At 38.5% G+C, this 144179-nt stretch overlaps 1 protein-coding gene across 1 annotated transcript; it reads left to right on the plus strand.

Annotated features, from left to right (window-relative positions):
- Positions 1 to 4147: 4147 nt before the first annotated feature.
- Positions 4148 to 117366, plus strand: LOC145978165 (uncharacterized). The gene is made up of 28 exons (XM_083110603.1): positions 4148 to 4424; positions 30395 to 30788; positions 38269 to 38395; positions 43199 to 43367; positions 44118 to 44235; positions 48565 to 48685; positions 50116 to 50253; positions 52627 to 52844; positions 53320 to 53486; positions 54425 to 54532; positions 55989 to 56153; positions 57613 to 57999; positions 61068 to 61217; positions 64482 to 64646; positions 76818 to 76911; positions 80473 to 80730; positions 84924 to 85050; positions 91085 to 91253; positions 93152 to 93269; positions 96481 to 96601; positions 99187 to 99324; positions 102436 to 102644; positions 103262 to 103428; positions 107994 to 108122; positions 111258 to 111425; positions 113473 to 113739; positions 116159 to 116341; positions 116860 to 117366. Exons 2-27 carry the CDS (start codon positions 30688 to 30690, stop codon positions 116332 to 116334), a joined length of 4275 nt encoding a protein of 1424 aa, XP_082966729.1. The 5' UTR covers positions 4148 to 4424; positions 30395 to 30687; the 3' UTR covers positions 116335 to 116341; positions 116860 to 117366.
- Positions 117367 to 144179: the final 26813 nt, after the last annotated feature.

Consider the following 144179-nt stretch of genomic DNA (forward strand, 5'->3'; position numbering starts at 1 on the left):
TAAATGCAAGGACGTATTTTGAGGGAGGTTGTTCAGGGGGTTCGGCCCCCTCCCTGAAAGACTTGCCAAGTACTAAGATTAAATAATGCAAATATACTTGTTTATCCTTCGTTGTATGATCGATGGTTATTTATTTTCTCTGAACTTATTGGACGGCAAGGATTAGATTGGAATCCTTGAAGGGCAGTACGAGAGATTTATGCATTTTAATTGTAATTTAATACATTCCTAGATATGTGCCTGTTTAAATGGTATCGGTAGCGTATCCAGAGTTTTCTGAAAGAGGTGGAGGTCCAATCAGGTGTCTGGCTTCCACACGGGAGACCAAGGTTGTTTTTCGGATTGGATGACCCCAGGCAGGATTGTTTCGTTCATTTCTTTGCATAAGTGGGGCCCGCTCGACGTCTCATAAACTGGTATCGGGGGGAGCTTAGTACTAATTACATCACCTCCACTGCGTTCGAGAATGTTTGGAGTCATGGTTCCGTAGCTACATATCCACATGGTGCAAGCACAAAGTGAAAAAAGCTTTTCGATGGCGTAGTGGTAACGCCTTCACATTATAATCAAGGGATTTCTGGTTCAATACTTGATGGAGGTGATCCCACTTTAAACTGTAGGTCAAGTCCCGATTAGCTTATCGCTGCATAAAGTGGACTTAAAGCTCCAACTCACAAAGAGAAAACTCTACTTATGCAAAAGGGGGTGATATATGGCATGGCTTTTTAAGCTTTATTTTCATGCATCAAACATAAATCTAATGCTTATACATTGCGAGAATCGATGAAAAAATCATACTGCTGACCATAAGAAGAAGATGCTGACAACATGCTGAAAATGCTGACCAAGAAAGGAAGGACAAAGGCAATACTGGAAAGGAAATGACACATCAATGTCACTCTTTCGAAGGCATTCCGTAACCGTAATCACGGTAGTCTACAGATATGTGGGGTCAAAAATCACAAAAGTTGTGTTCTCGGATGGTGCGTGTGTGTAGTGAAAGAGAGAGAGAAAGAGAGAGAGGACCATACATTTTTATTTTGGTTTTGTATTCTTCATACATTTGTGTTTTGTTATTTTACGTCACCTTACAGCCCCTTTAGTCAATCGTCCATTAAGAATGATCAGTGGGAGATTGGAAGAGAGAGAGAGAGCAGTTGCCTCTCCACATTTTGACACTTTTACCCCTGTACTATGGCATCTTAATGATAAGTCTTGTCAACGAAGAAAAGTAAACTGTCCTTGCCTCCAGTTTTGGCACCCAATCGTCGCTACTGGGATGATGAATATATGAAATTACCACTGACTAAATCACATTCGCCCTTGCCTAGGTCGGGACTCGAACCTCGCACCCGTAGTCGCGAAATTATGAGTCGATCACTCAATCAACTCAGCCACCGGCGTGTCTTATCAGCAGTGTTTACCAATCTTTTCCAGCGAGCAATAATATTGGACAATATCCATTCCTTTATAATTATACCCAGTGGCGGCCGGCGGCAGGTATGATGGGTAGTGCCAACGTGATCAAGAAATCGAAAAAAAACCTCCGCAATGCCCCCGCTCCCTCCTTGAGGTTGCCCCACTGGCCAAGATGTTTATCCTCGTTTGGTAACGTGGAAAACAGTGTGAGTTTAAGTAATAACACACTAATACGATCCATCTTCACTCACCAACCTATCTTTATACACTACAGGACACTTCACTAAAAACACAATTACAAGAGGAAGGGAATACAAATCTTCTCACCTTCTCCTCCCCCATGCATACGTATTCCAACTGGATGTTGAAAATATTCTAGACATTTGATGTAAAAAAAATTGTCGAAATGCCAAAGAAAACTAGCATCACCATAGGATGTTTTACTTTATATTTTTAAAAAGTCTGGATGGCCCTCTAGACGCATCTATCTATTATCAAATTGTTCATTTAACTTTGGAAAAATACTAGGTTCGTTTCTCCAAAAGTTGGCAGAAAAGTAGATAGTACATTTTCAAGAATTACTTCCCCAACGGGTCTTTGAAATCCGTCGTATTTAGCGACTTATCTCTGAAGATGGCAACTGTGTCAACATTGCGAAAGTTCCCTCGCTGTGCCAAAGCGAAAACGGGCACGGGTCTTATGGGCTAACCCCATTGGCTAACACCACCCCCTGCCACCTTCTTCCCGGCTCATGGTGGAAATGTTACTCGCTGAGACTTCTCGCGTGTTTCAACTTGGTTAGGCCAGCTCTTGAGTGGCGCGGACCGCTGCTTCGCAGAGGGTACGAAACAGCTGGCGATGCAGTGAGGAGGTTGGGGCTGTTCATATCTAGTCTTTGGTTGGGGCGGTCGTCACGTCAGCTTGACCGATTGCAAGATTCGAATCTCCTTGTCTGTAAACTATCAATGTATTAATTTAACAATACTTGGGCTATGTATGCATTTCTTCTTAGGGTAGTGACATGGCACGGCGGCTCTCCCCCTTGAGCCGCCGCTGATTATACCCATTCCAACGGTACGTTTCCACAGAGCACCTCTTTTGTCGGTGTTTTCGATCGAACCTACAAGTTTCATTTCGCTACGAGTCCTGTGCGTTAAGCATACCTGCATTTCCATATCACATTTCCGACATTTTAGTTACTAATTCTATATACTTCAATTCTACAGAAAAATAATGGATTTGTTTGAATAGCAGCTTCAAGGTATGATCCGTTCCATGTTGGACCAAGGGTGCCATGTATTGTTAACTTAGTTACTTATTTTCGACTGATATGAGTTACTAGTTTAGAGGACAAATTTAAATTTATTTAAAGGTGTATAATCACAATATTACTACAAATAGTTTAGAAGATAGGGATCATATTGTGCCTACTTTGAAAATATGATATCAAACAATTATGTAGGAGTGAATATTTGTTTCTTACATTATGCGACTGTGCACATATGAAATAACATCTTCCTTATTCAAAGAATTTGAGGGTAACAGAAGATTAACAACACATGTGGCACATTTTCCAGCTAGGGTTAACAAAACACGTTTGGTTAAGGCTTTTGGTAACAGAGAACTAAAAATAGATAGTAGCCTTTTATAAATTTGGTAATTTTGACTAAATTTCTTTGGTAATTCTAAGCAAATGTGCACGATTACTGAAAAGAATTTGGATCTTCTGACCAATCATTTGATTCTCGCCTATTTAAACAAATAAAGGTTGGTTACGAGAAATTGAGTACTAAAAGTGGTAAACGTTGTAAGTGCCCAAAGCGAAAGTGTTGGGAAATCGCATCGTTCCGCACATCAGCCCGTAAGAACGTTCACACTAGTGACCTCTTTACACGCCCTTTGAACTACTTAGAGGGCTACCTGCCACATTTCACGTTTACCACATTATAAAGCATGGCACATTTCACAGTTTGAATTATTGTGGCACATACAGCGTTTACCAATTTTAGTCTTCAATTATTTTTCTTTGTAAAGTGGTCAGGACCTGAAAAAATTGCGTATAACAATGTGAAAAATCGCGCATAAAATCAGATAAATCTCAAATAAAGATAGCGTTAAATATTTATTAAAGTCGTCTTTAATTTTTTTTAAATGAATTTGCAATCTTTTTTGCCCAAGTGAATAGAAACATGCAAAAATGCAAATCTAATGTCGCCACCTAATGTGACATGTAAAGAACCCCTCGCCTCCGAAAATAAAATTCCAGCTTTCCCTTCGTTTTACCATTAACTTTTGGTTGGAGACATTGTCGTGCACATCCTGTTCTGAAATCTCCATGTTGGGTTAAGTAAGAATAAATACAGACACACTGTATTGCTCATACAGGAAACCATTGAATGAAGGCAAAAAACAGAAACTGGAAAGTGAAACGGGTAAAAAACAGCTTACTCAGTCGCTGCAAGGGTTCGCTGGATATTGTCCCCAATCCAGACATTGCAGATTCACGCCCGTTGCTGGCTCTTGGCATTTCCAGAGGGACATTCAAGGATCCCAGGAAGTTGTGCCCTGAATACGCAACAAACTTTTGTCGACGGTTGTACTCCCGCGGCGAACTGCTTTTATGTAACTCGGGCGACTTTCTCCGTGCGTGAAAAAAACGACTGCATAAGCAGAAAGGAATCGAAGCTGGTGTCGGCTGACGGGACGATTAGGCCTCTCGCAGTGGGTTCCAGCGATGTCCGTCGCAAGCACATCTGCCGTCAAATGCAGTGGCAGATGAGAGCAGTTGACTTTGGACCAGGAAGAGTGCAGTCTTGTTTTTTGTACATCAGTGCTTCGTGTCATCCTCCAGATGCAAGAGTGCGACATTGTCTATGTATGACGTTCGATGCGTCATGTGAATATCCGGTGATGTCTTGAGTGTGTGTTTGTACCACGGATGTACGTACAATATTCAAGAAGGCACTCTGATATATTCAAGTTTGACGGCTGAGATTCCAAAATTGGTAAGTCAAAAATCATATGTGAGCTATATTTCACTTTTGTTTATGAGCGGCAGAAACTACTCCATTCACTTGCAACCAGGAAATGTTGCAAGCATATTTTTTTTCTTGTATTTTATAGGCGAGAATTGTCTTGATCTGATCCCATAAATGAGAAAGCTTGTCCCCATATCACCTCGAGTCTTCAATAGTTAAAATGTAAATAAAAAATGCTAATTAAACTAACAAAATAGCAAGTTTTTTCACATTAAACAACAAAGGCTTGGAAATTGATGCTCTAGAGCGTCTAAAAAAGTATCTAAATCCCGTAAGAGTAACCTAAACAACGAAAAAACAACTTTGTGGGCAGATTCACACAAGGAGGACACTTAATTGTTACTTTGCTTTTTATTTTGGTTTATTATGCTTCGCTTTTTTGCCTCTTTTGGTCAATATGAAGATGAGTCATGATTTGATTAAATTCATGAAGGGACTCCTGACATCATAGCCCGGTGGAAGTACAAATTAATCTCTCCATTTTCTTTTTCTTTCATTTTTCCGTCTCTTTCTGTGTCACTTTCTCTCTATCTCTTTCACCTTTCCTTCTCCATCCGTTGTCAAATGTAACACAGATCGAAATCAATGTCACCATTAGAAGTACAAAGTCGACTTTGTGCACCAATAGGCTAACCGGGACTGAATGTACAGTATAAAGTGGAGCCAGTATATACCTCCATTGGGTATCGAACCTGGGATTCATTGATTACAAGGCGACGACGTTACACTTCACCATTGGGAAGGCTTTCCAACAGTAGAGTGGGACCAGGGTTTCCAGGCCAACCTCAAATTCTTGGTTTTATGTTTTCGAAAGAACGATTAGAATTTTATGCATAATAGTGCATGATATGTTGGACACAATACGAGGAATATTGAAAGATGTGATACATTAAGATGACCAGTCGTCCCGTATTAGCCGGGATAGTCCCTTTTTGGAGTCTCTGTCCCATTTTTTTTAAAACGTAAAACGGGACGCCAAAATGTCCCTTTTCTGTGACTAGACTTACAGGCATGGAAGTATTGCAACAATACACCTTCTCATACATACTATGAACTATGGTAGAGTAGCATTCAGTCATTCATACCTGACAACAGCGCGGTTTACATTAGGGTCTGCACAATTGCAGTTATGTTATGTAGCGTAAGAAGTGATTGATGTGCCGACTTTCGTCGCTCTGTGCGCTAGTATGAAACCGATGGCAGGTCTGTTTAAACACATTTAGCTAACGTGTAGTGCTTTTCAGTAGATTGTTATATTCAAACATTCGTGACCGTTATTCTTTTATATAAATGCCATTAAAATATATAATATTTATTTATTTAGTTTTCATGACGAAATAGTTTTATATTTTGCCGTCCCAGTTTTCCTTGAGGAAAATATGAAAAATGTTCCGTTTTTAAAAAATCTGTTCACCTAAGATATTGTATTACATATTTATATTTATTTATTTATTTATATATATATATATATATGTTCGAATTCTGGTCAATCTCCTCAAATAACGACTTTTTCTCGTGGTAAGTTGAAAGTGCACTGTTAGCTTTGGACATCGTCTACGAAGATGATAGCTTAATTTTAAGCAAGGGAGCCGCTGTATACCCTTATGCTAATTAACTATTTATTGCTCGCTGAGAAAGTGAGTGAATAATTTAGAAATTATATCAAGGTCAGTGTATCAAAATTGTCCATCACCATACCCAAGGGCGCCAGGGAATTTTTTTGGGGGGGACAAAATTTTATACCAATTCTATATATCTTCACCCAAAAATGGGGGGGGGTCCTATCGTTTGATTGACTTGTTATTGATTTTTAGTTTTGGTTATTATGTATAGGTTTTCTACCTACCTGTGGGTGATCGCGGCGATAGGGTTGAAATGAAACACCACCTCTTTTGCCTTTAGAATCGGTTTGGATGGATGGGGTGGGGGCGTGGTATTCGCATTAATACAAGGTTAGTCGAGCAGACAAACTGGGAAGAATAAGGTTGACTAACAATAGCAGTGAGCCTGAAGTGTCTAAAGTAACCATAGCTATATTGCTTAAATATGTCTGTATTATACAGTGACGCAACCACAGGGGTGGCTTGGAGCCATTGCCCCCCACTCCACCCCACCCCAAACATCCACGGAAGTCAATTCTAGGGTAGCAAGGGGGAGCACAGAGGAGCAATTACCCCTTCGATTTAAAATTTTATGCAAATAAAAATACATTTTGTAAAATTTTCTTGCTTGCTTCGCTCCCATTATCTGTTTTTCTCGTTTTCGTCAAGTTCTGAGCTTTTGCTACGAGCGGCGGGAGTCGGCGAGGGTCACCGAATGGTCTAAAAGAAAGTTGTAAAAAAGCGTCCAGTGAAATTATTTGCGCCCTATTAAATCAATATTGTTTTCAATTGCAAAAATTGGATCTAAAAATTTTCTTGCTCGCATTCTGCTTCTTTTCTGTAATGTAATGTATTTAAATATTATGTGTTGTATATTTGTATTGAATAAGCTTTCAATACGTACACAATTTAGTGTTACCTTGTTGCATATGTATTTTCAATTTTATGTCGCTCCATGTTGCGTATGTGTAAAACATATGTTATACATAAAAGTTATACATGTATCTTCGGAATGCATTTATCATTCATTTTCTGCCATTCCAAAATACAGTTTGTGTACTTGTTTTCTATTATTAGCTAATGTGAAATTGACGGTGTTGAAAAAATATTTCAAATCGTTTGTTTCAAATAAATGCTTCAACCCCCCTTTCTTGCATAATTTATGAGGATAATAACGTCTTTGATAATACAGTACTAATACTACTACTACTGGTAGTAGTAGTAATAATAATAATAATAATAATAATAATAATAAAACCATTATTAATGTTATTATTACTATTATTGGTACGTTTATCCTGGTACTTGCCCCCCCCCCCGACAAAATTTGTGGTTGCACCTCTGGTATTATATTTTTCCGCAAATTTTGTCTCACAAAAATAATTTGAGTAATTAATTCAGCATAAAGGGGGGAGGAAATGTTCTACCTTTTGGGGGGGAGTGCGTTATGGGCCTTGGGGGGATGAGCCCCCTGAGACAAAGCACTGAAGCAGTGAATACCCACGGTTCAAAATCATGAAGTGTGGATCACAGGACGTAACACGAAAATAGTTTTGGATAATTTGCGTGTACTATCAAGCAAAACGCGGAAGAATTTCTAATGTTTTCTCCTCGTCCGGTTGCTCAACAGCTACAGATCGCTCTGTATAGCTAACCTTGACCTTTCTTCATCGCCGTAGCAGTGACAGTTGAACTACCATTATCGGCGGAAGAAGAATAGCCTAAGTTTGTGCAACGAAGTTCGGACGAAAATGTATTTGGGGAACACGGAGATAAGGAGTAGCAGACAACAGATAATGGTGCTGAGAGCTGCCGTTGTCCATTTTGGCAGTTCCTAGATATTCGATACACATTAAAGGTTTCTTCTGTACGTCGTTAGTTCAAGCGAGTTTTCGAGTGTGTCTGTTACAGATACGGCTGATATCGCGTTTCCGAACGTGTAGTTAAAAACGCATCTACAGCCAGGCCCGTAACCAGAATTTTATTTCGGAGGGGGCTCATCTCTTATCAGCATCCGACATCTGAAAGTGAAAAAGTAGGGGGTTAGAAACCTTGAAGCTGAATTGGAATTCCTCAGTATATTACAAGCTTTATACAAGATGTTTAATATTGCTAGCGAAGTAAATTTAATTACCACTATATACACTATTTAAATCAGATATTTGAAGAACTTCGTGGGGGGCTTCAGGACATCAGGATTGAATTGAGCCTTTGCGGCTTTACACACATTTCCATACATCGATTAAATTATTTCTCCCCCTTCTTTTTCTTTTTCCACCCAAAACCCCTCTCCTTATGCCCTCATATGTTCAACTTTACCTTTCATCCTAATTGTTGGTTTTTCTCTCACTACAATCTATCAACCTGTTTTATTTTTCTCATAATTTTACACTTATAGTGCTAGTTATTATATTGTCAAAAATAAACTTTCTGCACACCGCTCTCAGCCACTTTCACTCCCGTCCCTCAACTTATTCGCTCTCTTTGTCCAGACGAGGCACAAGTGGTTCGGATCCCACTTTAAACTGTAGGTCCAGTCCCGATTAGCCTTATTGTGCATAAAGTAAACTTAAAACACCAAAGCAATCAATCAATCTTTGTCCAGACGTAATGTAGGAAGGTTCCCATGTCCCTTATTTGAGTTTCGTCTCTTCCAGCCATTTCCCTCCCCGTAATGGCCCTCATTAGCCCCTCCATTTTAGATTCGTTCATATCCCTTGTATTTCCGTCTAGTATCTGCTGTTTCTTTGCACTGGAGGAAAATGTGGAATTTCGTCTTGTCTTACCCACACATTAGACATTCTGTACTCCCGTCCTCTCTCACGCATGTGCTAACAATTAATCTATATGCTAACGATATGGAAATGACGATTTCCAAGTTGGATTTGCTATTTGGGTTCGATATTCATTCGAAACAACTTTATCTCGATTCGATTTTTAAGTTAAAAATTTCGCAACAACATGCAATAACAAACAATAAAGTCCATAGGAGTTGTATTCGTAAAACCACAAGGAATGTACCGTGTGGTTGAACGAGCAGTGTTATGGAACGTTTTTATTAAATGGACCGTAAAAAAACACCAAAGAATTAATGAAGTTTACACGGGGAAAAACTGTTAAGTCTTTGAGTTGGATTTCTTGCAAATAAACAGCAGATTGTGTTAAAGTTTTTTCCTTCTCCAGACAATATCCTGGCTGCAAATTTTCCAATGAACAATCGAGGATAGAAACAGGCGTTTTTAAATTCAGTCATGTAATGGATTTTCATTATAACTGGTACGTGGTACTTTTATTATAACGATTGACTCGAGTGTCATTGCATAGCGGTACATTAACATTCCCCTGGTGTGACAATTCTTTATCACTAAGGTCACCTGATACTTCTACTCACTGAAAATTGGGTCACCGAATGGCGTCCTACGCCGCCACTGTTATCAGTTATCATGTTTTCACTTTTCAACGCATTGATAGAATTGATATTAATAACTAGGGCTCGGATTTTTAGGTAAATAAATATTTTTTCTGCGAGTAGATATGACCTCGTAAGTGAGTTACAAATTCCGATCATAGTAACTGGAGCCTATATATCAAATTTTATTTCACATAAAAAAACATATTTTCCAATTTTTTTTATGTAAATACATATTTCTTAATATTCGCTCATAAATGCATAAAATGAATGTTTTGTCCCAAAAATTTCACATAAAATTTCGTATCTACTTAAATTTTCTTATCTTTTTAAGATTTCCCAGAAAAAAATCAAAAGGGTTTTTTTTTATAGTCGCTGTATTTATTTTCTCATCTTAGAGAGGGAAAAATTTCTGCAAGACCTGGCAACAGTATCCAGTCTGGATGTAACGAATTGTCCATACTGAGAGGTAAAACGTAAGCTCAACGTTCAGTAGTGGACAGATTGTTCCACAGTATTTGCTTGGCGTGGTATTGCGTGGGAGAAGCACTAGTGTGTTTCGTTCGAAAGGTGCGAGTTTTCTGTAAGTGTGTGCATGTTTGAAAATGCCGAAAGTGAAATCTGCACCAAGCTATCGTTTGCAGCAATATGTTGCAGAATTCAAGAACACATTTACCACTGATGGAAAGCTACTCTTTTGTCAGCCCTGTGGAAAAGCCATAACAGCAGAACAGCGATCTCAGGTAACCCAACAGGTGAATGGCAGTAAACATATTGCTGCAGCTGTGCGTGTGAAAAGCAAACAATCCCTTATTGGTGACCCCATCCCAAGTTCGTCCCAAGAACCATCCAAGTTTTCTCGTTATTGTGCGGATTTGTGTATGTATGGCTTTCGTTTCTGCTGACATACCGCTTTATAAGGTGAATCATCCTCAGCTGCTAAATTTTTTAGGCAAATACACAAACATCGACACCCCAGATGAGTCTACTTTAAGGAAATGTTACCTCCCAAAGTGTTACGAAGAAACGATGCAGAAAATTCGTGATATCTGTGAGAATGAAAAAATCTGGGTCAGCATAGATGAAAGTACGGACTCAAGTGGTAGGAAAGTGGGAAATGTAGTTGTTGGGTTATTGAAAAATGATGAAACAATTTCAAGTAAATCTTTTCTTTTAACGTGCCAAGAACTGTGTGCCACAAATCATGTTACAATTGCTAGATTGTTCAATGAAGCCATGCAGATATTGTGGCCAAGTGGGGTGAAGTTCGACAATGTTTTACTTTTGCTCACAGATGCTGCAGCAGAAGGTCTTGCAGTCAGTTATCCTAAAATGACTCATGTTACGTGCATTGTTCATGGATTGCATAGGGTATGTGAAGAAATCAGAAATGTATATCCTAATGTAGATAAATTAGTTTCGAATGGAAAAAAGGTGTTTGTGAAATCGCCAACAAGAATTGAAATCTTCAAAAAGGAAAATCCCCAAACACCGTTGCCACCCACACCTGTAGTTACGCGGTGGGGAACATGGCTTAATGCTGTTGCATACTATGCAGAAAATTTTGAAGAATTTTCATCTGTTGTTAATGGACTGAATAAAGATGATGCTTCTTCAATTGAAATTCTTCAAGGTATGTTGAGTGACTCTACATTAAGAAATGACCTGGCTTATATTCCTGCAAATTTGAGTTTCCTATGTAATACGATCAATAAACTAGAAGCAACGGACATTCCTTTGTCAGAAGCAGTTAAAGAAGTTCGTGAAGTGGAGAGCAAGCTCAACAAACTTAATGGACCAAAGGCACAATTGCTTCGCAGAAAACTCCAAGATGTCATGGCAAAAAATTCCGGCTTTAAAATGATGTGTAACATTTCGAATGTATTGGACGTTGAACAGGAAGACAATATTGGATATTTAAGTGTGAGTGAAATATCATGCCTTAAGTATGCGAGGTTGACTTCATGTGATGTAGAACGAACATTTTCGCAGTATAAGGCACTGTTTCGAGACAATCGTCAGTCCTTTGTAATGGACAATTTGAAGATGACAGTTGTGGTGTATTGTAATTCACCATTTTTCAGCAAAACATGCTAATTTCATCTGGTGAGTAGAGCTGTTTTAAGCAGAAATTGTCAACATTTTTAGCACATAAAAATGCATATTTTCCATGTTTAAGTACATAAAGTGTAAATATTTTCCATATTTTGAGCACATAAAAAATAAATATTTTTCTGATTTTTAGCACCTAAATATCCGAGCCCTATTAATAACTAATATTCTGGAAGTTTCGATGATATACCAGACTACGTAAGTGAAAAGAGAACAACACAGACGACGCAACTAATGTGGTACTTTACACAAGATACAAGCAAGAGTATATCATTCATTAGCTCCATGCTCGAAACATGTTTAAACTTGATCCTATTCCATTTAGTAAAAGACCGTTACTTTTCAAACATTGTTTCAATGTTTTAGGGGAAAGATAATTGAACTAACGCCTTGAAATCTTCAACTACTCTCTCTTTGAAAGAATTTACACAATTTTGTAGTCTAAAAATGTAATACGAATTATGAGGTTCTACCTACCTGCTTCATATTTTTAGAGTTAACCAGTCAGCAGTTGTTCATGCCTAATTGACTTCACACAGCTTTGTTATACTTTCAGACACGATAAGAACTGCGCTGTAATGCTATCGTAAGTTTTACTTGATTGATTGATTGATTGATTTAGTTTATTTTACTTCGCGTTTTGTGCCTCTTGGCTAATTTGCGAAGATGGGGATGAGTGATGAAATGATGAAATGGATGAATGGACATTCACAAACAACCAAGCCCGACCGGGATTCGAACCCGGGACCCTTGGCGTCGCAGCGCGATGTGCTAACCACTTTTTTTTTTTTTTTTTTTTTTAAAGGAAAGCCCCCTAAGCGGAAGCTTCCCCCATCACATTCACTCATATCATTTCATTCACATTTCTATTTCAGGACTTTTTTCAGGACAGACAATCACAAATACCCATGCCTTAGCCGGGACTCGAACCCGGAACCCCTGGCGTTGTAGCGCGCTCTGCTAACCACTTCGCCACGGAGGTCGACACCACTCGGGTAAGTTTTACTGTTAAGTATATTGAACCAAAACAGAAAATCACCAGTCGAAAGTTGTAATTTTAAAATTGCACACTGCCGGGCAGCAACTTGCAGATTGTTCGATTGAATAGTTTCACAGAATTCCGCTTGGAGGAGCCACACTAGAAGTGATATGCATACAGGTAGGATAATAACTCGTAGTGAAAAAGTATTGGTTGACGGTAAATAATGTCATTCTTGGTTTCTGAAAGAGCAGAAGTACTCGCGTTGCAATGATATTTGATCACTTCTCTGTCCCCAAGGTAGTTTTCTTAAGAAACAAAAACCATGACAACTAACTTAATAAAAAAAATCTGTAACAGTCCTCTCGATCTTAATAAGAGACTGAACGTTGGCCAGTTCGTCCATAATCATTCTTAATCTTCAGGAATGCATGACATAAACAGCAACGGATTAAAGCGAAGAACACAAAAGAAATCACTTCAATGTTTATAACCACAGCAGCTAAACTGTTAAATGTTCTTTCACTGCACTATTACACGCTTAGTTTAACATCTCATTTACATTTTGTCGTTAGTCGAGTTAACTTCAGATACACTACCATAATACGAAGCGTAATTATAGAGAAGCATGCAGGTGCTGGCGGCGTAAATATGCCGGTGAAAGTTCATTCATGATTTTTAATTGCTGCTATTGTTCATGCTTGTGGTTGGAGAAGGAGAGAGAAATAAGGTTTCTGGTACAGAGCAAAGCTCTTGATTTGAAGTGTCGACAATAGAAAGAAAAACTATAGCAGTTGTTCGGCAACTTTGAGTGTTGGCAGGCATGTAAACGTGCATAATAATGTAATTTGGTGACAGGTATTTTATATAATTTAACCTAATTTTGACGAATGGGCGATTTACATTGGACAAAAGTTTCGTACAAATGATTCTTTTTACTTACTTATAACCGTTGGGCTGAAAAGTTCGTAGGCTAACATAGTAAAAAATATTTTTTTGACAAAATTCGATTTTATTATTCAATATAGTTGCCTTCGAGGGCGATACAACGATTATAGCGGTCATACAATTTTTCGATGCCATTTTTATAGTACGATTTCTCTTTAGCCTCAAAATAGGCCTCAGTTTCGGCGATTACCTCTTCATCAGTGCTAAATTTCTTTCCAGCGAGCATTCTTTTAAGGTCTGCAAACAGGAAAAAGTCACTGGGGGCCAGATCTGGAGAATATGGTGGATGGGGAAGCAATTTTATTACGGTTGAATATCGCTAAACATTTGCTCCGAATCATCAAAACGTTGTTGCTTTTGATCGATTGTGAGCACGCGCGGCACCCATTTTGCACACAGCTTTCGCATGTTCAAATATTCATGCACAAGATGTCCAACACGTTCCTTTGATATTTTTAAAGTCTCAGCTATCTCGATCAACTTCACTTTACGATCATTTAAAATTATTTTGTGGACTTTTTTGATGTTTTCGTCGGGTAACAGCCTCTTTGGGGCGTCCACTGCGTGCATCGTCTTCGATGCTCATTTCGCCTCGTTTAAATTTAGCAAACCACTTCTCAACGGTTGATTTTCCTGGTGCAGAGTCCGAATAATGTTTATCAAGCCAAGCCTTGGCTTGAACAGTATTTTTTTTTTCGCCAAAAAGCAATGCTTTATTAACACACGAAATTCTTTTTTATCCATTTTTTCACAATAACAAAAGCTGCTTCACTCACAATGCTATATCTCACGAACTAATTATCCGGCAGCTGTGGGACTTAAAACAACAAATCAATCAATCAAATCCGGCAGCTGTGAAATTTATACACGTATCTTTTGAAGGTTAGTACTAAGTAAAAATCACATGGATTTAATTCTAGTAACGCCATCTATGAGTCAGCCTACGAACTTTTCAGCCCAACTGTTAGAATCTCCTCGATTTTAGACGATCATTAATGTGATGAATGTGTGAGGATGGATTACTGATTTAACTTGAAACCAAGCACACTACTGGCATACGCAGAGGGGGAGCTGATGGGGATACATCCCCTCCCGCAATTTTGATAACATCAATTTTTTAAATGAAAATATGTTAAGAACTCGAAAAAAAACGAATGATGTAAATACAAACTCCCCTTAAAATGACCCCCAATTACCATTTTTGACTTCGAGTACAATTTTAATGGAGTGAAAAGCCCCAAATAAAGGATAAAATTAATTTCAAGTTTTTTTTCTCCATTTTATTTAGGACAGCTGAAACTTTACTAACACACTCAATGGATTGTTGTTAGCTAAGAACAAATTGGCTGACACCCTACGTAATATTTTATTTTGTATTCCCCTTGAACAAAGTAATGCACTATGAACCTTTAGAATTGAATCCCCTCCCGAAACAAAATCCTGCGTGCGCCAGTGATACTAACTACACTAATTAGCCATAATTATATACTTGTACTACATGATTGCAATGATAGGCCTACTAACACTGATTTTACTAGAATATGTGGACGAGGAAATTCAGAATATTTTATATTCCCTTCCAAGTAGGAATCCCTGCCTTGTATTGTCCAAGACAGGCTGGGAGGTTTGGAGATGCACTAATTCCCTGATATGGCACGTATGGACGGAGAATTGTTACGGGATACTGTATTTAGACTAAGATTCTAAAGTGCCAATTTTTCTACACCTCTTGAAGTAATCTGAACAATTTTGGTTATAGACCTTACCCGGCACTGGCGTACGCAGAGGTAGGGGGCTTTTAGGGGAAATTTTGAGAAAATGAAAATTTCCCAATGCAAGCAGTGAAGAACTCGGGAGAAACCAAAGTGGTGAATGCAAACTACCCTTATAATGACTCCCGATTAAGACAAGTTTAAGACGAAGGTTAAAAAATGGTTATTATGAAATGTTTTATAGTGTATCCCAGCACCCCCTAGATTGCAGCTATGTAATATCCACCTTTACAATTTCAGCGCCCTCCGTTAAAAATCCTGCATACGCCAGTGCTACCCAGCTACCGGTCCCCGTGGCGGAGTGGTTATCACATCGCGCTACGACGTCAGGGGTCCCGGGTTCGAATCCTGGGCTGGGCATGGATGTTTGTGAGTGTTCATTCATTAATTTCATCATATCAACACTCATCCCCATCTTCGCAAATTAGCCAAAAGTGGCACAAGAAGCGAAGTAAAATAAAGCAAATCAATCGATCAATCCTCTCTCTGTATCTGTTTTTGTTGTCTTTTCCTCTATTTTCTTCACTTCCCTCTATCTCATCTCCTTTTCACGTCCTTTGTATCTCTCGCTTCTATTTCGGTATCGAAGCGTGTTAAGTATTGAACTTACTTTCTCGCCGCTAGTGGTTCCAACTTTGAGCTCTGATGAGGGCATGGGTGTTCCTCCCCACCGCGATTAGCAGGCAGGAAAGCGATGTTACATAATAAAAATACAAATACAAAAGTACTCTCCATATACACAAACACAGTGCTCTTTTTTTCTGGTTTTACGTATCTGGAATACATTTCTTGTGTCTCAATAATAATAATAATAATAATAATAATAATAATAAATACTACTAATAATAAATTAGAAAAAAATATTTAATAAAATTAAAATAATATTAATTAAATATGTAAATTTAATTAACATTGCATTGTTATTTATTATGATTAGGTAAAAGATGGTATATATATATATATATATATATACAACGAAAAGAACAAGCTTACGTGTAGTTATGATCGCCAAGATTTGTATAAAAAACGACTACCCTGCAAGGAAATTAATGTTGGATAGATAAAAAATTGAATGTTTATTGAATAATAAAAAAGGGGTTAGATTCAATTGACGAAAAATAAAGTTTCTGATTAATATTTTATGGATATTATCATAAGCCGTATGAGCCAAATTCATGCCTTCCAATAAGTTCAGCGGAAATAACCATCGATTATTATATAACAAATGCTATATTTTGATTATTTAATTTCTGTACTTGGTAACTCTTTCGGGGGGGTCAGGACCCCCTGAAACCCCTCCTAAATACGTCCTTTACTGTACCGGTACCTTTCGTCGTAGTGTAGTAAGAGACGAAATTCTGATGTCCCTGCGCGTGTAGCCAATATTTGCAATGTAACAAACATTGTGTAACAGGTATGAAAGTTTACATTAGGAAATTTCTTACCCACACTATCGATTCATCATTGTTCTCCCTGTTCTTCCTGTACTGCTAACCTTCGTAAATAAGGGACGCCTTCCCATGCGTTGTTTCTATAATTTCCATGTTCTTAGTCTTCTCGTCGTCCCTCGTCAACAATTAACTTTACGTCTATTTGTCTTTTTTCAGGATCAGAACTATTAATTTCTCAAAGTAAGAACCCTCATATGTAATTTCATCTTACATTCATTCACCAATCACATTCTCTGTTAACGTCATAAACACACGTGCACGGGCGGTTTTGACACTCTGGCTTGCAGGAAAACCAGTCAAGTAAACCCTGACATAATATTACGGCGGGATTGAACCGATAAGACGACTCGGCGGAAATAACAGGGACTCGTAAAAAAAATACACAGCAGTATATTCAGTAGCTCGTGTGATTAACTGTGAATACAATCGTTTTGTTTCACCATAGCAAAATGACTTATGTAGAGTACCGAAACGTTCCTATCCCAGAAAAAAGTGTGTGTGTTTTCTCTTAGCTCTCTTAGCTCTTACGTAACCGGCTGGTTAGCATTCTCACCTTTGGTGCGAATGGTCCACGGTTATAACCCCGGTGAGTGCTCTAAAATGTCGATGTTGACCTAGAATCGTGAGGGCAAATGGAGTGGAAAGCAATACTAGCGGACTCTGGTTTCGAAAGCTAGAAAACAGTTGCGGTGGGTCTGGGAGAACTTATCACGTGTCAGTAGGTTAGGTTGACCAACTTTTGGCCATGAATTTAAGAGAGATTTCAAACTTTCGGCATTGAACTTACGGGAGATTACTCGTGTCAAATTTTGCGGCGCGGCATCACTCCAGCAAATGTTTATGAAATTGATATTTATAAAAATAATAATTAATTTACATTTTATATAATATGCAGATCAAAGAAGAGAATGACAAATTTTCAAATTTGCATGTGTCTTAATCCTAACCCACATGTATTTTTCCACTGCCGCTGCAGAACTAAGCATCAACAACTACTGCAAGATATTACGTCACTTCTGAAGTTTTGTATAGCACAATGAACTCGAAATGAGTTGAAATTTCGCTATCTTGGTTGTTAATGAAAAATACGGGAGAAATAGAATGTCAATACGGGAGCCAAGAGGATCGAAAATCACTAACTCTAATACGGGAGATCCCGGGAAATACGGGAGAGTTGGTCACCCTACGTGTCACCCAATGAAAATCACTTGGCAGGCCTTGTACCTCAAAGACCTGTTGGGTTGCGGGGTTTATTTCTTTATCTTTCCTCTCTCTCTCTCTCTCTCTCTCTCTCTCTCTGTTTCTGTCCAATTCGCTTTGCTCTTATTTCTTTTGAGCCCATAGCTTCGTTGTAGTTAAATCATGGTGGAAGAAGTATTAAGAAAGACTCGCCTACGTTTCACTAGCCATTCTAAGGTAAAGTAATGTATGCGTCGATTTCGAACCGCTGTGCAACTAGTAAACAAGAAAGGTATTTATGACTGAGAAATTAATGTTCTTTTGCCATGTTATCACCTCGTCAAAACTGAGAAACTTATAAGCACTTGCATTCCTGAGTTGTGAAAGAAGTAGGGTGGTACCACCTCCACACTAAGCCGAGATGTTAGTCACTTCACTGATTTCATCTCTATGCTATATGCGTCACTTTTGCATGTATGTTGTTGATTTCTTCATATTTCCAGGGTTGTAAGGGGAGACCCTTTCTCAAGACCCCAAAATGTCAACCTCACTTCCACGTAGTACACCCTGGACTGCATTTTGCAGACTACCGAGACTCTGGCGTCTTGACCCATGGCCAGTATAATGTTCTATGGGATGGAACCTTGTTGTGAGTTGTCCAAATGTGTTTGTGACTATACTTTCATCTTATCATCGTTCATCCTCATCTTCGCGATTAGCCAAGGTTGGCAGAAAAGCGAAGTAAAATAAACTAAATCAATCAATCAGTCAATCTTCATATTTCATCTTCCAAAGAGGCAACTTTTGTGGGTAAAGTAATAGCTCCGAATCACCCCTTGCTGGTGAACAGATTCGGTTTGTTTACTTTAAGTTACCGAGAGCATTTTTACACTGAAACTATATCAAGGACGACAAAAACAAAACAATATGTCACAGGCAGTATTAGCAATATTTCCTAACTGTGTCCAGTAAAGAAAATATCTACATGATAAGGTTGATAAATTACTGGAAGTCAATAGTATAAAAAGCGCTGTAGTGAAATTGTGGAAGAGTTGTATGCAGGTTGGCCATATGGATCGAGTGGGATGCAAAAATATTACCAGGCAAATTGTCCATCCTCTATACGTTAAACAAGCTATTACAACCTCTGCACTAACACACGTAAAATCCTATATCTTAAAAACGCATAAGATGCAATTTGCCGGGCAATACTTCTACATCCCAACTCTAATATTGAGTTGATGGTTTTATACAGAAATTTCAGATATCAACTGTAATATTACGACCCATTAATATGTATTATTTTCATTGTATTATACTCAGAGGCATTATTGATAAATTTCCAAGCTAATAGTGGATTAAATCTTCTATTGTTTGATATTTAGCGTCGCTTTTCGCCACTTTTGGCTAATCGCTACAATCAGGATGGGTGATGATATAGATGGAATTGATGAAGACACACCCACAAATAATACCCATGTGGCAATGTCCAGGCTGGGATTCGAACCCGGGAACGTAGGTGGAGAGATCGAAAGTCGACCAGCAGACCTCTAGCGGAGTAATTAGCTCAACGAGTTACTACGCCAGGGGTCTTGGGTTCGAATCCTGGGCCGGGTATGGATGTTCTTTGTGAGTGTCCCTTCATCAATAGTATCATCACTCATCCCTATCGTCGCGATTAGCCAAAAGTGGCAGAAAAGCGGCGTTATATAACAATAATCAAATCGAAGTCGACCACTTAACACGCTTGGCCACACTAACCTCGGAACTGAAGAATTCTTAGAAATGTAAACATAGAAGAATACGCCATTTTAGAAAAATCATTTATCATCATGGAAATACTAATTCTTCTTTTAAATATTGAACTACATTAAAGAAATTTTGTGCCAATTAGGTGCTTGGAGCTTTATGTTATCAATTATAATGATTGAAATCGCGGTGTTGCATGACAAATTACACTATCTGGTTATACATTTTGTTAGTATTTGTGCAATTCTCGACATATAAAAGAAAGATTGAAGTTGTACTTGATAACTACACCTTAACCTGCAAGATAGTAAATACAGAACTTTGACGTGCACTCAAGGACTAAAGGTTTATAAATAGTGTACATTTGCTTCCTTGTGCCTAAAAGTATTGACAGATCACTGTCATGATTATGCATAGTCACGGGCAAGTTTTCTTTACTGGCTATTAATGCTAAACTTATTATTATCATTTGAGATCTGGCCTCCATCATGCATCTGCTGCCTGACACGTCTCTGCTGTATTTAACGACCTAACAACGAAGTACTAAATCGTACTGGATGTATTTGTAAGCATTTTAAAGCTTGGAAGTGCGTTGCAATCAGATTTTCTACGTATAAATCTTTGACGTTACTCGAGAGCGAGGTGGTACGTACGAAAGATATTATAGGTAACATAAATTTACTATGTTCTTTTAATAGAGTGATGGTATGTCCGATTTCAATTCGATGCGTCATTTGGACAGCCAAGATTTGCCTAACGTATTTCTTACATTGCAAGGTTTTAATTCTGAACACAGGATAAGAGGGAACAAATGCACTCGGGAGTATCCACCGAATATTACACATATCATCTTGCTGACTTTATCTATATTTTAGTTGTATTATAAATATACAGGGTGATTCAAAAGTCTCTTAATGTTTTTATCAAAAGGCATTTTTTGACAGTACTGTTGAAAATTACTCTAGAAAGAAGACGAACTCACTACATTTCAATGTGGTGGCCCAGTAAGTCTAGGCATATCAACCACCTCTCTTGCGTAAACCGGAAGACGTGCTCCAACACAGCTGGTGTGATCTCCCCTGTTGCTGCAGCTATTCGCTGTGTCAGTTGCTCTATGGTGTTGATCTTTACTTGGTACACCCTACACTTAATGAAACCCCAGACAAAAAAGTGTAGGGGAGTCAGGTCTGGAGAGCGAGCCGCCCAAAGTCTTGGTGAGCTACTATCGATCCACTTACCGAGAAAGGTGTTAGCAAGGTAGTCCCGAACGATTCTGGCGAAATGGGGTGGTGCACCATCTTGCTGGAGAAACAACAGTGTGTTTTTTATCCCATTCATTAGCGACATAAGGAAAATGTCAGGATACTTTTGAATCACCCTGCATATTCACAGCACTTGGGTTCGGATCTCGGGCAGAATATGGATGATTCATTGTGTTCTTATTTCATCTTATCATCCTTCAGAGATAAGGTTAGTGGCAGAATTGAGGACTAAAAGTGGTAAATGTAGAAAGTGCCAAAAGCGAAAGTGTTGGGAAATCTCATCGTTCCGCACATCAGCCCGTAAGAATGTGCATACTAGTGACCTCTTCACACGCCCTTTGAACTACTTAGAGGGCTACAAGCCACATTTCACGTTTACCACATTATAAAGCATGGCACATTTTAGTTTAACGTGGAAAACGGTGTTTGAATTATTGTGGCACTTACAGCGTTTACCAATTTTAGTCTTCAATTTATCTTTCACGATTGTTCAACCTTTGTCGAACTGTACCTTGCTGTATAAAGAATAAATTCCGTCAAATAAGTAAGGTGAATGTACCTCATGGATATCGTTACAATGTCTTTACTAATAACTTACGATTGTCATCCCAAATATCGTATTACGATTAGCTTTTGAAAGCAACGAGTTACTTGTAAAGTTATTTTTTCTAGTATCATTAACTGTCAATAGTTACTTTTTGAAATGTTACTCAGTTGCTATTAAAGTAATGGAGTTAAAATGTACTCTTACAGTTTCTTTTCTGTGCGTTTCAATACTAACGAACAATATTAAGGTTTCCCAAAATTAATTTTCAAATTATGTATGACCTAATTTGTTACGAGCAAATGTCTTGCGTAACGCAATTCTTTCAAGTATAATAGTCAACTTTGAATTTTCTTACTTTATATTTTCATTTTGAAATTATACGAGGTGTCTGGTACGTATTAAGTTTATCATACTGTAATGAAAATTAGTTTTGGTTAGTTTCATAGGCGCCGACTCCATGGGGCTTGGGGGGCTCGAGCCCCCCCAGTGTTAATGATGTGGGGACGGACAGAACCCCTCAAATAATTTTGCTTAAGAGGATCTAATGTATTATTTTGCTTCTCTTGTAAAGTTTACTCTGAATTGTGCAACATGAACTTAACATTAAATACACATTTGAAATGTTCTAGCACATCAACTTTTGGGGGCTCAGACCGCTAACCATCAACTTAGGGGGGGGGGGGGCTATGAACGGAGACATCAAAACACATGACTTATTACTATATACTAAGTATATAATTATGAGTATTGTTAACATTTTTACTAAAAGAAGTTTCAAAATAACGAGGTGATATGACAATTATACCAGTATGTTGTTTAGTGAATTCTGAACAACTTGAGGTCTTTGAGTTTATTTAACACTGGCTTGCAGTAAAGTACGCAAGGAAAGCTTATAAAAAGTCTGTATTGCGAAAGCAGGAACGGCTATGATCAAAGGCATTATTGCTAAAGCACGGCGTGCTATGTGTTTATTTATTATTTCAAAATTAAATTGAAAAAGTAAAATATTGTAGCAAGAACAAAAAAGTAAAACTATTTGCCTGCGATTTGTGTTAGCATTTATGTAAATAATTAAATAAAACTGTTAAATATTGTAAATATTCGCTATTTTTATGGGTACGTCACATGTCCTTTCTTTACAAGTCTGTTGCGGACATTAAAACACACCCATGACCTCGCCGCGACTCGAACCCGAGACCTCCGGATCAAAGCGAGTTGAGCCGACCACCCAACACGCTCGGCTACCGAGGCCGGCATAAAACTGTTATGTTGGCCTCTTAATGTAAATACATAGCCTACTTTTAAATAAAAATGTTAATTGTTATCTAAAAAACAAATAAGCAAACACAAGTTTTTCATGTTACATTTCATTTGCATGAGGAATATAACAGCTGCTTAAAAACTGCTAATCAAAGACGTAATTTGAAAAAGGGAGGGAGTGAGCCATTCATTCATTTATTTCAGTGATCAGAGCCCCTCCAATAATTTTGACAAGTCGGCGCTCCTGGTCTGTTTGCATTTTTAGTATGAATAACGTTGCATCTAGACTAAAGTAACTATAAAAGCTACTTACTTAAGTTACTATTTAAAGTATCAGTAATTGTGGGAGAGTTACTCTTTTAAAAAGTTTTATATATATATATATATATATATATAATATATATATATATATATATATATATATATATATATACAGAATACAGTATATGGGTATATATACAGACACATAAATGTGTGTGTTCCTTGCAAAAATTATAAATTATCATTTTATTTCATATTTACATGAATACTATCGAAGTATATGTTAGATAGGTACTGCTACAATGACATCTTTCTGGCTACCATGTTAAAGTCCTTTGATAAGTGTCTTGTTTAAGACTGTGAACATCCTCCAGTCCAAGTGTCTCTGGCGACGACGTCAGATAAAAAAGAAAAAAAGTTAATTGCGGGTAGGGAAGAAGTGTATGCTGGTTGTGCCATGCCATCTCGATAATCATGAACACGCCACGAGTGACTGCGTTTCGAATCAAGATCTACCAAGCCGACATAAAAAAAGAGGGGATTTAAATAGTGACTTTTTCTTGAGCGTCGGGTGTGTCTGAACACGCGGGGGGAGGGGGGGTTGTAAATTGATTTGTGGAAAAGAGACTGCATTCGGAGAATGCTCTGCGAGCAAATCCTTGCGAACAGAATAGAACTCGACAGAAGCATTCACCCTACACGCCACATGTCATAGTCACACGTTCCAGCACCAGATCAAGTGTGGGTTTCCTTGATAGCGTGTGGCCGATGCCATCTGAGTTAGGAGTCCCCAGTTCAACTCCCGGTGGAGGCACATTGTATAGTAGCTTGGATCTCGCTTTAAGAGTGAACTTAAATTTACTATATCTCAGTTTTATGTGTGGCTGAATTTTATGTCAGTAATATGATTTGGCAACACTGCGAGTTCGCTACTCCATTGTCATTTTATGCCACATAGCGCCGGGATAGGACGCAGTCATACAGGGGGGAATATATCCATGATTTCCTGTCTTTTGTATAGCTTCCTTTTTTTCAATTGCACAGAAACCACAGGAGGGGAGGGGAGGTCAAATATATCTTTGCTATCCATAAAACTTCCGTGAATTGTTGATCTACACCAGTCTATGTTCAAATCAGCTTCACTACATCGGAAATAACGTAAGAAATTGAAAAAAGAGAATATATATATATATATATATATATATATATATATATATATATATATATATTATATAGAATATAAAATAAATATTGTTATTTAAGGCCTTAGAATTTACCTGGATATGCTTCTAGTCCATCAGTTAATGCAAATATGTGCATTTGAATTCAACATTAAGTGCGTAACTTTGTCAAAAATCTTTAAAACTACGCCATATAGAGCAATATATGTGCAATGTAAAACATTATTTTTTTAGGAAAATTTTCCTTTAGCTTAAATGAATGCATGTGGAGATATCACTTGTATTCTCCAGCAATAAATACTTAAAATATTTCGTAAGAAATTTTGACATCCTCATATTTCAGGTGGCTAATTTTTTCCAGCAACCTCCTTGCATGGAGCGGCTTCAGGGTTCACCTAGCCTCTAATAAACAGGTTCGAATCCTGGTCTGAGCATGGACGTTCTTTGCGAGCGTCCCTTCATCAATTTCATCCTATCATCACTCATCCTCGTCGTCGAGATTCGCCAAAATTGACAGAAAATCGGCGCTAAATAACGAATTAAATAAAATAAGCGGACAAATTGGGCAACTCTTAGAGAGGGGTTAAAGACGACCGGAGCATGGTGCTCATCACATCATCCCCACAAATGGCCGAGATTGTAAATGTATAGGGCCACAACCTCCCTTCCATATGTCTTCGATGTACATGGAGGTAGATTTTAACTTTTACAGCTTTTTTTTTTTTTTTTATTTTTCTGTCTCCATTTTTAAAAATATGCAATTTAAGAAGTTATACATAGACCAGTAATGTCTAGTATGGAGATTGACATATAATACATTGTAGAATCAGTGTACGTATATTGATGGATGTTCATATATCACTGCAAGTATATATTTGCAAAACTAATTTTGACTACTTCTTAACACTTTACATGTACGTATTTCAAAGTGCACTGGAGGTGTCTAAAACTCTTCTAAATTTGCAGAGCGGTGTTGGAATTGCATCTGTGGCAAGTGGATAACACTTTTGGTGTCATGGGCAGATAAACAGGCGCATCGAAAGAATATTAACAATAAACCTCATCGGAAAGAGGGCATCATCAATCCGTCAGACGGTGGGAGCGTGGTGCTGATTCGCAAAATGATCGCGATTGTAAATGTGTAAGGGCACATACGCCCCCCCCACCCCCACCCATATGTCTTTGTTGCATGTTGCAAAGTGCAGAGGGTGGGTTTTACTCTTTTCGCATTTTAAAACGCATAATAGGCCTATGGATTTTTCTCTTTCTATTATTATAAATACGCAATTTAATAAGTTACACTTGATTAATTAATTGATTCATTTCGTTTATTTTACTACGCTTTTCTGCCACTTTTGGCTAATGGCGAAGATAAGGATGAGTGATTAAAGTGATGAAGTGACACCCAGAAATAACACCCATGCTCAGACCAGGATTGGAACCCGGATCCCTCCCGTCGTAGTGCGCTGTGCTAACCACTCCGCCACGGAGGTCCGCTCTTCGTCTATAGGGGCTATCCACGAGTAAACAAAAACATATCGAACGGCACAATCGATTGTGGAACTGTAGCACAACAACTTCCGGTTCACGGCGGCCGGGTAATTCAAGCGCGTACTTGTGGCCTTTCTTCTTGTTTTGTATACCGGATGAAATGGATCATATAAAAGCACTTGACGACGAGGAGAATAAGAGATATCAGGGCAAAGTAGAGGCCTTTGCATATCAATTGGATGAGCATATAGGAAGTAATACGGCATTATTCCAGGATGAGATCCATTTGCTAATCGTCGTTGCATTGGCGATATTTGTAGCCTACATATTTAATAGAAAGTAATTTTTCCTACAGAGCGAGAGCGCTTAAAGCATGTAAATCTTTGGATGCATACATTTATGTTTTAAGTGAAAAAGTGTGAGATGTACGGGCATATAAAAAACAGGAAAAGGAGCATTTTTTCTTCTTTCTTCAGTGAGGGCGAGTCAGAGGGATGCGGTTTCGTTCCCGTTTGAACGCAGAAACACAAAACGCTCATTGTTATTTTAAGTCAATTTTCTGCTATTTGTGTTAAACATGACGATGAAGGTGAATAATAAACTGGAAAAATTACTGATGGGACAAACACAATGACACACCATTGCCTGATCATGGTGTTCAAACCTAGGACCTCTTCTCTATCAATGTTGAAAATATTTCCATTGCAAAAGACGAAAATTAATAATAGTACCGGCACTTAATTTTCTGGTTACAAAAAAATATTTCCTCTGGTTACACACACAAAAAAAAAATCTGGTTACACAAAAATTTAGTGCAGTTCGTGTGTACTTCAAGAACGTAACGTGTAACCTATCTGACCATGACCAGCATTTTTTGAAAGGAAAAGTAATATTTTTGCTCATATCACTAGAGAGAAAATCAAGATTTTAATGATTTCTCTTCTACCTTTAATGAAGTGCAAGGGGTGCGGGACGCAACATTTTTGGTTGGGAAGGGAACAGGACGGGGTATTTTTAAAGTCCTAACGTTCAAAACGGGAAAAATAATGTTATTTCCCTACTAAATTGGGAGATTATAGGAGCGAAAAATATTCAACATTACCCGATACTAAAAAAAATATTAATTATACACACAATTTCACTCTCCGGTGATGATTTATTTTGCATTTCTGGAATAAAAAACTGCTAATTTCAATAAATTTCGGACATTTAGTACAAAAAAATATGTAGGGAATAAACTACCACGCTCCGCCACTGCCTGCAAATATCAAGTAGATACAGTCCCTTTTGATCTATTCATCATTTTTTCCGAAATCTTGATCGGACTGGGATTTTTTTTTCAGGTTCCGACTTTTTCCTGCACATCCGTTGTTATTACTGGGGAGTCTACTCCTTGCTAATGGACTTCCAATTTTCACGCCTGACAGCTTGAATGCAATAATTTTGGCGCCTAGATCTCGAGGAAATTGATGAACAAAGATCCGTGAAAGATTATTTAGCCCTGATCGTAGTTTACATCCTCCTTGTACACACCCATTCGTTCCTTTCATACATGACACAATCTCAGCTCCCTTTAGCAGCATGTTATGAGCCTACGAACCGGAAGTTGTTGTGCTACAAGTATGGCGTCTGCGCGAAGACACTTCCTTCCGGTGGATAGCCCCTATAGACAGTCCTTACAGTTACAGTGGGGAAAATGTAGGACATTGGACCTTTTCAGGTAAAATGCTGTTCCACGAGGCTTTCAACAACCCAGAATGAGCCTATGCGGTTACCGTACGAAGAAATCCACCATTTGCTGCGGATTCCGGTGGAATTTTTACCGAAAACGTCTTTCCCTGAAAGGTGAAAGTGGCAACGGTGTTTGGGCTACCTGCATGAGATCTACGTACGTCGATTCCTTAGATTTGGGTCGCGGGACACACAACTGGAGTCGGTATAACGGTTGCTGAATCCACTTGCTTTTGTCTCCAGCTTGTAATTGGCGAGGACGGAAAAGTACTGGAAAGAGAGGGTGAGTGGTTATTTCATTCTTCGCCCCATTGTCCCAGCCCTTTAGTCCCTAATCCAATATATGGCATCCGGGTAGGGGTTCCAAGAGTCCCAAATACAGGTAGCCCCATGACCTAGTCCCGAAACTAGGACTCCTTTCAATTTTTTTTTTTTTTACGTCAACTTCCTACCACGTTTGTCTATTCGCAGCGATAAGGATGAACAATTAGATGAAACTGACAAAGGGATGCTGAAAATGAAGCCATAACGTAGAAATTTCTTAACTCGTTTCCAATACCCAGGATTTAAAGCGGAGTTCGGCGATGCCGTAGTGGTAACGGTGTAATCAAGGGGTCCCGGGTTCGATACCCGGTGGAGGTACACCGTTCCCACTTTAAACTATAGGTCCAGTCCCGATTAGCCTTTCTGTGCATAAAGTGCAGCAACATTAATAAATTTACTAATTAATATTATATCAAAATCAGAAGTTAATCATAAATAATAAACATAATTCCAGCTACCATAATATAATATTCAAGGAATAGATAATAAAATAAATACATCCCCAAATCGATTTGACAAAGCAGTTAACATCCCCGAAGAGTAAGAACGAACATTCTGAACAAATCATTCCATCAGAGTTCAAAATTCAGGACAACTTAAGTGAATCTCAGAATCTATTCATAAATTCAGAAAACTTCAGATACAGAACAAATGGCCATTTTACGCTGAGATCATCAACAAGGAAAACTGCAAAATTAAAATTGGTATAGCATTTGTCTACAATGCGGAAGACCCGGGTTCGAATCCCGGAGCAAGTGATCTGGACCAGAAATATTGCCAGTCATTTCCCCGTTTCTGCGTGGCTCTGAGGTCCACCCAACCTGTATCAATGGGCACCTAGGGACAACCCTGGGGAGTAAAGGTGGCCGGGAGTGATGCTGATCCCATCATACCAACTAGGGCCGTGATCAAGAATAAGTGGAGTTCTACCTCCACATCACCCCATATGCCTTCATGCACAAGAGAACCTTTACCTTACATTTTACATAAAGAAGGTTAACAAAAATAAGTCAAAGATTTTGATATAATTTATCTAGACTTCCGTAAACAAGTCTCAAATTTACAATTTGCTACTGATGTACATAATACAGAATAACGTAACAAATCCGAATCCAGAATTTCATATAACTGAACGCAGAATCTAGAATTCCATATAACTGAACACAGAATTCAGAATTCCATATAACTGAACACAGAATCCAGAATTCCATATAACTGAACACAGAATCCAGAATTCCATATAACTGAACACAGAATCCACAATTACACAGGATTCAATGCCTAGTACAGAATCTAGGAAGTAACGAATCCAGAATTCCCTAACCAAGCCCTGATTCCAGAATAATGTAACTAAAATCAGAATCCAAAATTATATTACCAAGTCCATATCTACCGAAGTCCAGAACACCATAACTGAAACCCGAACCCAGAATTCCACGTAAGCGAATCCAAAATATATTACTGACATACCCAGAACAGGGGATTGGTGGTGCTTAACCCCCCTTTTGCTTAGTTCTCCTAAATGAAAAAAGGGCAAAATTAAGAATAATCGCAATAAAAGCATACTCCCTCCTTCTTGCGAAATATCTGTATGTCTCCAAGTTCCAAACCTTGGTTCAAACATTGGACAGAAGAAAGGTAACGCTATAAGCCTTGTTTCCATGTTTAATAGAATACTAAAAATCTGACAAAGGCAAAATTTATTGTAAAATAAGACAATAAGACACTACTTGAATTTGAATTGTTGTTTTAAGTCCACTTTATGCACAGTAAGGCTAATCGGGACTGGACCTACAGTTTAAAGTGGGATCCGAACCACTATGAGCCTCCACCGGGTATCGAACCCAGGACCCCTTGATGACAAGGCGAAGACGCTACCACTGCGCCATCGGGGAGGCTCAATAAGACACTACAAATGTAACGTTTCCATCCTCTAACAGGGTCTTCTTCAGACAAAGAATCACAATAAATAATAAGAATTCGTCAGAAGAAGACCCTGTTATAAAGGGTGGAAACGTCACGTTTATAATGTCTTATTTTACAAGAAATTTTGCCTTGGTCAGTATTCTGAGTGTTACAGAAGAAGGGTGTTTCCTGCAATATTGTTGTTCGTCAACGACTTCAATGACAAATGACTAACAGGCAACACGTTGACAGTAATTTGTCAGCAAAGTAATGACTATTGTTTTTATATCTTAATAGCGCTTCCTCAGTTACGCGTCATTATTTACAGCCGTGTAAATTGTAAAGATCTTTAACAGCAGACACGCGATCGACCGAAACAAACCCAACTTTACTTTCCCCTCGGGTCATAAACGTAATCAACCCAGAGAAAGCCATTAGGCTCGAAAAAATCCGTAATGTCAATTACTGAGCATATTATGTAAAAATCAAGCAAGTGGAAAGTTTCTCAACTGGAGCAAAGAGATAGAATTAGACGCAGCTCGCGTCGCGTCCTACTCTATATTGTTGTCCATTCTCATTGTCGCACCGATGACGTCCGGCAATATTGCCACATCCGAGATTGACGGTGGATCACGAAATGCCATTGTGGACATTTCGCATGTCCTTGTGTTCGAATATTTCACCTAGGCAAGTTTTCTGATAAAAATGGTATGGAATGTTACATGTTTGTCCCCCCGCTTGCAAGTTTTTAATAACGTCACCTTTCTCCCCGTAGGTGATTGGTTCTTCGGCACGTCGCTTCTAGCATTGGCCAGAGAACTATCAACAATCCGGAGACCGCCAGCCAACATGCGAGAGGTCGGAAGTACACCTCCTAGTGGACCAGAACCGTTTGAAATCAGCTCGCTATCAGGAAAACCAGTGTTAAGAGGCAGGAGATGCCAGTGTGACCTGTGAGCTATGACACTTTGGACTGTGTCGCGCTGGATTGAGTGCCCGTGTGAGCCAGTGAGTTTTTCACGTACCTGTGTGCGCAATTGAGTTAAAAAAACAAGGATATCGGCAACAATGTTGCTTAAGTGGAGTTATTTATTGTCCGTGTTTGTGTTGCAAGTGACAGCGCCGAACCCGGGACCTTCAGGCGATCATGTCTGCATTAAATATGAACAGTAAGTACAAAGTGATATGCTCTATTAACTGCATTGACTTTCTTTTTTTTTATGTTCGCGGTAATATAGAGATTTATTCTGAAATTCCATGGTAATAACTACAAATTCTCCAGTCGTAATTAACACAGGATATGGGTAATTGCCATTTACTCTGATTATGACTGTTCTTAGTTTTTAGGGAGCTTTCAGACCGAAGCGACAGGCGACAAAGGCCCTTCAGTTTAAACAAGACACTCACATCACCGCTCTTAGGCGAACATCAGAGAGGTGACACGAAGCACGGTATCGAGGAAATTGCCCAGTCCGAGCGAGTCGTGTAACTTGTCGCGTCGCCTCGGTCCGAAAGGTTTCGTTTATTTCTGAAGGTTGGTTTTCAATAGACACGTTTCGTTTGTCGCTTAGATATGAAAGCTTTCTTGGACGTTTCGTTTAGGGCGCCCCTTCCCCCAAATTGATCTAAAATTAGACTAAAAATATATTTTTTAATAAAATCTAAACTTCGTGACTCCAAGCGACATTTTCATTGGGGGACGCGGGGACGGTGCATCGAGTCCCATCGCCGCTGTTTTCTGCCTTTCGAGACCGGTGCCCGCTACGTTTTCTTATCAAGTAGCTCCCCAATTGTCTGGTTGACACCGAAACTTTGGGGCTCCCCCGGGAATCGAACCCGGGACCGCTTGCACCAAAGACGAGAGCGTTAACCATAAGCCCTCCCATGTCTTTATGAGCATCAGAAGAGGAAGGAAAAACTACTCTTTCTGCATTGAACGCACATAAGGGGTGCGAAGGTAGGGATCATTACACTCGCGATCTCGTACAAGGGTGAACCTTGAACCCGGGTCTTTCGAGACGCTCTACGGACTGGGCCACCACCTCTCTAAAACAGCATGGGTCGAGAAATGAGGATGTCTTCGATTTTTTAATACCTGCCAGTGCTATTTTGCATCCACGGTGACCGAGCGAAATGAGTGGTCGACTCATGAAGGTTCCAGGTTCGATTCCTGGAATTAGTATTTACCAATCTATTCACCATCTATCCTTGTCGTCACGTTAATTAAGAAGCAGGTTAACGGACATCCAGTGACGTGTCCAGGATTTTCGAAGAGGGGAAGGCGTAGGCTATATATACTTTTTTAATAATAGTCAGCCCTCATTTTGCCATGTTTCCCTGTCTCTGGCGTTCGTACACCCCATATATTCATGTGATCGTCATTTATTTATTTCGTCTTCTTTTACATGGCGAATTTAAGGCTATGGAGACTTTTCTTCCACTTGACCATGTTTAAATTTTTTTAATGTGGAATAAAAAAGTGGAATAAAAATACAAAGAAAGAAATACATATAAGAATAGAAATCTAAGTTATACATACGGGCGCACACCCACACACACTCACACACATATTCTTCACCTTACACACAGTGCCGGATCTACAAGCCGCAAAACCCCGCAGTGCGGGGATGGGGGGCGGAGACAAGTAAGCCTTTAGGGGGCCCTCAGCCATTGACATAGTAGAGGGTTCGCGTATGTATAAAATAAAAGTAGTTACTCAGGGGTACAGAAACTAATACAATATATACAGGTAAAGTCAAAGGTCCCTATGCATATAGCACCGTGCCATGACGGCACATTTAGGGAATGGAGCGGTAGGTCCCCACATATTTTCGAGGTAATATGTGATCAGCACCACGCTGCGGCCGCCCTTACCCCCTTCCCCACATCCATACAATTTGATTTGAGGCTGGGTGGGCCCTAGAACAGCTTTATGCGGGGGGGGGGGAGCCGGAAAAATTCCGATCCCAGATTTCCCACGTGGCAGTCAGACTAGAATCAAATCAGGCTAGAATTTCACGAGAAATGCCGGGGTGAAGGTTCCTTCAATCAATCTTTAATCAGGAAAATGTTACGACTGCGTGATTGTAACAAATATACCTATCATTTTCCAGGTGTGAGAAAACAGTGTACTATATGTATCACATAATCAACTACCTTCCCATTTAAAAAAAAAATGAGTTGGGTGGGTGCGTGTGGGTGTAGGTAGGGGGCGGGGCTTTGATAATATTTTGCGGGGGTCAATGCTTGTAGATCCGACACTGATACACACTGTACACACACGCACGTTCAAAGTTACACTAAAGTCCCTATAACACGGATCTGGATTTCTAGTAGGAATGCCCTAGTTGGCGCTGAACTAACTTTCTAGGTAGCAATCATGGCCGCCTGGCTGACTGCTTGACTGGTTTGGAGGAATAGGACATGTTCTAATTGCTACTTGCTTTCCTCGACTGGATCCTGTGAAACAGCCAATCAGAGCAAAGTTTCGCCATGTGAAGATAATCTGCGAGTGTGCAAAGGAGCGTTTTTGCCTGTGGTTTCTGAGTGTTACTCCAGCAATGTATAACGTATACAGCATGAAAGGAGCGTTGAGTTACACCATCTATGCTGAGTGCAAGGTGTTTACATTTGAAACAACTAAAATATTCTTCCATACGTGTACAGTAAGCGTTGTAAAGTATGTATTTAAGCAGCGCCATTGTTTTGTACCTAATAACGTTTTATACGAAACGTTATTCTTCTCGGTTCAATAGTTATCGGCTTTTAAAAATGTGAAGTGATACATTGTTTACATCTCACGCGGCCGCCATTACAACTTCCCTCGTATGGGAACAAAAGTCTATCGACAAGTACGCTGATAAGTATCGTGTGAGGCGAAAACTAGCAAATGGGTAGCCAGTCCAGCGCCAACTAGGGCATACCTACTGGAAATCCAGTTCCGTGTGATGCGGGCTTTACTTAAACACAGTCAACCCGGTATACTTTTACGATAATTCATCTTAACTGTTACGTTAAATCATTTTGTGTGTTACGTTCTTCTATCATTCTCTGCACGCGCTACTTTATTTGGGGAGTCAAACATTAATTTTCATGATTTAATATGTGTAATATGTTTATAGAAGATTTTTATTTTTAGTGCGAGACCTCACCGAGCGGTTGGGGGGGGGGGGGAGTATCCTATCCGAAACAAAATACATATATTTATTTCTTTACCTTTCAAAGCCTAACTTTAGCAGTATCTTTTCTAAAGTTATTTCATCATGAACAAATGTTGAACGGTCCGACTGACGCTCCTCATGTCGAGTACGCTCATTAGACTAAATGGAGTAATTCGCCGTAACTGCTCGACCACGACCACGTAACTCGTTCAAATATGCGGCAGAACGGCACACACTTTCAAGCAAGGAGCACGCGCGATTGTTTTAATACCTCACGTACTCACGAACGCCTTTGTAATCGGAAGCAACCTCTTTACTCTTTCTGATAGGAAAAGCATAATAGTGTTGATGTTGCGTGGGTAGGTCTCCAACGCATTTTTTTTCCATTCCACACTTAATATAAATTTATTCATGCACGTTCCGATTTTGAAGGGGGGTTGGTTGTTTTAAGTCCACTTTATGCACAGTAAGGCTAATCGGGACTGGACCTACAGTTTAAAGTGGGATCCGAACCACTGTGTGCCTCCACCGGGTGTCTAACACGGCGACCACGTTACCTGTACGCCATCGGGACAAGTATTTCCTATACCTTCACCCAAATTCTAAGGAGTAGATAATATTGTTTATGTCCATCTTGACCTGTCAATATTTATTCGACAGAGATGGAGAAGAAGGGAGGGAGAGAGAGAGACAGGGGGCGAGAGAAGAAAGAAATATAGAGTGAGAAAAACAGAGGGGGCGACAGAATTAGGAAGAGGAGAGGGACGGGGATGTACAAGTAGATTCATTGATTGATTGAATTTGAAATTTTGGATGCACCCGTTATATTATACAGGGCCCAGCCCCTTACCATAACTAAAATATAACTGTAATGTCTGGGACTAAATATTCGTGCCAGGGCTAAAAGATGAAGCTGTAAAGAGGCACTCAGCACACATAAGGACAACACACCAGTGTTGCCACATGAAGGGAAATTTCCCTTTTGCAGGGAAATTCGGACCGAAATTTTAGTCAAAAGGGAAAAGGGAATTTCGATGAAAAATATCACAATTTCAGGGAAATTTTAAGACTTCTGACATTACATTATTACAGTATATGTTAAGTTCCACTTTCATATTCACATTTTTATTTTTTCTGATCCTTGTTATTTCTGCTCCCTTGAATATAAGCCTGCATCTAAATAATTTCTCTTAAGTTTCTTGTACGTCGCTTTTCTGTATCTTCGAATAATTGTAACGATGAGAATTAACGATTTATTGGATTCCTGACCACGATTTTAACCTGGGACATCCGACCAGAAAACAATGAAGCTGACATGTATATGAAGAATTTGTGTAACATTTTTGATTCATACGAACAAGGACCAAGGAAATTTTACTGCTGCTGCTGCTGCTACTACTACCACTGCTAATAATAATAATAATAATAATAATTATTATTATTATTATATTTGTTTAGACCCGGTGGAGGCACATGGTGGTTCTGATCCCACTTTAAACTGTAGGTCCAGTCCCGATTAGCATAAAGTGGACTTCAAACATCAAATCAATCAATCAATCATATTTGTTTAGGTGAAGGGAAAAATAGTCCAGAAAGGGAAATTTTGCCCATTCGAAAGGGAAATTGTGCCCTCAGATTGTGGCAACACTGCAACACACACGCAGCCCTGCAGAGGATTATACTGGCCGCAGGTCCAGATGACAGAGCCTCGTTAGTCTGCAAAGTGCAGTCCAGGGTACACTACGTGGAAATGAGGACTGCGATGTAGAGAGGGAAAGAAGAGAGAGATTGAAAACTAAAGATAGAGAAAGCAAGATAAAAGTGAGAGAGAGAGAAAGAAAGAAAGACCAAGACAGAATTCAATGTGCGAGTTTTAACTTTTTGCTTTAGGGGGTGCTAGAAAATCGAATCTCCTTTCGTGGTAGATAAATTCACATTATTATTATTACTAAGTATGATTAGAGGATTACATTAATACAAGTATTTACTCGATATTATATCATACATTTCCTCGCATTAATCTTTTCTGCCACGTTTTCACGGTTCCACCGTTGTCTCATTCATTATTGTACTTTGAAAACATATTAGGCTAGATGTCTGGTCACACACCAAAAATATAGTTTTATGGAAGCAATATATAAATTCATTCAATATTTACCCCTGGATTGCGTTTTGTGGACTAACGAGGCTCTGGCGTCAGGCTCAATGTGGGATTTGTGTTGTGTTCTGTCCATATGTGTTAGTGGCGGTATCTTCAATCATTTCATCCAATCACCATTCATCCTCATCTTTGCGATTAGCCAAAAGTGGCAGAAAAGCGAAGTAAAATAAATTCTGTTAAACACGAACGTCTGAAAGAGGAGGAAAGCAAGAGAAGACGTCTCCCCCCGCCCACCCACGGAAAATGACTTTCAACCTTTCACACATATAATTTCATTGCAGTTACAGTAATTTGTGTTAATTGTTAGAAAGGTGTTGCAGAAACATGATAACTTCAAACTAAAGGAGTGTTTTGTTTTAGGGGACAGCGCTATTATGGAGGAAAATGTGCCTCGTTTGCCACCCTGGAAAAAATACCTTGCTTGTCCCTGTCTGAAAAGAAATTCTGCGGGCGTCCATGGTGTTAAATATTTCTTGGATTGAATTGATGTTTAAAGTCCACTTTATGCACACGTAGGCTAATCGAGACTGGACCTACAGTTTAAAGTGGGATCCGAACCATTCTGCAAAATGCCTCCACCAACTATCGAACCCGGGACTCCTTGATTACAAGGCGACGACGTTATCATTACGCTATCGGGGACGCCCTTAAATATTTATTGGAAGTAAGTTGCGTACAGTACATAGGCTACTTATTTTCGGTTTCACGATATTTGGATGTAACGTCAGTGAATGCGCTTATTGACGTTTGAAAGTCCGAAAAACTTAGTTGCTGCATGAACAAAGTTACATTTGGGAAATAATTGTGCTACAAACTTCACTGTTACTTATGTAGGGGATAAAAATCATCCCTTACAGCGATTCTTGGGTCCAGGGAAGAAGAAATTACTGGCATTACTTCTTTTAAATCGTACCCTGAAAGTTATTTAAAACTATTCCCTTTGTTAGGGGATACCTCGTGTGTGTATTTACCAAAAAGACACAGTTGCCTTACGACCAGTAGACCAAAAAAATTCGGTATTGTTAATACCAAGAAACTGAAGTCTTGTGGTATTTACATTTCCTGCGACTCTTAAAATCACGCTCCGGTTGCAGTTCGCCATTAACAATGGAGTTGATTGCCTATGAATCAGTGGATTACAAGACGCTAACAATGCGAAGCGTGATGGAACTGCATTCCAGTGATGGTATTACTCTCCCGATGAAACAAGTGGCGACAAATGTGCTTAACTAGGATCTCACTGCAAGAAGAACAATTCAGCATTTCGAAATTTAAGTGGGGAACAGAGGGCTTCAATACGGTATTCGAATTGATTAACACTGTAGTTCAATTTCCGAAATATGCTCTTCATGTGGATTTCAAATAATATTTTATGAGCTACGAAAGGATGTTGGATGGCAGCAGAAAATCTGAAGGAAAATGTATGGACAAATGTGAGAGCCAGAAAGAGTGTGTGACAGAACGACAGATCGTGTTAATGCATCATTTTTGTTTTACGAAAATACTGTGCAGCACCTAATTACGTAGACAACCTTGAGCTGTATGTTTAACCGCAGTTGGAGACTTCGGCGCTGGGATTATTTCTCCAGCAGGAAGAGGCGCCACCTCATACCTTGGACCGTACAATTAAAACATAGTTCTCGTGGAAATTTTAGAAGGGAAGTAGCAATGATATGCGAATATTTAACTGCAAGATGAAGGTTCTGATTCTATTATTGTGTAAAGGCTCAGAAATTCCCGTAAATGAACTTCTTTGAACTCAAAAGCTCTTTTTTTTTTTAAAAAAAAAAATGTTTCGAATATTTCTAAGACAGAAACAATTGTCGTTCTGTACACAAATACAAACTACGACCAGCAAATAAAACAAAGCGATTAAAAAATATCGAACCATACTCAGCAATTTAAAAGTTGTTTTCTGACTGCTTTCACACGGCGGTGGGGTTCATGCTTGATTACAATACTTTCATATATTATACTGTACAGTATTGCAGAAATCAATGAAGTATAATTGTGCCGTCAAGGAGACAAAAATTCGGTCCATTTGGCATTCGTGTGCGTTTGAGTATGGCAACAGTGGATGATTCCATTTCATGGCCCCCGGGTTCGCCTGATCTAATCTCATGTGAATGTGTCTAAAATATTGACAAGCTTATCCTCCAACTACCAATACTTTGAAATTGGTTACATGTTTTGGGGGCAGGGAAGAGTACTTTTAACAGAGAGTAGAGATTCTTCATTTCAAGACCTTATGCTTTTTGGGAGACGAACAGGAGTGGGTATTACTAGTGAGATGTATACATTGATTGACGCTGTATTCCCTTCCAACAGGTACCCGCAGACGATCAGGGTGTCGGAGCAGAAGCCGGTGACCGTGAGGGAGTACACGTGGTGCTTCAGGTTCCCGCCCAGGTGCTCCAAGTACAAGGTCAAAGTGCAAACAGTGTACAAGACAGAGGTGAGTGCTCAGGTCACTGGCCTATCCCCCCTCCCCAAATCAGGCTTATTATAATTTGGTAATCTCCTGGGACTTTAGGAACAAAGAAATAAAGCATTTTTATGATTTCTCAAATGTAACAGTTGTTTTTATGGGGTGGACATCTTTCGATTCTTCCAGCCGGGTAATTAACTCAGTATTTATTAAAATGGGTCATTCCATGCCAAATCAACACAGTTATGTGCAATTCCCAACCTGGCCATTTCCGATTTCCATTAAATTTGGGGAGTTGAAACTATGCATGGAATTTGGTAACTATAAAAATTTTTAGTTTCGTTTGTCATGTAATTGTAAAATTATTCAAGGTTAAAGTTCGCATAAATTGCCCTTTTTGAGCCTGCTTAGCTGTACTAAATGTGCTGTAACTCCGCCCCTATTTCGCCTAGGAAGCTCAAACACAGCTTATTGTAGGCTACAGGGAATTGAACAAGCTTTCCAGTGATATACCGGGTGGTCCATTTATAATGATAGTATGGAATATCGCACGCAGAATGCATCCAATCGAAAAATTGCACAGAATAAAAGTTTGCTACTATTGAAGGGGTAAGTCAATGCCGCAAATATTTCGTCGCCACCATCCACCCCTTATGGGGGGTGGGGGGTAAATTTGAAATTTCAAATGGAACACCCCCATTCGTTTTACATATTTGGATTCCGTGTTCAAAAAGAAGAATTTTTTGTTTGAAAAATTTTGTAAAAAAATTGCAAACTTCGAACATTTATAAACATTTGGTAGTTTCAGATTCATTTTGTTCCCTTTATGTAATAACGGTTTTGGTTTCCGTTGAGAACATTGCATAAACGAATTTTATTCAAAAAATGTGTGCAAAGAATTCGGCAAAAGAAAATTATTTACAATTTATGTTCTTGTGTAACAATAAATAATATTAATTTGTTCCAACTCTTTGGTTTCAAGGAACAATTTCATATGATCAACAAAATTAAGTATGATACTACAAATTAGTTATCATTTGAGGTACACAAATAAATGTTTAAGGGAGCAAATGTTCAAAATGATGACCGTTCTCTTCCATGCATTTCAAAACACGGTGTCTGAAGCTCCACACTGTTCGTCCCAAAATGTCAGGAGTGATAGAAACACAAGAATCAATAATTCGTTGCCTCATATTTTCTGGCGTTGTTGGAACTTCGTGGTAGCACTTTTCTTTAAGTAGTCCCCAAAGGCAGAAATCAGGTGACGTGAGATCGGGTGAACGAGCTGGCCAAGAAACGGGTCCTCCACGTCCTATCCATCGACCAGGAAACTTTGTGTCCAAAATGGCTCGAGCCTGAATGGAGTAGTGAGTAGTGTTGTTCATATGAAATTGTTCCTTGAAACCAAAGAGTTGGAACAAATTAATATTATTTATTGTTACACAAAAACATAAATTGCAAACAATTTTCTTTTGCCGAATTCTTTGCACACATTTTTTGAATAAAATTCGTTTATGCAATGTTCTCAACGGAAACCAAAACCGTTATTACATAAAGGGAACAAAATGAATCTGAAACTACCAAATGTTTACAAATGTTCGAAGTTTGCAATTTTTTTACAAAATTTTTCAAACAAAATTTTTTTCTTTTTCAACACGGAATCCAAATATGTAAAACGAATGGGGGTGTTCCATTTGAAATATCAAATTTACCCCCACCCCCCTAAGGGATGGGTGGCGGCGACGAAATTTTTGCGGCATTGACTTACCCCCTCAATAGTATGAAACTTTTATTCTGTGCAATTTTTCGATTGGATGCATTCTGCATGTGATTGATATTCCATACTATCATTATAAATGGACCACCCGGTATAACGAGCCTACCTTTGGATAAAAATATAATTTTCTCACGTGACCATGTCCTTTGACCTTGAATATCTCAAAACAAGTCATCACCAAAAATAGCGAAAAAATATATTTGGTCCCTCATGCCATACTCTAAAACATATCAAAAAATCATTCTGGGACTGCAAATGGGATCAGAAGGTACAAAATAATATGTGTAACTATGTGATTGATAAAAGCCCCATTACATGAACTATGACGAGTCAAAAGTCCCTTAACACCCCCTACAAAATGTAAAGGAGTTACCCTGGTCATGAAAGAAATAGGTTAGGGACAGGAAGATCCCTAGCTGTGTGTGCCAAGCGCAGGTCCGGCATATTGTTCACCGCCATATTGAATTCAACACAAAAATTTCAAAGGAAATGGGGTGATGTGATATATCAAATCAGGCTAGAATTTCACGAGAAATGGAGTGATGAAGGTTTGTTCAACGTATCTTTAACCAGCAAAAAGTTATTACTGCATGCTTGTAACCATTTTCTCCTTTTCGAGGAGAACGTGTTAGGAACTCATCGAGATCACACTGACATCTTGGGAGAAAAAGAAGTATACGCACCATTGCATATGATATTAATCAGCGTCATTCACCAAATAGTTGAATAGTGAAGAATATTGGGAAAAGTATCTCAAACAATTACGTGACACTTCCTTTGAATTGAAAAATTCTCCAATGACGAGGCTAATTTTTATGTTCACGGTGAAGTTCATAAAAATAATATGCAATACCTGTGATTTGATAATCTATAGTAGACAAATTCCAGGCGAATGGTTGTTGCTGGTAAGCTAATGATGTGGCATAGTGTATGGAGAACGGGAATGGTTGGTCCATATTCAACAACGGAACCTTAAATGGTGAGGGCTTCTTGGATGTGTTAAGTGAACAGGTTTTTCATCCTTGCTTAGGGGATATGGCACTTTTCCAGAGTTTTGAAACAGGACAGAGTGTCGCCAAACTATGTTGATATTGTGGCGATTTCTTCATGGTAAATTTCTAGGTAGAGTGATGGGCAGATGGGGCACATTAAAAGGCCTGCACATTCCCTAGATCTGACATCTTAGGAGGACTTTTACCTTCAGAAACATTTGAAGAGAATGGTGCATGCACTAAATGTCCGTGATGTTGACCATCTGGGAGAAGGCATAGTTGCTGCTTGCGATGATGTTGCACCTGCTACATTGCCAAATGTTCTATGTCAACGAGTGAGCTCACAGAAACATTGACAACATTATAATGTGCATATATCGTAAGTGAAAGATATGCGTATAATTCTTCTCGCTAAAGATACGTTGGAAAAACCTCCGCCGCTTCATTTCTCGTGAAATTCTAGCCTGATTTGATACATCACATCACCCCATTTCCTTTGAAATTTTTGCGTTGAATTCAATATGGCGGTCAACAATATGCCGGACCTGCGCTTGACACACACAGCTAGGAATGTCCTGTGCCTAACCTATTTCTTTCATGTCCAGGATAACTCCTTTACATTTTGTAGGGGGTGTTAAGGGACTTTTGACTCGTCATAGTTCATGTAATGGGCCTTTTATGAGCCACATAGTTACACATATTATTTTGTATCTTCTGATCCCATTGCAGTCCCAAAATTATTTTTTGATATGTTTTAGAGTATGGCATGAGGGACCAAATATATTTTTTCGCGATTTTTGGTGATGACATGTTTTGAGATATTCAAGGTAAAAGGTCAAGGTCGCCTGACAAGATTATATTTTTATCCAAAGGTAGGCTTGTTATATATCACTGGAAAGCTTGTTCTATTCCCTGTACAATAAGCTTTATTTGAGCGTCCTAGGCAAAATAGGGGCGGAGTTACAGCACATTTAGTACAGCCAAGAGGGCTCAAAAAGGGCAATTTATGCGAATTTTGACCTTGAATAATTTAACAATTACAAGACGCACGAGACTCAACATTTTCATAGTTACTAAGTTCCATGCATAGTTTCAACTCCCCAAATTTCATGAAAATCGGAGTTGGTCAGGTTGTGGGCTGTGTTGATTTCATATGGAATGACTCAATTGTAAAATCTGATGTGTTGAACGTTGTCTTTTAAGTAGCTTAATCGCCGTATTAAAGCCCACCATACATGGTCGTTCCTCCAGGAAAAGGGAGGGGTTGAACGTTGAGTATAGTCTGAGGTTAGCAACATTCAAATACCTGTAATATTAATAATTACTATTGATTGTGGATGTTATTCACTAACGGTAAACTGGCGTGTTTAGACAGTTTGAAATTAATAAAATGTTACTTTCTGAATCTCTGTACATGTCGACCTCCGTGACGGAGTGGTTAGCACGCCAGGAGTCTCGGGTCCCAATCCCGCCCTGGGTGTGGGTGTTCTTTGTGGGTATTTCTTCATCAGTTTCATCATATCATCACTCATCCTCATCTCCGCGATTTACCAAAAGTGGCAGAAAAGGGAAGTAAAAATAAACAAAATCAATCAATCTGCCCCCCAAAGTTAACCCCTAGTTGGATTCTGCCCCAACCCCAAAGGTTCTAAGTATGTAAATAATTTGTACATAGCAATGTATCAACGTTGACAACCTGAAATAACTTCAAGTTATCCTATTGGCCTTTTGGAATAAAATAACCTCTGGTCTTTCAAAATTAATTAATTCATTGTAAGTAATTCATATTACAGAGCTCCTTGACAATAATTCCTCCTCCGTCATTTGTATGGGCTTAGATCTTCAAGTCAATATTAAAAGCTGAAGCTGGTTGGGGTAGGTGTTCAGCAAAAATACGAACAAAGAAGGAAAAGCTGACAGAGGATTATCCTAACACCTATCTGTTGTTCCAGGCGCTATAGCCTCATTATCCTGCAAGAACCGCTCCTATACGCCCTGTAGAATCATGACCACTTCAAGTCCCTGAATACATTGATCCAATAAATGATCATTTATTTCCAGACTGTTCTGCGGAACCGGCCTGTTCCCGGTTGTTGCCAGGGTTACGGTCTGGACAGGAGCAAGAGGAAATGCGTCGCAGTCTGCTCCACAGGGTGCCTGCATGGAAGATGCGTGCAGCCGGAGACATGCGAGTGTGAGGTTGGATACACTGGCAGGAGTTGCAACACAAGTGAGTATCACGACTCGACTTTAAAACATACGGGTACACACATATCATATCTTACAATAGAAGGTTTTATCGATATCTAGTGTCAGTGTCGTATTTCCATACATTGTTTCATATGCTAATTTGAATATCTCACCATTTTGCACACTCTAAAATAATTACACTGCAGTTGAACCGTAGGAGAGATATGAGTCATGTGATATACAAAGAAAAAGAATCGAAGTAGACAAATCATAACATATGTACTCCTTTGGTTTGAAGACATTTCAAGGGTATTCAAGACCTACGGTTTGCTTTAAACATGCCAGTGACTGGTGTTTTGAGATAATTTCTAAACGACTGGATTAAAATTCTACAAGGTATCATCAATAAATTACCGGGAATGGCCTCATGCAGTGATTTATCCACACACTGCAAAGTTCCTCAATTTTCGAGGTCTTGACGCTGCGAAAGTATGTACTGGGACAGACGGACATTCTGTATATACGTGTACTGTGTATATCGAAACGAGACTGATACTTACCCATCGAAGTCAAGATGCGAGACGAGACCAAGAGCGAGCAGACATTTACGAGACGAGACTAAGAAGTCGATGTTATCCCTAATTTGGACACATTTTGATAAATCCTCGTATTATATCAGTGGGGTTGAAGTAAAAATCTATTTTCTTCGCCTAAATCACAGATATAAATGAAGGTAGACAGTGGAAAACTTGCTTGTCTTGTAGTAATTTATCCTAACCGTGTATTCCAGCTTGTTCCTTAGGGTCGTGGGGAGAGAACTGCCAGAAGAGGTGTCAATGCAGGAACGGAGGACGCTGCCATCCTGTGACTGGGCTCTGCGACTGCCCTCCTGGTTGGATCGGAGCCAGGTAAGTGCAGTTTAAAAGTTTTCCTTTGTGTCCATTGGGTCTCTATCCAACTATTCTCCATCCTCTGTAAGAACGAAGTTTATGTGAACAAAACCATGTGACTTCTGGGAAAGAGTTCCTTTCTTCAGTGTTAATTCTGGTTTTATTTTCCTTTTGAACATGTTGGTCGTAGCTTTGGAGCTCCCAGAACTTCAATGCAGCAGCTTAACCACACGCAATGTATCTCTACGCGCAAGAGCACATCTACCATTCGAACAACCGATAGGCTTTCTCAAAAGCCACGTGCTTCTGTTTGCATTGAATTCGTTCTTACAGCGGACAGAGAATAGGCAAGTGAATAGTTTTAGATAGATTGATTGGATTAGCATTGACTTAGTTTTTACAGCATGCAGGGAATAGAAGAGTGAATAGTTCTGGAAGTTGGTCCGTTTCCCCACCCAAACGAATATGCTTACTTTTCGTCGTGGTGTTTTATTTCATTGAACACGAAAGGTGGCGTTGTGTGTATTTAAAATTTGTCAATGCCTATCTCGCAACATTCTGGTTGCCTTTTCCTCGCTCAGTGAGGTGAATCAGTCAGCTGCTACGAAGAAATTCCTTGGGAGGATCTCTTGGTGGTTGTTGCCAGATGCTGGAGGTAACTTGGGCTGTGTCCGAATCTACAAGTGTCGTTACGTTGACCCCCCTCCTCAAGCTTTCCTGTGTCATCGAAATCGTCCAAATCGAAAAGCTCCCGAGTAGTACAGTTGCTACTTTTACCGCCAGGTGTCAGCTCGGAGCGCAGGCCTACGATGCCAAAGCAGAAGACAGACGACAACCAAATATCTCAATATGTTCCACCTATTTACAATCTAAATTGAAAATGTGCCTAGCATGTGCTTTCTCCTTGTACAGTTTTCCTAATGCGGTGTCATCTATAAAATGTCTAAGGATCTCTGTTCTAGATCGTCAATTCAATAAACGTACCCTCTCAAAAGTGAAGATTATGTACGGTCACCGGCAATACAAATGGGACACCTAGATCCTGAAAGGCGTTATGTGTGTTACCTAACTACGACGGTGGCAGAACTAGCCATTTAAATATTGTTATTAAAATCTTATCGCCGTTGAGTTAGGCAACACACATGTCGCCATGTATGGAAGCGAGTATTTCAGGATCTAGGTGTCCCATTTTTATTGCTGGTGACTGTACATGACTGCCCAGCGTCCGTTACGGCAGGGGAGGCTCACCATAAAATTTTCACGCGGGCGAGGTGGATTTTTGGCGCCCCCTTCTTTCCACCCTGATATCCCTAAGATTCCACTCCCAATAAAAGTCTTGACCATGTTACGTAGCTGCGGTTTTAAATAAGATAAATAATAGCCTTATTTTTTAAATACTTTGACTAGTACTGTTAAAGAATGCGTTTATTGTGGGTATACACTTATTTAATACCTATACAATGCCATAAAAATAAGAGTTTAGTCTCTTACCTTAATTTGCTACATGATTTTGCAATGTAAGCATTATGTTATGAAGCAGGAAATTCAAAAAAATTCTTTTTTTTCCTACATAAAAGAAACATACAAAGGCGAGAGCTGTGCTTCTCGCTGACGCTGACGCTGAAGTTTCTTGATGTTTGTGTTTGAAGTTCCGTTTCCTTGACTTCTATATCCATTATTCCCCAGTTTCTTTGATGGTTATACCAGAGCGTATAGAAGAGAAAGTGTGTGCACTTCGGTTTCTTCCCGTAAGCCAAGTGAATTGAGCGGTGCCCCACCGAAACACTGGCAGCACCATCGCTTGCGACGAGCGTCTTCTGCTTGCAGTGCGACCGCGCTTTATGTAGAGCGTTGTGTTTTGTTGTACTAGAATAACATTGTGTACTTTTATTAATTACAACGTTGTTACGTTATTCAGTTTAGTGTCGTTAGATTTGTGATTGATCCGTTGTGACTAGTTTGTGTTGTGTTCAACGCATTATTATTGTGTTTGAGACAGCAGCGAGCGAAAACTACAAGATGTCTACGTGTTTCGTACCCGGCTGTAGATCTGGATATGATCTCTGTTCTTCAGGTAGTAGACATTTTTTTAGGCCACCTAAAGACAGTAATGGTTTCTCAAAATGGGAGTGTGCCATCCCTAGAACAGATAAAAAACTAAGTCATAATTGCTATGTGTGTGATATTCATTTTTCTTCTGACCGTTTAGTGAAAGCGGATTCGTTCATAGTGGATGGCGAAACAGTAGAATTTCCACGACAAAGATGGAAATTAAAACCAGAAGCAGTTCATTATATATTTCCTAATCTGCCTAAATACCTCTCTAAGACAGTTAAGAAGCGAAAATCTCCCATGAAAAGGCAATCCTTGCGGACAGATGATAATGAAGAAGGTACTCGTCGCAATGTATAATTAAGCTTATCAGTAGAGGATGATTTGCTTCACACTGCGAATGCTAGCAATACAATAGCATTGCTAAAGAAAAAACTTAAGAATCAGAAACGCAATTAATTAGAACGCTAAAATAAATTTGCTTGAAAAAGGCGTTAAAGATGCTAAATTAAAGACAAAGGTCACACAGTCAAAACAGTTCGCGTCTCTTAGCAAAAATCAAAAAATTGTAATTGATACAATCTTAAAGAAATGCCAACTGAAAAGTAAGAGAGGAATGAGACACAGTTCTGAGTTTATATTGGATTCTCTTCTTTTAAAAATTAAGTCCCCCAAGGGGCATTAGACACTGTTTGCATCACGATTTGCTACCTTTGCCTTCTGAAGATCACTTGAAAAAATTGGTGAAGGGTCTTAAATGTCCTTATGCAATCAATTTACGTACCAGCAAAACTTGCTTTACTTTCGGGCGGAAACTGTGAATACAGGACTGAATCTTCTCTTACGTCTTTTGTTAAACAAATGCGAACTCTTTAGAACAACCGAAAATAAAAATCTTTCGGTGAAGAAGTAAGCTGAAAATAAAATAAGGGAAAAAATTTCCATTGTTGAAGATGAAATTCAAATACCGAACTGGGAAAACAACATACCGAACTTAAATGAACAAAGTGTTGGTAAAGAATACTTGGTGTATCATTTGGCAGGATACATAGTGCGGTATATTTCAAAAGTGACGGATTGTAAACTGTGTACAACTTTTCTGCACGGGGAACCAACTAATGTACCTGCCCCACTTACGCTAATCCAAGACTATGGTTCCGGCGAGGGCTGTAAATACCTTACCTATGCATCGAAAAGTGTTTATGGTGTGCTGTTACGAGTGGAAGAAGATGTTGCAAAAAAATTATCATGTGCTAATAGTTTATGGGGTGATATATTTTTGGAGTGTTTGGACAATTTAAATATAATTGCTGTAAAAACTTCGCAATTAGGATGCTGTGAACATCATGTGCTGCGTACGCTATCTAAACTCGTATTTCACTATCTGAAATGTCGATTTTTCTTCCGCACCAAGGGGATAAGAAAGGAATTAAGTGCCTCGAACACAGCAAAATCATCTCGGAAATTCTCCAAACTATCCAGCTGCTGAGCTCTTCTCCAAACGTAAGTAACATGCATTTTTGTTTCTTATGTAGTTAGTTATGTAACCAACGCGAGCATCTTCCGCGCATCTCAAACGTCACCACTGCCATCTAATTGGTGGACCACGGCAACTCAGGGAGTGCGCACACTATTCCTTCTATACGCTCTGGTTATACGATCTTAATTTGTTTTCCTCTGCATCTGTCGCTCGAGGGTTTTATCTTCTGAAGAGTTTTTAGAGTACTTCTATGTGCGTGCCAAACAATTGACTATAGGCTTGAACTTGTTGAATGATGAAAACTACTTATATTTTTCTTTCCATCTATTATATATTTTCTATTCATCGCTTTTATCTGTTTCTACATATTTCTATATACTTTTACTTTCACTGAATCGATAGTTATCCTCCAACGATTTACTTTTATTCTTTTATCTTATGCTGCCATCTATGTTTCTTTTTCGAAAATTCTCTCGCGACTTGTTGAAGCGTGTATTTGTCGCGCTTTCCGACTCTCACTTCCAACTCCACATGTGCCGCGTATTAGGACTAAAACGGTGAAGGGATTCCGCGGCTAGAAAGGTGCTTTAGTTGGGAGCAGGTACAGATTCGGACACGGCCCTGCCCATTCTGCCTGAACGTGTCGCTGGCCGTGAAATTCCAAGAAAAAAGATACTTCATCCCTAAGACTCCCCCTTTTCTCCCAATAGGAGGTAGAGCTACGACCTAGCCCCCATTTTTCTGCTCTCGTAAATAATATTATAGTACACATGGGTGCATGTTGCATTTCCACTTATCTTTTCGTCCTTTTGCAGCTGCGGTGTGAGATGCCCCAACAACACCTACGGCAAGAATTGCACCAGGAACTGCCGCTGCCAAAATGGAGGATCTTGTAATCACGTGACCGGACACTGCACTTGCCCAACTGGATGGAAGGTAAAAGAAACAAATTGGCAATTAATATGTATATTATAACGAAGTATAGTAAACATAACTAAAGTACAACGTGCAAATACGTAAAAACAAGGGAAATTCATATACATATGTATATACATACAATATGTAGCTACATGTGTTGTCTACACGTAATCTACGCGTAGATTACATTGGGTTGTAGTTTACATAGACTACGTAGACAATCTGAAGTGCATTAAAATTAATTTTCCAAGGGTTTCATGAAAGGAAAAGTGACATTTTACACTATATTGGTTCCTAACGAAATGAAAAGCATCCTACTTACAACAAAATTTCACTTCTCTTTTATCATCAACTATGGAAGAAGATAAATAGTATGCAAAAAAGACAACAGATGGCAGTCGTGAGGCAAGAGTGGTCTTTTTTCGATAAAACACTAGAATATTTCCTATATTAGGTTTCTTCCTAGGTGATAAATTGTTCTACTTTGGAAGAAAGAGTATGGAAAGTTCTCTTCACACATTAGCAACTGATACGCATTATAATTTTCTTTTAATTCCACGGCGCTCTTTGCTAAGTTATCACCTTTCGCCATGTTGTTTACATAGATTTCGTAATCTAGGTGTATAAAATAGTCTACATGTAGAATGTAGACTATCGTTGTTTACGCGTAGACGCACATCACTGGTTCCATCATTTTGAGTAGGATCATTTTTTTCTGTTTAACTGTAGTAACTGCTAATTTCCCTTATTATTTGATTGCGCTACTATTAGTCTGCGTGTTCCTGGAGCACAATGTCCCAGTAGAAGTTTTTGGTATACCAATGTAAAAGGGGCTGGTAGTTACAAAGTATATCTCTCCCAATGGTCTCTCAGTTCTGGGAAGAAAAGTTCCTGTACACTTCAAGTTGTTTTGTTATGTTATATAGTGTTCATCATAAGAACTACACAAAACATTGTGGTAGGTTCATAAATGATCGTGGATCCATTGTACTTACAAACACACATTTCTTTCGTTAAAATAAAATGTTTTTAGTTTTATTCTCACTTTCAAAAAGGTGCAAGTACGGCGTACAGTTTAGTATTGCCATAAAAAAATGCTGTATTTTTAGGTTTAAGCATACCTACAATACAACATTTAGACATGAGAAAAAGCATCAGATTTAAATTTGAATTGTAATTTGCCGTTGTGTACGTAAATATATTTTAAAGAATGTATCATTAAAATCACATTAATCGCCGTTAACTATAACGTCAATACTAAAAAAAAACGGTCTTACATAGTAGGCTGTCATTTCTCCTGTCAATTTCATACAGTTCACATTCACTTAAGTTCCACCCTCCTGATGAGGAAAAAGACAACAGTAAATCTTGGTAAAGGCGCTTCCTTCTAATACACATCGTCCACGCAGAAATCGGTTTTATAGATAGGATTGCCTCTTCTTTTGCAGGGCCTCACATGTAGCGAGAGTTGCGGCGAAGGCACAAAGGGAGACTACTGTGACGGGAACTGTGTTTGTAACCGCTTCTCCAGCTGCAATCTTGAAGCTAAGAAGTGCGAATGTAAACCTGGCTTGCATGGGGATCAGGTAAGGAGTACGTGGGGTTGGCAGACACACACTCTTTCCTCCTACATGTCCTACAATCGGGTCTTATGTGTGGTGTGCGGGAGAAAATATTAAAAAAATATTAAATATCCTACATTCTGAGCATCACTTAATTTGAATTAAGAAAATAAGTATCGTTTGAAGTAGGGATGTGCCGAAGCCGATTACAGATGTATGAAAATCGGCAGAAATTGACACATCGGCATCGGTATCGGCATCGGCAAAAATCCGATATTTAAACCGGTACAGATTATACTAGAGTTTTACTTTCTAATAAGTTTTATATTTTTGTTTTGTAAGATTTATTGAATATTAGGTTATGATTCATCATTATTGTAGAGTTTTTGTAATAAAATTATTGCAAACTCTCATTCAGAGGATCAACCTAACTCATAATCGGAAATAAAACAGTACATTGCTGAACAAGGATCTGCTGTTGTATTGGAAATTCAAAAATGAGTATTCAAACCTGAAGCAAGTGCTGAGAAAATACTTGGGCATACCTGCTGCATCAGTATTCAGTGATTGAGTGTTCAGTGTTGCTGAACAGATGTGCGATAAGAGAAGAAGTAGGTTACTTCCTGATGTGCTTCCAAAACTCGTGTTTCTGAAGTTGAATCTGGTAGCAGTAAATTGCCAACATTAAGAACAGGAATGAATTGAAAATAAGATGCTTAGGAAAATATTTGGACCTAAAAGGGATGAGGAGACAGGTGAGTGGAGAAGGTTACATAATTACAACTACATAATTTGTATTCATGTCCAGATATTATTAGAATAATTAAATCAAGAAGACTTAGGTGGGCAGGCCATGTGGCACGAATGGGAGAGGAAAGAGGAGTTTACAGGCTTCTTGTTGGGAAACCTGATGGTAAGAGACCTGTAGGAAGGCCAAGACGAAGATGGAGGGACAACGTTGAGATGGACCTAAAGGAAATCGGTAGGGATGGAAAAGAGTATATAGATCTTGCTCAAGATAGGGACAGATGGAAGGCCTGTGTTGCTGCAGCCATGAACCTTCGGGTTTAAGAAGGCTAGAGAGTTAGTTAGTTAAGAACAGGAATTCATTTTGCATTTCAAAGAACTGTTTGTGTACTAATGTTAAATCTCTTGAGAATCTATGTTCTTAAAGGTTCACATACATACAAATGTACATTCGCATCTCTTGAGAATATATATGTATATACATATGATATGCAATAGAAATGTACATAGCAAATTTATTTTTATCATGCTGAAAATAACATCCCATTTCTGTTTAATAATCTTACGTATCGGAATCCGTTAAATATCGGCATCGGTATCGGTTCCAAAAATTATCGGTAAGTTGATCGGCATCGGTAAATTTTCAGCTTCGTCACATCCCTAGTTTGGAGAAACAGAAAATCCTAAAGAAGATTTAGTTATCCGCAAAGTATTTTTTTTTCGCTTCTAGATTTTCTACAGGGTTCCATAAAAGATTTGGTATTTGTTCGGCAGAATTTCAAAGATGTTAACTGTTTTGTTTGGACTAGAAGTAAAATTTTGAAAGAAAAATAACTCTTTGGAGAAGTATGCTTGAATACATATGTGGTAGAGTTGTGTATTTAAAAGACTGATAATTTTGTACTGAAGAGTTCATCTAAAAAAAACTTATTTTTTTAACTGAAAACGTGTCATTCTCACGTTATCTGTGAACTATTCCTTCGTGCTGGCCCCGTGGAGGAGTGGTTAGCACATCGCGGTACGACGATGCTCGAATCCCGATCTGAGCATGGATGATCAATTTCATCATATCATTACTCATCTCCATCTTCAAAAATTAGCCAAAAGTGGCACAAAAAGCGAAGTAAAATAAACCAAATCAATCAATCAACTAAATATTCCTTTGTAATTACGGTATATAATTGCTGTGAATGATTATGCACTACATTTTAACTTAAAGTCCAATAGCTATTGTAACATTATGTTGGAGGGGCTACATTCCCGGGGCTCTATCTACAAGGGGGCTTCCAAAGAGGAAATGTTGCTTTAAAAAGAACAACAAAATGAAAGTTATAGAAAATTCGCTAACCCCACAACATAACTTGGACTAAAAGTTCAAACTGAAATGGTATATGAGCGTGGTCAGGATGTTGTTAGCTTCGGACCTCCACATATATAAATCCGGGTGCTCCTCCTTAATAATAACAAAAAAATTATAAAAGATTCCGTGAAAAATGGAAGAAAAAAAACGTCAGCAATAAATACGAGCTAAAATAATATTTCACGTTGCAGAATTAATTACCCCAGATTTAGATTGTATGTATGTAAATTGTATACAAAACTGCTTAATATATTCTTAACCTAGAGTTTTAACTGAGCTCTCTTTTCCAGTGTGATGTCCCCTGTCCTCAAGGTCGCTACGGTCTAGAATGTGAGGGCATTTGTGATGAATGCAATATTGACCATGGCAAATGCAACAGCACGTTTGGGACCTGCGACTGCGAACGAGGCTACAAGGGGCCTCAGTGCAGCATTCCTATCTGCGAACCAGGCACCTACGGGGAACCTTGCGACAGCAACTGCACATGCGATGAAAGCCACAGTGATGGGTAGGTACCAGGGGTGTACTGGCGAATAAGACGGGAGGGGCAATTGCCCCCTGTGCCCCACTCCATGATTATATCTTTGATCCCTTGCGACATACAGCAAATATTTGACCAAAAATTCATAACAAAAGTTGTAAATGCCATTTAACGAAGAACCCCATACTACTTACGGCGGCATACAAGGAAAATTAAATTATTAAGTGTTCCGTCTTATCATCCAATATCATCGTTGCTGACTATTTCAAAATGTTATCAGGATTGTACTGTTCTACTTTGGCCAAATATTTCCTTTCTTCTCTGTTTCAGGAAACAGTAAATAAATTCAATTATTTTCTTAAAAGCATTAATTATTATCTTATTTTATCTTTGATTTTAAAAAACCTCTTAAATGTTTGTAGTATACGAGGGTTATTCAATAAGTCATGGTAACTCTTCCTTCGCTCAAAAATGCATCATAGTTATTCTGATTTCATCGCAGGTGCCACCCATACACAGGAAGATGCAACTGCAAGCCGGGATGGTACGGAGATACTTGCAATGAATCCTGTCCTGAAGATTATTATGGCAGAAGATGCGAATTCAAGTGTCGCTGTCAAAATGGTGCAACGTGCTCTACCACCGATGGGAAATGTACTTGCACACCTGGTAAGTTTCTCGTCAAGGTATTTCAGGCAGACTTCCAAGCAACTGTTATTCTGCTTGTGCTCTTGTTATGGTACTTTGCATTATACGCATGCTGTCCGAAGGGGTAAATCGAAAATTTTAGATGTCCAACGAGGGTTGAGGGAGTCAAAGCTACCCTTTCATTTCCCAGCATTCCTAAAAAAACAACAAAAAACGTCAAATGTAGTGAAAGATGGCAAAATCCAGGATAGACTTCATACAAGTTCTGGGCACGCCAATCACCTTTGCTTCTGTACAGTCAACGGCAAAGATAATAGTAGGCAAGTTGGTCATCAATATTTCCAATCTTTTTTTTTTATTTTATGCCATGTATTGTTTTCTTGTCTTGTTTTTTTAAGGAATGGAATTCTGTTGATGTGAAGTAGATGTCGTCCTTCGCTTGTTGACGTTTCTATTTCAATGCATGACCGCACATTGTTCAAAACAGGCCGAATAAAAATTATAGTTGACAATTCGCGTACTCTTACTTTTGCTGTTGGGTGTACAATACATGTTTTACCACCTCTTGACTCTCCAAAGCATTTTTGTGAGGCGACGTTGATATTTTGTGCACCGTTTCGAAACTAGTAGTTTGTTACAAAGTTACAGACTAAATCTGTATACTATGTTAATCGAGGAAATACAGGGTGTTCATAAAGTCCTAGTACCATTACAAAAGTAATGTATGTACATTGTAATGGTATTGGGACTTTATGGGCACCCTGTACTTATGTTAAGATTATTGCTGGAAATTATTTATAATCTTTCTAAGTATACTTAGTTTTGTGTTCTTTTGGACTGAAGGCATCAGTTTTTCGAAGTTCCTCATCTGCTGCCTTAGTTTGTGTTAGTCTTGTGACTATCCTACTAAATATGGCACTTCATCAGCTGAATACTAAATTCATTCTATATGGTTTCAGGTTGGATCGGACGGTTTTGCAAGAAACCATGTCCGGATGGTTTTTATGGAAGGGACTGCAGTTTGCAATGCCAGTGTTCCCCGAATGCCACATGCGACAAAGAAACAGGTACGCCAAGTATTATTATTTATATGGAGTTACTTAGTTGTTGATTTCAAGATTATTAGTAAAGCTACAAATACGTTGGATGAAATTTATCATTCTTGGTCCTCAACAAAAGTATTGGAACTCCACATGAAAAATACGGCATTTGATGCCACTTTAGACTTAAAAAAAAGTGTGCCTTGCCCTTTTTCTAAAATGAAAGATATGGTGTTGATGCAATTTGTTAACGGCTGTTGTAGTCATGAAAGTTGCAGCTAAGAATGCCATATCCTCATCAAATATAGCCTCAATAGTAACATTTTAAAAATATTTCTTTGAACATTGTCAAAAATAAGAAGTGATCTAAAACAGGTGAGATTAACTTAGTACCAGACGCTAAGTCATAGGCGTGCGCACCCTCTAAGATTAGAAAGGGGAGTGGGTGGGCAAAAGCCTTGTTGAAAGTTCAGCAGGGATTTAATTAGAAGATACATTCCATCCCGCTCTTTTATAAAGTCTGTATTGATTCCTACAAAACAGGGTCGTATCTAAGTTAGGTAAGGGCCCCCAAAATCTCATTCCTGTGTATTTGTAGGCGTAATTATAGGCGTATTAACTCCAATTAAAGGAAAGCGAATCGAAACAAACATCACGGCTCTTAAACTAAAACTTTCACCACATACAAACTTGCGAATTGAATGTGCATACATTTACAAATATTGGATAGCATATTGTTGGTCCAACATTAGAATGAACTTTTGTCACCTTAGGAAAATCTCCTGTCCTACAATACTGGTCTTCATTCAGTTGGTACAAGAGTTTTGAACACCTTCACTATGTCACTGATACTTCTGATTACATAAAAAAATGCCCTTCCTCCCCTCGTTGCTTGGAACTTTCGTCAGTTTGAAAAAGTTTAATCTTTTTTCTGAAGAGCAACGTATTGTTGCTTAACGGCGATGAGATCCCTCTAAACTAAATTTCTAATAATGAAATATTAGGGGCGGAACTACCCCCCTTCGCCAGTCTTAACACTCTGTTGGTAATGAATCAATTTGCTTCATTCTGCATGCCAGGTACTGCAGATCACAAATCGTGTAAACCATGACTTTTATGTGCCTCACAGATAAAATTCAAGCGGTGTCAGTTCTGGGCTTCGCGATGGCCACTCAACACTTCCTCAGCGACCTATCCAGTGCCCTGGAAACTAGTGATGAAGATAGTCTCGCATAAGAGTGGCATAATGAGCCGGTGCACCATCCTGTCCTAACTCGGCTTCTGGGTTAAGCAGGCTTGGCAGTCCTTCAGAATCCAACCTGTTCTAATAAGTGTCTCCGAAGATTGAACGGACAACGAATTACATTCTTCCATGCTCCATACCAGATCATCAACTTGGCGGCACCTTCAATGAGGGAACTCACTATGATTCAAAACTTTTGGAGTAACTCATGGTTTACTTTTCATGGTCCTTTTATTCCAGGTGACTGCTACTGTTCTCCCGTGGGACAAAAGAACCCGGAGTGTACAGAAGTATGTTCGGCAGGGAAGAACGGTCCCGTGTGCAAGATCGTCTGCAAATGCCCGAACGATACCAACCCCTGCAGTGAGACGGACGACGACTGCGCTGGAATACATCTGGAACCTGGTGAGTATGGTTTCCAGTTTATCTGGAGTATGTAAAAACCTATATCATTCCTGCAACTTCTCACTCTTCAGGATTCAAGGTTAAAAAATGTCAATGCACACGAAAAAATTACCATTCAACTTGACAACTTTATTATTATTATTATTGCAGTAGACAAAATAGAGATGGCGTAGAGGGCAAATTTTGTATCATCGACCATTTTGGTAGTCAAGTTTATATATTTGATTGTTATAATAACAGAAACAGGCACTCAAAAAAGGAAGACACAACAAGTATCGTTTAAGAATACTTTAGATCATGTAAATTTTCAATTCAAATCACTCATCCAAAATTTAATACTGCTACAACACTAGTGTATGCTAATTTCGTAGCATACACTGAAGATTGAGGATCTTTGCATTGATAGTATCTTTAAAGCATCATTGTAAGACAAATTCTTAAACACTGTTTTCTGTTTAAAATTTGCTTTAGCACTATTTTCACTGACCTGGAAATTCTGGAACATCTAGAAAAAACAGGGGGGGCATTGCTTTTGTACTTGCCAGGATTTAGGAATGAAATTAATTTATTTTTCCCTTCTGAACCAGCTTCTTGATGGAAGATATTCTACAAAAAAAAATGTTTTTATAGTTTATTTTTCTTCATTTATTTTAAACAATGTTGAATCAACTTAATTATTTTGAATAGAAAGTGCAGTTTAACACTTAAAACTGGTTATTGGCATGTTAGAGTACCAGAAGATGGACAGGAAATTTATTTTAAAGTTGGTGGGAGAACCTGGAACATGTTGAATAGATTCTCTCTGGCTATCTACCAGGTGAGTTCTGGAAAAGTTTCCAAGCTTTCGAGAGCTAACGTCTCTTCAGGATGCGATAGCTCTAGAAAGCTTGGAAACCTTTCCAGAGCACACCTGGTCGATAGCCCGAGAGAATCATCTATCATTCGCCGCCAGAAAAGCTTCAAGGCTTACTTCAACCTGGAACTTGTTTTGACAGAAAGAGTGGGAAACCTGTTTAAGTTATCTTCGTGCTCAGAGACTGGATAATGTGAACTGGACCTACAGTTTAAAGTTGGATCCGATCCATTGCAACCTCCACCACAACTCTATGTATTGGAAATACAGATTTGGACGAGTTCTGGATAAGATCTCTGTTTTGGATATCCAGAATTAGATGAGTTTTGGACAAGATCTGGCAACGTATTGAATATTCAGAATTGGATGAATTTTTGAAAGCCAGTTCTATACATGCTGGGGCTACGCATTGGATATCTAGAATCGGTTAAGTCATGCGTCAAATAGATCTCCATAATTTGATATAAAAAAGTGGATATCCAATAGATGTCCAGTGGATATCCATAATATCCATGGATCTGATTGCGGATATTCAATGGTTATCTCTTAGAGATGGGTGTTTACTTTAATACGAGTAACAGTCAATAATATATTTTTTTTCTGCAGGTGGTGGTTTCTTTGAAGAAAACACCTTCAGGACTCTCGATGACAGTTTGCTGAACGAAACAACCTTCAGCGACACCGTCACAGAAGACAGGAGCGTACCGACCACAGGAACCAGCTCTCCCTCCACTGCTGGACCCGTGGAGGCAGATGCTGACAACGAGATCCCCGGGAGCAGCAGACACAGCGTGGGGCGACAGCGCAACAGCAACAGCAACAGCTCGCACGAGAGCAACGAGCTGCTCTGCCTCGGGACGGCTCTTGCCATCGGGATTGGAGCCTTCCTCATCGTCGGAGTGGTGATGCTGGTCATCTACTTCAAGCGGAAGAGGGTGCCCCCCGATGACATCTACAAGACGTACTACAGCAAGAGTCCAAAGGGAATGCCAGGTATGGATTGATTGATTGATTTAGGTTATTTACTTCGCTTTTCTACCACTTTTGGCTAATCGCGAAGATGAGGATGAATATTGATAAGATGTTATGGATGAAGGGACCAGGCATGGATTTGCAAAATGTGTTGATAAATATTAATATTACTTCCAGAGTGGTATTTGAAAGGGGAATGAGGAGGGGTTTTCCCATGTAGTCTCTGCATCTCCTCTCTGTTTTTTTCTTTTGGAGGAATTACGACAATATAATTTGTATTATATACTGCTCTCTCAGTAGTAGTTACTGAAATTCATCCCCTGGAAGTAAATAACACACTAATCACTTCATGCAATCAATGAAGTAATCAGTAAACTTACTGATTGAAGAGCCGTATTGGTGCAGTTGGTAGGGCGTCTTGATTGCCACACGAGAGTTAGATTCCCGGATTGGGTGACTTTCTTAATGTAATTTGTGTTCAAAATGTAGGTCATTTTCGATTCTTTCGAATCACTCCCGGCCGCTGGACAATGTCCTGATAAAACAGGGCACCCTGTAATCCTAGAATTGACAGTCATTGGAAAAACGATTCAGCAAAGAGTCTGTTCGTGTTCGTTCTTTTTACGTCACTTCCCTCCCTCCCCCTCCTTAAGTTCATCGCTGCGAAAGGGATGAAATCGACCAAGGGATATCTATGCCTATGCCCAAATTTGAAACCTAGAATCTTCGGTGGCCACACTCAATGGTGTAACCAAATAACATTGCATCGTTGTTATTACTATAACCACTTGATCTGCAAACAACTAGTAATTGAGCTTCCTCAGTGCGCTTAAAACTATTGGGCATCAATGATACTGAAGTTATGAATACTCCGATTTTATAAAGCAAATAGACGTTAGATTTCTATGTGCATAAATATAAACTGTAGTCATGGGTCCTGTCAGGAATTTTGGCAAGAAGTTAGGTAGTAAGTAGTAGTATAATCATTTCTAGAAGCTATCATTTCTTAAACTAATAAACACTTACCATTATTATATCTTTGGTTCACTCTTTTAATCAATACATTAGATCGTGGAGGCACATAGTGGTTAGGATTCCACTTTAAACTGTAGGTCCTATCCCGATTAATCTTTATGTGCATAAAGTGGACTTCAAAATAAACTCAAAACAAAAACAGAAATATTTTTTCTACAATCTACAATCACTAAAAGATTTCAATATCCAGGAGAGTCGATTGACACGTTCAACGCGCCTCATCCTTGCAAGTCCCATGACTGGTATTACAAGAGTAACTACTTTTTATTGCCAAGTATACTTTAAAAAAAACTAAGATTTTTACACAGGTACAATGAAGGAGGTATTTTTTAAAAAAATATCTTAAGAAATACTGATGTGGTAATATCATTTTGATAATTGTGTACGTATTTATGCTGGAACCTATTTTAAACTGAAGCAAATCAAATGATAAGTACAATGATTCCTATATTTTTTCTTACAACGTACAAATAAATTACAGCATACGCTGTGACCAATCAATGTTCTCCAAAGATCCTTTGACGATTTCCCCAATTGCAGGGGGAAATAATTTTCACTCTACATTTCTCCAAAAATGCAGGACTTATAATATAAGGTAATATGATACTTTTATTTTATCCTTGCTACAACGCAATGCAATATAAACATGATATCAATAACTTTCTACACGAACCTGCACTAAACTGGTTTTGGAAACGCACTCTGGAGAACTCACAATAGTTAATGTTATTTTCACTTTGAGCATTGTGAGATTATTTGTGTATAGTACACACACACTGCAATATTTTATGTTTATTTCGTAATGGTGGCAGGTGTCGTAGATTAGACAAGTGTAATAGGTTGTAAATAATATTTTTGGGTGTGTATTTGTAAATATTGATAAATTCAGCTTTCTCAGATTTTCGTTCAAATTTTCAAAGCACGCATCTGGTGGTGGTCGAAGAAGCAAATTTCGGTTATGTTATTCGAAACACGGCGAAAATCGATATTTTCATGTTGCTTGTATCGGTTCCCCTTAAATAGCTACATGAAAGTTTAAAAACATTTAAAAGGAAACAAAATAGGTAACCGGAATAAGCGAATTTACTTTCCCCAATCGTAATGGATTTGATGAGATATTGTTTTGAGATCGGTAGGCCATGTAAGTTGCTTCCAATATAACTTTGACGTTTGAGTGAGGTAGGAAAAGATAAATGCCGTAGAAATTAACATGTCGTATGCTACTTTGCACAAAAGAGGTGCCTTGTAATAAAGGGATCCCAGTTTCGATACCACGGTAAGGCACATAGTGGTTCACATCTCACTTTAAACTGTAGGTCCAGTCTATCTTTGAAAAACTCGGCAGTGAAACATACAAAATTCTGTTGCAAGCAGTTAAATCAATGGGTATTCTGTAGGAATAGTAATTGTGGCAATGAGGCTCACAAACCAAAAATATAAAAATGAGGGATGCCGGAAGAATGAAGTAACATGATACTTTATCAGGCACCGATTTAGGGTGCTAGGCAACTTGGGTGCAGTAAACGTTGTGGCACCCCATATCCATATTGTGACATCAGCTGCATGTGAAAAGCTAGCATATACGTCCACATGGTACTACGCCAGTTTCAAAATTAAAATAGTGCAATGATTGGGTCGTTTTTGCATTTTACACAACTTTGCTTCTGGGGCCAGTAAAAATCCGACCTCGTCGGCCATATCTTATCACACGAGAGAGAAGTGAGTGCGGTTCGATCCAGGTAAAAACTTTGATCATTCTCTATTAGGAAATCGGAAGCGAGTTACACTGTTCCTAACCACCAAACGCCGTTCACTTCTACGCCTACGTTGCAGATGACAAATCAACGATCTATCAATAGTTTCCTTTCTCGGCAACCCATTGTATCGTCACCAGGCTCGCCGACTTCCATAGCCTCGACAGGCACGTGCTTTCAGAAAATTATTCAACTTGTTAACGGTGTGCATCTTGAAGCACGACCTAACAGTGGTATTTTTCCAAACATTAAAGACGCATGCGTGCAAGAAAGGAGAACGAATCATTATTATTTTTGCAGATCAGCAGCAATTCGACAATCCAGTGTACGCCATCTCTGGCACGGTGTGCGAAGCTCTGAATAACACCTTGCGGATAAAGAACACACTAAGCGAAAAAACAAACAACTTGGACAGGGTGGAGGAGGAGAGCGAGGCTCAAGGAGCGAGAGGTTAGTCCATTCTTTCTCAAGATCGAGGGCCAGTCAAAAATAAACGAGAATTTGCTTACTACTGACATCACTAAAAATGACATGTTCAAACATCGCGACCATGAGGTTGAGTCATTATATTTATTTTATGAAGGAGCCATCACACAGAACAACCTTCGTTTATAATTTTATATAATTGTAGCTACGACAAGGATATTCCAACTTCACATCGATTCTCTCAAAGGAAGAGAGTCGCTAATTGGATTGAGTAACAATTTGGACTCACACCATTTATAGTCTACTTACAAACGTCGTATTTGTGGAAGACACTATAGAGAAAATGACATGGTGAAATAATGTTCTCCCACATCAATATTTCTCGTTATTTGACAACAAATTCGAGAATGCCAATATCATTTGATCAACAAGCAAAAGCAAATGGAATGAAAGAAATCCTTGCAGAAATGGGATGCTAGTGCATGCGGAAATAAAAATTTTTGAACTAACTTAATTAAATTTTCAAGAGTCATATTCTCGTTTATATCTGATTTCCCTCGTTCTAGAAATGAATCGTTTTATAACAAACACATTCATGTAATGATGGGATGACAGCCTTTAAAGGAAGAAGAATATCTGAGATTGTGAATTGTTTTGTGGATATCTCTCATTGCATACTTCTGTACAGAAACATAATCTTTAAACAACAAAGCCAAAAAAGATCCGACTTCTCTGTTTAGAAACACAAGCGAAATTTCAGATGCAATCCTCGTTACCATAAAGAAAATCCTCAATCAACTTATTCTTTGAGGAAACGATTTAGAAATTCAAGTGTCTGATATCATCACTTCTTGATTAGAATTTCATTTTTACAATATTATGGCATTATGTACAAATTCTAGCACATTATATTAAAAAATGTTTGGTAATTCTTTTTCATGAAATTACATATGCGCTACATAAATTCTACCTTTTCTTCTATTTACATATTCTGGAACTAATTCAATATTTTGGTACTTGAGTAACCACTGTTAATGTACATAGACATTGTTATTTGTATATAAATTGTGTTAATTTGTGTGTATATGTTTCAATGTAAATATTGCTAACAGACGTAATTAATATTATCTGCTTAACGACATTTTCCTGAAAATATAACATAAGTCATGTATTCTTATAAGTTTCGATTGAATATAAAATAAATAGATATAAAAAGTAGCATACCATAATTTACAAAGAATTTAAAACTTAGACAAGTTTATTCTTTTACAATAACCATAGAATAAGTATATTTTTAATTTGTTACAGTATGTGGTAACAAATTTATAAAAGCTGTGTGAATAATTAAATATTTATGAGGTACATTAGTGCATTCTTCTAAGAGAAAGCTGCAAATTTGAATAAACGATTGAAAACAACACTGAAATAACGCATGATCACATCTAGAGGTTGCTTAGCATCACTTCCGGTACAAAGATCGCAATCAGCACAAATAAAAACAAGATGATCTTAATAGTTAGTACAGTGGGATCCATGAGTATTACCGTGCAAATTGTCCATCACCATGTTCGTACACTTTATTTGACCCAATAAAAGCTTCAAAAATTAAGAGAATACTCAAAAGAAGCTGTTGGTAACTTCTGCACCATCATACATAAAAATCCACTGCTTAAAAGCACATAGGATGCAAGAGAGAAATTAATGAAAATAGTCATGGACAATTTGCACGGTAATACTCATGGATCCTACTGTACATGTCGACGCTTGCATAAATATGATCTATATAAAGCTTCTAACTCTTTAGTAACGTAGTATATGAATTGAATAAACTTCCGTCAATGTAACATTAACACTCCCTTGTTCATCTTGTTAAATATTATTAGTTAACACTAATTAAGACGTGCAAGGATAAAATTTTCTCAACGTTAGAAACAGAAAATTCTATATTTCATAATTTGCTTAGTATATGAAATTACATATTAACCATTAGCAGTTCGTCTATTATTTTTGCTGTCCTCCTTCCTCCATAAACCTTTTTCTCCTGTACAGTGGGATCCATGAGTATTATCGTGCAAATTGTCCATCACCATGTTCGTGCACTTTATTTCACCCAATAAGAGCTTCAAGAATTAAAAGAAAACTCAAAACAAGCTGTTGACAACTTCTGCACCAACATACATAAAAATCCATCGCTTAAAAACACACAGGATGTAAGAGAAAAATTAATGAAAATAGTCATGGACAATTTGCACGATAATACTCATGGATCCCACTGTATCATATATCAGCTTATTAATTCTTTCTTCCAAAATACAAGTTTTGCAACAACTGCTTACTTAGGTATTGTTGTCGCCACGGTACATGTGCTTAGTAAAAGTTAATCTGAATTGAATACAGATATAATCCTACATATAGGCCTAATGAAAATTTGAAACATAAGATACGGTGCAGTAAATGTCCTTGCTACCAAGTAATGGAATTTCACCTGTAAGATGTTAGGTAGGAAATATATAGGTTTGATTATATCTGGTGAGGTTAATTTATGATACCATTGATTATGGTATCCATTGTATTGGATGTGGTTACAATGTTTGTATTTAGTGTTAGAATAAGAAGCCTAAAGATGATAGATTTGTTTATGCTACTTGACTAAGATTAGGTTATGTTACTATTTGGGCCAATATCTAACCCTTAACAAACTTAGTGGTGGTTAGTTTAGGTGGCATTTTGACCGTTTACAGTAGTTAGGTCACCTGTTTCCATGGGCGTAACTTGGGACTTGACTTTGGGGAGAGGGACAGAATTGAACTTTGGGCTTAACTTTGGTTAAGTTTTAAGAAAAGTGTTTCCATCCCATAAAAATAACGTCCAAGGTTATTTGCTAAATAACTGTTGCATTTGTGAAATCACAAATATTGTTCTTTATTAATTTGCTCCTTAGGTCTAGGAGGTTAACTAAAGTATCCTTAACTTCTAAATTTTAGTAAACATGAAAATTTTGGAGAGACAAGTGCTCCCCGCCAAGTCACGCCACGCCTATCCTTGTTTCCTAGTTACTTTGCATAGATTTTCAGCATTCATGCCGATTCATATCTACAGTTGCAAAGGATGCACTATAAATAATAGTTAACTTTTTCTACGTTCGCCAAGTAGTCCTATTCCCATTTCATACGTGTAGCAGAAGTCATTAGAAGTCCAGCTTTGGCAACAATCTGTGCCAACAAGACTCGTGCTTGCATCATTTTACACGTTTGTAGCATTTACTATCTCATGTAGTATTTTCTGCAGCTTCATCAGAACACCCTTACGACCGTCCAATAAAGAAAAATCAGCAGGCAGATTCGACCAATCCAACAATAGATGGAAACAGCGTAAACAAGAGGAACAGTGAGCCAGTTTATGATGAGATACCAGCCATTAAGGACAAAGATATGCCTTTGGATGATTCTCTGTGTTAGTCGAAAAAACAGTTCTCCCATATAAAAAGAGTGTATATGCATAATAATGTATTCATTGCGATGAAGTGATTTTATAAGTTAGTAATTCTCAATGTAGCCAGTGTACGGAAGGTACTACGTGGACTTTTACATATGTTGTGGATGCAACTTATAGATAAAAAACAATGGTTCTCTCGAGAATATAGCTCTATGGGTAATTTTTTCCCCAACCATCAAGACTGACAGTTATGCTTCCAGTGCGGTGTAATGTAAATGATGTAGTGTGTGACAAATTATAGAGATAGAGAAGCAATTGTCAGAATAAAATATTTATTATAAAGTGTTTCGTCAGAGGAAGAAGGATAATAAATTTCTTCCTCAGTTCCAATTTCGCATTTTTTTAAAAATATTAATAAATGAAGCACAAAATTCCATTTTAAGAACTGCTTTTAATGTAAGAACCATAATTTATGTTTCATATATTCACTTATATTTATACTTAAGCAGTAAATTTGCGATTATCATCTGCTAAAGAAGCTTTGTTCAGATATTGATGCTCAATCTGTATATTGCTATATGTGGAAATTGGCTGCTTTCGGCTATTTTCTACCTTATTTTTTGTTGAAAATATTGAATATATTGAGAACCAGTGGCATACCCAGAGATTGTACTGGTACTGTACTGAAGTGAACCGTACATTCATAAGTAAACAGAAATTGAAAAAAATATATATAACATTCAAGTATGTGCCTTAGTCATTATCACCAAGTTTTTGAAAAATGAAACCAAGTAGTTGCACTGATTAATTCAATACTACATATGTATATTTCTGCTCTAAACAAAAAAAAAAGAAATTGAAGATACTAAACAATAAACTGCTCGTCCAATTTTCATTTCAGAATTTATGAAATTCCCAATAACTTTCGAAATGTGTTCGGCATTTAGTCATAGCATACCTGTTGTTCTGTGCAGAGTACAAACTGCTATCAGTGTCATGTGCTGAATTTAAGCGGACAATTGTAGTGCAAGATATGATTATATTACATTGCTTGTGATGTGAGCTTACTTGGCATAATTTTATGCCATGTCTAGTCGTAAATATTGAAAGAAGAAAGCGCCATTTTTTTTTATTGCAAGTAATTAATCGCTTTAGTAAACGCTGGATTAGTCAACTTAGATACTATAAAACACAAATCAATATAAATTATTGTGTAATAATGTTAACATTCAGATCTGATAACCCCCAAAGTATACTGTTTGTGGTACGTACATGAAAGAGTCTCTCTAACGCATTTATTAACGCGATTTGATGGTTTTCTAATTATCAAATATAAATAACCAAGGCTTTCCTGTCTGTACCAAATGCATTTTCGAAAATTACCTGGGCTTGAAATAATTAGTTAGACCTTACCCAAATCAAACGAAGTGTTCTCCGTAAGGGTTTAACTCATTGTATTTCTACTACAGGATTATTAAGAATTATTCAAGAACTTCAATTATTTAAAGGTATCATGTATGAAATCTACAACAGTAAACCATGAAGTTTGATTGTATTTTTTCACTAGTTCTGCAAAACTCTGCATGCGTGTTTTTGTAGAGTATATAATTATACAATGTATTGTTTACAAAACTAAATAAATGTAAATATGTTTTCAAAGGTACAGTCAATTTTTTTGATTGCTATATAATATCATCGTTAATTGTATTGATTAATAAAAACATCTATAAAATAGTTTGTTGTCTTATATTTATTTCAATATTTTTTATTTGTGTTGCTAAATAGTATTCAATTAATTACAAATGAAATAAGCAATTTTGATGCTATTTTTGGATTGTGTATTTAGAAATACAATTCGTATAACTGTTTATTAAATGGTAGTCATATTAATAAATGTAAAGGAACTTCGAAATTGCATTGCTTTACTGTGGTAGCAAGAAGAGATTATAAATAAGGCCATAATTATTTTAACAATTTAGTTCAGTAATAACTTCTTAAGTAAATATGAAACATTATGAAATCTTCAAATATGTTCTTTCTTTTTTCATTTGAATTATGATGAATTATTGTTATCGATATTCTAAAAATTATCCACTCATAAAATATCAAAGAATCTAAAGTTAAAATATACAAAAGAGTAATTTCTGACGGATACGAAATGCGATTTGTTGTGCTTAAAAGCAAGAACATAAATTAAAAGTTTTTGAGAATAAAGTTTTCAGTAAAACGATGTTTGAACTTCTAAAAGAGAAGAATTGACAGGCGAGTGAAGAATGTTTCATAATACTGAACTGCTACATCTGAATTCGTGTAATATTCTTGAAATAATTAATTAACGAATGAGTTCAAATTTTGGGATGCGTCGGCACACACGACCATTTTGCACCCTGCTTTCAATATACAAGGAGAAATCCTCTTATCTAAAACCCTTACCTTAAAGTTGAAAAGGGGGATGTATAAAAGCCCCTTGAGAGGGGTTAAAATGCAAGGTCGTAAAGAAACCTGCAGAGGACGTGCACAACACATTAAAACGGTAAGGAGACCCTAAAAACTTCCTCAGAAAGAATATAGGAAAGCTCGCTCTTCTCAAAAAAAAAAAAAAAAAAAAAAAGCTAAAAACGTTTTTTTTAAACACTGCACGCGTGGTGGTTTGGCGGATTCTAGTTTAGAAATCTGTATTCTGTATACAGGGTGATTCATATAAAACTGACACATTTCATTATCAATGTATTCGAACAAGAATTAAGTTACATCTGCAATGTAGCATAATTATGGGAGTTCAATAACATTTATATTCCGTGTTGAAAGTGCCCTCCCCCTCCTGATGGTACAGCTGGGCAAGTCGTTCCATGTTCCTAGTTGTTCGTGAGTAGGCTGTTGTCAATACCGATGATATTGATCGTAATGCTTTTCTTCAATTCGTCCAGTGTCCGAAGACGTGTGGCGTACACTTTCGAGGGAGGAGAGTTAAGTCACGTCATCTCGGTGGCCATTAGTTTCAGGAATTATTCGGTCCTCAAAGACACTTCGGATCAGCACCAATGACTCATTTCATGTATGTCACGTGTCACCATCCTGTTGAAAATACCCTTGACGCAATTCCATATCTTTCTGTTGCTCAAGAAACAAATTCGTTGCGTGTACTGCACTTTTACAGCAAATGATACAATAAGACGATGAATGCTACCAAATCCTGCACAGCTGCAAACTCTATTGAGAATGTATAACTGTACCAGATGTCCCGCGTGATGTGAGATCAACAAGGAGTATTACGATGTATTCCTATTGAAGTAAAACGTAAATGAAATGTGTTATTTTTATATGAGAGGGGGTGGAGGAGGAATGGGGAGAGAGATATTATAAAATAGTTGAAATGTTTTTTTAAGAGTTAGTATTTATTTAATTCATACTTTGCTATAAAGCTCTTAAACTTGATTCTTTTTTAAGGGGAAGGGGTTGATCCAAATATATGGAACAAGGAGAAGATCAGAAATGCTGTGTGGTTGATTGAATGAGATTATTTTAGGTGCTTTTCCTCCAACTTTCTCTTATCGCGACGATGAGGATGACGATGAGCGAACACACTAACAAAGAACATCTATGGCCAGGCTGGGAATCGAACCCGGAACCCCTTGCGTCGTAGCGACTTCGCTAATCACTCCACCACGGTGGTCGAATAAATGCTATTGGAATATTAGACGTAACCACCAATGATATGGCAATATCACAGCTAGAGATAAACCTACAATTGTAAAGTTGCAACTTACGGTACAAAGTAACGAAAAAAAATCAACTCAACGATACACCCCCTTCGTCCCAACAATGAACAGTCATGATAATTCTATGTTTAGAAAATAATATATGTATAAATATATTGCGTATTGGAAATTATTATTACAATAAAGAGCATGTCTAAATGTGGGTTAACAAAACAAAAGAGAGAAAAATATATTTTCGCACCACGACTGCAGGTTGAAAGAAGTCGGGACAGGGATTGAGAGTAATGGACTGTCCCGACTAAATCGGTATATCGGATGTCTGGTAGCCTTGCATCAAAAAAAGGTAAAGTAAAAGGTAAAGTGCTCCCCTGTGCATAGCACCACGCCATGAAGGCGTATAGGGGGTGTGGGGGTAACGCCCCACACTTTCTTGATCCCGGTCGTGAGTGGGGGTGATGTGATCAGCATCACGCCCCTGACCGCCTTTACCCCCCAGGGTTTCCCCCAGGTACCCATGTAATTCGACGCTGGGTGGGCGCCCGGGCCGCTTCCATCGTTAGAAAAGTTCCCGGATTTGAACCGGCCGGGGATCGAACCCGGGACCTTGAGCATGGTAGTCAGACGCGTTACCGACTTTTTTTTTTATTTACAATATAACTATTACATTCTACTACTTTTTAACAAGGTTTAACCATACTTCATTTGTGGTTACATTCACAAATGTTACATTATTGTTGAGTCATACAGTGTGTGTTGAATATAGTTTGCATATAACCTTTTTTTTTTACTAGGTAAAATTTTCCCATATTCACTTCGGTAATAGGCCCTCATATTGTTTCCTGTTTGTCCATTGAAAAAAATATATATCATGTACGTACCTATAATCCACTGTATCGCTCGATGCTTTGTAGCAGGGAAAAAATTAAATTCCGGAAAAATTATTACTTTCGGAGTAATACACTTAACTGATGATCGACTTATATGTGCTATCATTTTTTGGAGTACCGGCCAGTCTTGTTTTGCCTTTCCACAGTACGTCATCCTGTGTGCTATTGTATCTTCTAATAAACACTGCTCACAATTAGGGTCTGAACTAAACCCCAACCGATGTCGTTTTGCTTTATTATCAATTAGTTCGTGAACAACTTGGTACCATTGACTGCATTGTCTATTGGATAAATGTTTTGCCGAGATATTGGTAAAAATTCTGTTCCAATTATATTGTGGGTGTTTCTTCACTATGTGCGGCGTATCCATATTTTGAGTAAGGTATTGATTATACAAATCTTTCACTGTTAGCTGATTATAGTCTATTTTCTTTATAAGTCCATATAAATATTCCATTATAGCTTCTTGATATACTTTTTGGGAAGTGGGAATTTTGATCTCATTCACTGGTGCTTCTAATGGAATATCTCTTATATATGTATACCCTGGAATGTCCTCGACATTTTCTTTAGATTGAATCATTGAAAAATATCGATGATTAAACAAAGCTTTTGTTTTTTTACCAACGTCCACCAAACTCATTCCTCCTTGCTGTTTTTGTAAGCTAAGTGTCTGCTGATTCACTCGGAAAACTTTTCCTGCCCAAAGGAACCGGTTTAAACTTTTCTTTATTCGTGCTAAGTTACGATTATCACATGGCCAAATTTGGGCTCCATACCACAGTTTTGATAAGATATATACATTTGCTATTTTGACTCGCGTACATAAAGTGAAGGGTCGTTGTATAAATTTGTGTATGGTATAATTAATATTCTGATATATATTATCATAACTAAGTTTTATGCTTTTTGTAGTGTCATTTGTAAAAAACACTCCTAGGATTTTAACTTGATCCACTTTTTTAAACGTCACGTCAGGTGGCTGTTCGTGTTGTTTTCCTAATGTTAAGTAACACGTTTTAGTCTTATTCACTAAGGCACCAGATTCTATTTCATATTGTCGTATACATTCCATTAAGTTCTTAATCGCTGCCTGATTTTGACATATGACTGTGACATCGTCGATATAAGCTCCAATCGTAAATTCTGTTCCTGTAATGTTATTATTTACGGTCGTGCGACAGTGTTGAAGGAAAGGTGCCAAGGCCATTACAAAAAGGGGTAAGCTTAATGGGCTTCCTTGCGGAAGTCCTCTTTTGACTATGCATTTATTAGTTAAAAACCCATTGATTTTTGCCTTTAAACTTATATTTGTCACTAATGTTTTAATATTTTCATACATTTGTCCATGAATACCCATCTTTTGTATTGTTTTTAACAAAAAACTATGTCCCACTCTATCAAATGCCTGTGAATAATCAATCGCTACGAGGTATTTATTTTGTTGGGAGTCTTGAGATTTTATTATTTCATCTCGTAATAGTGTCAATAAATGGTATATTTTTTTTTCTCCAACTACTCCATATTGATATGGTGTAGCCAGTTTTGTCAAAATCAACTTTAATCGATTTGCTACACATCTAGTCAGTATTTTATAGTCTGTGTTAAATAAAGTTATTGGTCTGTAATCTTTCATCTCCTTGGGTTGACTATTTTTTGGTATTAAAATTATTATTCCTGTTGTCTCACAATTTACTAAATTATTTTTGTTTAATACTGTATTAACCCATTTTGTTAAAGTATTACCCATTGTTGGCCATAAAACTTTATATGCATTAGTCGCTATTCCATCTTCCCCAGGTGCTGTTCCCCGTACCCCCTGTACTATTGCTTTATACACTTCTTCATTTGTGTATGGTTGGTTTAATCCAACCATTTCTTCTGATTTCAGGATTGGTATGTATTTGTCTAAAAATTGACTAGCCTTCTCATTATTTTGATATGCGTTTGAATATTTATTTTCCAAATATTTATACACTATTTGTTGTATTTGGTTCCCCTCATTATGGCCTACTCCATGATTATCCTGCATTTCTGTTATCAGACTCTGTTTTTGTCGCTGATATATATATTTGTTACGTGAACTAAATTTATTTCTTCTTCAATATCTATATTGGGGAGCGCACTGTGTATACGTATTCCTTCTACTTTTGTTGCCTGTAGGCGCAGTAGTTGTGCTTTTACTTTTTTAATTTTCGTTTGCGTGTCACTGTCATTGTTCTTTTTCTTATATAGGTCGTGTAATACTGCATAATGGAAATTAAATTTATTATACCATTCGTGTTGTTTTTCCCAGGAGTATTGTTTACAATATCTTTGGAAATTTGGATTAAAAATTTCTGTCCACCATCTATGAATATTTTGTTCATATAATGATCTCTTAGTCCATTTTTCCCACTGTTTGTCAAAGCCAAATCTAAAATCTTCTTCAATTAAATGTGATGTATTCATTTTCCAAGTTCCCCTCCCTATTCTAGTTAACCTTACCGGTGATTTCATTGTTGTAATTACAGCATGGTGATCACTAAAAACCACCGGTTCCATATGAACAGAGGTAATGTTTGATTTTAGTTCACTTGAAACATATCCCCTATCTATTCTCGAGGCACTAGTTGCAGTGACGTATGTGTATCCGAGTTCATTGCCTCTTTTTTCTTGCCACACGTCCTTTAACTGCAAGTTGTGCACCAATTTTTGCAAAGCATTTGAAAAATTATAACCCGGTGTTTGGTCCACATTACATAATACGCAATTAAAATCTCCTGCTAAATACATTGAACCTGCACTACCTGCAATGTATTGTGGTACTGTATATGTATAAAAATTACTTCTTTCGTTCCGGTATCTTGATCCCGACGGGGCATAAACGTTAATTAATGTCAAGGTTCCCAATTTCCCCATGATTAGTCTTCCACTGGATTCTTTTTGTACTTGGATAAATGATAATCCTTTACGAACTAAAATTGCAGTTCCTGTACCACTTGAATTATAATTATTATATTCTATGTAATTTTGATTACATTCTAGCGAATTTCGGCCTACTTCTTGCAACATCGCAACATCTATACTTTTTTGATGCAAGAAACTACGTAGTGATTTTAACTTTGTTTCATTTTGTATATTATTTATATTTATATTTGCAACTCGTATTACTGATGTTTCCATATTCCTATATAATACTATTAATAGTATTAAAATAATCCACACTTTTGTATAATACATATTTTCCATATAAATAAATTACTCTAAGTACTATGTTCTTGAGCTGCCTTTTCGCTTTCTTTACTTCGATTACCAGTCCCCATCTTCACTACTGGAGAATTTAATCCAATAATTGGAGCACTATTTGAAAAGTTATTTCCTAATCGTCTGGTAGAACGCCGTTTTGCTATAGAGTTTTTTGTTTTTGTTTTTCGTTTAAGCTTAGTTTCACTTACCTTCATTTGATTACTATTCTCACTCCCACAAGTGGAAATGAGATCACTGTCTTCTTCTGATTCTTGTTTGTCACTCAGTGATTTAGTGGCGGATGCAGTTTCCTCTGGTGATAAGGTAGGGGGGGGGGAGGGATGTGTCCATGAATTCTTCCTTTTTCTTCTCACTCTTCATTGATTCTCTTGATTCTTTTTCTTCCTTCGAGTGTTTTTTATCTTGAGGTTCTGACGTTTTTTTATTTGCTCCCTCCTCTTGTGTTCTTCCTATTTGTTTTCCCAACTCATTATTACTGGTTGGCTTCATTTGTGAGGTAACCTCATTTTTCTTCTGATTTGATGCACTAGCTAAACCCTCTGAGCTTACTATGTCGGTCTCACTGGGCAAAGCTGCCTTACTGTAGGTTGCCTTGACTTTCGGTGGGACCCGTAGGGTAGTCATTTGCCGCTGGTTACAACTGTATCTTAAATGTTCATCCGAACCACAGAACTCACACGTTGGAGTTTGTCCCGTATATATCACGTGTGCCTTATATTTGCCAATAGTTACAAATGATGGTATTGGCTTCTTTAATGACATTTTTACCGTACGTACGCCACTGGGCACGGGGTAACGAAACTTTTCACTCCACATTTCTTCTGTCACTTCATCCACTGTTCCATATTCACTGAATTTCCCGTGCACTTGTCTTAATTCAACTTCCATAGGTAAATTAAATACACGTACGTATTTCACTGTTCGACTTGCGTCGCTAATTTTTACTTTCACTACGTTCCCATTATCATACTTAAATTCTAATTCACCTGGGTACTGTTCTAGCAATTTTAACATAGTACGTTGTCGCACTAATTTCAAATAAACACCTCGCGCAGTTGTCGGTATTTGTATTGCTAAAATTTCATCAATACTGAGTTTAAACTTACTGTAAATGAAGTCATGCACGTCCATTGCACTGGGTTTTGCTGCTCCATATGCGAAATTTATCAAAATGGTATTTTCACATTCCATTTCTATCCTTTTTGTTCTTATTAACTATTGTCAAATACTATTACCGATCAGAGTCCTATTTTCCACTTGGCTCAACACTCGCACTCGGTTTTCCGCGTCACGCGTTATCTAAGCCCGCACGACTGCTTAGCTTCGACCTGCCTCTCCCGTGGCCAAGCACGGACTCGACTGAGCCACCACGGCCACTAGCATCAATGGATATAAAATTAACACTATCCAATATTGCAAACTGCAAACTTCTGGAGTCTGCTTTGTTTCACAACAAACACATTCATTTATGCAAGAACAAAATTGAAATTTTTACAAATTTGAAAAATCGTCGATGGTGTTATCATAGCTTTTTACAGGAATACATTTAATACAAAGAGATATATAATACACACACACACACACAAACCTGTTGGTCATTTTCGACACTTTCAATACTCTGTGGAAGTCACATTTTTTTTAACTTCGAGTACACATCTCATAGGATTGTTACCTCATTAGTTGTTTTGGGATTTTTTTGGCAAGATATTATGATATTTGGTATTTTGTTGCCACAAAAATAGTATCAAGGAATTTTCTGATCCTGCAGAAGCTAAGAAGCTAGAAAAAGTGAATGTGTAATCTAATTTTAAGAAAATAAACGTTTTCTGAACATCCTTAAACAGCTACCAAATATGCTGGGCTACACACGCTTATGCACGTTCCAAACCAACCCTTATTTCCTCCCCTTGGGCACCCCAATCACAATCTACAGTCTAGAGTTTTGGGTTGAGAGTCGCAATAATTTCGTTATGGCCATGGAAGATTTAACTGATTCAAACCCCTCGCATTGTTTGTAAACATTTTGCACTAATTGTACAATCAAATAAACAACATCTCGAAATTGGTCAAAACACAACTTTAGTTGAAGAAGTTTTGAAAGTTATGTTAATAAATCACAGACATGGAGAGAAAAGTAGATTTTTCAAATAACCTAACTGAACTTTGTGTTTTAAGTCAATTTTATGCACGGGTAGTCTAACCAGGACTGGACTGGACCTACAGTTTATAGTGAACAAAACCACACTCTATCAAAGTTAAATGTAAACTTAATATTGTTATGTTTAATATAATGGATGTACAGTCATGAGTTGTAATGATATCATTGAAAATAAAAACTGTACTTACAAATCAGAAGGGTCCACGACTGTACATCAAGCTAATATTTACATCCAAATTATTTAAAGTGATTTTTTTTTAAATTTAAAATTTTATCATTATTAAATAAATAGTAACAAATAAATGTTTACCATTCTCGAGCTGTTTTAAGTTGAACCTCATCCCTTTATTTCTGTATATTTGATTGATTGATTGATTTGTTGTTTTAAGCTCACTTTATGCACATTAAGGCTAATCGGGACTGGAATTACAGTTTAAAGTGCGATCCGAACCACTATGTGCCTCCACCGCGTATCGAACCCGATACCCCTTGATTAGAAGGCGACAACGCTACCACTGCGCCATCGGGGAGATCCTTATTTCTGTATATGACTATGGTTATGTCCACGGGCGTATTTAAGGGGAGGTTCAATGGGTCCAACCCCCCCCCCCCACACACACACACACACACCTTATGGTTCAGTAAAATTACCAGATTGCCGCCTGTTCTATCCTCTTGTTCATAAAAATTTCCTCGGACTTATTTTATTCTCCTAAATTAGAGACGTATATGGCGGGATACGGATGGGAAGGAAATTACGTAATTTCACACATTAGATGGGACTGCAGGCTAAATGTCTCCAATTTCCTGATAGTTTCGTAATTTCTCTGGAAAATACTCAGGTAATTTCTGACATTTCGCAAATTCTATAATATTACATGTAATTTCAGCCCGAAGCAGTTATTTGTGAACTTGTAGCATGAATATTACCATTACATTACATTATAAGTTCCCGATATTAAGTATTCATAAGGTTCTAATTTTTTGACAATTTGAAATTTCCAAACTGTTCTCTAATCCAGAGAGTCGATAAATCATTTCTCTAGGTGGGAATGGGAAATTATCTTTCCTATTTGTTCCTGTTGGATATGTAGGTAATAGCATGTGGATTAGCTTCAGGTACTTCTTCTCTCACTGGGTTCGGTGTAGATTTAGAAAAAAAAATGTTTGTTAAAAGATATGCTGGCGTGGATGTAATGCATGGTAGATTTGAGGGGATGAGATCGATAATTTCAGAGAAGTGTCCAAAAGCAATTTTTGTGCATTGTTCAGCACATATTTTAACTCTAGGTGTTGCCCATCATGTGAAATTTATGCGATAAGAAACTACATTCGGACTGTAAAACTAGTTATGTTTCTTTCTCGAGTCTTTTATGTATCGCATTGCAAGAAAACCAAGGAAACACCGTAATATTCTCAAGTTGTTTGACACAAGATGGACAGAAAAGTATCAAAACTAAGTAGCGTGACTTGTGGAAATGTTTTCACTAATATTGTAGAAACTTTACAGACTTTACGATTTACCAGTGAAAGAGAAACATTTCAGCAAGCTCTTCAGTTTCTCCAGTGTGTAACCTATGGGAAGTTTGAAATATTTCTACTTGTTCTAATCAAATTGTTTTCATGCATTGCAACATTATTTTGGGTACCTTAAAAGGTGGACTGTTCAGTATTGTGAATATGTCAGCATTCTAATAGAGATCATTATCATCATCATTCTTCCTGCCTCTAACTAGGTCGGCATGGAAGTAAAGCCTTTCCATTTTCTTGTGGTCTTCCACCACTCCTCTCTTTCCACGGTGTTCCAATCTTGTCCTCTTCTCCTAACAATCTCCGCTATCTGCTCTTTCCACCGACATCTTGGTCTCCCCCTTGGCCTTACTCCCACTTCTTATGCATTGTAAGCTCTTACTGGAAATCTTTCTGCATCCTCTTCATGTGTCCGAACCATCTCATCTGATCCTGATCTATTCTGTCATGAAGCTTCACCACCCCCACTGTCTGTCGTATCTCCTCATTCCTTATTCTATCCCTTCTAGTCTTCCCCTACATATTCCTTAAAAATTTCATCTCCACTGACTACATCTTTCTTTTTCTTTCTTTTTTTCTAATAGAGATATTTAAAAAGAAACCCTAAGAGAGAGTTCTGAGAACTTAAGTGAATTTTATTCCAAAGCAGAGAAACTACTTAGAGACTATGATGAAGACATGAAGAGACCAAGAATAGGAGGAATAATGCACCAGCTGAGAGCACAAAAGAATATTACAAGGTAAACCTATGTCGTCCATTTTTGGTCCATTCTGTAGTAGAAATGAACTCACGTTTCTCCTAACACAGTTAGCACATTGCAAAATTGCAACAACTTCTTCCATAAATGTGAAATGGCTATCCTTCATTCACTGGAACAGTGTGTCAAAATGTTGAATGGCCTGTTTGATAATTGCAAACCGTAATTGAAAAAACACGTCCAGGATCGGCATTATAGGCAGTAGAAAATTGTGATATGCTATTTTACCGAATGCACAATATGCACAAATTGTTGGTAATCGTAGCTACACTGTCAGTTTCAATCGCAGCACCCGAGAGGATGTTTTCAACATTGGAGAAGTTGAAATCGTGTCTTCGAATGCAACGGGAGATTCTCGACTAATGGACCCTGTACTGTTAAGTGGACGTAGGAATATTAAAATATCGTAACACCGATGATGTTATTTTCAATTTGTAGCAAGGAGGGAAATACTAATTCTAATATTGTAATTCTTTTTTAAAGTGAAGCTGGGAATAGCTTTATTAAAAGCATTTTCTACTCATTTTATATGGAGAAGTTAGAAGTGTGTAGATAGACCTAAATTAATAAAGTTATGGCCTTCCAAGTGGCGGCAGATTGGATTTTGATAGCCTGATCATATCTAGGCCTGCTATACTTCCTGGATTTTCCGATACAGACACGGAATGTTATAATTTGTCCCGATGTCCTGAATAATTTCACGGATGTGGAAGAATAAATGATTGAAACTATACTTTCCTGAACTTTATTTATATTTAAATGCGTGCGCGTAATTTTAAAATGCTAATTTTACAAAACAATCTAACTGTACATTGAACCGGTCCTCTCGATAATACAGAGTTATCGAGTTACAAGGAGATGCTGCAAAGATATTTGACCGCCATCTGCTAGCAGCATAGTAAGCTGCTTACTGTAAACAGTCAGTTCTCGGGTGCCTATCTGTTCAGTCCGGAGTTTTCAAGTAAAGTTTCGACATTGTGAGATAACAGCTTAGTTCATTATGGCACCGAAAAGAAATTGCAAGGTTAATGATATACTTCGAAGTGGATTTCTGTTTTCTTATTAAGAAGTGTAAAGAATATCATAATAGATAGAAGACTGCACAAATGTACATAATAATTATGCTGTACATATACAAATTTGTCTGGTCCAGCCCCCCCCCCCCCTCCCCCGCTTCCTAATAAGCTTCCACCACAGTGTCCCAGGTTTTGTTTTCACTTAGAAATACAGGAATCCTAATCATACCAAAAGTTGAATCCCCCCCTTACGTAAACTATATATACGCCCATGGTTTTGTCACTGTCATTTATGGCAGTGGGTCTCAACCTTCGTGAACCCGTGGCTCAGTAGAGCGCAACACACATATCTTTGCCGTTGCGCAGATACCAATCTTCGTTTCGTCTCTCTCTCTCTCTTAGAATCACGTGTTCTACGCTGCTTGCCAACCTTCGCCATTGTTGCCATATTGTCATTCCATTCCTGGACACACTCGCGCAAACATCATTGAAAACCATTGAATACCGCTCCAGTTCGCGGTTCACACCGTTCGGCAGGGACGGTAATGTGGCAATATAGCATGACGAAGTGGTTGCTTCTTTTATGCAGTGCATGTTCATTGGCTAGCTAGTAACTAGTGTTGCCAACTGTAATAATGAAGCACTATTTCTGTCACGGAAGGAGAAAGGCAGTTAAAGTGACGGCGAGTTTTGTTGGATTGGAAGCACCATATTTTTATTTTATACTAAGTATTTGACCTGTTTGACGTTGTGTGCGTGTATTGCGTGTGTGTATGTGAAAGTGTGTGTTTGTTAATGAACGTTAAATACCATAATGCCTCCAGTTCTGTCAAAGTTGAAATCAAAAACCTCGCATAGCCAAGCTCGGGAAATTGTAAGTAACGTGCACGAGTTCATGAAGGAGGAAGCCAGTCAAGGTGTTAGCATCCCAATAAAGAATTTTGGCAAGAGAGCAGCGGCTGCGACATTTTATTGTCAATATTTTTCCATATTTCTAACTTTAATACATACTTACTTTTACATATTTAAGATAAATATACTTAATTTTACATATTTCAACAGGTTTATTTCACATATTGTTCATATTTCATAATTTTGGAATGTTGAAAAGAAATAAATTATGTGGCTCCATGAGCATTTCAACTCTTGGCTCCGGCATGTGTTCTTTTAGAAATTGCATAATGGGATGCATATTGTTTTCTGTGTTAAAATTGCCATGTTTTGATGGGTGGCAAGTTCATAGCAAAAGAAAAAGCCGCGCAGCTTATCGTCTAGTGGCAGTATATGTACTTGTTATTGTTGTGGAAGCCGACATCGTTTGTAAATGTACAACAAAGGCAACCGACTGTCCCCGATCACAGAGAGGAAGTAATAATACTGCTTGAGAAGGAGTTTTGTGGTCCAATTGTCGCGGTTTAACACGTTGGCATGCTATTAGTTCTCAAAGCAGTGGTAGTGTCGGTCGTGTATTATCTGTCGTTGCAGTTCCGTACCAGTGTAGACGGGTTTTGGGAGTGAACAGTTAGAACGCCACCAGTGCATTAATGCAATGGAAAATAATAAATTGTTTATTTTGTTTGAAATCACTCAAATAAGGAATCACTATGAAGAAGTCTTCTTTGCAGCATTTTTGGTAATTTTACGTATGTGTTAGTACATATTTTGTGAATTTTTAGTCCATATGTATGTACATACATACAAAGCCACTTGTTAGTACATATTAATCCTAATCCTGGTATAATGCATGACGTTTAAAACTCAACGTTAGATAGACCTGAATTTTCTAATTTTCTTGTTGTACGTAACAGCTGTGCATCGCACGGCAGAAATATATGTGTTGGGCTTTACATTTGTTTCTTGAAACTTGAAAGTCAATGACCCAATGCCATTACTCATAGCTTATTATTTTTTTTAACATTATACGTTAATTAGTATCTACCATTGAAATTTGATTTTAATGAATAAATTGTGGCATATATAATAATTGAGAGTATTAGTTTGACTATGTCTAGGTTTTTGACAAAATATAAAATTTGGTTAAATTAGGTGAGAACAACTGGATTTAATTGAATCTTTTTTAACCAGATCTTTTAGTTTCTCTGGCCAACATCATTAAATTAATTTAGTAAGTGAAGATTTCATTGGAAGAAAATTTATTAATCAAAATATTTCCACTTCAACATATTTGTCAATGAAAATTGATGTGCAAACTAAATTGGCCAACCTCTAAGTTGGTTCTTCCCTTCCCTTCACTCTTCCGGCCCTAACTAAAATTCAAATTTGGAGGCTCCACGGCGAATAATCCCCTCTCAGAGTATTTGAATCCTCGCCAGCGAAAGGCAATCTTTCCATGTGGTTGCCAGCTGGAGCTGCAAGCCGAGAACCTCTCGCGGCTTGGTACTGGGCCGTGGCCCGGCGGCTGGGAAACAGTGATCAAGGAGTGTCATTGTCGCGGTCAAATTAAACGCCTTCTTTCAGAATTAGTGTTGGTAATTATTCATAATGAGTGGAAAGAACCCACATAAAGGGATGTCGAAAGGCGTCATGTGATGGAGTTATCAAGTGAACAACTCCTCACTTCCTGTGGACCTTCACTTTTATCTGCAAACGCCGAGTATCAAGTCTTTTGGGCAGTCAACTTCCTTGTACGGAGACCGAAGCAGCCTCCAGACTGGCACAAGATGTCGCTCGCATCTCGCACATTCAGCGTTATTTTCCTCGCGGCGTGTGCTCTCACATTGACAAGGTGCAGTAGCTTAAAAGGAGTATGTTACAAGCGTGAACCGTGAGTACATTCATTACTTTGTCTTTCGTTGTTCAGAGTCTTTTCGGTGACCCCATTGGGTAATTGACCCACGATACCGAAGAAATCGCGTATGGGTATGAGTGTTACTTTGTATGTGTGTCGCTTCGTGATAAGTTTAGAAATTTGGTTTATTTCCATTTTCTACCTAATCGCGAAGATTAAGATGAGTTATGACATGATGAAATTGATGAAGGGACACTCACAAAGAGCACCCAGAATGCCCAGGCCGGGATTCGAACCCGGGACACCTGGCGTTATAGTGCGCTGTGATCAGCACTCCAATTCAAGAATGTGAATCACATTCATCCTTATCGTAATGGTTATCAAAAAGTGGCAGAAGAGCGACAAAAATAAGACAGGTAAATTTCTCGGATACTACGTAGTAATGGCTTATTGAAGGGGGAGTATCGGGTTAGCTGAAGAGGCATAGGTTCCATGTTCGAACCCCGCTCTAATGTATGGATGTACGATTTTGTCCTTACCATCTCTTCATCATTCATCACATCAACCCAATAGGTAGAAAAATGATGCAAAGTAACCGAAATAGAAAAATCTGGAGGGCTATAGCCCCCAATGCTCCATCCTCGCCGAAATATCCATTTATTCATACACTTAGCATTAAATGGAAGATTAGCGTGTGCGTTAAAAAGTGGCAGAATGTTATAAAAAATGAAAAAATTTGCACTAGAACTTCGAAATTTTGTAGACATTTCGTTAAAAACCACGTTTCCTTACATGCCTTAACATGTATTTACTTCCGCACGTAAACAGGTCAAATTTGCAAATGACTTGTAAAATATTATATAGCGCAAAGTTACTTATTATTGAAGGAAACGTTCAGTTTAATGTATAAAGAAAATGTGTTGCGTGGTATTTTGCAACCCCTGTGGTTATAATACTTAAGTTAATTATGCGTTTAAAAGCCAATTCTACTTTTCTGAAAATTATTTATGATTCTGATGATAAACAATATTTTTAGAGGGAGGGACTCTTGCTATAAGTATAAAGTTGCTGTCTGTTGTAATATTTTGATGGTTAAGTAATGCGCGTGTGAAGCTAAAAAAATCAGCATTGCTAACCCCTTTCCCTGTGATGTAGCTGAAATAGAAGTTTGATGTTTCAAAACTTGAAGAAAAAAATAGATTTCAGTGTACCAAATTTCATTTTATTTTACAACTTCTTACTGATTAACGTACTTCGATACAATCTATGTTCATTGGTCGCTTGAAATCACGTGACCAACCAATCTCAGGACATTAGTGTAACAAGAAGTTTATTTTGACGGGGGGCTAAGTCGATCTCTTCGTATCTAGAGTGAGATTATTTCCGTAACAGCTCTGGCCGTTCTGCGCTTGCAGCTTGGGAGCGAGTCATAACTCCCGACACCTCCAATCAAGAAGTGAACTGCTGACGTCATCTCTACTCTGCGCCTATAGCTAACTCTATTGGTCACGCTGTACACTGCACGTAGGCTCGCTGGCTAGACTCGCGCAGTCAGCTGGAGATGTTCCGAATGCACGCGGACTCTACACATTATTTTTGTGTAAAGTGAGAATTTCCTTTGTCCAATACCAATATTCAGAAAGGTTGTTTGTAAAGTCAGGTGAGTCAGAGGGACAGGACAACCCCTCTCTATGCCTCGGATAATCCTAACCCGAAACCCTTTATTACAAAGCGAAAGTCTCTTCAGTTAATAGAATAATAGGAATATAATAATTGGAAATGTTTCACCATGATCAGTGCCATATGAACAAAATATAATTAAGAAGAGAAATGCCTAAGAAGCATACATCTTCTGTGGCGTTCGCTTTTCGGTACGAACAATAAAACCACTCATGTTGTAGTTTTTTTTTTTTTATGTTATCAGATTTGTGGCCCTTTATCAGCTAAATCCGTTATCATTGAAGCCTCTTGCCTGGCTTGCACTATTCTCTCAGTTTATGTGCTATTGTTTCAGGGTAAAAATAATCAGGTCATTCTCACTGCTTTGAATTCCTAAAGCGTACCATTAAGCGTTATTGCCTTACTAAAAAATACTTCAGAGAACTACTGTGCAATGGACGTTGCTTTGTAACCCCCCATAAATAATTTAACAGGCTCAATGTGCTGTTGTTCAGAAAATCTCGTTTCGGGACTGGACCTATAGTTTATAGTGAAATCCGAACCCTATGCGTCTCGGGTATCGAACAAGAGAGATATGAATTACAAGGAGTCAGCACTACTACAACATAGGCAATGGAGACAACCGAATAAAAATTTAAAATTGCATGCTAATAGTGTACAACCCTTGTCACTGATTTTCAGTAATCCTCCCACTTGTAGTAATATTAGCAATTTACTACGGCAGGTACGAAAATTTAGTCAAAAATCGCCAAATCCAGCAAAGGCTACTAATTTATGTACATATATACCAAAAGCTTAACCAAACGTCACTGTGTACAACACTAGGGAATATATTTGATACTTTCTTTCTTTAACCTCTCTATTGTACGTACCAGATTCGGTTAACTACAGGAGCAAAAATTACGTTGTGAGGCCGTCAACCGTAAAAAAAATTATCGTAACCTTTTTTAACGATTACATGTTTAACAGTAATTAATGTAATTTTAATGATTCAGCTTTAAAAATAAATATATCGTGCACATAACTGCAACTTATAATTATTATCTATTTTATAGCTACATGACATTTTAAAAACAGAACATACATTCATATAACACCCGAAATGAACAGCTTGAAAGGCTAACATTAGTTCAACATTATTCAATAACCTAGCATATGATATAAAAGCAGAAAATATTACAAGGTTCAAGAACAAATTGAAGAAAAAACTACTATTACATATCAAATATTATAGCGTTAGTGAATACTTAAATTGTAAATTATAGGTGTGTTTCACCTACGTCACAAACTGTTGCATTGTGGCTTCGAGCTACCATGATTGAGGCCAGTTCTTGTAAGCATACGGAATTCAAGCGGGCTGGCGGGAGATACTAACCCTGGCATTCGTGATTTAAAACAAACGTGCAGTTAATGCAGATGTAACGGAACGCTACGTGGTGGGTAATTCCTTGCAAACTACAAATGAAATTGGTCGCAAACATGGCGGCTGTGAGCATCATGACGTGACAGAACCCATCTATAGAAATATTTGTAATTCTATTTTTTGTCTGAACTGTACTGAACCTTCCAAACATGGGCGTAACTTGGGACCTTACTTTGAGGGGGCAGTATTAAACCGGGCCTAACTTTGAAGGGGCAGAATTAAACCGGTTCTAATTTTGAGGGGGCAGAACTAAACTGGGCCTAATTTTGAGGGCTCAAAATCAAACTTGGGCTTAATTTGAGGGGCAGAATTAAACGGCCTAATTTTGAGGGAGCAGAATTAAACTGGGCCTAATTTTGAGGGGGCAGAATCAGACTTGGGGCTTAACTTTGGGGGAAGAGACTCGAAAAGTTTTCCATCCAATAAAAACAGTGTCCATGATTATTTGGTATATAACAGTGACGTTTGCAAAATCACAAATATTACTCTATTACTTTGCTCCTTGGGCCCCATAACTTATAAATTTTAATAAATCCGAAAATGTTGGGTGGGCAAGTTCCTTGCCCCCGCCAAGTTACGCCTATGTCTCCAAATACCAATGTATATGGTTTATGTGGAGTAAATTTAAATTCAATGATTTGTGTGGTGTGTGTGTGTGTGTGTGTGTGTGTGTGTGTGTGTGTGTGTGTGTGTGTGTATGTGTGTGTTCTTAATATTCCAATATTCCATTTGGTTACCATGTTGGCATCTCATTCTAGGCACAGCACAGATAGAGAACTACTTCCTGCGCATGCGCTCAGGAAGAAACCGGTTGCGTCCGGTGTTCCTGAATTAACAGGCAAACTATTAAATTTTAAGACGGTAGAATATTGTCAAGCCTAACAGCAGTGGCGGCGATTGGGTTATAAAACTAGGGGGACAAGGTGCCAAAACTGGAGAGGAGACAAAGACAGTTTACCTTTCTCTCGTAGATAAGGTTTAGCATAGTGCGGGGGCAAAATTGGCAAAAAGTGAGGGGGAACTGACCCCCTCGCCCCACCTAATCGCCGCCACTGCAAGATGATCAGCAGAATGTTTTATTACTATTATTATTATTTGACTGAATGTTGCTTAATTTCTGTTGCAGATATATCATTACAGAACATGAGATGTACACAGCGACCTATACATCTAGTTACAATACCTGGTGCTTCGGTATACCACCGCGATGTACAAGGTACAGAACACGATACCAAACGCTGTACAGGACGAAGGTAAAGAGGAAAGGTTGAGTAGAGAGTAGATTAAAACTGTATTCTGTTGTTGCTGGGTCATTCAATGTCAAATCAACCAACGGGCTGAACCTTGATGTCTCAGAAATTGGTAATTTTGACCTGGTGGTAGTACCAGTAAAGTTGATGAAAACTGCCAAATATCAGATTTTTTTGGCTTTTTGGTTTTGAGTTCTTGACTTTCCAAAAAGCAAAAATTTCAAAATTTGATGATCTTTAAACAGCTGTAGATCAAAAACTGCGTATTTGACGTACTGAGCTCAAATTGGTGTCATTTCCTCCTGCTTTTAATGAGTTTTAATTTTGCAATGCAACATGACTGTGTTATTTGAATTTCGCATTTTTAAAAGACTCCAGAAAAACGGTTTTTTTTTTGTTTGTTTTTTGAAAATATGAAAGACAACCCTTTTAATTTTCTCGGAAAAAAAAATGTTTTGAAGACACACATCAATTGACTATTTGTGTGCAAAATTTCATAATGGGGCGGCAATGGGTTCCTATCGTAATTTTTACAATTCTATTTTTGTATTGTAATGTGTGTGGAATTTGCCACATTTTTGACGTCCATGTTAAAACCATAAATATAAGCTGAGTGGGTGATGTTTAAGTCTTCATATTAACCTATTTTATAATTTTTGGAGTTCAAGTAAGTGATATGAAAATTTAATTATAATATTAATGACTTTTGATAATGTAGCCTATTGGTACATGTTTTATAAAAAAATTCTCGTGGTATATAACAACCTTAATATGTAAATTATGATATTAGAAAATTTTTGAGGAGCTTTCAAACCGAAGTTACTTGCTTGTTGCAAGTAACATGCAACAAGCAACACATGTTGCTTGTTCCTTGGTTTGGTTTGAGTTGCTGTTTTAAGTCCACTTTAAGGCTAATTGGGACTGGACCTACAGTTTAAAGTGGGATCCGAAACACTTTTGCCTCCAGCGGGTATCGAACCCGGGACCCCTTGATTACAAGGCAATGGGGAGGCCCATTTTGCTTGTTCCTTGAATGTTCCTTGAATGTTGCTCGGACTGGGTCGTTTTGTTTTTTTTTCAATAAAGTGCATCATGACGCCTCGGTTTGTTGTTCGCATGCGAACCTTTGCTTATAGACTGAAGGGGCCCATGTTGCTTGTCAATTTAGAGCAGTGGCGCAACCACAGGGGGGCAGGGGGGGGCAATGCCCCCCAAACCTTGGACTGAAATTAGTTCTAGGGGGGCAAGGGGGGGTCAAACATTGACAACCAAGTGCACCTGCAGAGGGCAATTACCGCCCACAACTTCAAATTTTATGCAAATAAAAATACTTTTCTTAAATTTTTCTTGTTCACTTCGCTCGCAATGCCTGCTTTTCTTAGTCTTATCAAGTTCATAAATCATAGCAAACCGTAGCTAGGAGCGGCGGGAGTCTGCGTTGGGTACCGAACGATCTAAATGAAAAGAAGTTGTAAAATTGATTGATTGATTTGTGGTCTTAAGTCAACTTTATGCACAGAGGCTAATCGGTTCTGAACCTACAGTTTAAAGTGGGATCCGAACCACTATGCCATGCGCCTGCACCGGGTATCGAACCCGGGATCCATTGATCACAAGGCGACGATGTTAGCACTACACCATCGGGGGTGGGAGGGGGGAAAAGTTGTAAAAGAGAGAATGCATTGGCGTCGCGAGAAATTATTTGCACCCTATTAAATCAATATTGATTACAGCCTGCAAAAAAAGTGGATCCAAAAATTTTCTTCCTCGCTTCGCTCGCAACGTATCTTTGTTCTCTGGAATGCATTGTAAATTTCCAGACAGAGAAATAAGACTTGTCTTAATTGATTTTGTTTTAAATGTATGAACAATTGTTTTGAGGAAAGGAAACGTTAACATTTGAGAGACAATTTATGTAATTTTCGCTGTTGGTTTATTGTGAGATGGATGCTTGTCTGGTCTGAGATCTTCCTTAAAGATATTTGTAGAATAAAAAGTATTTAAATCATGCATCTTAATACAAAGGAATGATTGATGAGAAATAAGATACGTGAAGTATTCCAGTCATTTTTACAGTTTACAGTCATAACAGAACAGGAAAAAGTCTCAAGAGGAATAACTAGTTGTATATCTTGATTGTTTACAGTGATATGTGGTGACCTTAGAACATGGAAATCAACTGATTGTGGACATTCTGTAATGCATCGTCTATTCTCACCCTCTTCCTTTTCTGCACACACATATGCACAAACACAAATGCATAGATTGTATTGTTGTTTCAATAAGATTTGTGACATGAATGTTGTAATTTTCAACGTTTGCAGCGGCCGGTGGGTTGAAGATGAGGGAGTAAGAAGGTACAAATAGAAATTTGAGTTTTCCTTGGGTCTCTACCTGAAACCCTTCAGTTTGTCAAAAAGGTCGCTGAGTAGCTCCTACCAGTCTGCCAGCTTATCGTAGCGGATGGTGAGAAGTACATGAAAAATCGTGTCGCTTATGAACTGTGCCTTCGACAAGACAATAAATACTGAGATTATAAATGTGAGAGGAATTTATCTATCGCTACTAGCTCGGTATATCTCAGTGAATATCACATATTGCTTATTGCAAACTTCAGTCAGTTGTCTTTTGTGAAATGCTCAGTGAAGTAACTTTGTTTTATACTCTCAAAGTGATGCTTTCAAAGTGAATTAATAATTGAAATTATCATCAAACTTATGTATGATCTCTGGTTTATAAAAATGGTTGTTGATAGTTTATTACGTGTATATATTTTCGATATTAAGACCTAGTATTTGTATCCTACTCTAAAATGTAAACACAAATATGCATTTTTCAGTTTCCCTAGCTTATATTAAAAGTGATAAGTTTTAGGTATTTTCAAACTATTTGTAGTCCAAAAATTATAAAACAGATTAATACGAAGACTTAAACATCAACCACTCAGCTTATAGTTATGGTTTTAACATGGAAGTCAACAAATTCAGCAAATTTCATCCACATTACAACAAAAAAAAATTCCATAGTAACTCATTACCATTATGAAATTTTGCACAAAAAATAGTCAATTGATGTCTTCAAAACATGTATTACTTTCAAGAAAATTAGAATGCGTGTTTTTGAGATTCTCAGAAAAAAGTTTATTTGAAGTTTTTGAAAAATTACAAAATTTAAATAACGGTCATGCTGCATTTCAAAGCTGGCACGTCCCTCACGTAAACACCTACCAGCTTAGCACAGGGGAGAGACAATGAGATACCTCTGGGCACAGACCAGGGTTACTAACGCTACAAATATATGGGAAAAAAACAACAGATTTAACCCACTACTGAGGGTACAATTCGTACTATATTCTTGATTAATTATGTACAAATATTAAATAACTTTTGAAGTCTTTTCATACAGTAATTTTCTTCTCTTTTTGTTTTTATTAATTGTAACCAATCTTCTTTGGGCTTCTTCTTCTTATAATCAATAAGGCATCTTCTTCTTATAATTAATATGGCATCTTCTTCTTATGGCCTCTTCTTCTTATAATCAATAAGGCATCTTCTTCTTATGGCCTCTTCTTCTTATAATCAATAAGGCATCTTCTTCTTATAATTAATATGGCATCTTCTTCTTATGGCCTCTTCTTCTTATAATCAATAAGCCATCTTCTTCTTATAATTAATATGTCATCTTCTTCTTATGACTTCTTCTTCTTATAATTGATGAATCTTCTTCTTCTAGTATTTAATAATTAAAGTGCCTTCTTCTTGCAATTAATAAGGCTTCTTCTTCTTATACTCGCTAATATTTATTCTATATATTTACATCTTTATTCCTCATCCTTTCTTCATTTATATCTTTTGTTTCGTTCATTGATTTTTCCTAATGAACATTTTTATATCCTGGCTGTCTTGATTATTCCGTGGATTCTTTAGATGAGCTTCCCTTTATATCAATTGACGTAAATATCAAACTTCCAACTAAACAAAGAGAAAGGGGTTAGTTAAAGATCGCCGCCTAGCCGACGCTAACCTTAACTTGGAGCTACAATGTATGCGCCTCCAAATGTGCTTGGGTGCTGCCCTGAAATGGCGCTACACCTGGGGAAAACAAACCAAAAACCGCACGAAACTCTCAGTTCGTGGGAACTGTAATAGACACAAAATCGAATTCGACTTCGTTACTTTTGTATATTAATCGCTTATGCCATTACTGAATGATCATTCCCCTTTTCTCCTTATTTATATCCTGTTATTATGTTAAACTTATTTATTTATTTCCTTATAATTATTATTAATATATACAATCATTATTTCGTCACGTCTGCTCTTTCCGTTGTCTGTATTCACATTCGTATAAGTTCTTCTGGGTGGTGCCATCTCTTACCCACTTTCCAAACTGATTTATGCAGCATCTTTTATAACCGTTGTTCCTCTTGCCTGCTGCCATCTATGGTCCTTTATTTCAAAGAATAGCAACGCAGTTTGTGTACGTGACAAAGCTAAAGCGCATTAAAACAAGAAGAGAATGACATCAATTGGAGATCTCTACGTCATACAGTTCTTGATCTACAACTGTTTAAAGATTTCAAAATGTCGTCAAATTTTGAAATTTTTGCTTTTTTTTTTTAAAGTCAATAACTCAAAAATCAGGAGTCCAAAAAAACTGGAACTTGACAGTTTTTGTTCTCATGATAGATAGAATGAATGAATAGAAAATTTAAAAAATCGGAATCCTAAAGCTTGACATTTTTTTTGATTGGTTGATTTGGCATGGAATGACCCTGCTGGCTAAACTTCATATAATTAGACATATACTAAAAGTCTACGGCCACCTACTGATAATCTACGCTGAGATATTGGCATATGTTCTTTATTCGTCGTAAGAATGAAGATAATGTACACAAACCACAATCACTATATTCCTATAAATCCAATAGAAATTCTCAGAAGACACGTGTACTTGTTTACACTGACTCTGTTCTGGCGGCGGAGAGAGAATAGTTTATTTCGTGAACAACACAAACATGAATATACTTTTCAATGTTGCTTAGAAGGAAAGGGGCCTTATTCTGTTTTGGTAAGCATCTATTGTTGGGAAAAGATAAAATGTAAGGGAAAAAACTTATGACAACCTACTTTTAAGCTAATCACTATATTAATATCAAGAATATTTAATATATTATGTTTGCAACTAATAAATTATTGTTCCAATTGTTAATGCAAAATACTTATCATACTTTCTCTGCAACGCCAGCGCTGCTCATGTTGATTGTCTGCATCACATTGTCAACAGATAGATGCAAATGTGACTACAGCCGGATTGCGCACACTTTTCCTGTTTTATCAATGGTATCTGATAAGCAGTTGACAAGCTGTCACAATGTCCAGGATTGCGCACAAAAAAATAAGGCGATGTTGTCAGATGTAAAATGTTCTCAAGCCGTTCTCACTTCTGTTGTGTTTGTTTGTGTGTGTGTGGACTTACACGTGTTTTTGCAATAATTAACCTAACCTAACCTAACTTTTGAGTTTGAGTAAATTGGTATGATTTACTATTTTATTTCTAATTTCTCTCTCTCTCTTCTTGTCTAAAGAAACAAACAGTTTTGCGCACAGATTTTAAGGTATCAAAGTGGCAACGTTCGATCAAAATCTGTGCGCAAAACAGGTCAGTGAGATTTGTGCGCAATCCTGGATCTAAAGTGTGCGCAATTCGGATGCGGCGGCAAATGTACATCAATGAGAATGATGTAGAATATAGTAGTTATCTTTCAAAACTTTCATTGGAAGTAAACAAATAGATTTATTTGAAGTATACCTCATTTATAATACTTAATTCAAACTGGAATCAGTAACTATTGAAAAAAAAACTTGCTTTATCACAAGCCTTTGTGAAGTCCAGTGACACATCTACAGTATAGTACACTCGCAACGACTTCCTTGTTTATATTTGTAAGTTCCAAATTTGCAGTAACTATAAATTGTCCTAATGTTCATAATGATAAGCTTTTCTGACGCATTCAATTGATCTTCTTTCCCATTAGCCTGTCACAAAATACAGAACCGTGTTCGGCTGCTGCGTTGGATACAGAAAAGTTGCTTTCACGTCCGCCTGTGAGCCCGTCTGCTCCCCTGAGTGTGCACACGGCATCTGCACAGACCCCGGGAAGTGTACCTGCCATGTTGGCTACGAGGGGACATTTTGTAATAGAAGTAAGTTAATATCAGTCTTTGGAAGTAACCGTACATTGGGCATTTTGACCAGTTAATAGTCCTCTACGATACCAGGAATCCCGGACTGGGCGTGGCTGTTCTTTGTGGGCGTTCCTTCATAAATTTCATCATATCATCATCACTCATCCTCAACTTTGTGATTAGTCAAAAGTGGCAGGAAAACGAAGTAAAATAAACCGAATCAATTAAACCGTTAAAACAAATACAATTCCATATTTGATTTTTGCCTCATATACAGGGTGTGCTAAAGTACATTATACAGTTACGGAACGTGCAAGTGCTGTTCGCGAGACGATACATTTCCCATCTTGTCTCATGTCTCGTCTCAAAATCGAGATGAGATGGCACTTTGATCTCGTCTCGTCTTGTGGGCAACACCAGTAACTTGCAAAACAATACGAGGGTCACTATTTATATTTTGAGCCTAACAATGAAAAAACAGGAATTTGGCATTGAAAACTGCTTTATTGTTTTTCGAAGTATTCTCCTTTATGGTCAATACACTTTTGCATTCGTTCGAACCATTTGTTAAAGCAGTTTTTCCAATCTTCTTGAGACACCTCCATAATATGGTTTTTGAACGCATCAACGGCGTCTTCCACCGACGAAAATCGTTGTCCACGCAAATTTATTCTTGACATTCGGGAACAAGAAGAAGTCATTGGGTGCCAAATCAGGACTGTACGGCGGATGACCCATCAATTCGATTTTTTGACTGTTCATAAAGTCGGTTGTTAGACGAGATGTGTGACAGCTGGCATTGTCTTGATGAAGAATGATCCGACGGCGTTTGTTTGTTTTTCGTATTTGACCTAAGACCTCTGGCAAACAAATTGTTGTGTACCATTCAGAGTTGACCGTTCTACGTTCCTCTAAAGGCACAGTTGCCACATGACCAGTTGTCCCGAAAAAACAGTCGACCATTTGTTTCGATGTGCTTCGAGCCCGAACAACTTTTGTTGGATAGGGTTCATCTTGAAACACCCATACAGTCGACTGCTGTTTACGTTCCGGCTCATATGCATATATCCATGATTCGTCACCTGTTACAATCTTATATACGTCTTTTGAAGCACCACGATTGTATTTATTGAGCATTTGTTTGCACCAATTAACGCGAGCGTCTTTTTGAGTTTTTGTCAAATTGTGTGGGATCCAACGAGAACATACCTTTCTCACACCTAAATGATCATGTAATATTTTATGTATGCTGGTGGAACTAATGCCTATGATTGCCTCAATCTCACAGTATGTCACATGACGATCTTGCAGTATTAGGTTTTACACAGCATCAATGTTTTCTTGAACAACAACTGATTTTGGACGACCTTCGCGAATCTCGTCGGTGAGCGAATGGCGGCCACGATTAAATTCGTTATACCAGCGTTTCACAGTGGCAAAGGATGGGGCTTTATCGCCAAATGTGGAAGTAAGTTGATCGATGCACTCTTGTCTTGAAAATCCACGTCGAAAATCGTAAAAAATCATCGCACGAAAATGTTCCCGTGTTAATTCCATTTTATTGTTGTCGCGCAATCTCCAAGGCAACATAAACAACACAAATGAAGCTATTGACAAAACATTTGAAGTACGTTATGGTCAATAATGCCAGACGATTCCGTGCAAACGTCAAATCGCGCCTAACTTCAATCAGTGTTGCCAAGGCTCAAAATATAAATAGTGACCCTCGTACAATATAGTTTTATTAAATACCAATGAGGATTAGATATAAATAAGAATTAACAACTATCTCTTGCATATTCAAATTATTTGCATTCAGTATTAACACACTGCAGATATTGTATTTTTTATTTTTTTGGTGCTGATAGCAAATCATGGAAATAACGCCCCTTTTTTTCTTCCTCTGAATACTACAGTGTGTTCAGGAAATAAGTGGGGACCAAGTTGCAGGAATACGTGTCGATGCATGAACGGAGGAACTTGCAACCACGTGACAGGGGAATGCACATGCGCAGCAGGATATCTAGGCGAAAGGTAAGAATATACGAGGGGTATTCAGAAAGTAAGTATCGGTAGGGTCTTATAAAAACGGACACACATATTTATCACAAGCTTATAATGATTAGAATCCTTACACCATTAATTATTATTGTTATTATTATTATTATTATTATTATTATTATTATTATATCCTTAGAGCAAATCTTCTATGCAATACACATCACACATTGTTTTTCTTTTTCACTTCACATTTAATTCGGCTAATATACTTAAATGCACAGTTATTCTGTTTTGTTATTAACTTTACACGTCTCGTTTAAGAAATATATTTACAAATTAGTTGTAATTTTTAGTCAGTAGTTACTGTTGCCTGATCTCTCACATAGAAATCTCAGTTTTGGAATTTAGTAAACTCAGAAATTGTGTGGGTCACCCCGATAGCGTAATGTCTAACGACGTTGCCTGGTAATCAAGGGGTCCAGGTTCGAATTTGATTTCCAGCAGAGGCACATTGCACACTGACTTAGTTTTACACCATCGTTTCTCAACCCATGGGGTGCGACCCACTGGTGGGTCCCGAGGGGGCGTTTGGTGGGTCGCGAAGTCGGGCTCAAATAATTTATTTACTATCTTAAAAATCCTATTTAAATTACTAAGATATTTTGTTTTAACAATTTAATTCAAATTCAACCCGTGTTGTACGTAGTCAAAACTGTACGTTATTCGCACTCTACGTTTTACCGGCATATCTCAATATCAACACGGGTGTTTAGTTAGATGTTAGATTAGAGTAAATTAGTATTTTAAATTACATATTTACTTTTCTAGAATGAAGTATGTGTAACTTGTTTAAGCAAGCTTGAAACGGGGTTTCTGTAAGTACTCGATGTTAGTAAAAATCTGATTATAAACTGGGTGCTCACCCTTACAAGTAATTCTACCACGTAATATCCTTCAAGATGGGACCCGAACTCAAGAAGGTTGAGAACCACTGTTTTACACTGTATTTCCGGTCTTGAGTAGCCTATCTGAGCATAAAATGATTGATTGATTTGGTGTTTTAAGTCAACTTTATGCACAGTAAGGCTAGAGCATAAAATGAACTTAAAACAAAATTTGTCTGACTTTTTGTCATTGATTCTTTGGATTAAGTGCAGAGTATGAAACATACAGTTGACACCTGGTTCCTGCATTTTACATTAATTTTTCGTGCTAACGTACTTTTTCACTTGCGTTCAGGGGCGGCGCCAGTGGGGGTGCTTGCGGTGCTTGCGCACCCCCCAAGTTTTTAGCACGCCCCCTTCAGCACTCCTTTTTTTTAAAAATCCTACATTGAACCGGAAACTCTTACAATGTTATATTATTTCATGTTGTCACATTGAGCACCGAATGTTGCAAGGTGACCATTGTTCTTGCCTTTCTAGGGTGAAAATCCTCCTGTCATCCATGTATGTCATTGGCCTCCCTTGAACAAGCTGTTCCCTTCAAATTTCTAAACATGTCGTTGTTGTGTTAAAACCAAGCAGTGGCGTACGCAAGGGGAGATTACCGGGTTTAATCCCCCCTTGAGATTTTGAAATATTATGGAAAAGGCTGTAGAAAAAATTAAAAATGGCTAATTTATTATAGTCAAAGATCTGCGACAGTAATAATAATAATAATAATAGGTAAAAAAGGTAAAGTGTTCCCCTGTGCTTAGCATAATAATAATAATAATAGTCTACTACTAATAATAATAATTTGAATTATTATTCCCATGCAGCATGCAGAAAAACATAACATTCCAAACACAATCTAAGCGGCCGTAAAGTTCAATTTTGCAATTTTTTTGCTAAAAGTCGCGCAGCGACTCTCGCGAGAATTGTAAAAATTCCTTGCTTCGTCGCAGTGTACCGACCTTAATGCAAACGTTCTTCCCGGTACTGATTTCACATCCCCTTGTGAACTCTCAAGTGATGCTGAGTCTACATCCACATCATTAAATAATGTTGAAGGAGTGCTTTGTGAATCACCTAGAAGGGATAAATGTGTTGGAATGTCTATAAACTTACTTTTGAACTAAAACATAGACTCAGTGGAATTTAGCAACATGTATTCTCGCGCCTCATCATCATCTTGGGTGAGTTCCATAAATGTAAATTTCCCCGTGCATATAGCACCGTGCCATGAAGGCACACGTAGTGGTGTGGTGGAGCCCACACATTCTCGATTTCGGCCACTTTGCAGGTGATGTGATCAGCACCATGCTCCTGCAGCCTATATCACCCAGGATTGCTCTCAGGTACCCATTGATATTAGGCTGGGTGCGGAGACAAGGCTAGATAAATTCCAACCAATTCCGGGAATCGAACCTGGATCTCCCACGAGGTTGTGAGACTAGAGCACCGCGGCTCCTTGAATGAGTTTCATATTTTGATTATTTCAATAAATTTAATATATTAGCTTGTTTTTATGGATTATCTTCACGCTTGAAATGTCTCACCTATCATATACAAATAACCGTTGACTAGACAATTATTTCGTAACAAAGAAACAAAAAAAAATGTAATTTTGTTATATTGCTTTCATAAATATATGTATGTAGATCTCTACTACTTAATAATAGTAGTGATATAAGTAGTAACAGCAGCTGCATTAGTAGTATTATTAGTAGTAATTAAACTAATTAATTAATTATAAGTATTATTAATTAATTAATTAAAGTATAATAAAACAATGGTAATGTGAATTTGTAGAAAGTTTTCGAAATTACCCCCCCCCCTCTTGATGAAATCCTGCGTACGCTACTGAAACCAAGCAAATATGAAGCAAGTTGCTGGTATTTTTCACCTTCATTGGCATGTTATCATAGATGCCCACTAAAAGTTGATTAGTATTTGATGACTAAAGCATGCATGTTTCATGTTTTCTTTATTTTTCAACATCGCATCCCGTAAATTTCATTCCGCACCGGGCACCGCCGCTGCTTGCGTTATTCTGCCAGAATTCTACATAATTAAGTGGATGTTATTAATAGGGTCTATTATCAACCATCAGAGTAGGTAAGCTTTGTTTTTTGTTTTCTTTTGTAATTGTATAATTTATAATTTGAAATGGTCTGTGTTACTTTCCGGAGGGGCGACACCATCAATTTTGATAATACATTAGTAAAAGAAAGAAAGAAAGAAACACTATTCCGTCGGTAACTTGATAGCATGTTCTCATTACGTCTTTCTTATTGTTATACTCTTTCCTTCTCACGCAGATGTGACCGAAGATGTCCTGAAGGAAGCTACGGCTTGAAATGCAGCCAGGAGTGCCTTTGCAACAATGCAGCTGCCTGCGATCACGTGTCAGGAAAATGCCATTGTTTACCAGGATGGACTGTAAGCCATTGTCTATACTTCACCATTCTTGTGTTTTTGTTATTGTGCTGTTTCATCGCAATACCCTTTTCTGGCACGACAAAACATTCCTGATCAAATATAATAATTATCATCCCCACCAGCATATTTTTCTAACCTATGCTTAGTGCAACCAATTTCTAGGATTAAATCCTTCCTTTACTCACGCACCGATGCGTCATTTCAGTATGATAGCATCTTAGTCATTAAATCGCTTAGTTTAAAGAGGATGTAACATTCTTCCTTTAATAAGACCCAAAAAAACAAAGCATGCTGGTCCATGACGTCATCCGTCCAACTTTGCGTCACGAAAATTTGGACAATTGCTGCTACACACAAAGACCGTGATTTCTTTGAATTAACAAATCACGTTTGATTGATTTTCTTAGCAACAATGAATGCAACAATTTCATAAACTATCCCCCCTTCTATCTTGTTGTCACCCTGTCAAACCTTGGAACATCCGCCTAGCTAACCCCGATGCTCGACCAAACATCCCCCCAGCTAACATTTTCCACTTCAAGCGCTGCTTTTGTGATATTCAATATGTGTTTCAAGCAAATTTATTTTAAAAGCCCATGGCAAGTAAGCGAAACCCAAGCTGGGCGTGTATCCGTGCCAGTGGTAAGGAAAAGGATTTAAGGCGGATTGGAAGCATTCAAAAATTGCCAACATGCACTCCGCTTATTGCCTTTCTTGTTCATTATGTAATATGTCTATAAAAGACATAATGAGGTCCAGAACTCAAACCGGGACAGGATTTCTTAATTTTTTTCTAGTGTACTAGACTATAAAGTTGATTTCCTGCTAGGAGTTCCAAATAATCTCGTGAGAAGCGCAACCGGGCAGTCGAAAAGGGAGAAAATGTAAACTGTGTGCCTTAAGATGAATTTTCTACAACTGGTTTTAATCAAGAATTTGCCATGAGTGGAACTTGGTAAGGAAAGTGAAAATTGGGGGGGGGGGGGTTGGAGGTGTGTACATAAATCACTGCCTAAAGTAATGTCGTTCTTCTTATTATTATTATTATGAATATCTTGTAAACTGTATAGGTACAGTGGGATCCATAAGTATTGCTCAGCAAATTGTCCATGACTATTTTCGTTGGTTTTTATCTCCATCCTACGTGTACTTAAGGACTGTATTTTTACGTCTACTGGTTCAGAGGTTGTAATAAGATAGTTTGGTGTTTTGTGTCAATTCTTGAAGTTCTCATTGCATAAAACAAAGGGAGTAAACGTGGTGATGGACATTTTGCTTGGTAATATTTATGGATCCCACTGTACGAACACGAAACGTAAAATCAGGATTAAGAATAGAATACCTATCACCTGTGATATCTACAGATACCGGTATAGAGGATTATTCTATAAAAGTAAACAAGTAATAAGCATTTTAAAAAAATTGTACCATGTTTAAAGAAGCAATTATTTGCAACTACATCAAATAATAATAATAAACATAGTTTAGAAGAAGTAATATGCAATGTAGGACACTAGAACTCCAGAAAGCAGCCAATCTGAAAACTTACACCACTTTGCTACATCAGTTTAGCCACATGTTTGCGAAGACAGCTTTGTGCAGTACGGCAAAACATTCTCAGAAAAGGGAAAGGAGGCTTATGGTGCCCAAACCTCCACCCTCACACATTCGTGTGTGTGTGTGTGCCTTGGTTTCTTAAATTGAAACCAGGACATATTTTCCTCAGGAATTTACGATTCCTCTTGTTCTTTAGTTCTTAAAATTCACTACATTACGAACGTAGTATATATGCTTCATTTTGAACAAGCGATTGGCTATCTACTACCTATTAGTTATCACTAGGGCTAGGATTTTTATGACCTAAAAATCACCAAAATATGCAAAATAAAATATGCTCTTATGACCTAAAAATTGTACAAAATATGAACTATAATTTGAAAAATATGTCCTTATAACTGGACTGTTTCAAACATTAATATCTAAATGTTGAGATATTTTCACATACGTACTATTTTTAGTTCACTTTATGGGCCCTGAGTTGCAATACACAATGAATACTTTTTGCAAATTTTCAAATTAAAATGAAAAATAAAAAATTGCTGCAGTCGAAAAAAAAACCACGAGTGAACCTGGGAGTAAGAACAAATCCACTTCGAAAATGACTGTATATTTCTTGAAAAAGCGAAAATATGCTGGATATGACAAGAAAATACATCAAAATATGCTCTATCACGCAGAAATGGCTAAACATGCCAAAATATGCCCTTAAGAAGCACCCTAATTTAATTAGTTTTCTCATAATATGAATTTCTACATATTTAGGGAACACATCATCCTTACCAAAATAAATATGCTAAGTCATGGAAATCCTAGCCCTAGTTATCACACCTGTTCTGGGATCCAGTACTTGTACGATTTACATTCTTAGTTTTACGTTTGTTTATATTATGTAAATTAATATTGTTTCTATCTCTTGTACAATGAAAAGAATTAGAGCCAGAATACCAACATGAATGTTAACATAAATAATGAAAATAATAATAATAACAACAACAATAATAAATAGCTCGTTTTCCTGTCTGCAGGGATTTACATGTGCAAATTCGTGCCCTCAAGGAAGATGGGGTCAGAACTGCACTGGGAACTGTGACTGCTCCAGAAACGGCTTTTGTGACCATATCACTGGATTCTGCGAATGTTTTCCAGGATACTTGGGCGACAAGGTAATAATATACTCTGAACACCTCGATGTGTCTCTCGGAACGCTCATACGTCGAATGGAAGAGGAGTAATTGATAAAGTTTCCTTAACGCTGTACTAAAGGCATATTTTGGTTATCTTTCGATAAGAGATGGCAGCACTGTCGTCGTCGTTGGCTCACTCTGCCTATTTTTGCGATTTCTAGCCAAAGTTGCTGGGTTCAGGTGTTATGATTATCTATGTCCCGACAAGTTAATTAATATGTTCCATTTTCTTCAGGACATTATTGTCCATTCTGGTTTTAAGGTATTCTAGGTCTTGTGCTGATCTAAATAGGTTTAGGGGTATATGAGCACAATATGCCAGGTCTAAGATAACTACATACAGGTTGTTCGATCGGTTGTGACCTAATTGCGAAGTCCTAATTGCGAACAGTGCCTAAATCGTCCTAATTGCGAACAGTGCCTAAATCGTCCTAATTGCGAACAGTGCCTAAATCGTCCTAATTGTGAACACATAAAAGTGAGGAAGTACTTGCATGTCCTAATTGCGAACACATGTAACTGAAAAACCTGTTTTCAAAAACTAATAAGGGTAGTGACTCAGAGAGACAGCTGGTTTGACTAGCAACAATAGCCAACCTGATTGACTTGTCATGATGAATATTATTTTTCTTTTTTTGACGAGAAAGTGGTTAGGAGCACTAACAGGTATGAGGGGATTGATGGTATACATAAATTTTTAAGTACAGTGTCATATGTTTTGAAATTTGAATTTGAAATTAATAATTATATTATTATATGACGAAGCTCTTCTCAGTTAAGAAGTGTGCAGTATGTAGTCGTATGTAGAAAAAAGGCCACATTTTTATTATTAAATTATTATACTACAACGACTTTAATCATATCGAATTTTCTATTGTAACGTGTAGCAGTGTTCACGTTACAAATATGTATAGCTATAAACTTAAAATTTTCTTTGCTTTGTACTTATAATTATATATGTAACTGGTTAATGACCAAGGAATGTGGAACACACCTCGTATATAAACTATACATCCTGATGTTAAATATAAGTTCCAAGAGTTTGTTTCTTTCTGCCAGCAAGCTGAGCTGGAAGTTTATTATCGGTGACAACAATGCAAGAGAGCTAACGCTATTGTGTAAGAGCCAGGCAGACTCAACATTATGAAAACGTTGTCACAGGGAAAAGACGAAAGATTAGGCTGTCTTTATCAGTCGTGTCCCTTGGCGGACAATCCCTGATTCTTTTACTGCAAGACAGTGTATTCAGAATTTCGTTACGTTAACGTAATAGAAATTATGCCCGCGCAAGACAAAAACCTGTATATAAATAATTTTTGCTTAACATTTTGACGTTGTAAATTTTCTTTCTTTTTCTTTGTTGTCTTTTCGCGTGGCAGTTGCAGGGAGAGAGGGGAGTTGGAAGAAGCCATACTCCCTGGTCAAATTAAATACTGAGTGTAACAATTAAAATTCAATTGCATATTTATTATTCACAAAAGGGTAAAAATAGTAATTTTACATGTAGCTAATTATGTTCCTAATTCATATTTAATTAATTTGTATTTTATTGTAATGTAAAATTGATGTTAAGACAAAAGTTGGTAAATCCTTCAAGGCACCGAGAAATGCTATATAAGCTGTATAACCGTCTTTTCTTTCCCGCTCGAACTTCTGCGTTTACTTCCACTTCGTTATTAGGAATTAGTTCATTCTGGGATTGCCTTAGGACAGTTACTTAGCTCTTCTGGTCAGAAGGCTTATGTTCTCTCTGTTCTATGCTCCTGGTCAGGAGATATAATTGAGAGGGTTGTGATTGTCTTGAGATATACCGGAATTCGGGATCGGCCGATAGACTGTTGGTAGTCAACGTTTGTGACCCTGGTCAGGGTACACCTTTTCTTATTCTGTGGTCACGGATTAATTTTCGGTTCTCTGGTCAGGCTGAAAAGAGAAAAGGAAGTTGGATACTTAACTGGATATCGACAGAACCTAGTGGGAAGAAGGATTGTCGATTGCTTGTAGAATCTTGGTCAAGATCTATAAGTAGATTGAGAACCTTTGACCCAGAATTACGAGGGACCTTACATCGAGGACTGAAGCAGCCGGATTAACCCGAACTTTGAGCCGAGGAGACTCAAGCCCCGAAGAGATACTGAGCGTGAAGCCGAGGCTCAATAGACCCATCAAACCAAGTACGATCTAGGGCGGATCGTTACACTATGTTAGTCCCTTAAAAAATCGTTAAAAACACACAGCAAGTGGGAGAGAAAGTTGTAGTTACAAAGGCAGAAATTGTGTTCGCAATTAGGACATTGCCCTTCGAGGTTAATCCTGTTTAGGCAGCAAGTGTTCGCAATTAGGACTGTTCGCAATCTGGACGACACCGTTCGATCAGGGTATCTATTGATGATAAATGACGTCACGTTGGTTAGTGGGATTTTTGAAGTCGGTCAAGTCTTTCAGTATCATGTCTGAGGAATTCATAAAGGTACAGTATGCGTATTTTTTGGTTATTTTACGTCGCTTTTCTCTCTGGCTAGGAACTATTTGATCGCGACGATAAGGATGAATGGTAAATCAATGCAATGGACAGGGAATTGACAGAGCAGTGCCAGAAATCGCCGACAACGAAGATAAATTTTCATTTCTTCTAGTAAACATTTTACAAATACGATCATTAGCATTAAGCAGTCTAACTACCATGCTAAAGGTCCCGGGTTCGATCCCCGGCCGGTTCAAATCCGGGAACTTTTCTAACGATGGAAGCGGCCCCGGCGCTCACCCAGCGTCGAATAACATGGGTATCTGGGGGAAACCCTGGGGGGTAAAGCCGGTCAGGGGCGTGATGCTGATCACATCACCCCCACTCACGACCGGATCAAGAAAGTGTGGGGCGTTAGCCCCACACCCCCTATACGCCTTCATGGCGTGGTGCTATGCACAGGGGAGCACTTTACCTTTTTTTTTTAGCATTAAGCAGTATTGTATATTACTATTACTAACGGTATATAACTATTAAAATTTTATTATCCTTGGGGCGGTATTTCCCTAAATACACGGCCATGATAGTAAGAGTACCCTGACCTGATCTTTGTTGTTGTGTTCCAGTGCGATGTGTCCTGCCAGCAAGGTTTCTTCGGTGACAACTGCGCCCAAGAGTGTTCTTGCGAGAACGAGGCGACGTGCGACAACACAGACGGTTCCTGCTTCTGCGCCCCCGGGTGGACCGGCCTCAACTGCTCCGAAAGGGCCTGCCCCGAGTGGAATTTCGGAGAGAACTGCACTGAGTGCTTTTGTGTACCCGACAATACGCAGCAGTAAGTACGAAGTTGTCATTTTCTCTTTCAATTTTTGCAAGTTTTGAATAAATAGAGGTGGTACCAGACCTCTGTAAAATCCTTTGATATTATTCTTTGTGACATAGTGCTGTATAAGGATATTTTTAAATGTTCTCAGTACTTTAAATAAACTATTATTATTATTAACAATTTTGTTATCGTAGTATTCCACTAATTGCATGTTCGGTATTAATAACACTGTAAACTTTGAAATATAGGCACATCTTATGTAAGAAGTTATTTAATCGAGTCATTTGAATGCAAGAAACTCCTTCCTTTTACCATCTTTTATGAAATAAGCAAATAAAAGCGCTTGACATGTTGTTTTATTTTGCTATTATCACAATATATAGGAGTTTCAATAGTCGATAGTTGTTTGTCACTTCTGCCCATTCAGCGTCTCATTTTTGTGCGGCCCCTAGGCTTAATCTAGGATAGTCTAATGGTAAATCCCCCTGCGTTTACTCTGTGAAAACATTGGGTCTACACTACAACACTACCATGCCGGTCAATATTTATTAATTTCTTAAACAAAATCATCAAGCATTCCACCGTAAAGAGAAGAACCTAACCTGGTGAGTGTATTATCATTTTAGATGCCATCCATGGACGGGGAATTGTACCTGCATGGAAGGATGGACGGGCGATTCATGTGACGAACCATGCGCAGAAGGAACGTATGGACAGGAGTGCAACCTAACCTGCTCATGCTACAACAATGCCACCTGTTCGCCCAACAATGGAAGCTGCAGTTGCCTGCCGGGTTTGTCTGCATACTTTATTCTTTCACATCGTCAGTATTTTAACTCGTGGTAGCTGGGGTTTGAAGACAGTAAGGGAATAACTCGATATGTTCGGACAGACCACAAAGTCCTACTGCTGCATTACTATAAACCTCGTCACTTTCCATTCAGTGGCGAGGATGGACTCTGACAGGAGCGTATACTCTAAGCTAGCTAGGTTATCTGCGAAGCCTGAAGTCTACAGAATAAAATTCAGAAGAAAAATCGATCAGAAATTGTAAATATTATTCATATCAGTGAGATGATGATGCTGATTCTGGAGTTGGCAATCTGATTTCTTATGAGTTGGCAACCTGAACTCTTATGAGTTGGTAACCTGATTTCCTATGAGTTGGCAACCTGATTTCTTATGGGTTGGCAACCTGATTTCCTATGAGTTGGTAACCTGATTTCTTATGAGTTGGCAACCTGATTTTTTAAGAGTTGGTAAATTTATTTCTAGTCATAGCCTAGGGCCACGTGACAAAGTGAGATAACCCAGATCTTGGACTCAGATCCTCAAACTCTACGACACTGGACTCAGACCACCGTGAAATAGCCTTTGCCCATCTTTCTGCCCACCTAAATAGGCTACGTGAGAAATTCAGTCAATTATACTGGGTGTCCCAGTTAAGAGTAGCCCGGCTCGAAGACATTAGTCTATGAGGTAAATGGCGACCATATTGCACCAGGAAATGGAATAGTCCATTGTAACGTAAACCGTGGTAGGTACTCAAGGTCATCAGTACACACACGTCATTTCCTTTCATGATCCTTGGCATGTAACTGTTGATCGGAGCCGGGCTACTTTTAACTGGAACACCCTGTAGTAGTAGACCAAGAAGGAGAGAGATAGGGGAATTAGGAGAAAGAAAGAAATCGATAGAAACAATAAAGGTGACAGAGGAAGAAAGAAAGAGGTAGAGAAAGGAAGAATAAGAAAGGTATAAAGAAACAGAGCAAGATAGAAAATGATAGACACACAGATAAACAGGGGAAGAATAAAATAAAATAATTAGAGGAAAGAGAGATAAAAAGAAATGAAGATATAGAAAAAGATAGAGAAATAGAGGATGAAAAATTGATTGAGTGATTGAGTTGGTGTTTTAAGTCCACTTTATGCACAGTAAGGCTAATCGGGACTGGACCTACAGTTTAAACCGGGAATTGTACCCGGGACCCCTTGAATACAAGGCGACGAATCTACCACTGCGCCATCGGAGAGGCCCAGAGGATGAAAGAGGAAGAAAAGTGTGTGTGTGAGAGAGAGAGAGAGAAGGAAAGAAGAGAAAAGTATAGAAAGAAATATAAAAGAACAACAGAGAAAAACAGAGAGGAAGATGTGGGAAGAAAGAGAAACAAGATAATTTTTAGCAAGCATGACCACCGAAGCAAAGCCCACTTAAAACTATTCAATCTACCTGCAACAAAATAGTCTTGCGACGCCGCCGATTGGATTAGAACTCCCCCACCCCCGCTCAGCAGCTGTGACCTTCTTCCGGACGCCTGTGTATAACGCCAATGCTACACGAATCAAACAGGTTTCAACTCTTGCACATAGAACTTCATACAACTTCTTCATATCTTATCCACATTTCATACCATGAACTAATTTTGACCTTGCACACCACTCTTCCAACCCAGTATGTAGAATTTAAATGCGTAGTTGGTGCTTACTTGGAATTAATTGGTAAGCTGTGTGAGAATATACAGTATGTAACATTCTTATTCGTACACACGGATTTTCAAAGAAAATGCTTTAATATCTGAAAGGAAATACACTCTTTTGAAATTGTTTCTTTACAATTCAATAACTAATATCATTAGGAACATAAAATCTTACCCAAATTCTGTATAACCAATGACAATAATAAATTAAATGAAACTGAAAGAGAAACATGCCATTTTTTGTACAACTTTTCTATTCGTACACTTAATAATATAACAGAAAAAAGTATATTCAGAGCAAATTGACTGACAGTTCTAATACTTTGATGCGTATCCTTTGGCTTTAATTACTGCTTGAAACCTGTTCTTCCTAGAAATAACCAGTTTCCAACATGTTTCAGAGCTTATTTTGTTCCACTCGGCTTGCACAACAGTTTTCAACTCTCGTTTGGACTTGACGCCTGCTTTATGGAATCGCCTCTTCAAAATTGCCCATAAATACTCAATGGGATTTAAGTCTGGACTTCCATATTAGCCAATTCATGTTAACTCGCGCCTTATGCTTACTCTTGTTGGAATCTGTAGATAGGCGGCATTTCCATTTTTTGCGCACTCTGCTTTACATTGTTCTTCAATATGTCCCAATAGACATATGCATCCATGATACCAACACCTTTGGACGACATACAGCCCCAAATCATTAATGACCCACTACCGTGTTTAACTGTTGGAACTGTGTTAATGTCATCATTGTCTTTATTTGATTTTCTCCAGACTCTATTTATCCGATCTGACCCGTATGGACTCGTCTGACCATATGACACTATCCCAAAATTCGTGGTCCTTGTGGATGTGATCTTTCGCGAATGAAAATCTATTCCTGCGATTCACTTTATTTACATACGGTCTCTTTTATGGTATTCTGCCATGACATCCATGCTTCCACAAGGCACGTCGGACAGTTTGATCGGACATCATCTTGCCAGCAACATTTTCTGCTAACGGTCGTAACTGAGGAACACTTAGTCGGGGGTATTATCGCACTCTTTTTAAAATAAAGCGTTCATCACGTTCATTCAACAGTCTCCCTTTTGGTTTTCTCGTCACATTCTGTTTTGAACCTTCCTCTCTAAATTTATTTACTATGTATTGAACTGTGGAGTGTGATTTATTGACTGTTTGTCCAATTTTTCTTAACGAATAATCTCTAAGGGCCAAATTTATAATAACATCCTTCAGATCGGAACTAAGTTCCTTCACCTTGCCCATTTCGAACACGCTGATAGATAGACGATAGGCCTACAACGATACCTACGCCAGCATTCCGCTTGACGGGGAGCGCGCCTGCATGTTCAAACTTGTTACGAAGTTGCAAACTGCACGAAATCGCCCGAATAGCGGTGGCGCTGTATGCGAGGAAGATTGAAACTCTTGCCTGTACGAATAACAATGTTGCATGAAACAGCGTGTTTTTCTCTTTTTACACAAATTATATGCTCTGTTTATACACTTTGAACATACATTTTTATTGACATTTGTTGGTGAAACCTTCATTAACATTAATTTCCAGGTACATATGAAAAAGATTAAATTTACTAGTAGATATGACATTTTTCCATCGGAAATTCTATGTGTACGAATAACAATGTTACATACTGTACATCGATAGCTTGTTCTCGTCAGCACTCGATTAATTGCAACTCGTAATGTAAGTGGTCTGAAATGTCTCGTCACGTTTTTATATGCGAGAGAATATCAGCTACCGTCTTATAAAACATTGAACAAAATAAATCTGTAATCTGCTGCAAATGTTACTAAAAAAGTGGGCAGAAAAATAGCACAGTGCAGTGTTATCAAGTATACAGAAATATTAACTTAACTACACACAAAGATTTTTGACCATTGTCCATGCCAGAATGAAACGTATAGATTGACAAAATTGTTTGTGTGTAGCTTAATTCATCGTACAATTCAATCAAAATTCCTTATTGGGTATTTTTAGTCAATTTCTAATAAAGTGTGTGACACTCTTACGTGAATCAGAAAACGAATGTTCAAAAATGTTTTGTAACATCATCATAGAATGGTAACATTGTCTTATTGTAAATGTAGGTCACACAACTTCTTGCTGGTTTACGAGAATTGCGGTTATACCAAGGTTATTAGAAGTTCTGTCACTTCGTGTGACTTCACATTGAAGTGATACATTAATTTGGCAGGTTACACGTCATCACACGCAAAAACTTCACCGTTACCATGGATATGGACCCGGGCTGCTCGTCAGCAGAAGTCAATCAGACGAGATAGACATAACTAGAGGTGAGGAAAACTCGACATCAGCGCCACTTGCGGAGGGAACCTTAATATTGTTGTAAAAAACGGAAGGGAAATATGGAGAAAAAATAAGTTCCATGGCCTCCTCCTGTAAGGTAAACATGAACCAAATAAGAAAGCAGAAGAAGCAAATATGAAGTGAGCATAGAAATAATGAGGGAGGGAGAAGTAACATTTTTGGATGACAAAAGAAGCTTGTGCAAACCAACCTTGGGGTTGAGCACTTCAGAAGAAAAATAACACCTTGCAAGAGACAATGTAAATTGAATAATGTGCGGAATGTGTTCGGTAAAATAGCCTCAGCCCCTCACGAAATTTTGGTAATCTCAACATTTTGAAATGAAAGCAGTAAAGAACTCAGGAAAATGCAAGTGATAAATGCAAACTCTCCTTAAAATGATCTCCGATTGGCATTTTTGTCTTTGAACAACTTATAAAACTAAGGTTAAAAATGTTAATTATGAAATATGTTGTAGTGTATCCCATGATGTTTCACTGTACAGTTAAAATGTTTGAAATGTTTGTTTTTCGTTTTTTACCGTAGGTTACGAGGGGGATGACTGTAGTGAAGTGTGCCAAGAAGGAAAGTTTGGGTTGCTTTGTGCTGAGATATGCGACTGTCCATCTTCTTACACATGTTCCCATGTTGACGGAAGCTGTCTTTGTGATCCAGGTGAATATTTCGTTTCGAATGGGGAAAAGATAATCAAATGGAGGAGAAATTGAATATTATTTGTTTTTTTAGTAGTATAACAAGATTACAATATTTTACAAAGAGATTCTGATGGTGCAAATACATAGCGTTACAAAGTACTGTTTCGGATGGGTACAAACATTTTAAATAATGGTATTTGTACAAAATAGTACAAAACAGAGTACATAATTTTGATGTGGAAAACCGTGCTGAAACTAATAATGAGGGTTAGACTTTATAAACCCCAAATCGGTATTTAGTTTTTGGATGTAAATTGACTGGTACAATAATTATTTTTGGTATTTCTGATTAGCCAACAAATATTTAAAAAATTGACCAGAAGGTTCTGATGATACAAAATTATGGGTTACAAAGTAACGGTGCCTACAAATTATCCTATGTAAGCTGGTCCACGTGGAACAACAAGCAGTATAGAATTCATAGACGCCGACGTTCTGGGGAAGGGACTTTCTGCCCCCCCCCCCAAAGTTCCTTAAGAAGTAAATACATTATACATATAAACACATGGGAGGGGACCATGGGAGCCATGCCGCCCTTCATACCATGAAATATTTAAATGTGAACCTGTAAAATGCTACGAAAATAGCATCGACGATTTTTCAAATTTATAAAAATTTAAATTTTGTTCTTGCATGAATCAATGTGTTTGTTGTGTAGAGAGGAAGGCTAACAGAATTCTGCAGTCTGAAAAATTGGGTAGTTTTAGTTTTATAATCATTGATTCAAGGCTACCAGACGTCCGATTTAGTTAGGACAGTGCGTTACTTTTAAACCCTGTCGCCACTTTCTTCGAACTACAGTCGTGATGTAAAAATGTCTCTTTATTGTTTTGTTTTTTTGTTAGCTCACATTAAGACGTGTTCTTTATTGTAATAATAATTGGTAATTCGCAACGTTTAATTTAAAAATATATTATTTTCTAAAGAATTATCATGACTTCTCAATGGCGCTGTGTAAGAAAATTAAATTTGAAAACATTATAACGGTAAAATCTTGCAATCACAACGTTAACAAACCAAGTATGGGTTAAAAGTCATATAATAGGCTAGTTCATTGAAATATATGTGTATCTGAGGGAATGTTAATAGGATTCTCACAAAGAACAATTGATTACAATCGTGCATAAATCATGAAATCCTAGAGTAGAATGTAAAAGCCAATGTAGCCAGGAAAGCTCATTATCAAAGACGGAAGTCTTAATTCACTTGTGATTAGTAACTTTAATATTGTCCAAAAATGCCATGGAATGTGTGTGTGAAGGAAAGATCGAGTGACTGAGGGCATGATGTAATTGTTTATTTACATGCGTTTAATATATATATATTTATTTTAATTGAACGTAGTAATATGGTCACGTCATTTCAGGTATATGAATACAAATCCTCCTAGGTTTAGTTTTTGTAGTTCCGACTGTAGACACTTACCCCGGACAATGTTATATATAGTGTTGCCCACGGGACGAGACGGGACAGGCTTTTAAAAATTCGACACGAGACGAGATTGATCATGTATCCCGAGACAAACGGATATTTTCGAGACGAGACAGCATTTCACAGCATTTCCACGAGACGAGACAGGCCAAAGTCTCGTCTCGTGGGCAACACTAGTTATATACGTATAAGGTAATGGTTCAACTATAGTGACCGGTGTGTCACGGTAGGTCTGATTTTGTTTTGTTTTATCAACGAACCGAATCATAACATTGTTGATATCTGGAACACAGAACTATTTGGACTATTTAGTAATCTCTCTGTCTCGTACACATAAACACATATTCCGATCTGGCCCCTCCCTAAAAAAAAAATTGGGTACTGGCCTGCCAACCCCCTTCCCTCCCCCAATATTTATGTTTAGTTGGTACCTCTGATAGAATTCCAGGGGGCGCTCTGGAGTAGTTGGTTAGCTATTGAACCAAGTTTGTAGTAAAATCACAGATCAATCGTAGGTTCGGTCCCCTAAAAAGGTAAAGGTAAAGTGTTCCCCTGTGCAAAGCACCACGCCATGAAGGCGTATAGGGGGTGTGGGGGTAACGCCCCACACTTTCTTGATCCGGTCGTGGGTGGGGGTGATGTGATCAGCATCACGCCCCTGACCGCCTTTACCCCCCAGGGTTTCCCCCAGGTACCCATTTTATTCGACGCTGGGTAGGCGCCGGGGCCGCTTCCATCGTTAGAAAAGTTCCCGGATTTGAACCGGCCGGGGATCGAACCCGGGACCTTGAGCATGGTAGTCAGACGCGTTACCGAGGTTCGGTCCCCTACATTGGCAAAACAAAATTGTTGATCTGAAGATGAAAGAAAAGGTGTTCTGTCGAAACTTAGTGTTAGGTATATGCAATAGAAGTACTACATAGTAGATAAGGTGTCTGCGCGGTGGTCTAGTCAGTGCTCAGTGGGCCTCCGTGGTGCAGTGGTTAGACATCGCGCTACAACGCCACGGGCCCAGGGGTTTGAATCCCTGTTCGGGCATGGATGTTTGTGTTCCTCTGTCCTGAATGCAAAAGAGATTTGTGATTAATTGATATGAGTTTGATGTGTGGGGAAGGCTACCGCTTGGAAGTCTTCCTTAAAAAAGAAGAAGAAGAAGAAGAAGGCCCATGACTGCCACGCGGGAGACCCGGGTTCCATTCTCGAGGTGGATGATCTAAGGTCAAAATTTTTTCCGGCCTTGTCCCCGCATAAAGTAGCTCTGGGTCTCACCCAGCCTCAAATCAATGAGATGTTAAGGCGGCTGGAGTGTGGTAGATAATGTCCAGTTAACATTGCATGCTAGGGGTCCCGGGTTCGAATCCTGGCCTGGGCATGGATGTTTGTGAGTGTCCATTCATCAACTTCATCACATCATCACTCATCCCCATCTTCGCAAATTAGCCAAAAGTGGCACAAAAAGCAAAGTAAAATAAAGCAGATCAACCAACTAATTTCATTTGCAGAGCTTTAAAAAAAATATAGTAAAATTCATTTGTTTCTAAAACGAGCACTTTTTCCTAGAGGGCATGGCAATACCTAGCCCATCCTTAGCTTCGTCACTGTAATGCCCGATCTTGAGAACATCTTCATTCAATAATATTTCTGTTCTGTGGCCTCATTCAAGATAACTGCACCTGCCCAGCTGGTTTACGCGGCGTCTTCTGCGACGAGGAGTGTAATTTCGGAACTTTTGGTCCAGGGTGCATCATGGAATGCAACTGTAGCGGAGAAAATAGAAGCAGAGGATGCGACAGTGTGAATGGGACTTGCAATTGCACAGACGAATGGACAGGTAAGTTGATTGTAGGAATTTTAACTCTAGCTTACCTGAGGGGGGACTGAGGCCCACCTCCTCTATTTTGTCGATTTTTCAACTGTGAACATTTTTATTAAAAATTGAAAATAAAATACATTGTTCCCTAAGGTGTTCACAATATTTCAGTAATGCCTATGTCCATTAAATGTAATGTAAATAGGAGGCAAAACGCACTAGGTGGGCCTATCAGGCGCCATCTTTGAATGTGTGTCATTCGAGACACTCTTGCCAGTGACAGTGTACAATTGGTTAGTAATGATGGTAATTTTTGTAATTATTATAATTAATAAACAACGGCACCTCCATAAACAAAGAAACATTAATGAAAAATTATTATGTTTTTGTGAATTATTTCTTATTAATAACGGTAATTTTTGTAATTATTATTACTAATAAATAACTGCACATATATAATCAACAAAGGAAGCAGTGATTCAAACAACAAAAAATTTTCTTGAAATTTAATGATAAAAAAGTGTCGGCCTGTTAGCCCCTGAGATTTGCAAATGAGCAAAGATGCTTGGTTATATATTTTTCTCATGGAAAGTTTTTTAAAAAGAAGATACCTTAATATACCTGTATAAAACGATAGTTCGTCCTATTCGTGCTAATGAATTATGGTTTCTGACAGCCACCAGTCATCTTCAAAGAGTTGAATCATTTCAAAAACATTTTATCAGGTTATTATGCATAAAGCTTTAAAAAAAATACTATGGCCAACATTACTCTGAATGGTTAACATAGTTGAATATGTTTACCTTGGAAGAAAGAAGAAGAAGAAATTTTGTACAGAAGATCTTAACTTTCCTAATGGACAGTGAATACCTTTTTAATAATATATCTTATACAATTCCCAGAGATATATCTCAATTCTTACATATCTAACTAAGGCTAGAGGTTTAGTAGCTGAACTTGTTGAAACATACAATTTGACTTTATAATGATGTATAAGATTGTAGGATCCACTGTATTATTTTATAATTATGTATTCAATTCTGTAATTTTGTATGACCAATTTTGACATAGTGATGTACCTGGTTGTCAAATCGTGCTCATCACTTAAATAAATATTATATATATATATATATATATATACATATATATATATTATTATTATTATTACATGTAAGAAACTTGGTTTGGACCCGTCCCGAAACATCGTTCTAAATATGTACCTGTCAGCCGAGGACAATTCTGAGTTGTAACGATTCCATTTAAGGTCAAAAGGGTCTTAATGACGCGTCCGTGACTGTACAAAACAAGTCGAACATAATATCCGCAAGAAATACAATCTAAAAATCCCCAAACATAAAACCGCCACCTATAACAAGTCCTTCATTGTTAAAGGGATTAGGGAATGGAACAAACTGCCTGCACCATTGACTAACATTATTTGCCATCAAAGTTTTAAGAAACAACTAAAGAACTTACTATTGTCCCAACAACTACATTAACCTTCATATGTAAACAATTGCACCTGCACTTACACATCACATAATGCATACCTATCACCCCGCCCCCTGCCACACACAATGAACTACTGAAGACTTATTACTTATCTTTTATACTTATCAATTCATTGTATCATTTTATTATTGTATAATCTTTATATTATCTTTATTGTATTATCATGATCAATGGTTTTTTTTCTATGTTTTTATTCATTTATTGTATCTTTGACAAGGGTTGGTTGTAAGAACGGCCCACGAGGCCGAAACACGCCTGCTTAAATAAAGACCATTCTATTCTATTCTATTCTACTATCAAACTTTCGTATCCCGAAACAGGTGTGAAAGTTGCAAGGTCACAAACAGCAAATAGTTCAAGAATATCACATCAGAGGTCACTAGCAGACAGTGGCAAACAGAGACATCTACACAAGACAAGTAATAACTACATGTGATGAAACCCCATAGACTTGTTAGACCTTAGACGATTATTCATTTTTGGGGGGGAACCCAGCTCAATAAAACCTAAGAGAAAAATGATGCACTAGAATTAACCATCTCTTATGTCTTTGCAGGCGACCAGTGCGAACTGCCTGTTCCAACGACTACCGAAGTCCTAGAAGAGACCACCGAATTCCTACAGGAGACCACCGAATGCCCAGACAACAGCACCCTTTCCGATGACGCCACTATCCTGAATCTCACGGACATTAAGATCACGCGACAGACCTCTCCGAACACCATCGTGGTGGTTGGTGCTGTGAGCGGGGCTATGGCACTGATCGTGTGCATAGCGGTTGCAACCTGCCTGTATATACGAGGGGTCGTACCACGCAAAACAGGTAAATCATTCAGACACAGAAAGAGAACCCAAAATCATAGCATACGAGGGGTGTTCAAAAAGTTTACATATTCACCTAGTTCAAAATGTCGGAGAAAGTTAAAACTGGGCATAGTAGCCACCCAATGTTGCACATTTTTTCCACCGTTGCAATCACTTCGGAATACTATATTTGTTAGACGCTGGATATTGGGCGTTTAGCCACGCCCCTGTCGCGGATATGACGTCATTGACATCTTGAAAATGCTCGCCCCGCAAAACTCCTTCATATTTGGGAAGAGGAACAAATCCGAAGGTGCAAAATCCGGGGAATGTGGAGGATGATTCAAAATATCATAGCCACACTCACGTGCTTTGACGAGAGCAAGATGGGATGAATAGGCAGGTGCATTGTCATGCAGGATGAGCACACTTTTGGACAGCATTCCTCGCCTGCAATTTTTAATTTTCGTACGCAATTTGGCCAGAAGGTCTGCGTACTAGTCCCCAGTAATTGTGTAGCCTTTCGGAAGGTAATCCGTGAAGGTAACATCACGTTCATCCCAAGAAACAGATAACATCACCTTCTGGGCAGGCACTTTGGACTTTGCCTTTTTAGGAGGGGGAATCAAAATGCTTTCACTGTTATGAACTTTCTTTTCTTTCAGGTTCAAAGTGGTGAACCCACGTCTCATCCATTGTCACAAGTCGGGAGAAAAACTAAGCAGCTTGGGAGCTTTGCCTTGCAGAAAAAGGAATCGGATCACAGATCTGTATTCCAATTTGTCCATTGTTGCGTCTTCATTCATTGGAACACCTGGATAGGAAACAGTCATTATTCAAGTGCAGTCATATTTGGCACATAACATGCACAAGGTTGTACCTATTCAAATTACACAAGTTTGTGTTCCTACGTGAATTATTTCTATACGGACATGGAAACTTTTCGAACCCCCCCTGTATAACATACCTCCCAAATTCTATTATTCCGCACCCCCTCAGCACCCCTATACGATTAATCCTGGCGCCGCCGCTGTACACCCTGGACTACGTTGTGCAGACAGGCAGTATAATCCTCTGTGGAGCTTGTATTATGAGCTGTCTTCATGATTGTTCTTTCATCTTGTCGCCTATCTCATCACTATCTCCGCGATTAGCAAAAATGGCAGAAAACTAATTTAAACCTAATTTTGTATTTGTCAACATTATCGAACTAATACGGTTATGCCATAATTCATTTATTAATATTTATTTTTCAAAAGTATACATATTAATTAATGTAGGTCTATCAAGTTGAAAAATTATAATTCTATATTCGCGAGTAAAATTGTTGGGATCAGGGCATCGATTTTTAAATAAATAATTTACATTTCTCACGAAGGTTGAGAAATGAGAAACACTGGCATAGATTACATGGACTGTAGAAAATCTGTTTCCTTAGGAAACGTTTAGGTGGGACATGGGCAAAAGTGGGTAAATTTCAATTTTCTGACCACGATAGCTGATGTAAGCTATAGAGTTTTAGACCTGGAATTTTTCTAGCTGCCAGATACGATGATGATTTGGAATTGCACTTGATTGAAATAGTTTAAAGCATATCAAGATGGCGGACGAAACGCCTATTTCCTCATGTTGCTCGCATTCTTAGGGAGATTTCAGACCGAAGCGACACGCGACACATGTTGCTTGGGAACGAAACAATCCAGATCAACGTTTCACACCATAACGGCATGACCAGCCGCACAATGGTGAAATCCTCAAGCGACACGTGGCCTGAAAGATATGGTGTTTACTTTTGTTGTTGTTTTTTGACTGCAGCTAGTAATTAGACTTACGTTTCAGTATTTACTGATACTTTTTTTTTTTAAAAAAAATCCCTTCTCAAAGCGGAGAAACAACACGACAATTTGATAGAATATACACAATCAAAGTTTGTATGTCTTAATCTTGAGTGGGTATTTCCTGCAGGAGTATTTATTATTTTATATGTAGCTTACTGTTCTATAAGCTATATGCAGCCTATATTATATAATAACCCACAGCGCTACAGCCCTTGAAGGGCCTTGGCTTACCTACCGACTGCTGGTCTCCCTCCCACACTGTTCCGCCGTCACCTGTTATAGCGTGGAGGTCTCAGACCAGTGTTGGGGTGACGGGTGATCAGCCCGACGAACCCCCAGCCGTTATTGTAGGTCTTCTTGACCAGGTTACGCTCACTCACTCGGAGCTTCCCAATTTCCTCACGATGGTGGGTTAACCCGCTCGACTACGGAGGAGGACGGCCTATATTATATAAGACCATATAATATTTTATTGGCAAGCAGTCAGCAGAACAAACAACCTCAGGCTGAACCTCACCTGCTTAATGAATAAACTGCTATTATTATCGTCATCGTCATTATTATTATTATTTATATTTATATTATTTTATGTATCCACAGATACCTGTCATACGTTTTCAAATCCTGTGTATGCACCACGAGAACCCATCAATGGGAAGAAATTGTTGTTAATGCCGCCAGATGACTCTACCTTAGAGGACCCTCAACAGTATATCAGCGCCAACGCAGCTAAGTGTCGAGAAGGGAAACTAGATGGACTAGCAACAAGTCGATAGCATCCAGGTAAGACAAACCATATTTGGTTTGTTGCTTGCGAAAACACCTTGTAATATTTCTACCTGGAATTCAATCTCGTCATCCCAGAACTGCGAGATCTGGTCTTACACAACCAGGTCTATAACGGCCTATAAATTTGTTCTCTCTGTATCTCTCAATTGCAGACAATCAATCAATACTAAGGAAAGGTCAACATAAGTACGCAATTGTTTAATGTTATTTTTTCATGATGTAATTTATATTTAACCAGTAAAATTAATTGCTTTCTGTAGAATAATAGCATTATCATTTTAACATTTTTAAATTAGTAATATTCCATATGAGTAAAGTAATGATGAATTTTGACTGGAAAGCCTTAATTGTACAATATTCGGTCTAGAAATTTCATTTTGTGTGCAACTTTGTGATGAGGCGCTTATGAAAATTACCAAATACAAAAAGTAGTTGATTCTTTAGACATCAATTTTGCTCCTTGCTAACTTTCTACTCTGACTTTTCAATATATTTGTTTTGTTTTATTCTAGCTCCATACGAATATGCAACAACTGACACCCGTGACGTTAACTACGGACGCATATTTCAGTTTCAGTTTCCAATGAAGTTATGAAGACAATAGTTAGAAAGAATGAGAATAAGGCTTATTCAGCGCAAAATATTTTAAACACAGTTAATTTTAAACTCTGTTATAATTGTTAATACTTAAGAATTATTCACATCAAAAGATGAATCTTTCGTGTTATTAGAAAGTTTGTATTGCACAGTTGGAAGAAAATTACAATTATTATGAAATCTTAAAATCATGTCATTTATATTCCTTTTGACGGATAATCCAGGTAACGGTAAAAATTAAAATGCAACGCAGAATGCAATGTTTATTTTCGTTTTTTGGAATTTAAGCGTGTTTCTCAACAAGTCCATAACAAAGGCAACTTACTCCTGATTATACATTGGGTGTTCTTCACATACAAAGGAAATTCAAACTACTAGTTACTTAAAAAATATTCTAAAATGCTGCTAAAATTGTAATTACTCTTCGTTTTTACAAAACAGTCCAAAATACTGTATTTAGAATTAATCTATGTATGACAAGTCAATGTATATTAGTATCTTTGTAATGAAATTTTTGCATGTACAGTCATCCTCAAAATATGATGCACCTAGATCCTGAAATATATGGCGCTATGTGAATTGTCTAACTCTATGAGCCAATGTTCCAAATGTGGCTTTATCACAGGCTAACAACTTTAATCTACATCTCCGCTTGTTGGTCGAATTTGACATTGAAGATTTGATACTGAAGTAAGTTAGGCAACACGCATAACGCATTGCGGGGAAGCCAGTATTTCAGAATGCAGGTACCTCATTTTTATTGTAGATGACCGTACATGGCTTTCATGAATTATTCAATTCTCATTCAACTTTAGTTTATGGGTAAGGACAATAGTAATATTATGTGTGTATGTGTGTGGAGAGGTGTATGGATATATGTTCAAATTGAAGAAAATTTAGAAGCTGAGAAATTTTGAGAGATTTATTTTCTTTTTGAATTTTTTATGAAGGTTTGGTTTGCCAAAAAATATATATCAAAGCGGTTGCGAAAACGCAACATTTCAAGCATATTTATATATTTTTAAAGAAAGTGTTGACTTGTATTCACAATCCTAGGATTATCTTGTTTTGAACAAAATGTATGGAATGTCAAAAGTGTGATGAAAATTTTCTACTAAAATCGACTAGTAGTACTTCAAATTCTTGATGAAGAAATAAAAACAATAATGATTTAAGAGATATCGAAGGGATTCTTTGCTTCTGTTGAAGGAAATAACTTACAGATGTATAAATTTGTGAACAGTGCGGGAAGAAATTTCCTGTATCCTCTCTTCTATCCTCCCCTACCAACACATTTCATCCTACACTGTACCCAAAGGAATTTACCTGGTATATTCCTATGTCTAACCTCGCATTCTCATTTCAACTGAAGCTTGAAAATCGGATAAACGTTTCCGGAGGATATCTTATACTAACTCAGCTTCCTGTTGCAGCTCTCTCTCACTTTTTCATAAAACGCAATTCTTGTTTCATCAATCAGTGCGTAGATTTCTGTGCGTATATACGAAGAAGTGGCGTAATGGTGAAACAATATCAACCATTGTTTTTGCTTCTTGTAGTCCTGCTTTGGTCCGGTGGCGCCTACGCAGGTAAGGTAGTTTTTATTTCCAATAGCTTACTGTCTTACGGAATTTAGCCAGTAAAATCATCGTAGCAACATTTCATCGGAACAACTACTTAACGAATTACAATGCTAGAAATGATAGAACAGTGATTACACTCATGCCCGTAGCCAGTCAAGGACCACGGGGGCTGATTCCCCCTAGCACTGCCGTCAGTTCCTTGACAAAATTATTTTGTACAATTTGTTTGCAGTGAAGAGTGAAAATGTACACAGCAGATATTAAGATAAGATATTATCACTTCAAGAGATGTATTAGAAGATGTAAAGAAACTAGTATTTTTATAATATTTCTAAATTTTATATGTTATATAACTTAATGATCCTCCAACACACACACACATAATTTACCTTCATTTAATACTGTTAAACTTTTGAAACATTCACTTGGTTTACAAAGCCCCTGATAAATTCAGGCTACAGGCCTGATTACACTGGTTTTTTTTTTTAATAATATGCACGCAAGTTCACCACACAACATAACATTACATACGTTTTGTGGTCCGTGGACGCCATTAAATGACATCCTGTACACTCCTGCCCACCCGTCAAAATTTTGTGACACTGCCCCTGCATCTCATGGTCACTTGTTCTCAAACACCTGTGATTTTTCACTCGTCACTCTACTTATAACGTAACGAAGTAATGCCTCAACCTTCGCTAATGCGGAAATATTATGCTGTCGGTTCCACAAGGTTAACTTCAACGTTTCCGGAAAGAGTATTTTTATGAAGTAATTAGACAATGGAAACACATTTTCTACTTTGCACGTGAATGATAAAATAAAATTAATAAACAAAGAACCGAGGAAGGTGGTAAATGCTAATAATTTAGTCGTTTCTAAAGCAATATGTTAATTTAAAAACACAATGACTTTTATTGGCTTGCTTATCAGTCATTTCCGTTGTGAGCAATTGTGGGTAGTTGCCTTTGTACAGTGGGGTGCGTAAGTATTACCAAGCAAATTGTCCATCACCGTGTCTTACAAACACGCAGGGTGCAAGGTAAAATTTACATAAATAATAATGGACAATTTGCCGAGCAACACTTCTTCATCCCACTGTACGTGTACATACACAAGCAAACGCGATGCGATAAGTTTATCTGCCTTTGTGTTCTGGATGTTAGTTTTGTTATTTAAAACTTATATTAAGGCTGTACTAAAGGGATTTTTGTGGTATAATTTTGATAACAGGTGGCAGCACCGTTGTCATGGCTTCAATACCCCCTTTAAAGGGAATTCGTTTTTATGTTCCATTGAGTCTCCCATTGCTTATTTGTTCTCTTTCTTGTCTTTTTATCTTGTTCCTTTTCTCTCGTCCTCGTCATAAGGCCTCCTTAATAGCGTAGTGGCTAACGTTATTGATTTGTAACTGATGAATCCAGGGTTCGATTCCCGAGAGAGGCAAAATGCACATTGATTCGGATCCAAGTTAAAATTGTTCCCAACTAGCTTATCTGAAAATAAGTAGTCTTTAAAATAAACTTTTTTCCTCAATCTCACTTTCACGTTTTGTTTTCTTGTCTCCCTCTCACTCTAGCTTCGCTTCTTACTTGCTTACCTCTAGCTTCTCAATCATCCCTTGTTGTCGAGTCTTTTCTCAGTTTTTCCTCTTCATTCTTATCTACATTCATTTTTCTTTACCTTTTGTTCACCTCTCTATCTCTCCTTCCTTTCTGTCTACACCTTCATCCATTTATATTAATCATACTGTTTACTTTCCAACACAAAGCACCTGTCTGAGCTTACGTGCATTTCGTTTTGGTAACCAAAAGAATGAGGTCTAAATGTAAACAAGTGCTTATTTAAAACAGCTGTAGAGGAAGAATGGAAACACAGAGAGGAGAGTTAGGAGAGTGATAGATAGCAGAAGGGAATGAGATAGAGAGAAAAAGAAGAATATAAAAAGAGAGAGAAATAGGGGAAATCAAATACAACAAGGTAAGAAAGAGAAAGCAGAGAAAAGCGAAAGTTAGGATGAAGAAAGAAAAACAGAAACGTGTGATGAAAGAAATGTAAAAGAAAGATATATACGAGAAAACAGAAAAAGGAAGACCAAAAACAAAGAAACATGACATTAAAGATACAATAATGAGGTAGGTAGATAGACTCGAGGCAGAAAGAGGGAAAGAGAAGGAAAGATAAAAATACAGAGAGAGAGAGCAGTAGGATAGACAGGGGAAATGAAGACAAAGAAAGTATGTAGAATAAAAAGAGAAAAAGTGTGAAGAAATAAATATTAAAAAATGAAAGAAATGCAATGGGGAAAGAAATAGAAACCGTGAAGAAAGATTAGTAGGATGAAAAAAGAAAAATAGACAGAGAAACATGTGAAGAAAGAAATCAGGAAAGACGTATAAAAGAAATCGAGAAACAGAGAAAGAGGAAATGAAAGATAGAAATAAGTAGGTACATAGGCTGAAAGAGAGAAGAGGAAAAAGACAGGGGGAGAGAAAGAAAGGAATGAGAAAGAGAATCTTGACAGGTGTTCACACCGTCTGAAAATATTTCTTCAACTCTTGAACCCCCTCCCATAGAAATTCTCTGGAGACGCCACTGTACACTAGACTAAATGTTTTTCACCTTCACCCTCGAATCAGAGACTAATTTCCGTGTGTTTGTTTCAGGTATCATACGACGTTTGTTCTCATCGTGCACAGTTCCATTTGAGGGAGGATTTTCAAATGAATGTGTGAGAAGCTGCTTGGATTGGTCAGTCTACACAGGAGGGCGATGTGTGAACGGCGTTTGTGTCTGTTAGCGTCAACAAAATAAGAACTTCTTTCTTTAAATAATTGATTCAGCTGCTGAGTACATACATGGCTGTCCTACCAAAATGTGCACCACAACATATTGGGTATAACATAATTTATTATAATTTTGGATACAATATATTTATGTTTTGTTCGTTCATTCAGAAACTGCTACACTTCCCGACCTACCTCTCAACTGAATTTGTCCAAAGGTTTACAAAAATCCATATTCTTATTTTGCAATACATTTCTGTATACATACTTGACACAAAAGTGAAGTTAATATTTGCTGGACATGTTAGAGATAACAACGTTGTACGATCTAAATGAATCAACAAATTTTGCAACTATTTCTGTAATTGTTACAATTTACAAATATGTAGGCTATATAAAGGTCAAACGATTAAAATAATAATATCGTTTTACTCACAACAAATCTGAATTGTTTAATTTGCTTGATTTGCTGAATCAAGATTGTGTTTCAACTTTTTTTTGCAAGTGCATAATTCGACAAGTACGCACATGCACAAGACCAAGAGAGTAACTGTCGATAATATTGATGTCGACGTTAGTATTGCTGATAACGAAATGTCATTGTTGATATTTATACGACATTGACGCAACAATCATTTTAAAACATCGACTTGATATCGATATATCGAAATATCGCGCAACGATGATGAAATTCTCGCAACTTATGCTTTTTGATAATCCTTCCCTGGGTGATGCCATATTATCCCTTGCTAATAGAGGTCAAACACGGAAAGGGAAAATAAAAATCACCATTTATACATCAACACAAAATAGTGATAAACTATATATATTGCAATACACATTATATTATACGTATATTACATTAAAACAATGTACAGTGGGATCCGTGAGTATTACCGTGACAATTGTCCATGACTATTTTCATTAATTTCTTCTCTTACATCATTTGTGTTTTTAAGCAATGGACTTTTATGTATGCTGGTGCAGAGGTTGTCAACAGCTTGTTTTGAGTTTTTTTTTTTTTATCTTGAAGCTCTTATTGGGTCAAATAAAATGCACGAACATGGTGATGGATAATTTGCACGGTAATACTCATGGATCCCACTGTACGTACAATATATATACTTTTACATGGCAGAAATCACATTGTAGAATAAAGGACGTCTGGCAATCCTACCTCCCCTCCCAAAATTAAAGCAAGGTCAGAAAATTTAATCTATGTCGTCTCAAAATGGTGGGCCTGGGAAATGCCTCTGTATAGGATTTTTGATTGATTGATTTGGTGTTTTAAGTCCACTTTATGCACAGTAAGGCTAATTGGGACTGGACCTACAGTTTAAAGTGGGATCCGAACCACTATGTGCCTCCACCGGGTATCGAACCCGGGACCCCTTGAATACAAGGCGACGACGCCTCTGTACAGGAATAACACATGTCCACTCCAATAGTAAGTCAAAATAAACGATAAAATAAACCAAGAAAAACGAAAGGAAGTATCAGGTGGTTTTGCCCTTCTCCTAAAAGCATAGTCTCCTAGGCATACTGTCTGGCCCTGCACGTAAGTAGTTTTACAGTTTCAACCGTCACCCTCTGCCACCCTTTTCCAGTGTGTGTTGTGGTGGTGGATGGATGTAACATAACCGGGATGCAGCTGTGAGAAGTAAATATATAAGATACACAAGCATAATAGTAAACTTAGTCAGCTAGAAACAATAAGAGCAAATCAGTAGAAGAAATAAGAAGAGAGTATCAATGTGCTATTCTTCGGAATCGTTTTTTTTGGAACTCGTAGACACAACATTTTGAAATATGTACATGTGTGAGCTCCGGTTTCCAAAGCCAGAGAACAGGCACGATGGGTCTCAAAAAAAGCTGCTTTGAAAGTCCTGGTCCTCCGTGTTACGCCACGGAATTTAGTCACACACACACACAGAAAGACACACATTCAGATACATAGAATTTATAGGCACATAAGCCTGTAACAAAACTGTAATTTCATGTCATAAGCAGCAGTACATTTTTATTCTAATTATTCCTTACAAATATTGCTATTTTATGTATTAAACATATTGTAGTAACCCTGAGTGTTGAAACAAAGATGTTACAAACCAAAGTAAGCAGAATACGTTGTATATGATCTAGATTAGAGAATCCTGTTGGAATTGTACTGAACGTGAGAATTGGGAAGACACGAAATACACTGTTCCCCACGGTTTTTTTTTTATGATTAACGTTTTCTGACGTAACAAGTCGTCCTTTCATGCAAGTTGACTGTGTCCTTTGAGGATAACGGGAACACAACCTTATAGCATGACTCACACAAAGAATGCGTAGGATGTATCTCCTACGTTTTCTTCCAACAGCGCCTTGTAGTTCCTTAAAATGGAAGACAGGTCAGGGCGACACGGTCTGTGGCCGTGCCCACGCAATATTCTCTTTTTTTAAAGTTTAAAACAGGAACAGCGAAACGTTCCGCGAAGCTTGTTTGCACTCACTTTCTACAAGGTGAGATATACAGGTAAGTCCATTGAGAGTGAGAGGACGTTAGTTGACTAGAAATGACGTTAATGGAGATTGAGAGATACTGCAAAACGTACGCGTAGTGCACTAACTTCATTTAAGTTTAAAAGCTGTGGTTTACGTTATGGCCACAAAGGATAATCGGGACAGGCAGGGTGCGATCTGAAGGGGATGGGGAGTTTTCGGGATTTCAGTAATCATTTCACCCCTCTGTCTTGAAGCCATACTAACCTATGGCCATGAATGACACATCTCAACCATGCGTAATTATTTTCCACTCACTGTATTATACCCACCACCGTGTTATTTATCATACTTAAAGAGTTCCTTTGTAGCGATTAACCAAAGGTGCAAGAAACGCGACGTTAAATAACCTAAATCAATCAATCAATTATAGAGTTCCAGTTCAATTCATTTCATGGCGGATGTATACCATATCCAATCTCTTTTAGATCAAACCCCGGAAACCTCAGAGACTTCTGGAAGTGTTTCACGAGAACTTTTCTATCGAATACTAAAACTGGGCTTTGATTTTGACGTGTGCTGGTTCACTTCGTCCTTCAGTGCTATTGAGAGCTACAGTGTTTTCATTGATTGATTGATTTGGTGTTTTAAGTCCACTTTATGCACAGTAAGGCTAATCAGGACTGGACCTACAGTTTAAAGTGGCATCCGAACCACTTGTGCCCGAACCCGGGACCCCTTGATTACAAGGCGACGACGCTACCACTGCGCCATCGGGGAGGCCTACAATGTTTTGGAGTGCTTTTTATTTTATATATATATAAAAACGGAATCTTGGCCATTCTCCATCGACTAGCAAGAAATCAAGGTTTGAAACATTGGTAAAATACTTGACAAAACTGATATATACATAAACTCGTATAACGGAATTGACCGTACATTTCTAGGCTCCAGAAGTGTTGGAAGTACTATATCACTGTACATGCAAAACCGGAATTCTTCAGTTCTTAGAGTAAAGCAAGAAATTGACATCGCTATAAAAACTCTTGAAACACTGAAAATGCTCGATTTGCCATGTATAAGGATGGAAAGCTACAGGCAAACATCTATAGCCTAAGATGACTATGATATTAAACTCAATAAGTTCACCCACTTCTGATAAAATCACAACTCGCACAGGGAACAGGATGTGCACTTTTAAAGATGTCTCTTCTAGAGTTGAGCCTGGTGATACGTGCAAACAGGACAGACATTTAAGTCATTTGGGGATGATATCAATTCGCAAGTAACTTGTGTCGTTTCATGAAAGCTGCAGAATATGTTAGCGTTGTCACTGACATTTTGTGTATACTGTAGTAGGCACAGGAGATACAATAAGTGTGTGTTTCTAAAGAGAAGGGCTTTCTTGGTCCGTCTTAGTTGTGGCAACTCAGTGGCAGTGTTACAAACTACACTGTTTTATGTACAGAAATTGAAGGACGAAAGTGCCAACCTTGCCTCGCGTGAGAATATTACACTGTTGTAATCCTTTCCTGTATTTTTATTATAATTGTATGTTAATTCAGTAATGGCAGTCGAATGCAAACTGAGTTATTTAAAGTGTAGCCTATATTCATACGTAAAATGATAAAATATAAATATGTTTTATAATTTATCACAGTGTTCACCACAATGTCGCAGTCGATATCTTAAAACGTTCTTGACGCCGTGATGAGTTCTGGACTCTCGATTTCACCGTCGAAAGTTATGGGCAGGGAACGGATAATAATAATGTGCTAAATATGTGAATACATTTTTAGTTTATTTTCACCAAAATATGGAGTTAATATGGACCTAAAATTGCAAAAAATTATCTCTTTAATAATATAAGACACTACACGAGTTACATAACATACAGTACACTTACATTGACATTAATTGTGAAACAACACAAAATGTGTTCTCATTTTATGTTTCCAAAACAATGAATAACAAAATTTTGTTGTAAATATTCGAACGTGAATTTCCTTCTGTTGTTTCTTAAAATGGATTTATATTGACTAAAACTGCGTTCATGATCGCAAGAAGTAATGGGAGTGTATTTCGAATTTGTCAGTTAATCGCAAGCAATTCACCTAACTACTTCGGTCACATGGTGACATGTAGTTATTGCGCAAACATGGATTATATGTTGAGAAATGTTCTGAAATATGGAAATAATATATAAAAATAACTAAAATATGTCAAAAATGAGCCAAAACCTAAGATATGGAAAATAAAAACTGAATTTTTCGAGTTTACATGCCATGATGCTCAAAGATAGTATAAAATATAACTAATTTGAGATTCATACATAAATATGTATTTAGATTTAAATCCGTTTCCTTGTTATGGGCATTGTTCATAAAAATTCATTTCATTCAATCACCATTCATCCTAATCATCGATATTCGTGATGAACCTAAGTTTATAGGGAGTGAACTTATTAATCCAATTCTTAAAATATGCTTTTATAAGTGTGAAAGGCAAAGGCAAAACTTCCTAAGCGATAACGACTATCGCTAGGGTGACGGACTTCCAACAGAAGTTTTGCCTAAGATTTCCTGTACAGCGGGAAGTTTGCTTACGACGCAGTACGTGGATTTAAAGCGACGACTGAACTTTGAACGTTACATATTCAGCCGAAAATTAGACGTAGGAGTGTAAGAACTGATAATCCCCTTATCAGTGATACAAGAGCAGAGCTGAAAGGAGCTCTAACAGCGCAGATATGGCGTCATCTCATGTGTTTGTTTCTTCCTGTACATGACTAAGCAAAAGTACTGCACTGATAAGATTCCTGAAAGCAGAAATTGCACAGGAAGACCAGCTGAATACGTATGAGAAAGGTTTTATGGAGTACCGTTATAACTCCAAGACACTTAACAGCAAAGAAAAAACAGGTTTATAATTGAAACTGTAATTAATTCTTGCTCATACAGGGTGTTTAAGAAAAATATAACTGAAACGAAACACTCAAACCATGTTCAGTTACTGCTTTAAAAGCACCCTGTAGTAAAGGGTTGTCTAAAGATGGTCCAAAATGTTACAAAGCTCTGGTGGAAACTGGAAAGCATAGATTACTAAAAAGATCTGTGATTGGATCCATGGAAGACAAGGTTGGGGACATTTTGAACACATCCTTTTCTGGATTTCTACACTGGAAAAATGAAATTATGTGGAATATGTGGTACTTAAGTTTCAATGGCTTTCTAAGTAAGATCATTTTGTGAAAACATTCTTCTTTATCAAATGCTTCTCTACCAAAGCAAAAAATCAAGAAATAAACTATAGTAGTAGCATAACCATGGATATAGTGAGATCGTGTGATCATAATATGAAGTATTACTGTATTTCTGGTAATCTATGCAGAGAGGGTAAATGGGAGGGGGGTCGTATGGCACGCCCTGAAATAAGGAAATATTGCCCACACACTACTAATTACACAGTCTAAAATTGGGCCTCCCCATGGCTCTAGCGTCGACTTCCGTGGCGGAGTGGTTAACGTAGCGCGCTATGAAGCCAGGGGAGACTTCAATTCGAATCCCGGTTAAGACATGGATGTTTGTGTTTGTCCTGATTAAAAAGTAGAGATTTGAGTATAAGTGATGTGAGTGTGATGTGTGGGGAAAACTGCGGCATAGAAGTTTTCCTTTATACAAGAAATTGGTAATGCCGTCGCGTTGTAATCAAGGGGTCCGGGTTCGATACCCAGTGGTGGCACGTAGTGGTTAGGATCCCACTTCAAACTGTAGGTCCAGTCCCGATTACTCTTTCTGTGCATAAAGTGGATTTAAAAACAATCTCAAACAAACACGGACTAAATTGTATGATTTTCCATATTTAAACATTTAATAATAGCACAGCGTTGTTTCAAATTGTCCCAAAAATAAACAGTTTTTTTTTCAGTACTCAAAAACAGGTTGCGTTCCAGTTCTCATGAGAATTATATCTGCTCCACTTTCTTCAAGACGAAACAACAATCGTATTTGCATATTATACATTCTGAGGCTGAAATGTTGAACACAGGAAGGTGTACAATATTGCTTACGATAAAGTACATAGCACGCAGAAGTCAGTTGCCTGAAATAACAATTTACAACCTGCGTTCGCCGTCTCATGACCTCGTATGCAAATTTGCTGCTTATTATGCATTCGTGTGGTTGATAGCTTTGCGACTTGCTTGTGAAGCCATTGTGAGCGAAATTAGAAGCATGTGTACTTGGGAGTTCAAGCTAGAAGTGTACAAGATGTTGATGTTCATAAATATCATAACATTTTCCTAAACAAGAAAGACTGGAATTGTTTGTCAAAGTCGACTAAACTCGCGGAAACTATTACCAAAAGTAGCTGGTTTACAGTTAAAGTTACTTTGCTAAAAAGTAACTGTTACAGTTACTATTACTGTAAATACTTTGTAAATCACTTTTACGTTATTTTAAATAACTAGGAGAACGTGTTGCATGCGTGGAAGGTTTGAGAACTGCATCATATTTTTTTTAGTAACTTACAGTTATAATAAACCTCATGTGTTTCAATATGAAAATGTGGAAAAGAAAATTCTAGTTAACCCTTAATTACGTCGTGCAAAACATTTCAATGTATGAGAACAAGATAAACTTGCTTCCAAAAATGCTATTTTCAGTTGTTGTTTTTTTTAGTTTATCCGAAGAGCAGCTAACTGACATATCTCCACTTCTAATACTGAGCAGTAAATTGGAGGCACATATCTTCAATTTACTGACTCTTTTTAAGGATCAGGCATATTCCTACGGATACATTATTTTCTCTCTCCTGAAATTTGATTAATTGGAGTCAAGTTCTCGCAAGACGATTTGATCGCCGCAAATGTACAAGAAATGATTATTTTGTTTCTAATTTTTAGTAAATCATAATTTTTCATTACTGTTCAAAAGTACGGTAAAGTAATCTGTAATTACGTCACTCATTACCGGGAATAGTAACTGAGTTACCGTTACTCACTTCAGAAAGTAACTAGTCACAATTACCATAAATAAATAACTGTTACTTTATCACTGCGTTACTGTCCAGATATTATTAGATTAATTAAAGCAATTCAATCAAGAAGAATTAGATGGGCAGGCCATGTGGCACGAATGGGAGCGGACAGAAGAGTTTACAGGACTCTTGTTGGAAAACCTGATGGTAAGAAACCTGCAGGAAGGCAAAGACGACAGCGGAGGGATAACGTTGAGATGGACCTAAAGGAAATCGGTAAGTATGGATTCATCTTGTCCAGGACAGGGACAGATGGAAGGCTTGTGTTGCTGCAGCCACAAACCTTCGGGTTTAAGAATGCTAAGTTAGTTGTAACTGCGTTACTAGTAACTCGTTACTTCCAAACACCGTAATACGTCTACAGTTTTCACTTCAAACTGGAATATTGAAACACGCCTTCACAGAATCGAACCCAGGAATAAACGGAAAGATAACGACTAGAGTAGTGGCCAAATCCAAAATATTTTCATATATATTCGTAAAATACCGGTGAAACGCAATGCTGAGTAGTTGGCTTTGTCTGTGTAGGAAAGTTTGCTATGTATCCACAAAGGAAGTGTTAAAAACCAAACCGGGCTTTCTACAGGAAGTGTATAATGTCACATCACGTGATCGCAACGAGCAGAGGATAACTTCCTTAAAGAGCAGCTCTCGCTTGCTTTGAAACATGTACTATTACGGAATACGACAGCGTAAACGTTGGCCTTGTCCAAATAGGTCGAGGAGACGCGTTTGCCAAGCCACAAGGAACTCCAAGTCTGTGTCTTGCTTACTTGTATTTTTGTAATCCCTTCATTTGATTGAATGATTGAGTTGGTGTTTTAAGTCCACGTTATACACTAACTAACTCTCTAGCCTTCTTAAACCCGAAGGTTCATGGCTGCAGCAATACAGGCCTTCCATCTGTCACTACCTTGAGCAAGATCTATATACTCTTTTCCATCCCTACCGATTTCCTTTAGGTCCATCCTCCTACAGGTCTCTTACCATCAGGTTTCCCAACAAGAATATTATCATCTTTATCTTCCGTTGGTGCATGTATGTTTATTAAAATAATTTTACACCACCTGCCCTGTAAAACTGCATGTGATATCCTATCATTAATAAATTCTACTGTTTTAAGAGCCGAGATAATTCTATTATTTATGAAAAAGCCTGTTCCAAAATTATGATTTTTAGTACCACCATAGAAAAAAGTATAATTTTTAGTTTTACAATTCCCTTCTCCTGACCACCCAACTTCCTGGACAGCTACTACATCTAATTTATACTTAACTATCTCATTAACTGTATACTGAAATGCCCCAGGCCGGTAAAGGCTCAGAACATTCCAGGTGCCTAATTTAATATCCCTATTCCTAATGTAAATCGTATCCTTAGTCCAGGGACCTCCCAAAGTAGTCCCCGCCCGGAGATCCGAATGGGGGACTATTTTACCTTGGGAACATCCATGGCCTCATATTGCTGTTTCTTGACATGTCTTTTTACAGCGCAGAGTTGTCAGCTCTACGCCTAACCCCCAGTATGAATGGAGGACCGCACCTTTCGTTAGTCAGCGGATCCCTCGGATCTAGCTGGGAGGATCACATTGTAGTCCACCAACCATACCCCACTTCTGCCGATTGTGGGACTCTCATGGAATCATGACAGGACAGCTCTGTAAATCCCAACAGAGCAAAATGTTGACCATTTCACTCTGTTGGTTGACTAACTACAGTGAACAAGTCACTGGACGATGAGGTCGTCACATCCCTACGCCTACACTTTATACACAGTAAGGCTAATCGGGAGTGGATCTACAGTTTAAAGGGGGATCCGAAACACAGGATATGTAATCCCTTGTTGCCAACGATATGAATTAGTAATTAGCTCATTACATGGAGGTACACAACAGTATATATGTGCTGAGGTTGCCGTATAATTTAATACTAATCTAATACGATAGTAGCTACACTATCGTATTAGACGAACGAAAACAAGTAGTGACGCGAGACGCTTCCACCAATGAATCCATGAGAGGGAATGGAGGGGGAAAGCGAGTGCAGTTACCAGCCTTCGCAGCAGCGAGTACTGCTTCGCTCTGCTCAGTCGATTTCTCCCCTTCTCTGCCGCTAACGCGGCCTTACTCCAGAGATACCCGGGATAGAGTATGACTCGTAGTTTGCTTTGTTTTCAATATCGCAAGTAGGTGAAACCCAACGTTCTGGAGCGGTCTTTTGACCTACTTTTCGCCTTACGACATTTTACTATAAGGCTGTCTCCCCTTACGATATTTTTCTGTAAGGCTAGACCGGTCCTTTGACCTACTTTTCGCCTTACGACATTTTACTATAAGGCTGTCTCCCCTTACGATATTTTTCTGTAAGCTCAGTTCTAGAGCGGTTCTTTGACCTACTTTTCGTGTAGACCCAAATGGAGAATTCAACGCCCGAAAATGGAGCTCGGTGGAGCTCGCCTTAATGGTTTGCTCTTGTAAGGCATGAGCTCCATTTTCTCGCAGTGTTACCAACTCCTCACTCGAAAAAATCACCAGGGTTTTTGTTTTTGGGTATAACCTAACCTAAAGCAAGGAGGTGGCAACCTTGCTTGAGGTATTTTCTCGCAGTGTTGCCAACTCCTCACTCGAAAAAAATCACCAAGGTTTTTTTTCTTGGTCTAACGTAACCTAAAGCAAGGAGGTGGCAATTTTGCTTGAGGCTTGCCTTACAGTGCATAAAGCAAGGTTGCCAACCCACTGGTACTTTTGCCATAGCCTTTTACAAGAAAAAAAAGAGAAAGGGAAGAGTTAAACAACCGACAGCTTACCCACAGCCTTTTTTGCTCTAACCTAACCTAAAGCAAGGAGCTGGCAACTTTGCTTGTGCAATCAACCCGGTCGACCGCCCTCAAGTGGAGATAAGCGTTGCCAACTCCTCACTCGAAAAAAAAAAATCACCAAGGTTTTTTTGGTCTAACCTAACCTAAAGCAAGGAGGTGGCAATTTTGCTTGTGCAATCAACCCGGTTGACCGCCCTCAAGTAAAGATCAGCGTTGCCAACCTACATATACTAAACAAGGAGAGCCGGCACTGCCGTAAAAGAGAGAGAGAGATGGGTGGATGGTAATATAGTATGTGTGTGCGTGTGTGCGTATAATATGTAGCATTATTAACTAGAGTGTGTTGGCAATTTACTTGCAACTAAAAAAATAGAGATGCCAACGTTGGTGTAAGATGAAGAGAGAGAGAGAGAGAGAGAGAGAGAGATTTATGGCTGGCAACAGTAACGAGCGAATGCGCCATATCGTAATTTTCCAACTCCGTATATCGTGATTTTTGTAAACCTCTCTCTCGGGGGAAACACGATGTGTTATACACACGCGCGCGCGCGCCTGTATTGTGACGCAAACAAACAAACAAAATAATAATTGTTGTCTTTTAGGATACCTGGCCCCCTATAACCTCGCGAGGGTGCGTGGTGCCCAACGCAGTTCTAATGGCCGCGGCTAACAAAGCCATGCCTTTGTAGAGTTTCATGGGTTCTTTTTTAACCCCCCCCATAACTCCCTACAGAGGACCTCTGTGTGTAATGTGTGTGTTTTATGATTGAAGAGAAGAAAAAATTTTGGTTAAGAATAGAAAGTGTAAGAAGTAAAAAAAGTTTCCGTAGGGTGCTGCATCTGAAAGAAAAAAAAATATCCTCAAAATAGTGTACATAATATGATAGAAAAATATAAAAAAAATGTGAATGCAAAAATTAGTGTGAATGATTGTTTTTTTTTAAAAAAAACGATAGAAAAATATAAAAAAAAGTGTGAATGATTATTTTTCTTTAAAAAAATGATAGAAAAATATAAAAAAAAGTGTGAATGCAAAAATTAGTCTGAATGATTGTTTTTTTTTTAAAAAAAGTGGTGCAAGAAATAATACGTACTTTTTTGATGCAGAAGTCTAATGGTGCGAGCAGGTTTCTTCCTCGTCATGGCACCCCCATTCTCGGGTGTGGATGTTGCAGTCGAGTAGCCTCAATTTGGTGTCGTGGGGATCAAGCGCCACTTTGTTGATCGTGGATGTACGCAACTGGTCGATGGTGCTCGTGATCCGATGTTCGGTCATGCGTTTGATTTTTTTGTCGAACAAGCACGACTTGTAATCTTCTACGGTTAGTTTGTTTGTGCTCGAACGCCCCACCCCTTTTGCTTTTTTTATTTCGCTCTCGTCCTGGATTTTCACGGCATACATTTTCGCTCGAAGACCGCAAACTCTGTGATGATGCGGCCGTTGACTTCATCCTTCATCTTCCCGATCGTCATTTTCTGGCTGTCGTCGAAGAGCGCGTGATTTTTTGGATAGTTCGAGAAGTCGAAATGGTGGCTCATGCTTTTTAGATCTTCGTATAGATCATCGGTGTGGATGTTGTACACGAAGCTGTCCGTGTCGGTGTACGCCACCTCGATCGCCTTTCCATAGCGTGGTTTCATGATGTCGTAGTGAAACTTGTACATGGCCAGCTTCGACAACTCGAGGATCGCGACTCCCACGGCGATTGGTTTGTCGAATGTTATGTGGCGGAGAGCACGTTCGATCAATACCAACGTGTCGCTCAGTATCGTGAAGTTCTTGTACGTGGGCTGAGCGACGAGCTTGTTTATTTTCTTCGGGTCGGAGACCAAGTTGATATTTCTTCTTTTCCTCGCATCTTCCATGCTCTTGCCGTAGATGCTGTTATTCATCAACTTGTATAGGTCTTTGTCTGCGGAAGAAGAAGCTGATGCTCGACGTTGAGTGTTGCCGTCGATATAGGGTGCTAGCCACCTGGTCTGTCTAAACTTCAATCCCGAGTGCACGCGCTTCAAAACCAATCCATGCTGGAGGTAGAATTGTAGGAGGCGATAATGCACCACGTAATTCTCTTTGCTCTTGAAGGTGAGCATCAGCTTCTTCTCCGGAGTCGATTCCATCACAGGTGCCATCGCAAATCCATGGTGTTCTCGATGAAGCGATGCAGGATATTCCAAATCTACTTTCAGGAAACATCCATTTTTATGATCTTCACTCCATTCCAAACAATCTTGAAGTTCCTGCTCGCTCATCCATTCGTATTCTCCGATAGGCAGAGTCTCGGACATGGCATAACCATACAGATTGTTCATGTCCCAGTATGCCAAGAAGTTTGTCGGTTTCCCTGCATCGAAATCGGCAACATATGGATTGTTGGCCTTGACGTATCGAAGGGGACACTGGACGATTCCACCACGTTTTGCCTCTTCGACAAACAAAAGTTGATTGACGTTTTTGATGAGTTCTATCTTCACCTTCGTGGATTTTAACATCGCCTGCCAAGAATAACCCGGTGTGGTGTAGCTGAAAGCGGGGTCCAAACCATATGCTGCCATTCCTCTCGAGCGATGGAGATGAAAACGGTCGCTCAATAGCGTAACATCCAGCTTCAGATACAGATCGTGATAGTCACCCATGGTTTGACAAGAGAATGTAGACCACACGAGGTGAGCATGATGGTAGTCCTCTTCGCTGCAACAGGTGTCGCTAAGACGACTGTAGAATGCTTCTCTTGGTGGTAATGATGTTTCTGAGAATTTGGAAGCATCCGTCATGTATTCGTACGGGTAAACACCCTTGCGTCTCAACAGTGCTAAATGTTGGTCGCCGAAACATTTCCTGGTGGCGATCAAATCATCGTCGGTGAGTTGAGACGCGAGTGTCGCCAAACTCGAAGACAGAAAGTTGTAGGAGTCCAAGAAGCGAATTTCTACGCGATTGCCATTTCCAACGTCCACTTTCTTGCTGAATGAAATGAATTTCTCGTTGGTGCGAGCTATGACGCTAATGGGTTGAGCGTCGCATCCCATCTCCTTTATGAAGATTTTGGCGTCGTAGCCCTCCAAATTGTGAATGAATACTGGAATAAAATTCGGTTTTTTGATTTGTAGATTACAGTTGTTACACAGGGGGGCCACATATTTTCCCGTGTGATGATTGTGGTGGCGAACTTTGACATTTTCGAGGGTGAAGTTACTTTCGCACACATCACACTGAGAGGCAAGGTCGTATGCTTTCTTCTCTTCCTGGGTAAGAGGCTCCATTGCTTTGTCTTCTCTTAGTGGAGGAGCGAATTGTATGGCCATCTGCTTCAAGGTTTGAAGGAATATTTGTGGAGCATCATTGCCACGATGTAAAATAACATCGCCTGTGTTGTTGACCATCAATCCAAAAGCGCAGGCTTCGTGATGTAGAATTTCGGTGGTGCTCGATACGCTGGGATTCGGTTCGCATGTGGCGAGTGGAAGTTGGAAACTTTCAAAGTCGGCGCATATCACCACGGGATGCCAGAGTAATGCGGTGTAGTTGGAAAATGTCATGTCTCGAGAAGGCATTTTGATAGTCGTAGCCGAATGTTTACTACACATTTCATGATGATCTCGGAGTTCTTCATCAGCATTCTTTTTTCCTTGACCGTAGAATATACTCAGACATCTGTCGCATACTCCAATTTTATGGTGATCTGTGGTAATTTGACTTCTTGTTAATTTTGGAAGATTCTGAATTAGACAGTAATGATAATTATCATCATCTTCGATCAGGAGTAATCTGATGACACGATTACTTTTAGTGTTGCTGTGTCTGAGAACGTAGATGGTGTTGTTTTTGTCTAATCCGAAGATGTGTACTGCTATATTTTCGTTTTTATCTGTCTTGTACTGTGCCTCAAATTTACTAATGTCTCGTAGATTTACGGGGTAATTAATGCCAGCCATAGGTTTTTCAAATTCTGAGAGATATTCCGGCTTGTTGTAGTGGTATAAACGATGTTTGTCATCATTGGCTGGGTGATGATCGGCAATGATGCACCACAAAAAGCATCTGTTATCCTCATTTTGAATGTTGATGATGGCTTTCTTACTGGCTATTTCCGGGGGCAAATTGATGTAGCTGGATGCTCCCATCGGGTTGTATCGTGCCACCTTCAAAGTTAAAGTGTGAGACGAACCGCAAAGTGTCCAACCCGATCCACGTTTTTGGAAAGTCTCGTGCTTGTTCAACAAAGCGTCAATCATCTGGTTGCAAATGGCATCCACCTCATCGACGTCGGCGGCGTGGAGGCTCTTTACACCAGTGTAATGATGGAAAGTTTCTCGCTCTTTTTTTACGTTTTCGTAAATGGCGGAAACGATGAGGTGGATTTTCAACGAGCATTGCAACAAAGCTTCGGTGATAGACGAAATTAACTTGCTTTTGACCGAGCGAAAAAAGTTGTTTAGATCAGATGTTTCTTCAGATCGGAAAGTCTCCTCGGTTAAAATATTTCGAATACTTTCGCCGGCACTCTTCTGCTTCTTTCGTGGCGCTTGATCGTCAACATCGAGCTCTCTCTTACTTGATCCTTTGCCATGCACATCCTTCCGATGTCTTCTCAAGTTAGAAATGGATATATATTTCCCACATTGGTCGCATGCACGTTTTGCTTCCTTCTTCTCCATTCTTTTGCTAAGAAAAAAAGATGGTTACTAAATTGCACACATTTTTTTTTGTGGTGTTATTTATATTAGATACGTTCTCAATTTTTTCTTAAATAACCAACATGAATCTCTTTGGTTTCCGAAAGCAAACAATGGAGACTGTACACCGCACGACGACAGATCATGAATTTCTACCTTCCGTATTAACTAAACTCAACGGTCTGTTGATCATTCACCTCAACAGCATTTGGACGAAATTGGATGAGGACGTGGGCAAGATGTTTTATGTTTTTAATAACAATTTACATTTCTACGAAATTCCGATCGACGGGAAACTTCAAATCACCGTGAATCCGGAAAACGCAGGCGAAATCAAAATTTCTACCGGCAAGAACATTTTTCGAATCAAGCACGACAAGATGCTTTCTAACATTACGTACGATGTGTCTGCAGGAGATTATCTTTACGTGGAACTCCTCGGAGATTACGATAAACTTATTCCTCTCTTCGTAGAATTACGAATCGTCTATCCTATTATAAATAACCGTTAACCAAAAATGCCTAACGACATTTTCGGCAACACCAAGCGTGTAAACCACGCAGAAGAGATTCTCATGTTGGACATTCGAGTTAAGAAGTTGAGGACCGATTTGATTGCTTTGCAGGAAACCTTAAACAAAAGTTTAGAGTCGGAAATCGCTACGCTCCAAACGCAATGTCTCGACCCCATTCTGAAAATCGATTCCGAACTGAAAACGCTGATAAAAAATTATGTCGACGTACCTTCTTACGACAACGTTCAAAATATACAGTTGAGCGTGGATTCGCTTCAAAATGATTTGGCCAAATTACAGCAATTTCAAGCGAAAAATGAAGATTTGGAAAAATTGAAACTCGAAATCGAAGAACGAACTTCCGCAATAGAAAAGAATTTCTCTGAACTTCAAACCGTCGTGAACGATATTGATGTAGAACGCTTGCACGTCGTCGTTTCCAAATTACAAGAAGAATTCACCAGCACGTTGGAAGAAATTAAATCCAAGTTGCAGACTTTGGAAGATACAATGACGAACCTACCATCGTCGGACGAACTGCAGGTCATCGGTAAAAGCGTCGCGAACATAAAAATTCAATTGGAGGCCTATCAAGATTTCGAACACATTCAAACCACCATCGCCACGCTTCAGGCGTCCTTGGAATTGATCAACGAAGAAATTAAAAATATTCACGCTGAAGCGAGAGCGTTGACGAGCATTCAAGACACGTTAAGCACGGTTCAGCAGAAGATCGAATATTTAGAAAATTTAAACGTCGAATCCAATCTCGCTCATTTTCATCACGTACTCGACAACATACAGGGTGACTTGGAATCGTTACGGACAAGCGTACCTTCGAGCGAAGATTTGGAAAAATTGAAAACGGCGGTGACGGCACTATCCGAATCGAGCGACATCAAAAGTTCATTGAGCGATCTCGAGAGTAAAGTGGCCAATCTCCCCACCTCCAAAGAATTGCACGTTTTGAAAAGAAACATATCTCGAATGCTGAAACGACTGGAAACGGAAACGGCGAACGTGGAACAGATTCGAGACGAACTTGCCTCGCTGGTGTCGACGCTGCCCACTTCGCAGAGCGTAGCCGACCTTCACACGCAGCTTACAGAGATGCGAAGCATCGTGAACGATCTTACCGAGAAGAGCTCGAAATTGAATCAAGTCGAGAACCTTCAGAACATCGTCGTCAACATCAGAGATCAAGTCGGAGTGCTGGAATCCACGCAGGAATCGACGCTGGCCTCTTTCGGTGCCAAGTTGCAAGAACTCAATGAAAACTACAAGCAGTTGAACGTGGAAGTGAAAATCAAACCGTCGTTTTCTACCGTAACGGATACCATAGTCGAGCATTTGCTGCCCATCGAAAATAAACTCGGACAAGTTCACAGCAACCTCGTTAGCGTCGATACTAAATTCGCTAAACTGCATTCTCTGCAAGCCATCGAAATCAACAGCGTTCCCAATCAACAGAGAATCTCCACGTTCGTCGAAGGTAACAAACTGTACATGTTGCATCCTTATCATCCGTACTACAAGTTTCTCCTCGATGGCACGATTCAGATAAACGAATTTTCGTACTGGTCTCACGGTAGAAAAGCTAGCGTTCCCACCATGACCTTGATATCGAATCGTGGTGTCCAGAAAGCAGGAAATATTCCTCTGGCACGTTGGAACGAAACGCGCAACATATATGAAATACACGAAGACGAAGATCTCACCGTTTTCGACGTGAGTGCCGGCGATAAGCTGATCATTCAAAACACGAGCGAAGTGCCACCCTCTTTGAATCCCATCACGCTTGTGCTTCTCTTGAAACGTAATCTCTAAGAAAAAATGTCAAGGCAAGCCATCGTCGAAGAATTGCATAAACCTGCACGCCGTAACTACGAACGTTTGGCTGTGGTAACCAAGGGCATCGACGACCTCTGGCAAAGTGACCTCGTGGAGATGAGTAGCGGCAATTTGAAAAACGTGCATAAATTGAACAAGGGCAACAAGTACCTCCTCACCGTCCTAGACACGTTTTCGAAATTCGCATGGGCTCTACCTTTGAAGGCGAAAACGGGAACATGCGTCACGGAAGCATTCAAATTAATTTTTCGCGAAAGCGGTGGCAGACGACCACGGTTTCTGCAAACGGACAACGGTAAAGAATTTTACAACGCCGTATTCCAAAAGTTTATTCAAAAACACAAGATTCGACATTATTCGAGCTTCAGTCACATCAAAGCCAGCATCGTGGAAAGATTCAATCGAACCTTGAAAACACACATGTGGAAACGATTCACGCTTCGGGGAAATTACAAATGGGTCGACGTCCTGCCGGAACTCGTCGACACCTATAATGATACAGTACACAGAACGATAGGCATGAAGCCAGCCGACGTTACCAAGTCCGACGAGCAGCGTTTAATTTCTACCGTTTACTGTCCAAAGTACACACCCACGACAAAAAAAGCTAAATACAAAATTGGAGACCAGGTGAGGATCAGCAAATTCAAACGCACCTTCGAGAAGGGATTCACAAAAAATTGGAGCACGGAACTTTTTACGGTGGTTCGAGTTCTACCCGGAAACCGACACACGTATATAATAAAAGATAGTAGCGGCGAGATTTTGAAAGGAAGATTTTACGAAGAGGAACTCTCTAAAACGAAACACCCCGACACGTACCTCATCGAGAAAGTATTGCGTAGGAAAGGTGACAAACTGTTTGTCAAATGGCTGGGACTTCCGGAAAAGAGTTGGATCGACGCGAACGAAGTGATCTTGTGAGTACGTGGAACGTGGTGAAGCGTCTACCGGATCCGGAAAGTCAAACGAAGAAAAAGAACGGCGAGTTGCTTCCCGACAGCATCCGCTGTCTGATCGTAGGTCCATCGGGGTGTGGGAAAACGACACTGCTCGTGGACAATTTTCTCCTCGCACCGAATTGGTTAGATTGGAAGAACAGGCACCTGTACGTGTTCTCGAAAAGTTTGGAGCAATCCAAATACCAGCAACTGATGAAACTGTACGATGGTCTGGACATTGCAACGTTCGCCTCGGAAATAAAACCACTCGACGATTGTCGTGAAAATTCAGTCGTCGTGTTCGACGACGCCATCCTGGAAAATCAAAATGAAATTCGCAACTTTTTCACGCAAGGTCGTCACAAAGGAATGGAATGCTTCTACCTAGCTCAAACGTTTTCCAAAATTCCAAAACAGTTAGTACGCGACAACGCTAATTTTATATGTTTGTTTCGTCAAGATCACACCAACCTCAAGCACGCGTACGATGACTACGTAGGCGGAGACATGAACTACAATCAATTTTCGGAAGGCTGCTGCTCTACTTGCTGGAACGGTGACGATTTCGGATTCGCGACGATCGACATGACGAGGAAACCCAACGACGGAAAATACAGAAACAAAATCAACAACTTTCTAAACGTTGCAACGTTGTGAGAAACGACGTATATAAATAACGTCATGACGAAACGAAAAATCGAGGACGAAAATCTCAAGCTTCGCGATTACCTCGCGAAACGCTTCAAAGGTTGGAAATCCGAGAATCGCGGATTCTACGAAGAGAAGAAACGTCAGGATCAACCCGTGATCGATGCCATCAGCAGTCTAGGTAAAGAAATTAAAAGTGTCACGGAACAAAATAAAAATTTGATTAATGAACTCGTACCGCTCGCAGCTAAAAGTTACGCCGTACCCACACCCATTTCGAGCATTCCTTCGACGCCGTTCGAACTGAAGGATGCACCGGCACGACGTCGAGCCATAGGCAGCACGTCTTCGGATAAAATCGAGTTGGGGCCTTTGGCACGAGACTACCTGAGCACGGGGAAATTCGACAAGGATGAAGTGTTCGGATTGTATCCCAGCATGGAAACCAGCGAAGGCGGCGGTGTGGTGTGGAAGATTGGGAAATCGAAGGTGACCTTCGAAGGCAACGACATTAAAGTCAATTTAGGCGACAAGGATAGTTGGAACAGGTATCCGGGTACGGTGGGACTGTGGGAACTCGTCGCCAAAAAGCAGCCGAAAGATTACACCGACGAAGATTACCAAAGTTACAAGGAAATTCTGATCATGACGGATGCCTTGTACCAGAACAACGACGCCTCGCAGAATAGGGTGAAATCGAGCAGCGGCGAGAAGTACAGGAATCTCATCAAACCGATTTGGAACCAGGTCAAAACAGGCAGCGGCGTCAAACGCTACAACACGTTACCCAAAGAATTCGTTTGGGTGGACGACGTTAGGAAACTCGTGGACCGATTGTTGGTGATAGCCGGCGAAGAGAATGCAGGCAACCGTAATTTCTACAACGAGAAGGTTGGCATCGTGGACATGATCAGCACGAAACTTTCCAACTTCATCGTGAACGACGACAAGGGCATAGGTTACCTGATCAAAATCATCAACACGCTGCCTCCGAAATTCTGGAACGTTGCCGAAGGAAAGGGACTCGTGAACGACATCATCAACAAGTTACCTTTCGAGATGCATTTACCTGGCTACCAGTACTGCGGACCGGGTACCAAACTCGAGAAAAGATTGGAGAGAGGAGACAAGGGTGTGAATCCGTTGGACGCCGCATGCAAAGATCACGACATCGCCTACAACACCACGCAGACGGATCTGGATGCACGTCACGAAGCAGACAGAAAGTTAGAGCATGCAGCTTTCGAAAGATTCGTGAGTAGAGACGCATCGTTGGGTGAACGGGTCGCCGCACTAGGCACCACCATCGCCATGAACACGAAACAAAAATTGGGGTGGGGTATATAAATAACATACAGTAAAAAAAACAACATGGATTGCATAACTAATTTGCCACCCGAGCTACTATCTAAAATATTCAAAAAGGTAGTTAACGGAGATGTTAATAAACTTGTAAACATAGCAAGAACAATGCCGGAATTTCGCATCCCTTGTGAAATGGTTCTCAAGGACCTTCTTCGGGAGATCAGCGGCCTGAGGTGCGGTGATCTCAACATTCTGCTTTCGGCTGCAGGGCAAAAATTGGACGATAGGTCGGACGAACTGTACGAGGCAAGGCAGGGAAGAAGACAGTATACTGATGATTGGTACAAGTCTATGCAGGAGACGGAAGATATCACTACGCACATCCTCGCGTTTTCCGAAGCACGAACTTTCTTCCTCTGTTAAAAAATAATAATATATATACGTGTCAAAAAAAACTTGATATATAAATAACACACATCGTGAAAAAAAAAATAATCTTCGGTATATATAAATAACACACATCGTGAAAAACAATTAAATTTCTCTCTAATACTTTGAAATTTTTCTTTGATATGACGACCGAAAAAATAAGTGATCTCCAAGCATTAAAACAAATGCTAAATTTGTCAGTCGAGTATGTAAAAATTCAGGAATTGGAAGTCGACAAACCTTACACGATAACTTCCGGTTCAATCGTTTCTACCCAGTATGGTCCCAAGGTACGCCTGTTGCTCAACGCACAATACAGTCTATTTTTACCAGATCGATACGCTAACATGTTATCCGACGAGAAGCTATCTATTTTAATCGAGAACAAAACTCGAATCGTGTACAAGGGGACAAAGGAACTTCTTGGCAAGAAAACGAAGCACGTAATAGAATTTGTGTAACGACTGCGAGGCCGTGAAAAAAAATCTCAGAACATTTATATATAAATAACATACCGTAAAAAACTACACAAAAAAAAATCTCAGAATATATATATAAATAACATACCGTGAAAATAACACATAGAGCATCAACATGAAGCCCAAGGGTGTCGTATACCAGATACCATACTCCAATCTTAAAAATCTAGGTGCCCTCGATGGGTTACTCACCAAGAAACAACGCGAGAAGAAACGTTCTTGCTTGTCGAAAGGACACGGAATGAAATTACTTCTCAGCACACCTCAATTGAGACGCTTGCAACGTTCGCGGAAACAGCAAAAGATCGGAGGTTTCATATTCAGCATCCCGGCCATCCTAGCAGCATTGGGGGCCGTTGGAAGTTTGGCTGGCGGAAGTGCCGCCATCGCAAAAACCGTCATCGACTCGAAGAAGAACAAGGCCGAGTTGGAAGAACAGAAACGTCACAACCTGGCCATGGAGAAGAAGGGGAAGGGCGTGATGAGAAAGTTTAAAAAAAAGAAACAGAAGCACTCACCAACCGAGACATTGAATCTCTGATCGAACCGTTACAAATCAAACACTTCAGAGGAGTTTTCATGTCCGACTCGTTACCTTCAACCGTCAAAAGAAGAGAATGCGGAGTAGTCAACTTGGACGGTCAAGAAAATCCAGGCACGCATTGGATATGTTACCACAAAAATGATGATAAAGCATTCGTTTTCGATTCTTTCGGAGGTGTTCCACCTACAAATTTAATTCATTATCTGAAAACGAACAAAACCTCCATATACTACAACGACGAACGCATTCAAAATTTCGGAGACGTGAACTGCGGTCATCTCTGCCTCTCCGTGCTCGCGTTTCTCTCTAAAATAAATAACCCTACGATCGAGGATTTCCAGAAAGCATTGTGGAACCTCAAACAGCATCACTAGGTTGGGTGTGTTCCATCTCACGAGCGAATCATCGATCTTGAAACTCACGCTGCACGACGACATCGTCTATCCTAAATCCGTGGCTCTGCGTGCATTCTACAGCATGTACCTCATACCTAACGTCACCCAGCACAACAACAAAATTAGCGTCGGAAGCGAACACATCGTCGTCACGCCAGGACAATACAATCTTTCCACTTTGCAAGCTCAATTACCCAAAGGCACATACCTTTCTCAAAATTCGGTCACGCACAGAGTGGAAATCCTATCCGCTACGGAGACCGTGGACCTGGGCACCATGGGAGAACTTTTAGGTTTCGAGAACGACACCAAACTCGAAGCTGGCATCAAGCACGTGGCAACCAACATTCCTAAATTCTTGGCCATAGAGACTCTGAACGTACACTGTAACGTGGCCGAAGGTATGATCACGAAATCTTCGGACGGATTGTTAGGAAGTCACAAGCAGACGGGAATCATAGCCACTTTCAAACCAAGTTCCGAGTTCATGGAACCGATCATCTACACACCCTCTTCGCCGATCTATTTTCCAGTATGTCGCAACCGCATAGACGACATAGAGTTGGTGGTGACGAACGAGAAAGGAGACGTGGTGGATTTCGCAGGTGCCACTACGACGGCCATCGTGGAGATCAACGTATAATAAATAACCATACATGCAAAATGGAGCAAATCGAAAGTTACGAATTGCAATCTTTCCCTCCCAACCGTCGCACGTTCGCCAATCTGAACGAAGCGAACAGG

This window comes from Lepisma saccharinum, chromosome 24 (assembly GCF_977018435.1).
Source record: "Lepisma saccharinum chromosome 24, izLepSacc3.1, whole genome shotgun sequence".
Taxonomy (NCBI): domain Eukaryota; kingdom Metazoa; phylum Arthropoda; class Insecta; order Zygentoma; family Lepismatidae; genus Lepisma; species Lepisma saccharinum.

What these genes read in the sequence shown, in the direction of transcription:
- LOC145978165 (XM_083110603.1), top strand. Translation starts at nt 30,688, where the DNA reads ATGTTGCTTAAGTGGAGTTATTTATTGTCCGTGTTTGTGTTGCAAGTG. An exon ending in TGGCAGGAGTTGCAACACAA is followed by an intron (nt 43,368 to 44,117) that starts GTGAGTATCACG and finishes CGTGTATTCCAG; the next exon opens with CTTGTTCCTTAGGGTCGTGG. An exon ending in CCTGGTTGGATCGGAGCCAG is followed by an intron (nt 44,236 to 48,564) that starts GTAAGTGCAGTT and finishes GTCCTTTTGCAG; the next exon opens with CTGCGGTGTGAGATGCCCCA.